The sequence below is a fragment of the Telmatherina bonti genome, assembly GCF_933228915.1.
Source record: "Telmatherina bonti genome assembly, chromosome: 6".
Taxonomy (NCBI): Eukaryota; Metazoa; Chordata; class Actinopteri; order Atheriniformes; family Telmatherinidae; genus Telmatherina; species Telmatherina bonti.
Genome location: NC_136624.1, coordinates 22,279,643 through 22,388,051, shown reverse-complemented (window position 1 = coordinate 22,388,051; position 108,409 = coordinate 22,279,643). Strand labels below are relative to the sequence as shown.

At 37.4% G+C, this 108,409-nt stretch overlaps 7 protein-coding genes across 10 annotated transcripts; 4 read left to right on the top strand and 3 right to left on the bottom strand.

Annotated features, from left to right (window-relative positions):
* Positions 1-15,261: 15,261 nt before the first annotated feature.
* Positions 15,262-26,861, top strand: LOC306757558 (tubby protein homolog; the record flags this gene model as incomplete). The annotated part of the gene is made up of 13 exons (XM_079242645.1): positions 15,262-15,276; positions 17,598-17,730; positions 17,862-17,972; positions 18,080-18,208; positions 23,030-23,149; positions 23,370-23,525; positions 23,588-23,670; positions 23,796-23,960; positions 24,462-24,574; positions 24,673-24,781; positions 24,883-24,981; positions 26,244-26,415; positions 26,728-26,861. The coding sequence occupies 13 exons, from the start codon at positions 15,262-15,264 to the stop codon at positions 26,859-26,861; spliced, it is 1,539 nt and encodes a 512-aa protein (XP_079098771.1).
* Positions 26,862-29,573: 2,712 nt separating this feature from the next.
* On the top strand, positions 29,574-60,069 carry tead3b (TEA domain family member 3 b). 4 transcript variants are annotated; one of them, XM_079241563.1, is made up of 14 exons: positions 29,574-29,706; positions 30,040-30,158; positions 41,951-42,205; positions 50,210-50,274; positions 52,398-52,460; positions 55,686-55,805; positions 55,922-55,965; positions 56,160-56,216; positions 56,652-56,716; positions 56,806-56,942; positions 57,401-57,574; positions 57,730-57,873; positions 57,966-58,118; positions 59,405-60,069. In XM_079241563.1, exons 3-14 carry the CDS (start codon positions 42,082-42,084, stop codon positions 59,516-59,518), a joined length of 1,260 nt encoding a protein of 419 aa, XP_079097689.1. In that variant the 5' UTR covers positions 29,574-29,706; positions 30,040-30,158; positions 41,951-42,081; the 3' UTR covers positions 59,519-60,069. The 4 variants fall into 4 exon arrangements, with proteins under 4 accessions (XP_079097689.1, XP_079097688.1, XP_079097691.1 ...); XM_079241562.1 differs by lacking the exon at positions 52,398-52,460 and adding an exon at positions 52,216-52,278; XM_079241565.1 differs by lacking the exon at positions 56,160-56,216.
* A 2,576-nt stretch (positions 60,070-62,645) lies between these two features.
* On the top strand, positions 62,646-68,815 carry LOC306756717 (sphingomyelin phosphodiesterase 2-like). Its single transcript, XM_079241551.1, has 11 exons — positions 62,646-62,873; positions 64,669-64,806; positions 64,903-64,999; positions 65,199-65,275; positions 65,639-65,732; positions 66,673-66,762; positions 66,866-66,948; positions 67,181-67,313; positions 67,672-67,776; positions 67,863-68,037; positions 68,202-68,815. Exons 2-11 carry the CDS (start codon positions 64,757-64,759, stop codon positions 68,624-68,626), a joined length of 1,329 nt encoding a protein of 442 aa, XP_079097677.1. The 5' UTR covers positions 62,646-62,873; positions 64,669-64,756; the 3' UTR covers positions 68,627-68,815.
* A 2,918-nt stretch (positions 68,816-71,733) lies between these two features.
* pkp1b (plakophilin 1b) lies at positions 71,734-80,963 on the top strand (the record flags this gene model as incomplete). The annotated part of the gene is made up of 13 exons (XM_079242035.1): positions 71,734-71,923; positions 72,969-73,063; positions 74,033-74,448; positions 74,559-74,700; positions 75,677-75,884; positions 76,188-76,356; positions 77,688-77,805; positions 77,988-78,164; positions 78,674-78,844; positions 79,773-79,926; positions 80,134-80,320; positions 80,451-80,535; positions 80,889-80,963. The coding sequence occupies 13 exons, from the start codon at positions 71,734-71,736 to the stop codon at positions 80,961-80,963; spliced, it is 2,187 nt and encodes a 728-aa protein (XP_079098161.1).
* A 1,610-nt stretch (positions 80,964-82,573) lies between these two features.
* Positions 82,574-85,591, bottom strand: tnnt2b (troponin T type 2b (cardiac)). Its single transcript, XM_079241692.1, has 10 exons — positions 85,571-85,591; positions 85,419-85,440; positions 85,257-85,320; positions 85,040-85,156; positions 84,824-84,901; positions 84,533-84,634; positions 84,337-84,446; positions 84,099-84,189; positions 83,497-83,537; positions 82,574-82,865 (listed from the first exon to the last, which is right to left on the bottom strand). Exons 4-10 carry the CDS (start codon positions 85,136-85,138, stop codon positions 82,826-82,828), a joined length of 561 nt encoding a protein of 186 aa, XP_079097818.1. The 5' UTR covers positions 85,139-85,156; positions 85,257-85,320; positions 85,419-85,440; positions 85,571-85,591; the 3' UTR covers positions 82,574-82,825.
* On the bottom strand, positions 85,242-92,702 carry LOC306757071 (troponin I, slow skeletal muscle-like; the record flags this gene model as incomplete). The annotated part of the gene is made up of 6 exons (XM_079242034.1): positions 92,658-92,702; positions 92,458-92,577; positions 92,268-92,357; positions 92,024-92,128; positions 87,005-87,069; positions 85,242-85,320 (listed from the first exon to the last, which is right to left on the bottom strand). The coding sequence occupies exons 1-6, from the start codon at positions 92,664-92,666 to the stop codon at positions 85,242-85,244; spliced, it is 468 nt and encodes a 155-aa protein (XP_079098160.1). The 5' UTR covers positions 92,667-92,702.
* A 5,605-nt stretch (positions 92,703-98,307) lies between these two features.
* LOC306756726 (cysteine and glycine-rich protein 1-like) lies at positions 98,308-101,522 on the bottom strand (the record flags this gene model as incomplete). The annotated part of the gene is made up of 5 exons (XM_079241566.1): positions 98,308-98,630; positions 100,426-100,519; positions 100,636-100,765; positions 100,872-101,040; positions 101,414-101,522. 5 exons carry the CDS (start codon positions 101,520-101,522, stop codon positions 98,554-98,556), a joined length of 579 nt encoding a protein of 192 aa, XP_079097692.1. The 3' UTR covers positions 98,308-98,553.
* Positions 101,523-108,409: the final 6,887 nt, after the last annotated feature.

The window sequence follows — 108,409 nt, the reverse complement described above, 5'->3', positions numbered from 1 at the left end:
TATAACACACCTTTCAAATTAAATAAATAACTAACAAGACAGAAAACACATTAATCAATTTGCACCCTATAATTTACACATAAAGCTTTGCTACATCAAAAAAAATGCATAAAATTTCAGGAGTAAAATACTGGGTTTTAGAGGAGAATCAAATGTAGTTGAGTTTACTTCTTGCTAAGCTGCTGTTTTTACTTTGTTGCTGTCTTTCTTGGTCCACAGATTCGTAAAAGATTTTTTAATGTAATGTTAGTCTTTGGCCACATGGTGGCATCAGTGTGACTTCTGCATCACTTGGTTGGTGAGCGAAGTCATTCCAGGCACTCATTGTACCTCTCAAGGAAGGTAACAGACTGTATAGTTATCATCTGAGTAGGATTTACTCCAGCCCACAAACTATACAACCTACTACCTCACCTTGCTAGGCTCAACTCCAAGTACAGATGAATACCTTTAAATAAAAATGGTCATAAAGTATGCCTACCAACTTCAGAAAAAGTTCAAGAGACTTGTGTCACTGTTTAGGCCAAAAAATACTGTTGTGCCATTCCAAAGATGCCCAGTGGTTTTTACTTTGTTTATTTACTCTCTTGAGTTATACATGGAGCACAGAGGGCTTGATGTCACAGAAGATAATCCTGTTTCCTCAGGAAAGACAGTAGATTGTATAGTTATCTCAAAAGGAGGACATGAACCCCACAACTATTCAATCTACTACCTCAGCCTTAAGGACAGATAGTATTGCAGGTCTCAGGGAAACTTGTCCGTCGAACTGCGAGAGAGAAAATAAAGAATAAATTAGTTGACAGTAATTACCGGTACTTAAAGTATAGAGCCATATTTTAATGTGCACAGATGTGGTATAACAGTTTGATTGCAGCAAGGTATTTTTGTTAGACTTTCAAATGATTTTGCAGGTCAATTTCAGTATTTTATCCCAGTTCTTGTTGCACTGTTACAAACTAATTATAATTATTTTAAACCATCAATTTACATACAGCCACTGCCAGTGTCAGAGACATAGTGCACAATAATATCAATGATTAGTTTTAACATTAAAGACCAAATACAGCTGATACCATACAAAATGCAGCAACTTGTCCAGTCATGCAGGGTAAAAGTTTCTTACATCCAGAAATATCAGCACACACACTGAAGGGTGACGGTTGCAGAACTGAGCCCTTGTTGCATTTTTAACTTTGGTTTAAGTCTTTCAAGTTCAGCTTCCAGAACAGCAAGGACTTTAATCAGATATTTCCCTAATTCAGGTCCTGCGATCTCTGTAGCCAGAAAGTAATGCAAAGTGAGGGTGGAAAAATAGAAAATGGCTGCACCTCAGCCATTTTAGGGAGTTGTTTGGCTCCCACACCTAACATCTGTGGTGCAACCTGTTAACCAGCTCCTCCTTGAGATCCCTGCCTACAATTTTTCCCTCTCTTTTTCCCGTTACCCCCATATATATAGCAGTAATGTGAAGAGTAATTGAAAGAACCTGCTTGTTTGTATCTTATTTCAGTCATTAATGTCTGTAATTTTTTATCTAACATGTATATTTTTTCAAGTATTTTTTGTTTAAATTGGATACTGAAGATTTGATGCCTGAAAGTTGTGCTTTTTGTATTGTGTAAAAGCCACTTCAAGTCCATTGAAAGGAAGTCTGTTTACTGTGCCAGCTAGAGACTGGGGCATAAGCTGCATAGAGCTGCACAAGTCTAGACGGGGCAATGCTTTGACAGAGATGACTGAGCCAAGACACTGTTGTGGTAGACAACGCTTGGTCAGTCCATGCAAACGCTGGGACATTTCGCATAAATTAGCATGTCAACCATGTACACTGAAAGGCGCCCGGACTGTTCATTAACATTCAGAATTCCTCTTTGGCCCAATTAATGCCAGCAGTGATTGAAATGTTTTGGCATCCTGTGCGGCTGTGGTGGCAGGGTATGCTCATTGGGGCAGAATGAAAAGGCACTAGGGTATCAGACAGTGAAAGGCCTTAACTAAGATGTTCAGTTAATTAGATGCCAAATCGTATCAAAAATCTTCAAACTGGGTTGCTAATCCAGAGGGAATGAAAGAAAAGGCAGGAATAATTTCGACTGACCCAACACCTGTTTTGCAATAATACGTACAAATGAGAAATGCGTTAAAATACATTTCAGTTGGGACATCCTCTTTAAATCTCTGGTATGTCTAGTCACCACCTTACATCATGTGGTATGTGGTAATGATCTGTATCTCTTCTTTTCTGTAAAATAGGAAATCATTATTCATCATGAAGTTTTTATCTAAGCGACGCTTAAAGAAAGCAATAGTTTACCTATCTTTGGAGTCAGACAAGTGATGGCAATAAGACATATAGGTTGCTGACAGGAAGTACAGCATGGCTCACATGGTTATTTCTGCAGATTTAGATTAATTCAAAAGCAGCTCATCATACAGCGCTACATCTCAAACTTATTGAAGATATTAATTGCTCAGGAATCAAATCGAGTATTTTGTAAATTAAGGCATGAAAAGTACCCATTACAAATTGGCGCTGGTCCACGACGATCGGTGCAATAGGGAGAGAAAAACTGAGGTTGGTTCTCATTTGCAGCTCCCTTCAGTATTTGGTGCCAAGAAATGGGCATTGTCTGTCTGCCAAGCTGAATCTCAATGACAAAAAGTGGGTGATGTTGTGGATGCAGCATGGCAGAAACCATCGCTGAGGGGGGAGGAGAATGTTGGCAGCCAAGCAAAGAGAGGATGCCATGTCAGAAAGACGACCCGATGCCACACAATAAGAGAAGGTAGAATTGCTTGCCGCCAGATGTTCAGTGCAGTGTTTTTGCTAATGTAAGCTAGGTGTTCACTCAAGTAGAGAGAGGTCCATTATTCCATAAGCAGACTTTGTCCATATGTTTGGTACGAGCCTGAGGTTTCAGTCTCAATCATGTGATTCATCCTGATCCTGTTTAATAAACCCAGGTCATACGAGTTTATATCCATCTGGTGAGCAGTAAAATTCAATGCTTCGATGTCCGCATGAAGAACAATGAGCCATATGGAGAAAACCTACACAGCGTTGTGCTACTTAAAAGTTACCGGATAGAAGAGACAGTTAATCAATCTGTGTTCACCTTCTCATAAACTGTGCATAATTGTTTTCATATTGTATAAGAGACCTTAAACTACTGAGGATTCAACTTTTTCATGCTGTAACTTTTCATGAAACTCTGGTCATTAAAACAGGTGTTTCAACATAGTTTCAAGTCCCAGTTTTGCTCTTTTTTTTACTTTTTGGAGGTTCCACTTCTAGAGTTAGTAGCCTGAGTTTGCTTTTTGTAGCATTTCAACTTCAAACTACATTTCTTTCATACCTCTGTCAAACCATAACATTTTGCATGTTATTGTACTTTGAATGCTAACAAAGGTTGTTTCATCAAGACAATTGATGGTTTTATTAGCTTGAAGTATACATAGGAGTGTTGGCATGCTGTTGGAGGTTTTTTTCTAGATGAATGACCTTATGGCTTGGCGGTAGTCTGTGCTCTGTGAGTGCTTCTAGCTTTGCTTATGTTTGTACTCTTACTGTAAATAATCATATTGCAAACATTGCATTTTATATCAACGGATATTGTTGCACATGTAATCAATAGGAACTGACAGCACCTGGCAGAATCAACAAAGAGCATGTTTGGTTCAGTACAGCTGGAATACTTTTAATATTTAAAACTGACTTGTATTTCCCATACTTATTTTGTGAAGGTGTGGTATTTTATTAATGCTGAAAGCACAGAGGACTAGCACCAATGTAAAGGTACCACTGATGCAGAGGTGTATGCTGAAACTTTGTCTTGTTGAAAGATAAATAATTTTGGGACAACAATGTCAGGCCTCATTCTGACTTTAAACAACATTCCTCCATAGAAACAGTTGTGTGCTTGACTTGCTTCACAGCAATTCACATCTGTGTTCTATGGAAAATGTATGCTGCTCTGTGGAGAAGAAAAATCAGAGAACAGAACTACTGAATTGCTCTTGCTTTACTGTTAATATGAGTATCCTCAGTTTTCAAATGTCTAGAAACTGCAGTTTAAAAGGAAAAGTGGTGTGATACAATGATAAACATGTCTTTATCGCAACTTTCTTTAAGAGAATCATTGTCATGAAATTAGATATTTATTTATATTGATTCTAAATACAATAAAGTTGGCAAGTTAAGACAATATTTTTTTAATTATCACTTATAAAGAAAAATGAAACCAAATAGAGATTAAAGTCTTTTCCAGCAGTTGATCTAAAGGGAAAAACTGCACACCTTACTTTGAGAACCATGCGCCCTCACCTGTCCTTACTTTTAACATTTTTCCTGAAATCATGCTTGTAAAAACACATAAATTGTCACTCAAAGTTTAAGTTAAGTAGTTTTAGTGTAACGAAAAGAATATCTGCTGAAGGCAACGTACAGTTGTGGTTTATTATGTTCATTAATCATGTGCCGATAGAAACTCACTTGCATGAAAGTTTTTAAAGCATATTTCCCTAATTATTTAGTTTTGATCATAGTAAGCACAAAGAGCAGTTTATGAAGAATTTAGATGTGCAAAAGGTTCAGAGAGTCGCTGTTTCAGGGACTGAAACTTCAGGGACAGTTTTATGTGACCAATATTAGTAATGAGACGGATCAGTTAAACCAGTTACATCCTTATTGTGAAGCAAGAAAATAAAAAACAGACTTGGATAATAATAAGTAGTCAAAATGGACTCATCCTTTATTCCAGCTGGAGCAAGGGGTATTTTTTTGTTCTCTCTTTAAATTCCAGTATTTTGAATTTAATTTGAAATATTTTCTTTATTTTCTTATATGAATTATGATAGATCAAATAGTTTTTAAAGTTTTGTGGAACTTGTTTGGACTCTTTCTACATGAGATTTCCCCATTTTACACTGAGGTTGATCAGTAATTATGTAAACATGGAAAACTATTCCTTCTATCCAGCTGAAATCAATCTGATCAGAGAATTTACCTTACATGTTTACATGGAGTCTAGATGAAGTGATATGGACTGATTAGATTTCCTCTTGAACAACTTATTTTCAAATCTTTCATCAATGTAATAATCTTGAAGTGTTTCAGTTTCAAACTAAAATGTCTCCTCCGCAGTTGATGAGCATAAACAACTTGCACCACAGAAATAGAGTTTGGACATACTTGTGTTTTTCTGTTGACCAGATCCTGGAAAGGTTGAAGCCACATCTTCTGATTGGATTGAAAATTCATTCCAGTCGAGGCCAATAAACTGAAGTGTTAACATGACATTTTATGCTGTTTAAATGTTCGATGGGATAAAAAGTTCTCCTCGTAAACACAACTACTGTCACCTTGTTGAACCTCTTGCCCATCCTTTATCCTTTGTCTATATAGCATTTTCCATTGCCGTTGCATCTTATAACACTACCAAACTTTTCTAAAAACTGAAATTGTACATTCAGCATAATATATAATCTCAAAAATAAACCTAAGGATAATGTGGATCAGTATAACGTTATGTGTTTAAGATCTAAGAATAATATCAAGGATCACCTTTTGGCATCCTGCAACTGCAATGGGTTTATAAGATCCTTCAGTAAAGTTAAACATTTCCCATAAGAGGCTCAGTATTAATTACAGCTTTGACTAGAGCAACATTTAAACTACTGCTGAGGCTGGTGTTGACATCTTCTACTTTTGAAATTTTTTTTATGACATGGTGAGTAATTTAAAGTTCCAAGTGTGGGTGTGTTTATTTCATGGTGCTCTATTATAGTGATAGGGCTAAAAGACCATCATTTGCGGTTTATATTTTGGTTTTTGCATGTTTGTCATGTCCGTACTCTTCTCTAGTCACCACTCAGATCATTTTTTTTCTAATTACACTTTTTTAAGGTATGGTTGAAAAAATATCTTTAGATGTATTTTATGATGGTTTTGCTGATTTAGCTGCTTGAAATCAGTGCAGTGGGGGAAAGCTTTGATGGTCACAGGGCTGTGTTTGATAGTTTATTTTGAAAACCGGTTTCATCTGCATCAGTTTTTATTATATAAAACCTGCCATAAAGATTAAGACAAATGCTACGACACTGGTGGACATGTCTGACCATCTAAAAAACTTTCTCACAGCTTATTCTTCATGGTTTTAAGAGGCAGTATGGCTGCACTCAAAAGAGTTTGATTAAGTGCTGTTTATAGCTCCTGAAACAGTTTTGCTAACAGGAAGAGCTGATTAAGTGTGTGCTTTCTGACCCGATGAAAGCAACAAGAAAAGAGACTTTGATCCTGGCCACCACAGAGTCACTCTAACCATGGGGAGGAGAGTAACACAAATAGCGAAGGATATGGCTTCCAAACAACATGTCATCAAGCAGCATAGCAAGTTCATCTGAGGAGAGCTTGAGGGGAGGAGGAAAAAAGTTCATTTTCCCTCCTTGTGCCCATTCTCACTGCACCCGCCCACTTTTTTTTCATTCACCCTTTCTGTGCTGTACACTATTCAACACTGTGTTGATATCATACTACAGACACAAAGAAAAGATGTCTGTAGAGTACACAGTCACACATATCAAGTCACAAATGCCATGATGTTCACAGTTTTTATCCGACAGAAGTGTCTAATGCGAGCTGCAAAGGAAAGAAAAGATGTTTTAAGGTAGATTTGATAAAGTTTAATATTGACATGTTTCTGCTTTGGTGAATTATGAAGAAACCTAACAAAGTGGACTTGATCAGAAATTAAGATGTAATCTTTCAACACAAGCCTCATCACGTATGGTGCTGTGTTTTCAGCAGAAGGATCTGGTTCACACTGGTTTTCCAGGAGGTCTATCAAACGGCTGCAATTCAAGAACACTTGAGAAATTATGCGGCTTAGATGCCTGTGGAAAGCGCATTTTTTAACACACTTGTTTCTTGTTTCATTTCTCTTTAATTAAACAGCGAAGAGAAGCTATGATATGACTGGGGAAGTGTTGATGTTACCTCTGGGTTCAGATTTTGTGCACCAACACAGCAATCCGAAATACAAAAACTAAATGCCTGAGACAAATAGCCCTAATTCCTATTATCACTGAGAGTTCCCACTTTGAAACTGAGAGGCTATAATTGCTTTCATTTTTTAACTGCTGGAGTTACAGTATTTTTAAGTTATGATTTCATATAAATTATCACCTATATATATATATATATATATATACTTTTTTTTTTTTGTTTTGACTGCAGTCTTGCACGGGAACAGTGTGCAACATCATTAAAATGTCTCCTTACTTGGAACACATGTAATCTTGTATACAGAACCCAATGGGCAAAAACTCAAACCAAACATTTCTTTTTTAAAAAAAAATCCTATTTTGTTTTATTCAAACAGAATTGTTTGGGATTTAGACCTTGTCGTTTGGTGCAAGCAAAGCAGACAAGTGTTCGGTGTAGCAGTGACAGAAAAATAGGTCTAAAAGTGCAACAGACACTAATAAAAGGAGAATTCAGTACAAAGAGGAATATTTAGGCCCAGATAGAAGCAGAATCAAAAAAGGGAAATACCTGAGTTGTTTTTGTCAAGATCAGGCTAGTTTTCACCCACGGACAATAAGGCTATGGTGGTGATGAAAAAAAAAGAAAAAAAAGGCGGGTTAGAAAAGAGGCAAGAATGGATTTCCACAGCCCTCTTTTTGCCTGCAAGACGAGGAAAAGGCTATGTAGTATACCAGCAAGCAACCCCACTCGAACAGGGGTTGGGGCTTGAGAGTTTTTGGGCCATGCCCTCCTCTCTCCCTGCCCACTTTTGCCCAGCTGCCAAGAGGGAGAGACAGCACGAAGAAAAGGAGACAGGAAAAGAAATTATGAAGTCACATAATTTTGCGTTCATGCAGCCACTAAATATATACAGTCCATGTGGACGTGGAGTTAAAAATGACCACATGAACTCATAATAGGGAGCAGCCATGTGAACTGTAGATTGTGTGCCATCAAATAGACATCTTACTTGACTGAAGGGTTAGTGGATGGGAGGAGAGAAAAAGGCGGAGGGTTAAGCTGGAGCAGAGAAATTAAAAATGATTACTTACACGGTTTATGGTAACAAAGCCAAAAGAGTTGACAGATTAATCTACAGTTGGCAAAACAATTTCATGGCAAATATTCCTGAAACATTTCAGAGAAAATGAGTAAAAGGCTTCTCTCAGTGCCATTCAGTAAACCCTTTTGTCAGCAGTTGGCATCATTCCCAGGTAGTACATGCCCCACGGTTCCTATTTTTGATAGTGACTCCAGATGTCTTTAGTTGCTCTGCACCTGCCTGTGTTCTTATTCAGGTTTGTTAAATTGCAGCAAAGAGAAATGTCACTCCTGAGGTTTTCATTTAATGTGATTGTGGCTGTGAATGGAAGCCACTGTTTACTGTAAACACTAAGAGCAAAAAGACTGTGCTATGTTTACCGCAATACATCCACAAATAACAAAGTGTCAGAGCTGTGAAGTAAAAAAAAATAAGGGCTGCAGTGCTGAGTTTTCAAAAAAGAAATAAGGAAACAAATGTCCAAAATTAGGTTTTATATGAATCATCACCAAGACGTGAGAAAAATCAAATAATCCAATCTAAAATACAGCACCACAGGATAACATCGGTGTCTTTATTCAGGCAATATCCAAGACAGCTTGCTGAGTGACATCACGAGTCTTTGTTTTTTTATGTGATGTTTTTTTTTTTTACATGTATACTAAATCCTTTCCCTTCCCATGTCGTCCTCGTTCCAGAAGGAAGGAAAAATCTGTTGTCATTACTGATTCATTATTGAAATAACGAAGAAAGTATGCATGAATCATTGACTCGACTCCCTCCAGCAGCTCAAAGAAGAGGACAGACGAGGAGAGCTGCAAACTCCCACTGCAAATCTTAATGTGTGTCTTTCTCTTCCTGTTCACGAACACTGAGCTTGTAAAACTTTCAGCTGCGAGGATTTGGGGCAGCCTTCATTGGCACAGTTTCAAAAGAGCACTGCCTGTTTCAAAAAACAAAACAAAAAAAAAATCTGGTTCTGAAGGGGGTTGTGTGTTTTTGCTGTTTCTCCAGTCACCCTCTGTCTTGGGGACTTGGAGCACTGACCAATCTTAGGACTTTTTATTGTCTTCTTTTCAGGGTGCCATCTCAGGCTTGAAGGCTTCAGTTAATGTGTTATAGATGCATGGTAGTTTGGGTCAGCATAGTCTGGTCTCTATTACACACACACACACACAAAGAAAAGGAAAGGCAAGCTACAGCATTATTTCCTGGATACTGTGTCCTCCATTTCAGATGTGTGTCAAGCTCTTATGAGACTCAGCTCTGCTTATGTTACAGTCTATCCTTTTTTTTATATATATATATATATATATATATATATATATATATATATATATATATATATATATACTTTTTTATTGACAGAGTAGCTCAGAGATTTGCATTTACTTGTGTTGCTTCCCTATCTTTACTTTATAGCACTCCTCCAGCTGTGTTATCTTTTGCAATTATTTGGAAAAAAAATCTCAGGAGTAAAACATTCAGTTATAGGAAATGCTTGGAATAGTTTCATATTTACATACACACTCATTCTGGCTTTTGTGTTGGGCTTCCTGTAAATTCAGAGAAAAACAGAACAGCCTTGAGTGTCATGGCTTGCTTTATTGTCTGTTCAGGCATCATATTGTCAACAGAGCCGTCACACTTAACTTAAGATGTCAAGAATAATTCAAAATGCAAACTCATTCCTACTTCGCTCAAAGTTGAGACCACTGTAACTTCTTTTTAATGAAATTATTCCATGTAGGTGCTATTAGGTTGGACGTCTTTTTCTCTTTAAAACAACTTTCCATCGTACATATGGAAACAGAGATTCTCAGGGACTTTGGTCCATACCGACTGGACTGCATTAGCAGCAGCAGATTTGTTGACTGCTCATCCATTATTATAATCTTCCATTCTACGACATGACAAACATGCTCTGTTGCGATGCGATTCTGTGGCTGTGGAGGTCTTTGGCTTACAGTGAACTCATCATCATGTTCAGAAAAACAGTTTGAGATTTGAGCTTTGTGATATGGTGCATTTGGTTGCCACCACAAGGTGGTATACTGTGTTCATAAAGGGATAGACATGGTCATCACTACTACTCAGGTAGGCCCATTCATTTATTCATTTTCTTAACTGCTTAGTTCAATCCAATTCCAGCAATTACCGGACGAAAGGCAGGGGACACACTGGACAGGTTGCCAGTCTTTCATGTTCTTCATGAGCTAAAAAATCCAAGTAGATCAGCAGTTTCTTTGTAACTCTGACTTGTGCACCCAGGAAGCAACCTGTACCACATTCACATTAACTTAAACCTTCTATTTTCCCATCATGATGTCCAGTTTGAAGCTCAGCAAGTCATGTTGACCATGTCTTCATAAATGCATTGAGTTACTGCCATGCCAAAGATGATTAGTTATATTTGTTAATAAGCAATAACCGACTGTACTGTTCTTTGGTGAAGCAAAGCTAAAAATGCCTCTGACTGAACACACACTTTTGTTTAATCATGATGCCTTCTTTATATATGGAAACTTGTGTGCCATTCCTTTTTCACTGATCAGATCCAGGGACTCTGGCACAGTCACCAGCACAGAGTTAGCTTTCGGTAGCAGCTTTGAGTCACTGCTGTGGCCCAAACAGATGGCTACAAAGCAGACTGCTCTCTTCACCGCAAGATTATAGAAGACATGCAAACTCTTGCAAACTTTGAAGTATGTAAGTTACCTCAATAAGCAGAGCCCTGACTGTCCTTTCTTGCAGACATTTCCAGGAAAGCAACCAGATATCTGTCATTTTCCACCCCCTTCATCTCTTTAGCCCAAGAAGAAAACATGTTTTAATCTTCCTGGATGAGGTTATAAACAAGAAAGTTTAGATGTTAGGACACACAACTGAATGCATTCATTCATTCATCATCCTAACCGCTTAGTCCAATGAAGGGTTGCGGGGCTGCTGGAGCCAGCAGTCTTTGGGCGAGAGGTGGGGTACACCCTGGGCAGATCGCCAGTCCATCATGGACAACTGTATGCATGTTGTAAAAATTATTTATTTATTTATTTATTTGTCCAGTTATGCCCATCAAACAAAAGTTAGCTGTGCTAGCTTCCCTATTAGCACTGTATAACACTCCTCCAACTGTGTTATCTTTTGTAACTAAGGAATAAAAAGTATAAAACACTCAGTTACAGGAAATGCTTTGAAAAGCTCCATATATATAAAAAGAATAAATGAAAATAAAACTAATTGATCATTGATAAATAAGTCATAGATTTAAGTTTTTCTCAACTGCAATCTCCTAATGAATTAAAACATCTGCTACCATTGTGCTACTATTCATTTCATCCTGTTTTTTTCTTTTACATCTTGATCATTTGGGTTTGGTAAATCGTGTGTCTTCTTTGGGTTGATGATTCTTACAGCACCACCAGCATTGCTTGGATATGTTTTTATTTCTTCCAGGCTTGTTGCTACAGTTATTGGTATGGTGAGAGTTGCTTTTGCATCTGCTCTGGTAAACTTGCCTGTGCTGCTTTTCTGTTCTTCACCAATGCTCATCGTCTTGCTCTGAGTAATAAAACACAAAAGGCATTAAAGTAGATTGGAGACCTAGTTTATGGTTTCTGTCTCATTAAGATCATGATGTCTTCACTGCAGCTCCCTTGAGGTCACTGGCCTTCCTTAGGCAAGCTGCCAACTGCCATCTTGCTGTCAAGCATTTGCAGAAATGCCAGCAAAGCCATTAGTCTGGACCCATATCAAGAGTCAGCAGAACAGACAGCATGGTCACAATTTTGATGCAGAAATACGGAGTCTAGTCTTAAAAACAACAAAATGTTTTTCTTTTCCTCCGTTATTTCCATTGTTTGTTAATGCTCAGTGTAGCTGTGACTGCTCCCTTCCTCTAAAAAGCTCTCATTTATTGAACCTGAATAGTACAAAGATGAACAGCTTCTTTTTTTTCTGATTAAAAAAAGCTTTCACCAATGGTATGTTTTTTTTTTTTTCTTTAGCTATAGTGTCGTGTCCATTGTGAATCATGTGATGGTGAGTTACATCACAGAATCACCGTGTGCCCCCTGGTGCCTCACAACTGCTTCAGACGGCGTCCTTTCTGTCTTGGGGAACAGCGGCATCTGGTGGTCAGTTGAGGAAATTGCACTTCCTTTTTGTTCCGGAGACATTTTCTGTTACTGTTGCTCATATATTTAATAAAAACAACTGCTATTTTGTTTATTCACATCCTGCTTTGATACAAGCAAGATCATTTATATGCCGTTGGTCCTACTTTTGACTTTGTGATACAGATGCATAGACCCAACCGCAAGTTGTTGTACTTAAACTGTGCATTTCTGTTTGACTAAAATTATTATATTTAACCATATAAAGTTGATTTAACAAAACTATATATTAATTTTCTTGAGCAGCTTTACATCATTCAATGTATTTAAAAGTTTTCACAAAAACAAAAGAAACAACAACAAAGTACTCACAGATGGTGAACAGCTGATTAAAGTAATCCCAGATGAAGGGTCTGAGCATCCTGGCTGTTTGGTGGTGTAAGGGGGAACTTGTCGCTTTGTTGAAAATCCTCTTAGAAGTTGAGTCGTGTGACCTCTCTCCTGTGGGCTTCAGGGTTTGCATGAAGCCATGTGGGCATTTAAAAGCTAGGTGGTAACAGTCACACTGTTAATAATAACACTAAAATAAGATAATATGCCAAAACCAGTATGTTTTTATGTCGGTAACTACATAAATTTATATAAAGGTTTTATAATCAAGGTGATTTGACTTCTTTTCACATTATCCATTGTTCTAAAATATCACATAATGAAACAGACCAGGTCAAATTACAAGTAGCTTACTGCAGTTTGTCAACACTACCCAATGATTAGGAAAATATCTGAAGTGTTTTTCTTTATCTTTATTTATACTTTATCTTCCTTATACTTTCCATTAGTGAGGATCATTGATGTCTCCCCTCCCTTCAGAGTATCTAAACAACCATCTCACTCGTAAGGTCTTGCACATATCTGGTGATCCAACCCACCTGTCTCACACCTTTTTTTTTTTTGCATGCTGCCATCAGAGAAAAGTTTACAGAATTTGTTTTCTGGGACCAGTAAACTGAAGGACAGCTTCATCCACATCCAACATAAGGCTGTCAGGAAGCTGAACTCTGTCCCTACTCTGCCCCCTCTTCCTGCCCTCCGCATCCCCCACCCTACCCACCTGCTCCCCTGTCTTTGCATCCACCTCTCCACACTTCCAGCTTCTGAAGCTTAAATTCCTCATCAATATTTTTGTACTCTGGTTGCACTGGTCACTTTTTAACAGTCTTGACAACATGGTCTGTTTCATGTGCACCATAACCATATCTATATTTTTTCATTATAACAATCACTCTATGTTGTAATCACCTGGTTTACATTTATACTCATTCAATTTATTTACTCACTTTGACTTGATAATATTTTGTTAATTAATTTCTTTTGCCTCAGATGGTAGAGGCACCCTGACCGTCTGCACTGTAAGCCCTGCTCCCCCATGCTGCTGGACTCCTGGCGGGGGATGTGGTTGTTCTTTGAGGGCTGTTCCCAAGTCTGGATGAGTACAGAAGGTTGTGCCAGGGCATCCGGCGTAAAACATGCCAATTTAACTGTGCTATGATTCGCTGTGGCGCCCCCTTCAGAGGGAAAAGCCGAATGGGAAACAACAACAACCTATTCTCTTTTGTATTTGTTCAGTTTATTAGTTTTAATTTGTTTTGTGTTACTTAGTAACACTGTAGCCTTAGAGAACAGTGATTTTGACTCTCTGTATGTACTCACATATGGCAAATTGACAGTGAAGAAACTTGACCTAGTGCTATGAACTATGGCTATGAAGCTTTGTGGTTGTCTGAATGAATATAAGAGTTTCACCACACCCTCTTTCCGCTGGTCCTTGCCAAGTGATGTTAAACCAATAAGTAGAGAGGGAAAGCTTCATGTCTTGTTGTCGTGCAAGCCTACTTAGACCTCACTTGCATTCCCCACATGACCTGTCGATATAGGAGTGACGGTTTGCAAGGCACAGTTGCAGCATATGGTACCTGTTTATTTGTTTACAATATTATTTTCAAGCTTAAATTTTCTTCTTTGTGAAGTCTAATATAGTAGTAAACAACAATATGCTATGTAAGCACATTCTGTCACAAAGACTTGTCAGCAAACAAAGTCACTTTCCTTTTGTCCTTTGTAATCCTTTTCTATTCACTGTCTGAGCTGTTTGTGCCTTCAGAGTGGAGGAACTTCCAGTTTGGATTTCCCCTCGGGGATGAATAAAGTATCTTTGATTTGATTTCCCCTCATCAAATAAACCTTGCTATTTGACTAAACAACATGACACAAGGAGAAAGATAAGGTCTGAGTCAACATCGGCCCAGCTTTAAGAAGCGTTTACTTTACTCTGATGTCAGCTAAGCAGATTTCACTGTAACCAGTAGACTTTCGGATAACAAATGTGAGAGCCAAGATGTTAACCTTTTTTTTAATGCAAAAAAAAACATTCCATGAAAGAAATATTTTAGTATGATGATAGCCAGCGGTTTAGAGAATTTATTTGGCCAAATCCTTTTGCAGAAAGACAAGAGACAAGACAAGACAGAAACCAAGTTTCTGAAAGGTCTCGTAGTTTCATTTTCAGTGGTTTGTTTCGGTTCGAGACACTGGTGAGCCTCTGTAGCATCCTTTGAGGAATATGCCACTTTTTAGCAAAAATTCCTAAATTTTTGTGTATATATTAACTTTTGGTTGCTATATTCTAACTGTTGAGATTTTGCTAGTTGGCAAGGATACAGGGTTTGATGTTCTTCTACAAATAAAACAGTTCCAATCAACCCAGTTCCTGATTATACAGCTGTGTTGACTCCAGCACTTTAATGATAGTCTTAAAAAGAATCATTTAGAAATTTGTACCCTGAAAGGTGGACAGGTACGGCAAGTCCCGTTCTTTCTCTCAAGGTTGTCTTGGTTTCTCCCGTTGACGTGCTTCCACAGAGCAGATGGCTTTACACATAAATCCTATTAACAACTTTCTGCTGATGGAGACGCAGTGAGTACAGGGCTTTCTCATTCTTTCATTATCTCTCCTGAGAAGCCTGCTTTTTTTTATTTTCTAACCCTTTCAAAAGTCGCTACCTGAATTTGGAGGATACACTATGTCTGCAGAGAAGGTGAGGAAGATGGTATTTTATGGACTATTAAAGCTTGTTTACTTCTCTTTATATATACATTTTTTAAATTTGGTTGATCTATTGCATGGATATGGCGTGTAAAGATGCTTAGAGAGTTCATCTAAATGTAAACATTACACATGTGACTCTTGTTATTTGTATGTCTTCATCTGTTGGGACGATTATGCAAAGTTTAGAGGTGAAGCACATTTTGAGGGAGTGTTTCTCTTTTCTGTTTGATAAGGAACAAAGTGTATATAAGTAGGCATGACCATGGACACAGATAGATATCTGTGGTAACTGCTCTGTGTAATGATGAACGTATGCAAGGTGAACTACTGGAAGATAGTTTATCCAACATGCAATATTGTATGAAACCTCAAAATTATCCATCCTGGCTGTATTGGTCATTTTCAAACATGGAAATAATTTGCATTTAGATTAACAAAGTTTAAAAGGATGTAAAGCTCATTTGCCAGACAATACATTTGTAAAACCATGAGGGCCTAAAGGCAGTTTGAAATCTGGCCATATAAACTACAGATAGTGCCGCTGTGGCGGCATTTAAGCCAAACGCAGCTGCAAATGCTTTTACTTTAACGTGACATTTTCGTTGTGAAGGGCTAGTGTATCTGTGTATATATGATCAAATCTAAGGATTTGGAGTAGTTAAGTACAAAAATAAACAGTGTTGTGTAACACAGTATTTAAAGTAGATGTCAGCTTACAAAGTGATGCCACAAAGTATTTTTTTTTTATCAATGGGCAAATTATGTTATAAGTCACATTATCTGCAGTTTGGATTTTCTGTGAACACAAATAGGCATCCATGGATTCAGGACCTGCATCTAATAGGATTATCTCTACTGTTTCCATCGGTTGCAATCACACTGACCTCGTTCCGTGTGACTTGGACAGTGACATGTTGTCCATGCGGAGGGTTTAGCCATCAGAAAACGCACTTTTAAAATGTTTAACAAAAAGCACAAAATTATCCTGTTGTTATTCTTTTTAATCTGAAATTAATCATGTATTTATTTGAAAAAATTTTTTATGTGAAATAATCACATAGACAGTTTCTTATATTTTTGGAGATTGACCAAAGATGATATTGAGAGGACTCATTCAGTCAAGGGCCACTTTGTACCTTAGATTATTTTCACTTCAGAAATTGATAGTGAAAAAAGAACTAACAGTAAATATTTTCAAAACACTTTCCTTTCATTTCCAGCACCTTTAAATTCTCATTATTTTGACACCAGGAACAGCAGGTCTGATTGTTACCCAAAGATTGAGACTCTTTCTTACATCATTTGTGAAACTACAAATAAAAAACTAAGTGTTGACTGAGATGTGCTCACTTAGATTTTGATCTTTTATAAGTTTCTTTCTTGGTACTCTGTAAGAGGCCATAAGAAATAATCTTACATAAAGTGGTTACAAAACTTGTCAGCTTATGGTTACAGTACTGTATTATCAAAAATAGCAAGGGATCATTCAGTATTGGAAAGCAGCGATCTATGAGTATCACATCTTTGTATGTACTTATGTATGTGGCTCTGCCAAGCAGTTTAATTTTCCACTACAACTGCCTTACTGGGCTGATGCTAAAGTGAAGTTTTTCATCAGTTACTCTACACATCTATTTTTAGGGTCTCTGCTCAGATATTGCATACTTATACTGAAATGAGTTTCTGTACAACCACAAGGCCCATTCCAATACTTTTAGAGTCACAGTAACGGAAACACATGTGAGATTTGTTATGATGTGTGAATATCAGCACGTTTTACTGGTGAAGATTAAATGAAGATGGCACAAATTTAAAGAATTTGAAGCTCGCCTGAAAATAAGCAATCGCTTTCAGGATGAACATGAACATCACTTTGTAATGATGCAACTCTAACTCTAAAACTCTATCAGATCATAGATTACAGGAACATAATATCTGCAAAGATCAACTCTGATAAAGTGAAGCGGAACAAACTTGAAGAAGTTTTATTACAGATCATTCTGTTTTGACAAGGTCTCCAAAATAACATTTTAGCAAAGTTTGGTACCATTTCTTTACCACATACTCCAGCTGGTCGACCTCAGGTTTTAAAAGGTTAATTAATCTTATTGCTGAATCTTTCTTTTATTCTCTCTCTGCCTCTTACTCCTTGCCTTGCTGCTTCATATCTGACTTTGCACGGTAAGTGATTGATTCTACTAATTTTTCTTTCAGTGTTTCTGTGTTTGTTCTGTTAATGGTCATCTCTTCCTTCCAACGCTGCATGCATTTAATTATAATCTCTGTTATATCTTCAAAGAAAATCCATAGAAACCAAAAAAAAAGAAAGAGCAGGCTAACGGCACAGCTGAAGCCAAGTTGAATGGAACTGAGGCCAAACCAAAGAAAACAAAATCCAAAAAGAATGAAGACGAAGCTGAAGAGAACGGCTCCACAACTCAAAGTGAGGCAATTTTAACATTTCCTGCATTAAATATTATAAACTGCAATAATCTAAATGATTATCTTGGTTAAACTGTGTCTATCCACATTTAACCCACAATTTTTTTTTTTTTTTCCATGTCCACATTATAGATGGCAAAAAAGTAAAGAAAAAGAAACCAGAAAAAGACAAAGAAGAACCAGAAAAGGAGAAGGAGAAAGAACCAAAGAAGAAAACCAAAAGTGCTCCAAAAAAGAAGAAAGGCAAGTCAATGACAGTCTTATTAAAAATCTATTTCAGTTACATCACATTGTTGAAAACAAAGAACATATTAAATTATAGTTGAAGTATATGTTTAACTTTGCTTCAGGTTCAGACACAGATGATGACGACGACGATGACAATGAGGAGACACCCAAAAAGAAAACAAAGAAAAAAACCGCCAAGGACAGCTCTCCTTCTGCAAGTTCTGCCAAAGAGAAAAAATCTAAATCTAAAGGTAAGAACCTGCAAAGCAAACTTGACTCTGGGGTGAGTCAAAAAACAAACTGGTTTCCAGTTATAAAGTAGCAGTAATCTTAGTGCAAAGACTTTAATGGCACTGCTCTGATTACTAAACCCTTAAAACAATGTTACACCATCAGCTGTTCTTAAGTTTGTTCTCTATTTAAAAAGAATGGATTTCCAAAAACAGTTTCACATGGAAATTAATTATAAATAAAAAATAGCAGGCTTATAAAAACATGTCAATTAAAAAACAAAACAAAAATGTCCTGCAGTCATGTATTGTTACAACACCGCCTCTATTGTGAGAATTGAGTTCATAAAGTGCATGCCCTCTTGATCCTCTAGAGGGCCATAAAGAGTTGTGCTGTAATCAGACAGGCCCACAACCACAAACATCACATCTACAGTCAGCCTAGGATCAGCCTAGGATATACTATGACTTTGAACTGTGAGAGGAAACCTAGAACCTTCTTGCAGTGAGGCAACAGCACCAAACTTTACATCAACGTGCCACACTGCCACCCAAGGCATTAGCACTGCACTTAAAGAAACAGTTATGTGACCAGATTGCAAGTAAGAGGATTAGATGATTTCATAATGGTGAGTGATTGGAAACACTGAATTGGCACGAGGAGCAACGAAAACAAAACAGTTCAGGTAGTATCGGTACTTCATACTTACGTAATCAAATGTGGAAGATGTGATTAAAATTACTGTCAAATCCTGATAATTTTGTCTTTAATTTGTGGAATATAGAGCAGTAAAAGCATATAAAAGCAGTAAATAAGTTATCAAAGGGGATCATTTACAATATATTTCTCTTTCTGAGCACTAATTGACAGGGAATACAAGACAATGTACTCAAACAGCATATAGTCATTTAGTTCATATTGCTTCCACGAAGATATTTTAGGTCAACTGACAACACAAGCTTTTGTGAGTTAAGTCTTAGCAAACTGATAAAGAGACTGGATTGTTATTTTGATCTTGCAGATATCAGTCCTGTTCCCCCAGATGTTGTATATTTGTTATGTCAATACTTTCCGTGCTACGTCTGTACTTTTATTTCTCTTTCTACTTCATCTCTTAAATATCCCATACATACAATGTTTTCTACCTTCGAATTTGACAGATAATCATGGGTGCTACATGATGTATCTTCGTGAGCCACGACTTTGTTTGTATTTTAGTAAAATGGACAAACATTGTTACAAAATCACAAATCAAACTGCAGATTTCTTTTAAACAGTCATTCTTTAAACTTTTCATCTGTCATCATTAGATCAGAATTTTAATTCTTCCAAAATTTTTTTAAATAACAAAATATCTGTTAAACTACTACTACTACTACTACTACTACTACTACTACTACTACTAATAATAATAATAATAATAATAATAATAATAATAATAATAATAATACATTTTATTCTTTAATGACAGTTGTGGTCACCTAACAGTGAAATACATATAATTCTGCAAGAAAAAAACCATTATGTTACAAGAATAGAAAAGGTAAAGCCTTCAGTTTGTTTATGAATAGGGGAAGCGAGATGATAATGCAGCGGTCAGGGTGAAGTCAGTTCCCTAATGGAGGAACAGAGCAAGGATGCTCTGCCCCGATGGAAATGAAGCATGAATTACATACACAGTTGGAGAAAGAGGAACAAAGGATGTAAAAAGGTTTAGCAATAATATTCAATTTAATTTCAGATTTACTTTATATTTGTTTTTTTATCTATAAATTTTGTTTAATAAACTGTTAATATTGTGGAGTTAAGCAAACGTAAGATTGTATTTAGCCCTCCACAGCTGCAAACATTTATTCATCCATGTCCTTTTAATATTTTTCCTTTGCCCTTCATACATTCACTCAGTGTATCCAACCAAAAACACACTTCCATCAATACCACTAAGTATTTTATACATTATGAAAAAGTAATAAATATTTTTTTCAGACTTTGACCGTGTGCAGGTTTACATCTTATGTCATAGGATTAAATGTTGGAGCTCAGAGGAATCTAGAAACTTGGCCTTGGTATTGCTTTACTGTTGAATGGTTGATGGTATCATCCTGAATATTGATTCTTATTTATATTTTTGGGTGGAACATCTCCAGAACTTTTGCCTCTCAGCTAAATTGACCTTTTTCCATCTCAGATCAGCAATTAATCATTTCATAAAACTTGCGCAAACATGCTTTTGTGGCTCTTTGCTTCTGAACAGGATAGTGGGAAATTCTTCTAAGAACACTAGTTCTTAAAAGTGTGTCAGTATAATTGTTTAACCCAGGGCTCAATGTGACATATTTGAGACATTTCTGAGATGTTTCTGAAACATTTGTACCACTTGGTAAAGATCAAAATCCTGTTGAACGCAATCAGACCCTTTTTCCTGCTCCAATATACACCACAAATCAAAGATGACACTATAATAATTTTGACATAGCAATGAATAAATACCCCAATTTATTTGTTACAAAAAAAAAAAAAAAAAAAAAAAAAAAAAGCTTGTAGCACTCCATACAAGAGCATGCGTCCAACTGGACAGTCCACTAGCACCTTCCTATGATGTCCTCTACTGTTTGATTTCATGCTTGTGTTGTTCTCACTCATATGTAAGTTGCTTTGGATAAAAGCGTCTGCTAAATGACTGTAGAACAGAATTTTGTCAAAGCTCCAAATGAAGACCTCAAAGACTGCTAAATTCTGTGTTATAACATGTTGTGTTGTGCTACACAAAATCAGATTTAATCCTTTTGTTCATTTTATCTACTTAAAGGCATTTAAGTGTTGCAAAGAAGTGTTTGGCTGTGGGGGTCCTGTGATGCCACCATATGGCTGTGGTATGGACCCCAGCCTGCCCTGATCTGGGCAGTTTCCAGTAGCTTGACCTCTGTGGTCATAAGTGGGCTGGCTCATAGTATGAATAGATTTCCAAGATATTGTTTCTTCAGAGTAGCATCAAGCAAGTTGTTTATTACCCCTGTTACTTAATGGGGGATTTGGGTGATGTGGTAGTGTGGTGGGTGTGGTGGAATCGGTGCATGTTCGATGTGTAGGTACGTAAGTGCATTTGCAAGAGATCAGGAGTCTATGATCAGGAGTTTAAATATTTTTAGGTTTCATGTATAGGTGTGTGACTACTTGTTTTTATTATGCAAAAATGTTTTTATGCAAAAGACTTTTGTATAAAAAGTGCTTTATAAATCAAATTTGATTTGATTTGAGATATTTAGATATATTATATTATATATCGTGCCATCATATGTATCATAAGTAGATCTTTTTTTCACATTTATCTAACCATCTCAACTTATAATTGTGTGGTGGTGGTTTGTTTAGAGGTTCTGCTTTTTCAAGTGTCCAAGAGCATCAGTTGTAGGTTTAAAATTTAACACCAGGTACTATTTAATTGCATAAAATTGTAGATACTCGTGTTTACCTCAAAACTTCAAAAACATGCATGTTAGGTTTGTTAGCATTTCTACATTCTCCTTAAGAATGAAGTTGTTTGTCTCTGTGATGGGCTTGTAATGGACTGGCAACCAGTCTAGGAACCTGCTTTCTGCCACGCATATGCAGAGATCCAAGCCCCAATGAGACCATGCATTGGAATAAGCTTGTACAGACAATGGATGAATGGATGGATTTCCATGAAAAGAGTAATATGATCTGCATCCATTTAAAAATTTCCTTTCACCTTGGTTAAAAAAAAAAAATGTGTATGTAGTTGTAACCTGGGCTTTGGCAAATAAATATATATGTTTAGTTGGTGGAATTTGCCAAAGCCCAGGTTACAACTATATAATAATTATATCTAAATAATGACCTCCAATTTAAGTTTCGCTTTTGATTTTGGTTTACTTAATCTGTAGCTTTACATCAGCACTGGTTCTCTAGTGTTGCACATTTCACCATCAAATGATCAAATTTGAGGGGAAGAACTGCAACTCTGTGATGCGCTGATTTTTAACTAAACCAGTTTAAAAAGTTAATACCAGTACTTCCAAAGTACTTCAAATCCAAATCCTTTATGTCCTGCAGTTCAAAATTGCCACAAAATGCAGAGAGCGCAAGAGAGATTTGAGAAGTAATTTGTCAGTGAGTTTACGGGCATGTTGGGACAGATTCATTACTGTGGAGCAAGTCTTAAGAGCAAGTGTTGAACATACTGTGGGTGTAATCGAGGTTTTGAGGACACAAGACTTAGGCCACTAATTTGAGTGAGGAATTTGGCATTCTCCTTCATTCAAGTCATGCACTTTGAGCTTTAACAGCTTGTACCTGTGCATGTAAATGTAGGCTGAGACTAATACTTTATGTACACTTGATATCAGTAAACTTTTAAGAGTGCTCAGTTATCTTTTATTCCTGAGCCTGCATAAATATGCACAGGGTATGTCACAAGTAAAAATGTAACATCCAAATATGGGCAAAATTCAGTCAAGCATGAATTCTCTCAATATTATCAAGCTGTCAAATTTTGACAAAACAGCTGGGAGAAGCTACAAGAGCAGATGTCAAAGTTAGCGCACGCAACATCAAGACTGTATCCTTCAAATTAGTTCTGCTATTACACATCTGCCCCTCTTTCAAAATGTTGCTGGTTAATTGATTACAGTTTGGATTAGTTTGGCACTAACTCCACACCGCTCTCCAACTCTTCTGTCTTGGAGGGATGAGCTTTTCATTAATTACTTTTAAAAATAGTTTGCATTCCCCACTGTGTACTCACACCATGTTCAAGCTTACCACGTTCAAGGACAGAAAATAATGTTGTTACTTTATTCTGCTTGTTTTTCCTATAACAGACGATAAAGACTCTGATGGAAAAGAAAAGAAGTCGAAGTCGAAGGAAAAGGACAAGAAAAAGGAGCCAGCTTCAATGTTCATGATAAATGGAGAGAAAGACTCAAAAAGCAAAAAGAAAGGTGACTTATTTTTTCATTATTAACTGTGTGGTCAGTTTTCACTTTACCTTAAGCAAAACTTTATATTTTTGCTAATTTCAGGATACATTCATTGCTGCAGAATGTTTTTTTTTTGTTTTTGTTGTTGGGGGTTTTTTTTTGTACAGAAAAGACACTCACAGTTCTTTACAGACGTATTTAAATATACAAAATTCCCTTTAACCCCTTGTTTTCTGAGCAGCTGCCAAGTCAGAAAGTGATGACAGCGAAGAGGAGACTAAGTCAACAAAGTCAAAGAAAAAATCCACTTCCGGATCTGCGTCCATGTTCCAGACATCAACAGATAAGGACAAAGACAAGAACAAAGAAAAGAAGACGAAGAAAAAAGGCCAGTTTGGTGCAACTCGCTTTCTCTGTTTGACTGAGACAAGAATTTAACATATTGGGTGTCTATTTCAGGAAAGGCAGAAGAGAGTGATGATTCTGAGTCAGAAAAAGAAGATAAGTCTAAGAAGAAAAAGGGGAAAGGGAAGAAAAAAAAGGTACCTTAAATGAAACATTTTAGCACAGAGGCCATTATGTCTTGTTACATAGACAAGCAAATATTTGAGTTTACCTGGGTGAAGTCATGCAGTAAAATGTGCTTGTTCATTTTTTTTCTCATCAGGAGAGAGCTCCCTCACCTGAGATCGAATTTGACAACTTGGAGGAGTTTGTGATGCAGCCGGCTCCACAAGGTGTGACTGTCAAATGCAGAGTGACTCGGGACCAGAGAGGGGTGGATAAGAGCCTCTACCCTCTGTATTACCTTCATCTAGACAACGACAAAAAAGTTAGTCTTTCTTGTTTTCTTTTTTAATGGTTTTATTGTTTCTTTGTCCAGCACTTGGGAACTGATGTCATCGTAAATGTGCTTTATAAATAGAATTGATGTTGGTCTTGATGAAATGTATCTGTAAAGCCAAGTGAAGGAATTAGGATTAGACTTTTCGGTCAAGTCCAATAAAAATGTTCTTCGCAGTAAGCCTATAGATTCTTAAATCATTAGTGTATCTTTGTGAATTAATATGCGAGAACTTCAGCATCTATTATACTTAAAATTGAGCACTGACGTTAGCTAAATTGATTTCATAAATTATTCGTCGGTTCGGCCAATAACAGCAATTTGGAAAACAGACAGAAGGGTTTTTATGATTACATATTTTTATGTTCACTCAGGCAAGCTAATCCTTCGTAATGCTGAAGAACAACTTTTAGAACATGTGAATTTTACACAAGTTACAGCACATCATAAAACTAACTCACCTGCTTGTCCTTGTTTTCTTATTTGCAGACATTCCTGTTAGCAGGGAGGAAGAGGAAGAAAAGCGCAACTTCAAATTACCTCATCTCCATTGATGCCACAGACTTGTCAAGAGGTGGTGAGAATTTTGTTGGAAAGCTGAGGTGTGTTGTTTTTCTCCATTTTAAAATGTAAAGAAAATGTATATAAATAAATCATTAATATGTTTGCTTTGGTTAAGTCTCTGTTTTGCTTTGACCAGGTCAAATTTAATGGGGACAAAGTTCACAGTATTTGACAATGCCATGAATCCAGAAAGAGCTCTTCCAGATATGTCCAATGCACGACAAGAGTTAGCGGGCATTATCTATGTAGGTCATTTTACAGCTCCATCATGTACTGAGTAGTGTAATTATTATTTGATTTATCCTTAATTTGCTCTCTTTTTTTCTGTCTTTCATTTTGGCTTCAGGAAACAAATGTACTTGGAATAAAAGGTCCCAGAAGGATGACTGTTGTCATTCCAGGAATGAATAAAGACAACGAGAGAGTCCCTCTCAAACCAAGAAATGTAAGCAGCATCATAAATACTGTACTGAGACAGCAGGGGAAATACATGCAGTCACATGAAAACAGCTTGTCACATGTTTCAAGTTTTGAAATGAAAACTAAATGCAACCCTTGCAGAAGACATCAAACATGAACCTTTCTTTGAATATTATGCACGGTTAGTTTTCATTCCATGAACTTTAAAAGTATAAAAAAAAATGTGGAGCATGAGCAAATAATTTGTAGCAATTACTACTCATTAGCTCATTAACTGACTAAGAGTCATTATGTATAAGCAGACAGTTCTAAAACGTAGTGACTGAGTCATCAAACATTGTTGTAACACCTAATAACAATGGGAGCAGTGATTCAGGATGTTAAAGTGATTCTAACTGAGGCCCAACAAATCACTGGAAGCCTATAAAATGTAACAAAACATCTTGGAATGATCACAGTCCAAGATGTCATGAGGAAAATGTCAAGTAGGGGTTAGTATGGAAGTCCAAAGGAAGATCGGGAAACCAAAAGGGAAAAAAAAATTGTGAATGTCTTGCATTTAAATAGCTGAAACTGAAAAGAAGCTGGTTCCAGCAACAGGACAAATGTTTAGATGGACAGAAAAAAAAGCAGAGGCTTTTGTCAGACGGTGTATTTTTTCCAAGACAACTGCACACTTCCCTTGAATTGTTCTCCATTTTAGGTTGAATTTATTCATTTAATGATTTTTTTTCCTACTCTATATTGCAAGTTTTGCCATATTTTGCTAACTTAATCTTTGTAATCAAAACTGCCAAAGTCCAATACAAAGAAAAAGAAAGGAAAAAAAACAAATGAATAGAGCTCACCACTGCCAATAGGTTGGAAGCAACTTGAAAAAAGCAAGTCCAAAGTCCCCCATAAGGGAAATGGTAACTTTTATACAGCACAATGCAATTAGATACAAGCTCATTTTTACATGTGAAAATGTGTGCTTGCTGCTGGCTTTTTTTTTTTTTTTTTTGCCCATCTAAAGTCTCTTTACCTAAGGGGGTGTAAATTGTTTTGTTTTGCTTGAAAATCTTGCTTGCTGATTTATAATATTGTATAATATTATATTTATATATATTTATAATAATATTACTTCTCTGGACAATTCCATGCAAATAAGAACACAGTTTGATTCATGTTCTGTTTTTTTTTTCTTTTTCTTTTTTTTCTAATATGAGAGGAACACAAAGCCGATGGGTCAAATCTTATTACTTTTGGTTGATGTTCACCAACTTTTGTTTTCCCAATCATCTGTAGGATTGTGACGGCTTGTTGATAAGATACCAGAATAGAAGGATAGAAAATCTGATTGAGCTTCGTAACAAGACGCCTGTGTGGAACGAAGAAACTGCATCTCATGTGCTGAACTTCAATGGCAGAGTCACTCAGGCCTCCATCAAAAACTTCCAGATAGTTCACAACAAAGACTGTGAGTACTCTTTATCTTTGCGATGCAAAGCACCCCTTGTTTTGTTTCCAACTACACGCCAATGTGTTGGGCATCATATAGCATAAATGAAGGACTTAGATGAAGTTTTTCTATATTTTGTCTCATCAAAGTTAAATGAGCAATCAGCTTTTAAATCAATATTTACAGTAGCAATCAAAAGTTTGGACACACTTTTCCATTAACTCCAATGTGTAAATGTGTTCAAACTTTTGGCTGGTGCTGTATATCTCTTTGTTTCCCTCACTAACAATGCATTTAAAACAATTCTTTTTGTTTTTTGTTTTTTTTCAGTGGACTACATTGTGATGCAATTTGGGCGAATAGCTGATGACATTTTCACACTGGACTACAACTACCCCATGTGTGCCGTCCAGGCCTTTGCCATTGCACTTTCCAGCTTTGACGGAAAGATTGCTTGTGAATAAATCAACATCATCAGTTGGTCACTAACAGCTGAAATCAGAGCACAAGTCCACAATTATATCAGACCGATCAATGTTATTGACTTATCAAGTCTTCCTGTGATGGATGCCATTCATCAACAATGGTTTCTTAAATTAAACTGTACATGTTACTATGCTGGCGCCTTTATGTCACATTACACCTGTACATGCACACGCTTCCCTCACCCCATCTACAAGCACCCTTACCCCCAGTGTTGTATGAAACAAAATGTCAACTTTACACAAGTTTTCTGGGTCATAGCGCAGGAGAGCATTTTAATTTTCTATATTTAAGTAAAGAAATATAAATCTTTATGAACCATGAAAATGTCATACGGTACTCCAAAGGACTCCAGCGAATGGAGAGTCGTGAGCTTTCGAGCAACTCGGTGATGAAACTGCTGAAAAAATATTAACATCATCTAAAGATGTTTATATTTATGTTTTTTTCTTTTCTTTGTTATGCTATACTGTATTAATTTCTTTAATAGGGACACTTCCATAAGGCCACCTGTTTTTTTGGGGGGGAGGAGTTTGTGTCATGCTGTGAGATGCAAACACACAAACTTCTCTTTTTTACTAATAAGTGTATTGTTTTGGATGTATAACTGAGACTGGTTATAAAATGCTAATTTGAAGATTATAAAAGCTGTTTTGTATGATGGATTGTCCAATGATTTCTGGTGTTTAGTATTCTTAAAATAACACATAAAAGTGTAGCCTTTTAAAAGAAAAGGAGTTAGTTTAGTATCATGTTTTAAGGTTTGATGATTCGGTTTAATTTTGTGCCCATTTCAGATAACTTTGTCTGATTTGAGTTATATTCAGGTTTTGTTTTGTTTTGTTTTTTTTTTACCTGATTTTGGCTTAAAAAAATGTCAAATTCATGCAATTTTCCTGAACATTGCCTTTGTTGAACTTTTGTTTCATGTGAATTAAATTTCCTTCATGTCAGTCTGTATTTTGTAAGGACATGCTTTGTCAGCTGAAGTCCATCACACAGAGTTTTTGTAATCTGTCACAATAGCTATAAAATATGTTTTACTACAGTATTATATGCTGTAAGAAGGCAGCTGGCAGATAATCACACAGATTCCAACTTGCAAGTTTTAGAGACACCCACACTTTTCTTCAGCGGTTGCCTGACAAGTCAAGAGGAGCTTCACTTAGGATGCAAAACCTGTTTGAACTGAGGGCCTTTGGAGCAAGTGAGAGGTGTGTATTCTGCCTGAACCTGCTCAGGCAGTTGTCCAAACTCGTAGCTTAAATGAGGCCTGAACCTGGTGGCTCTTTCTTGTACCGATGCTGTAAGGCGAGTTCTTCTCCCCCCTATAGTGTGTTTTTGGTACATAACTTCCAGCAAAACCTCTTCCTGCTTTGCTGTTTCCGTTCTTGAATGCTTGCATACTTAAAGTAAGTCCCGTTCATTAAAAACATTTCTGCTTTCATGTGCCGGTGGTGGCAACATGCATTGTTTTGCAACATGTTGCAAGTATATTGTTGTCCAACAGAAGGAGCTGTTGCTGGATAAAAATCTGCATTAATACGGTGCATTAAGAAATAGGTTGCTAAATTAATCAATAAGTAGTCAGGTTTGCAAAGTTTTAAGAAAGGCCATTATAAACCTAACTATATTATCAGTTCAGCTGGTGAGGAGTTTTCTTTTTGTTTTTTTTTTTTTTGTTTTTTTTTGCATAATGGTGTAATATTGGCTCTGTTATAGATTTATGGACAAGGTTGTGATCTTTTATAGAAAACTCTAAAATATCAACAAAATAAGTATTACAATCATAAGGCCTGCACTAAAATTTGTGTTTTGTTTAAAGGTAGTCTTGAGGTTTATTCAGGGTCGGACTAATTTACAACATTTTGATTTTATTGCGAAGGAATGAATCAGTGTCTCCTGAAAAAAAATTATCTTTGTTAGTTTCACATTTACATATTATTTTTGGACCTGAAATTTCATCCATCTTGATCAAGAGAATATGAATGAATATTTTGGATTTACTAAACATTTGTTTGCACAGAGAACAAATGTAAAGATCTTAAAGGGAAAAACAAAAGAATGAGAACACAGCATACATAAAACTAGTCAGAAAACCATTTCGGATACATTGAGAAAATGTTCACAAGTTCAAATAATACTTGAAGTAGAGAAAATCTCTAGTTCAGGTATAATACCAAACTTACTCAGATTTTAATTTAGCAATAATAAATTTTGGATATGTGTTACAAAAAAGTGTATTACTAAAATTGACTTCAGCTTCAGCTTTATTTAAAATGTTTTGATAATTTTAATCATTTATTTCTTTGTTTAGGAACTACTTTGACATTGATCACCACTTGATACATTTGGAAAGTTTTCTGTGAAAAGTGTATATATATATATATATATATATATATATATATATATATATATATATATATATATATATATATATATATATATATATATACTATAATAGTCATAATAGATAGTTACTATATGATGGTCTGTGTGCGCACTGTCAGGTTTGAAGACAGGAAGCTCCAATCAGTGTAGAGAGATTTGTGGGCGGGGCCTGCCGAGAGTCACTGCTTCACGAGCTCGTTGATTGACGCGCACCAATGGCTCCTCCTTGAAAAGTCTTTTTTTTCCCTCCCCCTTCGTTTTTCAGTGTGGTGCGTTGATTTCATACCAAAGTCATACTTAACATTCCACTTATACTGTCAAACCTCTGAGAAATATTACGGGGGAAAAAAAACAACGCGCCAAATTATTATAAAGTTCGTAAAAAAGAGTAGCTGCTTTCTCTGAGAGGAATTAGGTGACTGCCTGAATAAAAAGGTAGGTACTGCACTAATGTTTCTTTCTCTCTGTTCACAGCTTATACTGGGGAGTTTTTTCATGCCGCTTGTCTCGGTGAAGTTTTCAGATCACTGTCATTTTTCACATTTTTCCGCGGAGCTGCCTGCGTTGGGAGGGAAGAAAATATGAGAAGATTGATACACGATTGTGTCTGACTTTCGCAGTGTGAAGGAATATCTCTGACAGACTCTGTTTAATCAGATATCCTCCAGCAACCCGTTTATTGGAACAGACTATTACAAAAAAAATCTTTTTGCTTTTCTTTTAACAGAGGAAAATTGAGCCAATATGTTTGTTTTCTGTCTCGTACAGTTCGTACCTGAATCCAAGACTTTCATCCTCCAGGAAAAATTACACCAACTGGCACAAAAAGACACCAAAACGACTTGGAGGAATAAGTTGAGACTGGTCTGGACCTCTGCATCTCAGAGGTAAGACAAGGTCCTGATCTGTCAGCGCACTTACAAGAAAAGATCCTCTTTGTTCATCAACGCATATATGACTCCCTTTTTTTCTTCTTTTTTTGTAATAGAAAAGTACAGAGCAGTAATCTTGAGAAAACACCAATATTAACACAGTTTTAGAAAGGGAAAAAATGTTACAATTGAGATTATATCGGGTGTACATACATTCTCTTTACATTTCTCTTACTGAACTAGGATTTAAATTGAAGTAAACTTTAAAAAGAATAACTTTTATTTTACATTATCAGAGTTTCAGAGTCAAACCTGAACTAAATTGTACCGATTAAACCACTTGTGAATGAGAGAATAATAGCTTCAGCAATGGCTTGTATGATAGTTTTCCCCACAGATCTAGAGTTACACATCTTATTTGTCTACATCCAGTGCAGTGTAGAAATTTAGTGTAAATGACTACACAATAGCAACACATTTACAGCTAAATGAGCAAAAAGTTAAGTGAGAAAAAAAGATTTCCGTGTTTTGAGGCTACTTATGCTGCAAACATTGTTTCATTTTGCGTTTCAAAACTCCTGTAATCTCCTGCATGAGAAGTATCAGAATAGTTCCCACTGCGGTCAAGGCAGGTGAGTGTTAACTGCCCGAAAAAGTACATTTATGTAAAACTCATTTTGTGGTATTATGAGAGCTTTTTAATAATTAGAGGCCAAAAGGATATTTCTCCAAATGTCTTGTGGGTTTGTGGCTCATGCTTCATTTTGTCTTGAGCTGGGATTTTTTTATTTTTATTTCTAAATATCTTATTGTTATTATATATATATATATATATATATATATATATATATATATATATATATATATATATATATAATTACACACTTCTCTAAGTGGTTGACGCAAAATAATCAATCTTTCTTCTTTCCTTATATTTTCATGCCAGTAAACAGGACATGGGGTGATACTCTGCAAAGTCCTACTAAGTACATAATTCATTGGTGAGGACTTGAGATGCATGGATATGTAGTGGGCTAATTGTATAATTATATGTGCGCAACCTCAGGCTACACCTGCTTTCTGCCTGTGTACTCTACCGGTTTAAGGGATTTGAAAGAGTCAAGTTGATTGAAGAAAAAAAAGAAAACAAAAATAAATATGGCATTCCAAATTCATGAAGTCACAAGTTGTGCAGTGTACTCTCGGACAGTCAACATGTCTGACAAACAGCAGAACGCAGTCTGTCAAGTTGGTGACAGTGAGCGGAAGAACCTGTTATTCCTTCAACTTTTTTTTCTTTCATCTCTTACAGTCACACATAGTAAAATTTTCTCTGTGGAATTAAATACATGCGTAACTTCTTTCAAACGTTTGTGTGGAAATCTAAGCCGTTGTTCTGCGTCTGGTTTTTCATCAGTACACCAGTAAATCCACATGCAATAGTTCTGTTTCTCCCATAACCTTTTGCCTGAACCCTGATAAGGTAGAATAATTAGACATTGCATGGGATGTTTTTTTTGTTTGTTTGTTTTGTTTTTTCTTTTGGTCATGTATATTTATGGATGAAAAGTACAACATACCATTTTTGCCCCTGTTGGTGAACAACTTTAGTGTAACATGTGGAAATAATGTTCTGAAATGAAACTATCCACCAGAACAACCAAACAATGTGTCTTTGGTAAATGAGCCTTGCCAAGATGTCTAATAATAGATTTGATGCTGATGGGTAAATCTGGAATGGATTAAGCTTTCTGCTGCTCTGACAGATTCTCCTTCTTTGTTTTTACACAGCATGAATGTGTCAGCCCCCTAGTCTACAATGTGGTCTTTTCTTTCCTTGCATGTACTTTATGTTTTCTCATGCATAGTGGATTTAGCATATGTTGTGTGAGCGAGTTAAATGCAAGGGGAAAGTTTCACAACTTTGTTCATGTCACGGAGGTCAATTAGATTATCTGGTGTAATATCCCCTCAAAGTGTCTGTTGTCTGTTTGTTAGACCCCAGCTGTGTTCCTTCAGGCTGTTTATTAGAGGGACTTAATGAGCTTGTTTTCTCTTCATTAAGCTTAAAGCAAAAAAAAAGAAAAAAAAAAAAGGAATTTTTTAATTATTCAGATTTAAAAAAAAAAAAAAAGTCACAATCAAAAACTGTGAAGTCACTCTAGGTTTGGTAACAAATTTGTAGCTCAAATCCGTTCTTCATTGTTATTGCATCATGTTTACTTTGGATGCAAGTCTGCTGATCGTTTGTCAGTAGCGACTTCACCCATTTGTGTTAAACCCACAGAAGACCAGCTAATGAGCTTTTGCCCATTTGTGCAGACATTGGCTGCTTTTTAGCACCATCCCCAGAAGTGCTCGTCCAAATGGTGTACACTTACCCCTCTGTCAAGCCAGATCTGCACAAATACCACTTATGTCTGTATGGCGAGGACACAGAGGGCCTCAGAGAAAAGCCTGCAGCTCTCAGCAGAAGGGCATTAATGGCAATCTGGAATACAATATGCAGTTTGACACTAACAAGCAGTGGCTGGGCTGAGGAGTGCAGTTGTGTTGATGAATACCACAATATCCCATGAGCTGTTTGTCTCGGTCCTACAACCAAAAGCAAAGCGCTAAATTTCAACCAGAAGTCTGTCTATAAACCTAGAGCAGCTACTTGACTCTAACGCAGTTTATCAACATTGTATTCGCATTCATTCACTGCACATGTTTACATATCCTCCAAGCCATCAGGTTTGAACAGATAAGCTTTCTGGCCTCTTGTTCGGACCACTCAGGGGAGGAGCCGGGGAGTGGTCTAGAACAGTGTACTCTTTGTGTCAGTTGTCCACAAGTTGTTAAATGTTTTAGTTGTTCTTTCTGCAGCGACCAACTGTTAGCAGCGACGTTCCATGTAAATGTACTCTGAGGAGGAAAAACCTGACAGAAATGTCTACGAAGTTGTGTGCTTACATCTTTGGCCACTCCAGCCTCCATTACAGATAACAGGAGGCTCACTCCCACCATGGGCATGTCTTGTGTTTTGTATGTGTGTGTGTGTGTGTGTGTGTGTGTGTGTGTGTGTGTGTGTGTGTGTGTGTGTGTGTGTGTGTCACACTGGAGCTCCAGTGACCCAAGGGCACTCATGTGAAACTCCTTTAATCCCTCTGCTCAGGGTGTTTTGAGTTGGGGGATGATCTCCTTTTGCAGCATAGAGTATTTCACTTCAGTGTAAGTCGCTTTCAGGACCATCAAGCCTTCGCTCCTACAGCAAATGTAGCAGCAGTGCAACAAGTTCATTCGATGGGTCTGCTTTTCATGTGTCCTTGTAGTTACTCTTTGTAAAAAAAAATCTCTTTTTATATGACTCTTTTAAAGCCTTGTGGCTCGATTCATACAGTTCAGTGAATTATTATCCGGTGCATTCTGCTGTATGTCTTAAAGGTTTCACAGATTATGACTCCAACCGCTCCCCTCACCACAAAATGACCAATTCAGGCTAGAATGGCTTCTCGCTACGTTCCTTGGAAAATTTCCGATTAGAATGCTGATTCAGGCAGCTAGAAGAAAGAAAACACCCATGCTCTCTTGCCTTACTTCATGTCAATCTTTCCCTCTTCAACAAGATTAAAGTTTAATTGTCTTAAAGCGTGACAGATGAATAAAAAGACCTCATAGCCAGGGGCATCCAGTATTTAAATAGAACTATCAATGAATGAATCAGGCCTTATGTTCTGGCTCTGGCTCAACGTGTGATACTCATTTATCTGCCTGATTCTCTGACTGACTCGCCCTCTTCTTACCTCACACTGACTTGGCCTGTTTCCACTCAATGTGAATTGTTTTGGAGAGAGCAATAAAAAGGAGTTGTTTGTCTTGATTCTTGGGGAGTGTAAATAAATATATGTATATATGAAGAAAAAGTAAGTCAGTCTCTTTGCTTCAGATAGTTTCAGCACAGAAATTGTGGACATTCCTGTGCGCAAGATGTTAGTCTGAGGGTTATTGTTTTCCTTGGGCATGCAGCTGGTATCAAACTGCAAATGTTTGACTTGACAAGGGGTGCATATGGTGTGTGTGTGTGTGTGTGTGTGTGTGTGTTTGTCTCAAGTTTTCCCTCTGCCTCTATTTCTCCCTCTTGCCGTGTGAGCTGTTGGCTGGCCGGCCCTCCTCTCACTCTCAGCCCTGATTGTTTCCTGAGCGCCATGCCAGATAGGAAGTAGGAGGAAGTTATTGGAGGAGTTGGAGAGAATTTATTAGGGCCAACACAGACATAGAAGGGAGAGAAAGAGAAAGGAAAAGGAGGGTGGTGGTGGTGTTTTTTTTTTTTGTTGTTGTTGTTTTTTTTCAATGGAGATAGGACTTGTGTTTTCATGAAAGGCAGTGTTGTCAGCAGACACTTGTGCCAGCTCATCACCTCAGTTTTATCCGCTAAATCAACATCGGTGCTGCAGTTAAACCATGCAGTCTGTTAAGGGGGAAAAATAAGGCGTTCGTCAGAGAGCAGCTTTTCTGGCCTGGAACCTAAAATGTTTTCTTTATCTGTAATCTGACCTTAGAGAGCAGCTGCTCCTTCTGCCGCCAAGACCTGTTGTTTCCCCCGTCAAATGTGTGTTTGTGTGGTCGAGTGTGTGCGCGCATGTGTAGCGAGGTCTTGCTGTGACCGTTCTCTCGCTGACTCTACATCTGTGTTAGCCCCTCAGCCTTCACAAGATGTGTGGTTCTCATGTGGAGGAGTTTTAGGCAAGGATTTGTTTCTGTGTGTAAACCTTAGATTTGGTGAGAGGTTACGTTTTGGCTGCCAGCACGAGTCTGACAGCAACTAAACAAAGAATCTTGTTGTGTACTGGTTAGCAAATAGATAGTGGCATATAAAGTCTGACATTGGGTAATGATGAAGAAATGTGAAAACAGAACAGACTTGATGGATCAACATGGGAAGAGGCAGATTTGGAGGAAATCTGTTAGCAATCTGCTTTGGGGCATGAATCAGTAGGATTGTGTCATGCTGGTAGAGTTATCCAGAGCTGTTGAGAAAAGTAAAAACATTGTTTTCAAGTAGTGTTTATGAAAAAAAAAAAAAATCTAGATTTTCCAGAACATTTTAAAAAATATTTAAGTGATCTGCATCATCCACAGTCGAGAAATAAATAAGTTAACAGGACATAAACAGATTGATTTTTTTTCTTTTTTTCTGGAGCCAAATCAGATTCTCAGCATTATTGGATTTATCTACATGTTATGCTGAGGATTTAGTTTATAAAAAGTTTAAATATGCTGGCTGATTAGGACATATAGTTAGAAGCTGTATATTTTTACAGAGAGATGGAAAAGGAGAGAAACCACTGTGAGAAATGATCTCATAAATTTCCTCAGTGTGTGTAACAGTTCTTGTTTTGCAATTTGATTAATCAAATTGTAGATTTGAGTCCTTTACTTTTGATGAGACGTTACCGGAGGTTCTGTGTTCATGTATTTTTGGGGGTTTTTTTGTCTGGCAGGAATACCCTGGAAAAGCATCATTGCTGCTCTTTATCAGAAAAGCACTCACACACACACAGGACAGGGCCCCAAGCTATCATATTAAAACCACACATTTCTAATTATTTTTATTTTTTTTTAAGTGTGGATATATCTGCTCGGTCATTGTGGTCTTGTGGACCACTGTTTTGAAGCCTTAGTTTAGTATATATATTTATTTTTCTTATAGCCACAAGTGACATTTAAGAGATGAATATGAGCAAGAAAACAAAGACATGTATTTTGGGGGACTGAGCAAAACAAGCACAACCATAAAATAAATAATTTAAATGCACATATAATTTGGGAAACTTCCCTCCTTTCAATTACATTATTGTTTGTTTTTTTTTTTTTCATAAATCCAAAGATTGATAGATAATTATTTTATTGATCCTAAAGAAAGTTTTGGGATGAAGCGATTCATTATCGCATTAGAAGAATATGTAAGTAATGTAATATGTTTGTAAGAACACCTGCACATAAGTCTGACCACGTGATGTTACTGGCCTCGATCAAGATAGAAAGTGACAGAAGATTTTTTTCTTTTTTTGTTACTTAGCCAATGACTAAGTTTACATGGGAGTTTTATTTTATTTTATTTCCTATTTGATTCCAAATAAAAGTTAAATCTGCTTTAACAGACAAAAAATGACCAAACAGCTAAATGCTCGTGCAAAGTCAATTTGGATTGAAACTTAATTCCGAATTAAGTGTCTGGTTTATTCACATTTTAAATCTGAACTAATTAATTCCTCTGTCTTTTAAACCTTCATTTTGCTCTAAGTTAATTTCGATCATTCTGTGCATGATCTTCACCTTGTACCGTCCCGATAACGCACATATTCCGTACGTTGTTTTGTCTCCCGTCTTCAGTACTCTATCTTCCTTCCCCTTATCAGTTGCTGAGGAAAATTAAGTAGTATGCTCGTGTCGTACTGGTATTTCAAAATTATAATCAAAACTGGTATTATGCAGTTTACAACTGCATAATACCAGTTACAACCTAAAAGATGAGAAACACGGAGCAAACTTTGTTTATTTCTGGTACATGTCAATACGTCATGTCCGCCCTCTGTCCAATCAAAACCCTTCCCAACCATTTCCATGTAAACTTCTTGGAGAATACTGTTAATTCAGAATGATTTAATTCTAAATTCTAAATTCCAAATTAAAAAAACATTATGTAACTGTATCCATTGTTACTCTGAAGTGGCAAAAAAACAAAACAAAACAAAAAAAACCTTTATTATATGTTGGTCTTTAAGATGCATCATAAACATTTGAATGATTTGAAAGCCATTCAACTTGCCCTCCACCACCTACTGACTTCATTTTGACTTTTAGTTACTACATTTTAAAGGGGCTGTATAAAAGAAATTATAGCATTGTACAGTTGTAACGACGACAAGAATAAAAGCAAAAAACACACACACAAAAAAAAAAAAATCCTTCCATTAATGTGTGTGTCTCTTTTTCTTGTAAGAACTTATGTCTGGCGTTCCAGCGATTCTGGTATTTACTTTACGGCAGCTCTAGCTAAGGAGGAAGGGTCGTCCTACAATAGGAAGGTCGCGGATTTGATCCCAAGCTTTTCCCAGTCTAAACCTGAAAGTATCCTTGGGCAAAATACCAAACCCCACATTGCTTTCTAGTTCCTCAATTGTAAATCGTTTTGGATAAAAGCATCTGCTGAAGTAATTTAGTATTATGTTTTTCATATTTAACAAGTAATATAAAAAACCTCACATATTTACACATCTGGGTTTCAGTCAGTCTCACTGTTGTGCAGCAAGTTCTGACCTTAAATGCAACTTACTGAATACATGTTGTGCCTTTGTGCTAGTCTTAATACTTCTGTCTTGGCACAGTGGGCTCACATGGCTCTGATGGTGGGATGTTTAGTCTCTGTTGAAATGTATTTCTATGATCCGTCCTGTTTTGTCTTGAAAGTCTGCTGGCTGAACAAAGGTACTTTTCCCACGACTGGACTGGAGAGGAGATGTGGCCGTTAGGCTATAAAAATGGCTTAACAGAGTAATTTTGACACAGCTCTTGCCTCACTGTAGTCTTTCAATTCTGCTGCGTAAGTAGAAACCCATCTGGTTGGTCCATTTCAGAGCAACAAGATGATCTCATGTTCAGTGGGAGATGAAACTGGGGGATAACCAGGAATATTATGAACATTTGTCAGATCAGCCTTTTCAGAATGAATAGGTTTTCATATGCCAAATGCTGACTGTCCCACTGTCACACCGATCCTGTTAGTTTTTCTACCTGCAAGTGTTAGCAAGGGCTTCCCTGTATTCTGTAGGACACTCATAGATCTGTGATGGAATCCTTTCCCAGATGTAGGCTTGAGAAGTTTCTTTCCATGTGACCCAGCAGCCTCACAGTGATTCAGTAGGATTACTGGAATTCACTTGTACACTGTCCTGTCTAGCAAGAAGAAGGCAAACTCAGCTCAGTGCCAGCAAAACTCAGGCTGGTTCATGGATGGAGCCGGAGACGAGATAAGCCTTGTGCTGAAAATGGACTGTAATGTTATTGCTCTGTTCAGGGCTGGGAAAATAGGAAGAGGGATTCTGGTGTGAATGGTGCTGTTTGAATGAATGTGCAAGGCACATAGCTTTGCAGCATTATTTACATTCCTGCTGCACATTGGAATTCTGTAGCATGTTGGTCTGAGTCTCATGGCTTGAATCCCAGAATGTGGGAGGGGAGGTGTGTCATTTTTTCCCCCTTTTTTTTATGCTTAATGTGAGAGCAGTGTGTCATTCACTTGAGATAACCCTCCCTTTAAGTGTTTTGCCTGTGGAATTTGGAAAGTTGGTATATAAATTTCTTTTTACTCTGTAGGATATGAGCCTCATAAGTGTGTCAAGTGATGTCTGCTTTGTGATGATGGCATATGAAACTAATTCTGACAATGTAGGAGCTTGAACTACCTATTTGACCCCTTGCTTAAAAAATATTTAGTCAAGTATCTGCCGTTTTGTATCTGCTGTTTATTTAATTATAAGTTGGAGCTTCCAACTCAATCTGTTGGTTTCCTTATATAAGCTATTATGAATTGGCTTTCTTTATGTTTTTTTTTCTTTCTTTCTGTAAAACGTCTTGAGATGGCATTGCTGTGATTTGATGCTATATAAATAAAGTTAAATTGAATTGAATTGAAGTTGTCCCTGTTGTGACGTTTCACACCCAAATAGGCTTAAATGGATATGTGAACATGTTAGTAGTAACCAAACTGTTGCAATCCTTACGATTAACAAGTCTTTTTAAATGGTTTACTTGCAGTAAATCATATCTGTAAACTGAATCCTAAAAGTCTATTTTAAGGCTCGCTACCAGTTGCCACATTTGTCTCCATCAAACTGATGAATACTTTAATTGTTGTCTGACTAAAACGTCTTATGATGGACTAAAAAATGGCTCCAGTGCAGATGCCCTCCCTGTAGCCGGAGCTGAATGTCATAAAGCGGGAACGTTTCAGTGCTGATGTTGCATTCCAGCTGGAACAATCCTACTGTTTTCAAGACTCCAAAGTGGATGCCTAAATTGGACAACAACCTCCCCCCTGCTGCCCACAATGCCCCTCGCCCTTCTTCCCCCATACACACCCCTTTCCCCCCTTTGCTCTCCAACCAACCAACACACTCCTCCCATACACACATCCCTTGGTCTCCTGCCCTTATTTGGGTAGAGACATTCTGAGCTCTTGGTGGAGAGGTTGAGGGGGAGGGGGAGGCAGAGGAGGGAGGGAGGGCGTTGAGTTGACACAAGGGAGGCAGGAGGAGAAACAGTGAGCACTCGCAGCCCTTTCTTAATAAGGACATGTCTGGAATTCAGGCCCCTCTCGTGGTGAAGAGCCTCTCTTTTGCAGCACCTCTCTTGAACACACTCGTGCGAGCGCTTGGAGCTCCTCCGAGGTCGCCAGATCTGTTGTTGCACTGAGGACTGTTTGCTGCTCTTCACAGCTCACAGTGCAGAGGAGGACTGTGGTGTTTTCTCTGCTATAATTGGAGATAAACAATGGAGCAGCCACTTCTCCCTCCCTCACTCTGCCATCAGCCCCTGATTACTGAAGCTGCTACCTCACGGCCCCTGTGCTTTTCATTAATAAGCATTTTAAGCTAAACTTACTGCAGACTATATAACCACCGTCTGCTGCACTTAAAACTGAGACTAACGTGTATTTAAGGATTAACCTTATGTTTATAAGAGTAGACCATCGTGCTGGTTTAGTTTTTATTTTTACCAGTAAAGTCTATTAGCATAAAAAAAATAAATTAATAAATAAAATTGTGTGAGTTAGTCATACAGAAATGAAAAGAAAAACACTGATTCAGCAGGAATAAGTATGATTAAAGATATGCTCATGTGTTAGTTTTAGTCATCTTAAGCGATCTAGTCATGTGATTTAAGAGGACTGAGGTGGATCATTTGAGCTGCTGAGTGCTCAGTTTCAGTGTTGAGTTTTCAACACTGTGACCCTTTTGCAAAAGGGTCCACTATAACCAAAATGCTCTATTAAAATTAGTAGCTCGACTTGTGGATATTTGTCCACCTCTCGTTTGGATTCAGTGATGTCCATAAATCTCATGTTACGTGTTGTGTGTTGTGTGTTGTGTGTCTTCTGTGGTATGATGTTTCTGAAGGACCAGTATTGCAACGGTCGACTTGCCTTTGATCTTCTGTAATTCCTTGTAAATGATGATAGGAAGGGAATGAAAGCGTCACTAATCCTCCACCTCTGCTTTTTTTTTTTTTTTTTTTACCAGTGTGTTGAAGTATCTGCTGAAGGTAAAAAGAAGAAGTGAGAACGAAAGACTAAGTTGTTCTAGACTGTATCTTTGTTTCCAGTCTCAATTATATGGTTAAACTAAACCATCTTTTTTTAATTAAACAAATGAATCTGTGTTATTGAGAATAAAAGTCTGACATAAGTGTTAACATGTGTCATCACATGTGATTAAAGATGGAAACGTTTTGGATTTTCACATTACAAGAAAGATGCTGTTAGTTTTTCTCACCCTCTAACTTTGGTAAACTTGACTTACTGGCACATCAACTAAAAACTTGTCATAAATGGATGAAAGTTTCTCTCATAATGGAAAAACATACTGAAAACAATTGTGTATCCATGTTCTTTTAATCCCAGAGGAACATTCCTGTTGGGGCTCTCTGTCTTTATCCATTTTCCTTTATTTTTATCAGTGTATGTAGCAATTATGAAGCAGAAATACAAGCATCCTCGGAGGATCATTACCTCATAGACTTATATTTCAGAAACAATACAACACTGAAAAGGCAGCTTGAAAAATACTTCAAAATGTTGCCTGCAGTCTTCCATGAGCCAACCACATTGGGACACATTTCCCAGACCACAAGAATTCTTTGAGGCCAGTGCTGATTAGTGAGGTCTTTTAAACCACGTTTTATGGAATATCTTGAATTCATTTAGACATTTCAGAGAAATAAAATCAAGAAAATTATAGTAATAATTGGGTTTTGCATTGTTTATTCATACAAATTGAATGACTTCAATAAAGAAAATGTAGTGATAGGTTGTGTTCTCATGTTTTATGTGAATCTAACACTGCTTTGTCGTTCTTTACAGTGTCACACACAAACAACCCCAGTTAAGTAGATTTTTGAGGAAATGACAGTGTTAAGACTTTAGAGAGGTTAACTAAACATTTTACTGAAGATTTTAAACTTTGTAGACATGATTGGATATTGAGCCAGTAAATACATTGTGAAGCAGCACCATAAATTTTAAAGAAGCACTAAATTTTGGAAACTTGTTGTGCGTGCCGACCCGTTCAGCCTGCTCGTTATCAGAGATCAGTACGTTCAGAGAGTTATAAAACTTGTTCATCCAGCTTGAACACCAGAGGGGTTTTCAGGCTTCCACGATATTGCCCAACTGGCTGATTGTCTTCACATTTGAATGTTACTGAAGACAAACAAAACGTTTGTAATTATGTTTTAGCCACAAATCGTGGAGTCAGCTTTCATTGGGTTTCATTTCAAATGGATTTCTCTGCCTGTAATTATATTATTATGAGATAAGTAATCCACCAAATATATTGAAGATGGCTAATTATATTCAACGCTTATTTGTGAAACCAAGCTTATTAGCCTGATAGAAACATACAAACTTGTAAGTGAAGAATATTGCTTTCACGGGAACTCAAGTGCAGTGTTTGAGTTATATGTGACACATGTTGATGATCGGGAAGCTGAACATAAAGTTTGACACCAGTGTTAAATAAAAGTTTCTGCATTGCTTCATCCCACAGATCTCCTACAGATCCTTTGATCTTGGGGCTCAGGGTCGGGCCCAGGGGGAGCCGCCACCATTGCGTCCAACGAGTGGAGTGCCAACGGTAGCCCAGAAGATGGGCTGGATGGGGACAATGAGGACAAGACCATGGATGGGGACGCTGAGGGTGTTTGGAGCCCAGATATTGAGCAAAGCTTCCAGGAGGCTCTCGCCATCTACCCTCCCTGTGGCAGGAGGAAAATCATCCTGTCAGACGAAGGAAAGATGTATGGTGAGTAGACTGGGAAACAGCCAGGGGAGCTAAAGAACAACAATTACATGGAAATAAGTTCCATAATGGATGCAGAAAAATGAGAAAACCATCCATTCCTCAGTGATTTGTGGCCACGAGCAAACAAATATCGTCTAAGCTGCTCCAACAAGAGGCAAAAAGACTTTTCTTCCTCTTTCATGCTCACATCGCTTCTCCAACTGAGACGTGAGTGTTTTCTTTCCACGCAGAACTTTCTTCAACATGTCTGTACCTGTTGTGCTGTGACCCAAGGGCAGGTTCTTCCAGTCTCACCAGCAGTCTCAGAGCTGGTTATTGTTGTCCTGAGAACAGCTCAGCTTCTCTCTCCACTGATTTACACTTTTTCTTCAGAATGTTTATCCTTACAGCCAACTTTTTATGCCCAGTGTTTTATAGCTTCTTCCTCACTACGCCCTGCATCAAGTTTTTTATATCCCTTAGCGTCATTGTCTTCTTTCCTCACACCGGTATGGCTGTAGGTAACTGGTTGAATCTGGTTTCTAGTGAAGTGCTGCGTTTGATGCTGGCTTGCTTGGTTAAATTAACAATAATTAACACAGCATGAAACTAAGGAACAAAAACATCACATCAGCATGCTCTTCTGTCGAAAATTTAAAATATTCATGTGGTTTCAGAATAGCTGTGTTGTTTCCTGCTGCGTGTTCATTAAATTGCAGGTGTTGAGCTCTTAATGTCCTGAGAAAGTCCAGATGGATGTATTGGCAAGTGTTGCAGTAGAATCGCTAACACCCAGGTGTGGGAAATTAAGTGCACTTGTCTTTTATTATTTAAATCCCACTTTCCCGTTCCTGTTCTTAAGATAATACTTTCTTAATTAGATTTAGCATTTGATGTTGAGCATTTGCATAATGGCAATAATTGGTGATTGACAGGACTTGTTTGCTTTTCGTAACGGTTTTCTTGGCTCTGCCAAGAAGCAACTCTTTTTGGTTTTATGGTGTGATTGTTGTATTTCACTATTTAAGAACTTTGAGTCTCCTTCCTGCTGTTTAATATGTGTGTATCAAATCTCCACTTCATGAAGCTTCCAAAGTTTCAGGCAGACTACTATTTTTCTTTTGGCGATAGTGTTTATCTTTTTAATGGGGTTGGTGCTGAACGTCAGATTGGATTTTTTTTATATGATTCACGCGAGATGGAATCTCATCTAGTCATTTGTCAGGCAGTTTTAGTTATTCAGGACAGGCACATACCTGAGATTATTCAGCTGCACTAGCTTCTTTTATTGTTATTCTCAGCCTGCTTTCAGAGCAAACGAAATAAGCATACTATTATTCCCAGTATGCTTATTACCTTTAGTTTATGTGTTGATCATTTGATCATATGTTATCATTTACAAATTTAGTAATAGATAATTAGTCAGTCTGCTGCAGAAAAAAATGTATCCTGAATTAATTACAGTTAAATAAATAAAAAATGCTTTCAGTCCCTTGAATAAAATTACAAAAAGAAGATAATAAAATACTATAAGAAGTCCACTAATTGTGGAAAAAACTGAATAGTACTTTTGTAAATGTTGATTTTTTTTTTTTTTTTGTATTTTGTTAGAAAAAAAAAGACAACTTCTGTCAGAACCAACCAAATAAAATAAAGTTGTTTTTTTTTTAACATTGAATTGACAGGAAATAAGCTGAAATATTATCACAAAATGCATTCTGTAAATCTTCTACACCACACAACTATCATAAATTTTCTTTAGCAGAGCACAAACCTTCCCCCTTAGCAACAAACTGTCAGGACCCCTTTTAGAGTCTCTCCCTCTTTCTCTCTCTCTCTCTCTCTCTCTCTCTCTTCTGGCATGCCCCAGAAGAAGCTCTCTCACAAGGTGATTACCTCAGACATCTAAATGCTGCCCTGACGTGAGGTTAGGAGAATGTTAACGATTGCATTGCATGTAATGCTGTCTACCTTGCAGTCTCAGACTCCCAGTGGCCTCCAAAAGCAAACAAGTCATCTCTCCTGTTGGGAATTCTGCTTTTCTGCCAGGATGTTTTTTCATTTGGTGGGAAACCTTTACAAAATTTCCATTAGCTGAACTGTTTTATAGATGTGTGATCTGTGTTCCACAAGCCTGTCTAGACTTCCTAGTATCATTTCCAGTCAGTCAGATAGTTTAATAATGTTAAATATGAATCATGTCATGAAGCATTCTGGTTGGAACAAAGCAAGAAAAAAGAAGCTTGACTGTAGTTTATTATTTAGCCACAGTTACTGCATAGTTAGAATATATCTGTTGCTGTGTGTCTAACCACTTCAGTGAAATGATCCTCATATTATACTTCCATAAGCCTAATACAGATGGTAAGTGCAAAATAAGTAACCACAAAGTTAAAGCAGTGATTAAAACCATTCATTTTACCAGTGGCATCAAATATAAAAAAGGATCACACGCAATGAAAAAAAGTAATTCATATGAGTGCCCAAACTTGGTACAGAGACTTTTGTTGGACAAGTATGTTTGGTTGCTGTTCACAAGCCGTTAAAAAACAAATAAAAATCATACAAGACTTCAAATGTACACTTTGCCAGATAACACAAAAGAAAGCTTGGTGGATAATCACAGTAATAGTTGTTTGGATCAACTGTTAACATTGCCATGAATGCCACAGGGACACATGACTTCAAACATGAAAGTACGATGTGCTGATGATGTTAAGATGCAGAGGTGTAAAAGGTGTAAAAAAATTATATTAGTTTTAGCCAAAACTTTAGATGAAGATTAATTATATTAAAATCAAGACCAAGGCTCAGCCCACTTATTCTTAATCATGAGGTCACATTATTAGTTGTGTAAATGATTGCATGAATATGTAACCTGTCATTTCAAGTCAGCATGTACAAATCTCTAAATCCTGTTCACGCAGATTTTATTCTAATAATTATTTTAAATTCTGCTTCTCTGTCGCTGTCATTTGTCAAGCACATAAAGGCTTTAGCTAACTTCAGTTTTGACAGCACTGTAATCTGTTTATTTAGGTTCCTCTGACCCTAAATATTTTTTAACAGCATAGTTGACAGTTACCATTTTAAGTCATAGATTATAAATACATTTTTGTTTTTTCAGAAAACTCTTACAAATTCAACACATTGGATGAAATTTAACTGATTTTACAAACAACCTTTTCTCTGGACAGTAATTATTACAGTTAATGTGACATAATTAAAACCAGGACATCTAAAAATGTGCCATATAAAATAAACCATTTTCAATAAGCATATAATATCAAAATAATGATTCTCCTACAATGATATTTAATGCATTGTTGTCTTTCATGATGGCGCTGAACGCAGCTTGTTTAGGCTACTATTCAGAAAACATGATTTTCTGTTTTATCTGTATACTGTGAAACCTATTCCTGTTAACATAACCATATTATTAAATATGTATAATGTTTTATTTATATTAATAAAATAAAGTCTTTTATGTTCTAAAAGAAAAAATAATAACAAACCGCATATTATCATGTCAGTGTGTGACCAAATTTATGTGCCAATTATTTACATTGAACACACCTATCACTGCTGACATAAAACTAAATAATTCAGGGGTCAGGAAATTTCTAGTGACCACCTGTACTGATCAATTAAGAAACCTTAATCAAACCATTACAATACTTGAAATGAGCTCAGCACATTGGTGGAATCAACTACAGCACATTGCCATGCTGTCTTTGACCCTGAGAAGTCTCTAAAATTCTTCTTTACTGTTTTCTTTTTTGATAAATGTGCAGATGGTATGATTTTTATATTCATATATTTCTTTGTTTCTTTGCTTTTTTTTCTGCAGACTAACTGGAAACAGCAGGATGTGAAAGTCCATTTTACGTCCTGTGTAAAGCTAATCAGACTATATGCTACAGCTGCCCAGACTGTTTTCATTATGGTTGCAGTATTTGTTTTGATAATTTTCTTTTCTTTGATAAAAATAGAGTAGTAGATAATAAATGAAAGGCAGACCTTCCTTTATTGCATCGGTTTAAAATAGTGTTTTCCAAACCAGTTTGTTTTTGTATACCTTGGCAACAGCTAAAAACAATAAATCTATGTTCATTTTTTAGCAATATTCACAGGTTCACAACTTTATTTTACTTCAAGTCTACAGAAGCCAGTTATCTTAATGTAGCATTAACGCTTAAAAAAAACAGAAACAGGCTCTATCAACACTTAACAAAATGAACATCCCTTTCAAGAGCTTAGATGCATCACAGCTTTGTGTCATATATTTCAATCTGCAACTAAACTAGTGGTGTAAAACAAACCAAAAAAAATAAAAACACCTTTGATAATCTGAGGACAATGTGCTGGAACACAACCTCCTTAAAACCACAAATTATTGGTCTTATGCATTAGTTAGAACAGATAACTAGATTTCTGATTGTTGTCCTGTAGTTAGAGCTGAATTTGACAAATCTTTAATTGATTTAATGTTTATCTCAAGAAAAGTTAACACATTTATACCCCATAATGTTATACCTTTAATTTCTCTAGTTTCCATGTGCATGATCTGAATCTGCTGTAGTGTTCAATTCAAGTGCTCAGTGTGATTGTCAGCAAGCTGATGGCGTTCAAAGAAAAGTTGAGAGATTTGTTCTTGGTAAAATGAAATAGCTGGAACATTTTGCACTCCGAGTTCAGAGGAAGCATCTGGAAAAAAATGTTGCCTGTCTTGTTTTGCTTTGGGGCTGTGCTGACTTGTTGTTCACCTGAGTTTTCTGGCTTCAACAGGTGTGTCTAAGCTGAAGCACACACCTCCTCAGCCCCGCAGCTGTCATTAAAAGCAAAGCACTATGGGTATGGTAAAGGAAAAAGTTTCAAGTGTTCGAGGGAGCCTCGTGTCTGTTCTGACCTTCGATGGCCACATTTAAATCGCTAGGAGTTTTGGTGCATGTGCGTAGTTGTGAGAGAATGTGTTCGCGTGTAGGTAAAAGAGAAGGGGTTAAGCAAGCCTGTTTGATGACTGAGCAGGCCTGGTGCTTCCCTGTCAGCCCCCTCACTGAGATGTTAGGAATGTTTTCAGTCATGGCTGAGCAGTATGTTAGCAATTTAGGATTACCTCAATGTTATGAAAAGGGAGGAGGGAGGAGAACACGGGTGTAGAAAGTGTTCAGGGGAGAAACTGAGCAGCAGAGATGGAACTGGAGGAGGGAGAGTTATGGGAAGTCGGTGGAGATTACCTTTTTGCTCTCTATCTTAGTATGGAAGTGGAAAATTCCAGTGGTCATGTTGTAAAAGAAAAAGATGGGCGTGTCTCATCGGGGAAGAAGTTATGAACGGCCGCCTGTAGCTATCTGAGTAAAGGTTGAGCAATCATCATGGGAGTTGTGATCGGCTGGAAAGTCGACGAAAAATGGAAAGCGCAAATGTAGGAATGCAGAGGACAATGAGGCCGCGCATGCAGTTGTACAAGCCTGTGTCTGTTTTGTATGCACCTGTCATGATTCCCTGCAGTGTGGACCTCTGTCTGATCCCCCCCAACCGTGGCAAGTCTGAACAGATGTCGACTGCCACAGCTGCCGGTTGACAAAGCAGTAGTTCTCTATATTCTCTGTGTAAAGGTTTAAGGAAGCAATGCATTTAAATAAAAATATCCAATACAACCAGTCCTGCAGGGTCTTTGCTGGAAAGAAAACTTGACAGAGCTACAAGTTAAAAGCAAAACCTGTTGATGCTGTGGAACCAGCAAAGATTTGGTACTTTGGGGGTTTTTTGTTTGTTTGTTTGTTCTGTCTCATTGCAGAGTAATGTTGACTTCTCAGATTATGTTTCATCTCAGAACATGGTTAATTCAATATTTGGGACTTATTACCACTGTTCTTTAAAAACAAACAAATAAACACAAAAAAACGATAAATTTGCAGAAAACATCGTATTTATGTTGCCAAAGGGCATGAAACATTTAGGTAAACTCATCCATAAAAACTTTTGTTTTTAAGTAATAGTTGTGTTTCATTTCATGAAGTTTTGTTTGAAATTTTGAACTGAAAATCACTAGAGGTTCATCTCAGGCCCACTTCATCGTGATGTTTCAGCCATAATGTGATATAAAACAAAAACACACATTTGAAGTAGCTTAATGCAAACCAGATGTATAAAAAAAAAGGGGGGGTCTGAGATAATGGCCACAGAACAATGTTGAAACAAACGATAAGTAAAACTGACTTTTAGATGCAACATTTAAAAGTCACCAATTATTGTGCTCAACAATGTGCCAAATTACAAAAAGCTGTGTATGGCACCTTTTTATCAATTCTAAAATCATTCAAAGTATAAATTAAAAGACAAACTGAATAAAAAAAAAAAAAAAAGCTAATTACATTTTCTTTAACTAACCTTCTTTAAGTGCTGAAAGTCTGCTCCATACACATCAGGTCTGTGATGCCGTTGTTGGAAAGTTCTTACCTTTCTAACTTTCTCAATATGTCAGTGTTTTGTGTTTTGCATTGAGGTGTGAGGGAAATTCATAGCAGAACTGTGTATACATGACAATGTAGTGTTTTAACACCCCCCCTCTTAAACGAGATTGAGAATGACAGTTGCGCAGGGGTCGAGCTGGCATTGTTTTCTCTCTGCCATTCGCTGATGGGATGGTCAGCAGCAGGTGCTGTTGTCCGTTGACTGCGGGGGTCACACTGTGGTGTTGTTTTGAGAAAAGGGCTGCCAGGTGGCAGTTGTTGGCAGAAACAGTTCTGGCTTTGTGTTTCCTCCAAGAGTCGCTGCCCTTTTCAGCTGCCCCTTTTGCCCATCCATAGTCAACAACCCCCCCCCCCCCCCCCCCCCCCCCCCCACCCACCCCCACCTATTGGCCCTCACCTCTGCTCTAACCCCTACTTCTCCCAGAGCTAGAAGTGCATAAGAGCATTTGTGTGCTCACCCGAGCTCCGGCTGTGTTTGCAGGCCCAATCAGACTGGCTAGCACAGATGTGACAGGCTTACAGGAATGCTAGGAATGCGGAGGCGCTGGAGCGGGTGTGTCCATCCTTGGCCTGGGGGGAAAATGGGAGGAGCTACCTCGGTATCGGAAGACAGCTCAGCTCCGGTGTGCTGGCCGACCGCCGTACTGACTGGTTGGCAAGTATGGCGAATGCTGCAGGCCTGCTGGAGATGGCCTGCAGTACTTTTATGGTAATTGCACTGACTGAGGCCTTCAGGAGGCCAAGTGCTAAAGAGTGCGTGAAAAAGCAAGAATTGTTCCTCCTGTCATTATGTGTCTGGAAAGCCGTTAAACCTCTTAGACACTGAGTCTGCTGTGTGTCTGTGCTGCATGTTTTTAAGAACCTTGACCAGTTTTGTCAGTGTAATTTCTGTCAGCAAGTTTGGAATCATTATTCATAATGATATAGCGGTTCAACCTCTTCCTTTGGCCCCATTTTCAGCCACAAAAACCCAGTAAGCGTGACTTGGCAGGGAAGAAAACTCAGAAAGCCTGATGGACTGACTTTCCTTCGAGACACACATAATGCAGCTTTTTGTGCTTCCCTTACACCAAAGATGAGCTTTTTTTGATTGCTGTAGCAGTTTTCTGGAAAGGCAGCGCTTGTGAAACTCTCAGGCACTGCAGTGAGTGTAAAGAGGACCTTGAAAGTCCAGAATAGATGCCTGTTCTCTACACAACCTGTTTGCGCAGAATTTCGTGTGTAGCTGTCATGTCATGAAAAACATGGTTCTGTTTTCTAAGCACACTTCATAATTAGGCTGCAGGACCATGTGAGCAGACATTAAGAGGGTGTGAAACGACTTAATGAGAACTTGGAGCCAACCCTTTTATTTGATTAATTTAAAAATGTGTAAGAAGAAACAAAGGTGTTGTTGTGTCTGTTACAGAAATGTTTCTGAGTTCTGCACTGTTGACATGACATGAAATGACAAGAGCGACACCCTCTGTCAGACGGAAGAAGTTTTCAGCGATCTAGTGATGTTTAGTACAGTATATGTATTTCATTACTTTCCTGTTCTTTGTTTCAGGTCGTAATGAATTGATAGCAAGGTACATCAAGCTGAGGACAGGCAAAACCCGCACCAGAAAGCAGGTAAGAAGCCGGATTACATAATACAAGATTTTTATCTTGAATTAGATGCTTTTTTTGGAAGTTTTATTCTTGTTTTGTTTTGAGGTGTTTTTTGTTGTTGTTTTTTTAAATAGCATAAGTCTGATATTTTTTTCTTTTGTTGCCTGGTTTCAACCAATACTGAGTTATTGCATGAAATGTATGCATGAATGTTTTTGTTTTGTTTGTTTGTTTTGGTGACCATCACTCTCATTTTGGGTTTTGGTGACTGGTTACAGTCATGCAATGCAGCAGTGCGGCTCGCTGTTGTTATCTCTCTGAACAAGAAAAGTTGCCTTAAAGGTAGTCTGTCCTTCTCGCCAGAACAGACCGTTTATTATAATCGGGAAATATCTCTTATGGTTGTAAAATAAATAAACTATTTATATTACTATGCTGTGGGGCAAAATGTTATACATTACAATGATGCACAAGTTGCATTGTATTTTTCAAAAAATGATGGCTGTTTTTATTTCTAGAAAAGTAATGATGAACCTGAGGGACAGTTTGGTCTTTTTTTAATTAAATCTGAAGGTCTCTCAAGTTTCTAGTTTCTTAAGAGAAACAAAAAAACTTTTAGTTTTAAATATTTAGTTCAAACAAAGCCTGTTGTCTGAGTGATAGTGGTGTAAAACAATGAATGTTGTTGGGTTTTTTTTTGTCTTTTACCTCAGTTGTGAAGCTTAATTTAATGTTGTTGAATCAACACAACCAGGAAGTACTGTTGTGTTGTGTTGTAAATTGAACATAACAAGTTAATGAAAAAGTTGAATCTGGAAATTGAAATCATGTTTAGTAGTTTAAAAGGGTCATCATAATTGTGCTTTCTATCCTAAATAAAAACCTGGAGAATGATATTTGATTAAATGTGGAAATGTTGACATCTCTGCGCATGATGGGCACTCACTTTTGATTGGAAGGCATTTTGCTTATAAGGATTAAACAAAAATAATTAAAAATTAATGTTTCTTCTTACAATTTTTTTTCCTTTTTTGTATTATTTGCACTCAGGTGTCCAAAATATGGACATCAAGTAACATTTATTTTGCACAACATTGGTATAGAATTACATCTATTTGAATAAATCTGTAAGTGGTTGGGACTCTTTGCCAAACGAAAGTCCTTCAAACTGTGTATCAGTGTTTATCACAGCTACTTATTGAGCACTGAATGAGTAGTCCACAGTAATGTTTCATATCTCTTATTATCACATTAAAACATTTTGCCTTAAGTAGTAAAGGACAGAATTTACAGATGTAGTGTGTTTTATCAATAGCATTTTCAAATGCAATTTTAAATGATTTGAGAAAAACTTATGTCTAGAGAAGTATATAGGCCTATAAATACATGCTTAACATGTATGTACGCATTAACCTATATATACAAACACACACCAATACACACATGGCTTTATACAGTTATGCAACAGACAATGACCCATTTGAGCTTTTTTGTTGTGTTTTTACTCTATTTGCTTCCCATCTTCTTATCAGCATCATGACTGCCTTTGTTTTTATGAGAAGAGGTCAATTTTTTCAGCCTCATTGACTTGTGTACCTCATCAATGTGTGTGTGTGTGTGTGTGTGTGGGTGTTTGTGTGTGTATATGCAGGCATAAAGATTGTAAATGCATCACTCAGCAGTAATCTGTCATTTTACTCTGAGGTAAACTTTGAACTTAAAGGTGAACAAATGCAGTTTCAGAGCATTGAAGGTCTTGTGATTGTCGAGGTGAAAGTGGTTTGGCTTGTTAGAATGCAAAATAACACCTACTTTTTCTGTAAACAAACTTCCATTTTCATCGTGTTTTGGTGCCTTAATGTGTTTGATGTCGCAGTTGATGATGAGTATGTCTGCACTTGCATGATTGTGCGTGTATATGTGTCATTTTTCATGCTCAAAAACTGTTTCACACCCCTTTAGGTGTCTAGTCACATACAGGTGTTAGCGCGGAAGAAAGTCCGTGAATACCAGGCAGGTATAAAGGTAGGTTCCGCCGGCCTCCCGGCAGACTGACTGGGCGTCTCTTTCCTCTTTGGTTACGGCTTCTCCCTTTCTTCCCTGTCTCCTTTCCTCTTCCATCTCTTGGCTATTCTCCTGTGCAGGTTTCTAGCCACTTGCAGGTTCTCGCCCGGAGAAAATCTCGCGAGATCCAGTCAAAGCTAAAGGTATGCGCTTCACCGCAGCCTCTGCGGGGCTCGTACAGGCTTGGCTTTGCACTAATACGCTAATTTATTAATCTAATCAGCAGTTCTTACTTTGGTGTGAAACCTATTTTAACTGCAGAAATAGATGCATGTTTGCCATGCAGAATGCATTTATTAACAATTATGAGTTTTTTCTTTTTTTTTTTTTTTTTTTAATTAGTCCTGCTTCTGTGCATGCAGCGCACCAGCACAAATGGGCTTTATAACTTTGACTGTAGCTCCAAGCTCCAATGAAAGTAGATATAATCCTAATAGTAAAAGTTAAATATATTAAGTCTTTTTTTATCCATTAAATGCAATGCAAACTGCCTAGATGGTCCCAAGGAAAAGTCACTTGGTTGCATGTTGCTCTCACCTATCTGTTTCTGTCCTCTGTGCCAGTCACACTTCTGCATCATACTGCACTCTTCTGGCACTTCTTTTCCTAAAACTTTCTTTCTTTTGATACCTTTAGTTCCCATATTTTGTTTGTTTATATTGTCTTCTGTAAAACCAAATAGAAATTAATCTTTTGCTGTTGTCATTATGTAACTCTTTTTTTGACTCCTCTTTCTTCAAAATCCTTTGAACTCTCCATGCTTTTTTATAATTTTTGCATCTTTTTAAATACATAATAAATGCAGGCACTGCTAAATGCTACATATGTTTTATTGTGTGGTGCTAACTTCCACTCAGATTAACCTGTCAATGCTGACTAATTCATGAGAGAAGAGCAGCATCCATAGCAGTTATGTCTTAGCTTATAGATAAATACGTATTGTAGTGGTACAATGAGCCCATCACTGGGTGGTGATGAAAAGGGTACATTATCTTTTTGTAGTAGCTCTGATCAAGAGTTTATCCCCACCACAAACAACATAGTTACCTGAAATAAAAAGTATATACTCCTTTCAAATCCTCCAATCGTGACTGGATTTACAATGCTCTTGATAATAGATAAATAAAATAATCATTGTTTACAACAGCCGAAATGATGCTTTCTCAATCTGTCCTGTCTTTCTCTTAAAAAAAAGCTTCATATAAGAAATCATTTTTAAACTACATTTCATGCTTATGTGTAATGTTTAAATACATTAACATTTATGTCGAGATAACTGTGTTGTTTTCCAATTCTTTATATGATTAACATTTTGGACACCTCTCTTCAGGGTTCTATGCTATGTTTTAGTCTATGTGCTTAGTTCATGTGGACAGAATATTTTATTCTGTTTTCACTCTTTTGCTTTTCTAAATTGGCACCCAGTGATGTAACTACTCTCTTTAAAGCTGGAGTAGGTGATCCTGCTCAGAGACAGCAAGATTTTTCCTCTGGGTGAAGTGGTTTCTCATCCTGATAGTAGTCTCTACATTTTGTAAACATGAACAATAACAAATATAGTTAGACCCCCTCAGTTTACTGTAAATCTGTAAAAAGTCTGATCAGTCCAAACGTTCAGACCGAAATGGAGTTGTTCATTTCTTATATTTTGTAAGTTTGTTCTCCCGGCTCCCTTCCTCCCCCTCCTGCTGCGCATACCTGATTCCACACCCTGCATATAAATAGCAATGTTAGGATGAAAATCCAAAGTATTGAAGAAGAAACTTGGAAGGCAACATAGCTGAGAAAATGCAAGAAGGATTTCCCAACCCGGCTCGGTTTATTAGCTTCTTCCTGCTAAACAGCCGAAAAAGAGAAAATTGATGGTGGAAAAAGCTGTGAATAAAAAGCCTTGAATCACGCAAGAAGCAAAACCAGAGGGGGAGGAGCCAAGACAGGGTGCTGCTTTTAGATCTTGCTCCACAACATTAGCTACCCCAGCTTTAAGGGTACTTCACATATTTGTGAAGTTAAAGTAGCTTGCATGTAACATATAAACCCTTAAAAGTTTGTAGGCTGACCCCCAATCCAAGGATAAAATATAAACTGACAATGTGGACCACTGTCCATCTGATGTCATGCACTCCCATCCTGTGTTGTAAAACACCTCCAATATTTGACATGATTTCATTCATTTCAGCTGAAGGGGCACAGAACATTGTTTCCTCTCTAGTAATACACATATCTGCTTCTTTTGTTATGTACCAACATTAGTTTAAGTCTTGTGAACATTAAGCTGTTGACTAATAACAAAAAAGCAGCTTTTTGTTTCCCAGCGTCCCTGCTTAGCCTCATAACTGTTACTCCAGACTACACTGTCAGTCATGGTGCGTTTGAAATTAGTAGTTCCTGCATACCATGTCCTAAGAATGAAAGACAGATTATAAACTTGGATTAAAAATTAATTTCCAGTTTATTTTCACACCCCTCGCCCAAAAAAGAAGTTTAGTTTCAGAACATCCTTTAGAACTGCACAGTACTAATGGGTTTCTCTCTTTTTTTGATTCAGGCCATGAATTTGGTAAGTGATCTGACTTATGCAATATGCTTCCCTCCTCCCCTTTGTTTGGCAGCACTAGTGCACTGTCCCTTTGCTATGGCCCTCTGCTGGCATGGCGATCCGTCCCGTTGCTATCCCATCCTGAAGCAATGCTTAGGAAACGGCGTTAAACACAGCACTGCTGCACATCCTGCCTGATATAGCATAACGACCCGCAGCCTCTGCCAAAAGTCAACTTCTTGCTTGCTTTGCATAAGGTGGCATTTCTAAAGCATTTCCATTTAATTGCAAAGTCAGAGCTTATTGTTTAAAGTAGAAACATTTTTGCAAACCAAGAAAAGAGAGCACCATGATGCAATTTTGAATTATTCTTTGAGGTGTTTCTAGATGTTTGTTCTATCATACGCCGTTTTACTGTTTATGTGCTGCAAAATTCCGTGCTTTCAAAGCTTAAACTGGACTTTTTCTGTTTCCTTTGAGAGCATGCAACTTGAATTACTTTATGTCATGTTTTTCTTTGGTGATCTCTTTAGCATACTGACCTCGAATTTGAGCCGAGGTGCTTCACATTCTCTGTTCTTCTCCTCTTCCTGTTATTTTAAAGAAATGTCATTAAACCAACACTGTAGTATTAAAATTAATATGTTAATATTAATATGTTAAGCTAAGATTATTATTAATCTTATTGATGTCATTAAATATATTAATTTGCTTAATTTATGAAGCATATTGTATGAGCCATTACTGTTTTTCTGAATATTATTTTTAAGTTACACTGCCACCTTGTGGTTGACTCCCTTCATTTCTCTCTCCTCCTCTCAACCTGTAGGATCAGGCATCCAAAGACAAAGCCCTGCAGAATATGGCAGCATTGTCATCTGCACAGATCGTCTCCCCCAGTATGATAAAGAATCATCTTCCTCCTTTGTCTCCATACCAGCCACCCAGAGTGAGACCTTTACTCATTTTAAAAGTGATCACACATAAACATGGCTTGCTGCTTTTTTTTTTTTTTTTTTTTTTAAAAAAAAAAAAAGACGATTAAACACTTTTCTTAATATCCAGTTCTGGCCTGCTCCAATCCCAGTACAACCTGGACCCTCTCAGGAGTAAGTAAAACCCTCCACTGAATCTTCCAGATTTGCATAGTGTGCATCCAGGGTGTGTGCAGTTTGTGAGGGTATAACTTGGTCCTAGAGACAAGTAAATGTAAGAATGAATGAATGTATTGGCGAGCAGGTTAGGTTTTATGTCAGGTGGGTATTGCAGGGTTTGTTTAATGAATCACATTTTTCAACACCAGGATGGTTCTAGATCTCAACCCGGGAAGGACTCCTGGGCTCAGCCGCACCAGCCATGCGTAAGTTCCGCCTAGCCCACCCCCAGCTATGAGCACAAAGCAGCACTAACTCTCTTCCTTTACATTGTATTGTGCTGTATGTTTCCCGCACTGATGTAAACCACCACCGGGCAAATTAACTGCTTCAGATTTGATCAAGAAATATAGGGTAAATAAATCCTTGCTGTGTTTGATCTGAAATGGTGCCAACAGTATCAAATATTTCCTGTCAAATATTTATTGATTTAGCTGTGAAGCATATAACTGGTGCTGTTTTGCATCATTAAGAGCATTAAAGCAGGTATACTTACGCCTTGCTGGTGCAGCAACACATGCTTATATTTTAACACTAACAAATCTGCACAAACAAGAGAAGGCCAGGGATGAAAACAGGTAGAACCTATTGTAAACACACATCTAGCCTTGCCCTGACAGGATAATTTTTTTTTCTTTCAGCATTAAACCTTTTGTACAATCCCCATACCAAAACCTACAAGGCCCTGTACAACAAGCTGTACCAGGTAAAGGTTAACATAAGAGTCTGTCTGTTTGTTTCAGAAAATGAATTTAATGTTGGATTTAATTAATGTTTCTGTTTTGTGGCAAGCAGCCTATGAGCCCTTGGCGCCCCCTGCTCCACCGACAGCTACCGCAGTTCCAGTGTGGCAGGATCGAACGATTGCTTCCTCAAAGCTTAGGATGTTGGAGTATTCAGCCTTCATGGAGGTTCAGAGAGATCCAGACAATGTAAGTTAAAGTTTGAACTGGCAGCTGGTCACTGGGAAATGGTTTATATTTGACGGCCAAATATTCAATCCCATCTGGATCGCTTTGACTGATATGATAAAAGAATATTTATCAGAATCACACATCCTTAATATACATGCGCATATATATATATATATATATATATATATATATATATATATATATATATATATATATATATATATATAATATACAGTATTATTTTGGTACAGATGTTTGGGGAAGGGTGGGGGTTGGGGTTGTCTTTTTGGTCTCCGTGTGTGGTCGCATGTGTCCTTGTATAATTGTGAAACTGTTTTTATGTAGTAAAGCACTTAGAAATGTATGTATATGAAAAGTGATTAAAAAAATAAAGTTTTATTTTGATTTGATTCAATTATGTTGTAATCAGAGTCTTTAACTTACATTCTTATCTCCTACATCTCTGTCCACTGCAGTACAGCAAACACTTGTTTGTCCACATTGGACAAACCAATCCCTCCTACAGTGACCCACTCCTTGAGGCTGTGGACATCCGGCAGATCTATGACAAGTTCCCCGAGAAGAAGGGTGGACTCAAAGAGCTTTATGAGAAAGGCCCCCAGAATGCTTTCTTCCTTGTAAAATTTTGGGTGAGTTGTTTTACTGTTTACTGTTTATTTTGTAGTTATACACCTCATACAAACTGCTTCCATGTTGGATTGGAAAATTGTGCCCCATGCATTTCACATCTTTTTGGTATGCTTCTCTTCCTGTTATTGTTCTTATCTTACATTGAATCCGGCAGGCTGACCTGAATAGCAGCGGGATGCCAGATGGCCCAGGTTCATTCTACGGTGTCAGCAGTCAGTACAGCAGCACAGAGAACATGACGATCACTGTGTCAACCAAAGTCTGCTCATTTGGCAAGCAGGTTGTCGAGAAAGTCGAGGTAAGGATGCCTGCTAACTTTGTCCTTTCTTAAACTTATCTTCATGTTCAGCCCATAGTCACATGTTTTTCGTTGTCCTTTATTTGTTGCAGACAGAGTACGCCCGCCTGGAGGGAGGAAAGTGTGTTTACAGGATCCACCGCTCTCCGATGTGCGAGTACATGATCAACTTTATCCACAAACTGAAACACTTGCCTGAAAAATACATGATGAACAGCGTTCTTGAAAACTTCACAATCTTACAGGTAACGTACAGTCATTTCAAAATAAATGTTCAGACTTTTTTAGGAAAAGTTCATTTGTCTTCTCGGACTGGGCGGTGATGTTATTCATGAAATACAAATAAAAACTTCCTTCTATTTTTCTACAATTAAAGCTATAAATGAGCTTGATTAAACCACAAACAAGGCTACACTGCATTCTGCCTGGATATATACCCCCAAAATATTTATATTAAAATTTGAGGTAAATATTTAATCCTTGCTCAACTGTCATGCTGTGTGTCTAAGATATTGATTAGCTCCCTGTCCTCCTATCATTTAATTATATAACCAGACTATTTGGTGCTACTGACAGCTGTGCAACCAGAAGTCCTCAACTCTGCGGGTTCTAAAATGTCCCTTACATAGTTTACCCCACCGCAATCATCCTCAAAAATGTTCATACATGTGACTCAAATTCCACTTTGTATATCTTCAAGAGACACATACGGAAGGTTTGGATGAACATATATAAAACTGAAAATCTGTTTGTATATCTCAACAACAGCAAATACAAGATGACCAAGAGTCTTACAAGAATTTTGTTTTAAAGAAAAATTGGCAAAAAATTCACAAACAAGAACTCCAAGACTGTAGTTTGATTTTAAAATGTTTACAAGCTTTTTTTAGTCACCGGAAAGAATGGAACTAACTTATAATGTAGGCCACCTAAAGATGCATATCAAAATAGTGTTTACTTTAACTTGATATCAGCTGACAATAAAGTAATCTTTGACTCAGTTATTCATAGAAGCAAACTTTGATTTTAGGCATTTGTGTACTGTAAGTTTTTCTACAGTAGCAAGTAAGACAGACGAACATGTTAAAAATCAGACTCCTTTATTTGTCACTACACTGGCCACAACAAAATTCAGAGGACCAGAAAAATGGCCACATAGAAAGAAAGAGATATAAATTTAATAGTAACTAATCTCCACCTCTGACTACCCCAGCCTATTTACTTGTGCCCGACACACACACACACACACAAGCACAGGTAATACCACACCCATAAAATCCCATACACTATGTCCCTATAAAACATGATAAAAAATATCAATGTAATTTCAATTAAAAGACATGTAGAAGTTGTTACTCAGTGATCAAGTAATAACTGTACAATTCTTTAATGAGTAAATTAACACTGCATGTAAGCTTAAGACTGAGCCCAACTAGATGTTTTCCTTTTGTTCTCATCCATCATTACTAAGCATGAACATGATAATGTTCTCTGCTGTCCTAACTGTATCAACTCTCTCCTTTCTCCTCAGGTGGTGACAAACCGCGACACCCAGGAGACCCTGCTCTGTATAGCATTTGTTTTTGAGGTTTCCAATAGTGAGCACGGAGCTCAGTATCATGTCTACAGACTAGTTAAAGACTAACAGCTCGTCAGGAATGTTCTGGAAGAGCCAGAAAAAAGCGTGACACAATCTCTCTTTGACCACCTCAACCATCCAGGAAAAACTACAAGAATAAAAAGGAAAAATATGCAAAAAAAAAACACGAACTAACTTGAACACATTTTATGCTTTAAAGAACGGAGAAAAACAAGGTGTTGATGTGCCAACATGCAACGAATTTTAAAGAACTGTGGACTACCAGCTATTTTCCATGTGTTTAAACATGATTAAGATGAAGTGGGTGACTTTTTTTTAATGTTATTGATGGAACTTGCAAAGTTTTGCAGAGGGGACGAGAACGTATATCAGCTTGAAAAGATTCTTACTGTTACTGAGAAATCTGCTCTATGCTGTAAGAGAAGAGTATAATGGAGTGAGAAGTGGAAAGAGTAGGACCACAGGAGGAGGGGAACTGGAAGGAATTTGTAAAGGTTTATTAGGAAAGCAAGTGCCTTTTCACCAAAGGTTATATCATTACCTGCCACTTTGGATTACCCTGTTTCCTGTTTTCTTTTTCTTTTTTTTTTTTTTTTTTTACTACCTCTTGTTTTTAAATGAACAGAAAATAGTCCAACAAGTGTGTTTTGTTAAAAAAAAATATTGGAAAAGAGCTTACATTAACATCTATGGAGGCAGTATTTGCCTTCAAGCACACAAAGGAATGGGATAACTTTTCATGTAGCCTGTTTTACAAAAAATAGAAGAAAAAAGAAAGGAATAAAAAAAGGAAAAAAAAAATCATCCAAAGTTTTACAGTCCAAATGTACAAGGGGAAGGTTAATTGTATTGCTGTGTTATTAAGACTCTTCTTGTGTTTTTATTTTATTACACAATTTTTTTTAAAAATCAGGTCTTACAAGCATCTATCTGTAGCTGACTTTTGACACTAGGGATGTCTTGTACCGTAGCTATCCCGACATGAAGCCAGGATATGAGACCTATTTTTATTTCTCTCTGAAGACATGTGCTTGGATGCACTTACAAAGATAAAGACAGGGCGGGAGTGGGAGGGGGGGGATATCAGCAACAGCAGTGCTTATTTTCTGCCTTGAGGTATGTAGCTTAATTAAATAAAATGAGTTCTTTCTGTACTGTGAGTCAGTGGATACTAAAGGAATATGTGTTACATAGGAGCATTTTGAGGGTGGGGGGGGGTGGGGGGAGGGCTTTTGTTCATACTTGTGATTAAGTTACTCAGCACAGAGACCATGGTGAAAGAGCAGAGAAGTTAATCACTGTTTCTTTTGTTTCAAAAAGAGATTGTATGCTGTGAAGTTGTTTTGTTTACTTCACTCATCTCCCTGTAACATGGAGAAGCTGCATTCATGAATAAAAGTTCAGTTTTATATTTAAGACAATTTTTTGGAAAGTGATTTTGAAATTGGTTTAAATAATTGTCTTGAATGAGAGCCATTGTCTCTGTGGAGTGTGACCATTGATTGTTATTTATAGGGTTGGAAGAGAAACGGTGGGAGGGCAGGGTGGACTCCTTAAGATGTGTTGATAATTTTCCATTGAAATGGAGATGCTAAAAGTATTGCAGTACTTGTATTAGAGACAGAATTCACTGTCAACCCACAGGTCCTGCTGCTCTGTGTGGTTCACTGGACAAATTTGCTATGAATTTAATGCAAATTTAAGGCGTATTGGTGGTATAATTGCACCTGGCTATGAGCTTCGTATTTCACAAGCTAGGCACAGTAACACTCCTTCTCTTGCAGGTCTTGGTTTAACTTTTTTTTTTACAGACATTTTCTGCCAATATCAAGATTAATGTTTTGATTCTGTTGTCTTTTGACATTCAGTGTTTGCCATATGCTTCACTGAAAATAATGTGTGTGATAATACTGGTATTGATAATTAATAATGATATATCTAATGTATCATATTCTGAATGGTGTGGGCAGTTGTTTTTTTTTTTTTTTTTTTTTTTGGGTGGGGGTGGGAGGGGTTAAGGTGGTTTACTATTGTCTTTGTTGCCATTGTGCATTGCAATTTTATACTTAAAGGTAGAGGTTGGACTATGTAATCAACAAATGTATCTCACATGACGCATGGTGCCTTTGGGGCCATTTTCCCCAGGAAACTCATTAAACATGTTTGTTAATTTGTTGTGACTACATTGATTCTTTTCATTCAAACAACAAAAATACATGAGTTACCCTTAATTTTCATTAATATTAACAATAAGAGATGTTGATGCAGGGCCGCTTGTCTTGTGACCTGACAATCTGCTGTTGAATCCTGCTCCCCTACACTGCTGCAGCCCCAAGAGGGATATGATTGTTGCCTCAGGGTGAGTCCCAAGCCTGGATAAATGCAGAGGGTTGTGTCAGGAAGGGCATCCAGCATAAAACATGCCCCAGTTCAACTGTGCAATTATTCTCTGTGGTGACCGCAGGGATATGTTACAGCTCCCCACTACCCTTCGTTGGACTGAGCAATTGAGAAAATAAATGAATAAACATATTCTGTATTCCAGCATATGAACTGTCTAATCTGCACTACAAGTCAAACAAAAGTTCTTATTTGAAAAAGTTCAGTTTTACATTGTGTGAGTGTGAATGAATGTGAACAAACCGCTTTATTCTCAAAATTCTTGAATATTTTTTTACAATTTATGTAAATGGAGAAACACTTAGAACACTTTTTAAAAGGAAATTTGGATTTTAAAATGTTTTGAGTAATTTAGTTTTTTATTATTATTTTATAAACGTTGTTTTACTTCTTCCTAAATGTTTATGTTAGTTTCCATTGTGTTGTAGTTGAGGTTGGACATTAAATGGCGATTAAAATAAAGGTTGAAAGTTTAACCCAGTGAGGCATTAAATAAAAAACACCATCTCCCAGAAAAACTTGCGATTTCGGAAGTTCCGTTCCGGAAGTAAAATAAAACAGCATTAAGAAGTACTATTGAACTTAACTTAAGCAGACTTTTAGTAATCAAACATCCATTCATTCTAACATAATTTATAGGTATTTGATGTGTGAAGTCAAAATTCATGTCGTATTTCTTTCTTTCTTGAGTAAAAACATAGCCGGAGGCCAATTCAATTATTTTTATACCAGCGGACGTTGCGTCAGTGTGCAAGACACCGGCGATGGAAACGTCGGAATGCTGCTGTATCAGTGTAGGCCACCTGAGATGCTGAACAAACAGCTGTGTGTTTTCTAGACTATTATTCACCAGGGATACATCCGCTGTGAGCGAGCAGGCTAACAGGAAGTATTTTGGGTCTAAGCTAAATTACAACAGACACGCAAAATTCTCACAGTGTTCCTACGTCAGCACATCGACTGTGCCATTAACTCCAGGCGACATCCAGAAGCTTGTGCGGTGAGTTAATATGACGAATTTACTGGTAACCAGGTTAATGGGAACCTGAGACAAGCTTCAATGCTACAGGCTAGTTTCATGGGTTCAATTGTTTGCATTGATCTGAAGTTAGCTTTCAGTGATTAACGTTTCAAATAATACGTTTACCACTACAAATGATGAAGACATTTATCGGTTTCATCAAAATTTCTACTGCGGATTGAAGGGGCTGCTGAACGCAACTGAGACTGATATGTTACCCAAAACTTAATTTGTTGTACCAAATATTAACGCAAATGTACCTAAGCAGCCCTCATCGCTTGCCGTAGCTACCGGTGTTGCATCGAATTCAGTAACCATTCAAATTATATGCCCACGTTAGGACTAAATAATACGTTCGTCGTAACCATAGACTGTATATAGAGTATATACAGTCTATGGTCGTAACTGTGGCGTTTGTTTTGTTGGATATTTCCATCTGCAGTGCTACAATATGATTTATGCAAGATTACATACACGTATATCCTGTGACAATACAAATGTACCGATATAAATCTTATTTGTTTTAGTGTTTGTTTTGCATTAGTCAAAATAACGTATGTTTTCCTAAATGAAAATAGTTACTTTTTTGCAGTAATATGGTTACCTGGTATTATATAGAGTTTTATATAGAGCATTGTGAAAAATCACCTAAATTAATAAGACAAAATCATGGTATTTTCAGTATATTCAAGTCACATAAAGTGCCCTTATATTCTTAAATACGGTCCCAGTCAAAAGTTTGGACACACTGTCCAATTGAATTTAATAGAGAATTGTGTCTAAACTTTTGACTGGTACTGTATAAACGTCATTATCTTTTTAGTTTAGTGAATGATTTATCAGACCTCAACCACATGTTGCATGTGGTGCACACACACTAAATGCAACATGTGGTTGAGGTCTGATACATACATTTAATCCCTTCAACATAATCCTGTAAAAAGCAAATAATGATTTGATTTGATTTTATTCATTTATTTTTTTATGCCATTTTCATTATATTTGCACACTGAAATGTGCTTTATCTATCCAAAAGCACTGTTACTTTTGACCCTTTGATTATTTTCAGTGTATTGCTGTTTCCCCTTTTTCTCTCATACGGAGCAAAGCCATGTCAGCAGTATATATGAGGCTGACATGTTTCACACCCAGGAGAGAGGATTCAACACACACTAAAAAAACAATCCACTAAAGTCGCATGACACAGTGAGGCCTGCTGGGTCAGCTGTAAAAGATATTTAAAACACACATGAATTTGTCATGAGCATTACACATGACAGATGAGCCACAATACTTATGTAATTGCTACATGCTGTTATCAGCTAAATTATTCAACCTCTATTGTATTCGGATTTCAATGCAGTGGGGTTTGACTAGCCTTGCTGCCAACTGTGTAAATATATCATAAAGTCTCAACACAATTTACAGTCTACTGCTTGTGATGCTTAAAAGTGCTTAAAATTTGGCAACAGGTCAGTGGTTAAAACTAATTTTGAGAACCAAAACTCAGAACCAAAACTAAAGCTACAACCTGCAAAACTTGCAATTCTGGTGCTTATTGTGCAGTTTTCAGTGTTTTCCTGCGTTTTCTCCAGCACCCAGCTTCATATACCTGAGATGTGTGTGTTTCTTTCACATGTTTCCCATTTTACTTGCTGTATATACAGCAGTCGATAGTTGTTTTTTTTTCTTTAACTTGAACATGCCCCATAATGACAACATAAATGGATGTCAGACATCAACATGTAACAGTTATTTTTATGTGACACATCAGGGTCTGCCACAGGCGCCTACCTCACCTGATCAGACATTCTTGATCTGAAACTCCAACATCTCTGTTGCTGATCCACTGAGCTGCCATCATGGCTAACGCAGACCATGTCAGTGTGAAAGTCTTTTCTCTGAACTGCTGGTCAGTGTTTTTTTTTTTCTTTTTCTCAAGATTTTGAGTATTTTACATGCAACACAAAAAATCATACTCTTGTCTTTCTTCTGTTATGTTTCGCAGGGGGATCCGCTTTCTAAGTAAACACTGTCCTCAGCGCTATCGCATGCTTGGAGAAATGTTGTGCAAGGAAGAACATGATGTTGTTTTACTGCAAGAGGTTGGTGGAAGCTGCATTACAAGGTCATAAAGTTGGCTATCAGATTGACTTTTATCAGCTCTTGCTTTTAGTTATGTTTGGTCATGTTCTGCTGATAACAGTTGTCAAATGTCACAAACCACGTTTACACGAACAGTCGTAATCATCCAATTTTGTTGCATGTTGTGCCTTTAATGAACACGTTAATAATTTGTTTTAGGTGTGGAGTGAGAAGGACTATCTCTACTTGAAAAAGAAACTAGCCGGTTGTCATCCTCACTCTCATTACTTCAAAAGGTAACATATTGCTTATCACATCAAGCTTTGCTGGAAAACTCTCAACTTCTAAACCCTGAATGTCTTTTAATCATAAAGTCTGCATGAGTCAGCTGTAATATCTTCAAAAGGCCAACACCATCCTCATGTCAGAAAAACATCTTTGTAAGAAATTGATCTGCCTGCAAAATGTAACTGAGGCCAAAAGCTTCATCAAGTGTTTAACATTATTGCTTAATTCCTTCTTGACCTCCATACCGAGTCTCTGTTAAGTCAGATGTCTTACTCGTCTAATCTCCTCGTGGGATTTCATTACACCAACAAATGACTTAAAATAACCACATGGCTTCTGTTTCTCTCTTTCTTTGGCCCCTCATTTTGCAGCGGCGTGATCGGCAGTGGACTGGCCATTTTTACTAAACACAGAATCCATGACACATTTCTTTACCGCTATTCACTGAATGGTTATCCTTACATGGTAAGTTTGCATAAGATTTTTGGGTCAGTGGAGAATAAGCACTTAATCCCTCAGATCAGCCAAATTTGATTGAACTTTCCTAACATTCATGCTCCCAGTTAATTACATTTAAGCAGAATTTGCAGTAGTATTTGCAGTTTTCTCTTCTTTCTCTTTCTGTCTTTCTTCTGTTCTCTTCAGTCCGGTCTGGCTGTACAAACTTTACAATGCAAACAATAACGCAAAATAAATATAGAAATAAAATAAAAATTCAGAAAGACAAGGGGATCATTATATCTATAAAGCCTCCCCTTGGCAAAGTAAATTTGCTCAGCAGAACACAGCATCCAGACGATCATTCTGCTTGCCTGAATGCTGGACAAGACAAAAAAAAAAGAATTTCCAGTACTACAGAATCACTGGGAAAAGAAACAATACAGACATGTAATCATTTTCTCATCAACATACACATTTACAAAAGCAGCTATTCGTTTACACACTGACCGACTAATCACTCATTTAATAAAGCTGATGTAAAAATATGACTTTATGCTAAATGTCCTGTTTCCTGAATGTATTTCCAAGATCTTTTCACATATGGATTAATGTGTGAGGTGCATTTTTGTGGCATATGGTGAAGTTGTAAAGGATGTTATTCTTTCATTTCAGTTATCTAATCTAACATTGCTGGTTGGGAGCACACATTATGAATAGTTTCTTGCAGTTGAGTAATTTGTGCACAAACGATTGTTTTTTGTTTTTTTTATGTACAGGAAACTAACCAGTTACAAAAACTGGTTTGGATGCAAAATTAGTTCAGTGACCACGACTTTTATCTGTCTCGATCTGAAAGTTTAAACTAAAAAAGTGATTAAAAAAAAAAAAAAAGACCTCTTCATTTGATAAAAGCATTTAATTGACTGCATCTTTTACTGTCTACTGCTCTTCCCCTGACATTTAGGCTCACCATGGGGACTGGTTTGGGGGTAAAGCTGTTGGCATGGCTGTTTTAAACATCAACAACCTGATGGCAAACATTTATATCACTCATGTAAGTCCTCTAAAAATCCATTCTCAGGCCTGTTAGTGTATTACGTTGATGTTTATAACTTTATCTATCTCTTTGTGATTTCATTCCTATGTTTTGATGATAGCTGCATGCAGAATATTCCAGGGAGAAGGATTCATATCTACCTCACAGAGTAGTCCAGGCCTGGGAGCTGCAGCAGTTCGTCCGGTAGTGCCTTTGTTTGTATATTCAGCATTCACCTCCATAAACTCTGTTTACACTGTGGGGATTTTGCATATTTCTGGACTGATGACCTACACCTGCTGGCTAAAAGAGCTACAGAAATTTTTCCTGCAAGGTTACATTGGCACAATAGACACCACTTAAAAATTGCAACAACGTTTCATCTTGATGACAAATTGCATCACTAGCGAATAACGATTTTTCTGTTTTCTGTTAGTCACACTTCTGCCGGAGCAGATTTGATTATTCTTGGTGGTGATCTCAACATGCACCCTCAGGACCTCGGCAACAGACTGCTCATGTCTTACACTGGACTGCGAGATTCCTATTTAGAAACTGCTCAGTTTGACGTACGTAAGGACAAGAAAGTCCCACAACAAGTGCTAATAAAAGAGCTTTCTTTATATTTTAAATGATTGTTTTACTCATGACTTAGGCTTGTAGTTTTAGCCCTCTTTTTTGCCTTAACTCTTAACTCATTTTACATTTTTCAGCTTTTTGAAACACATTACCAGTAGAAAACACATGAGATGGGTGTGCAAGCACTTTAACTGGTTTTAACGCTAAAAGAAAAGTTCTGTTTAACTTAACTATAGTGTGACAGTCTGCTGCAGATTGTGCAAACCTGGATCCAGCTGTGTCATCTTAAAACCATGTTGATGTTGTTAATGTTTCTCTTATGTAATTCTGTTTTATGCTCTGTCACAGGGATGTGAGGATGGCATGACTCTAATAGCTGACAACCCTTTTATCAGTAAAAAGGAGCTGGCCCCCTTTGAGAAAGGAATTCGGATTGACTACATCCTGTTTAAGGTTGGTGAAAATAGTGATGCACCTCAGTGTTTAAATGGTCGTTATAGGTTTAACTAATAAAGAGCATTTACTATTTGAAATGAAAGGGTTCCTCCAGAACAGACATCCTCTGCGATTTTATGAGCACCACCAAAGGCTTCGTTCCCGGCCATCCTTTTCCATACTCGGATCACGAAGCTCTCACTGCTCATTTAATGCTGAAGTCCCGGATTCCAGCTGAGGTTGGAAGTGATCAGCCAAAAGCTCAGGAATCTCATGCAGGTACTTTTAACATAAATTATAGCATTAGCACTTTCTCTTGAGGATGCTTTTGTTAACAAGAAGCATTGTGACTAATTAGATTTTGTCCAGTTAGGTCCAACCAGTGCATGGTATACGATATATTCATGCTTTGCTTCTTGTCCTTTTGTATTTCATGGCTGCAGGAAAGCTGGCGGAACTGGTGGATATTTTGACAGAGGCCCGTACAGAAGTCAAGGTGGGCTTGCACTGTGCTGAGAGGATGCGCTACACAGCAGCACGTACTGGAGTGATGGGCTTGGCTCTGCTTTTTCTGGAGCTGGCCATTGCAGCGGTGCCCTGGTTGGCTCTGGGAGCAGAACAGCCTTTCCCACGTATTTCCTTTTACCTGCTGGCGTCACTGTGTTTTGCCATTCTGCTGACCACCTTTCTGCTGTACGTCTTTTATACAATGGAGCTGAAATCTCTCCAGGGGGCTGAAGACCAGATGAGGTTGGCTGTAAGCAGTCTGCAGGAGAAGCTCAGGGGCTTCCCGGTGGCTCAGCCTCACAATGCCCTCCGGAGACCCCCAGAGGGCCACGAGCCCAGTGCCTTGGATCCAGAGGAATAATTTCTAAATGGGTTCATGAGGAATGTCTTAGAAAACAGCTTTAAGAGGAATTTTCCTCCTCTGAATGTGTTTATATGCTTTTGAGATTTAGATTTATGCAGTAAAATGAGCTACATGTAATGGACATTTCTGAAAGTAGTGCAGGGCACATGCTTTGACATTTTTATACTATTTTTTTTTTTTTTTTTTTTTTAATAATCATGTAGACTTTAGTTATTGCTAAATGTCACTCTATGCACCTGCAGTTCACAACTATAAATAGATAAGGATTATAGGTTATAGGTGTGACAGTTTCTCTTACTTGGCATCAAGTCCAACTTGCATTCCACCAACCAGTTGTCTCACTGGGACCAGTTTTTTTTTTTTTTTTTCTGTTTTGCTTTTCATGCTTCCCCTTTGTGACTTGAAGAATCCACAACCCAGTCATTGTTGGTCCAGTCTATGTTTGTGTTGCAGAGAAAAAATTGTCCTGCGGTCTGCTGTGCGCAGAAGTCTTAGATAATATGAAGGTTAACATGTTTACATTTCAGTTTCAATGAAGCTTTACTGTAAGACAAGAATCCTAATGAAGAAGTTTTTTAAGAAAAAGTTATATTTGAGAGTTGAAAATGTCTGTTTCAGTTCTCATACTTGCTCTTTTCCACTGGAAAATACAAGCTGAAGACAATCTACACTCCTTACTATATTGAAGCTATGAAATACAATGTGAATGTTTGCTTTTGAATTTGATCCTAATTTCATCACAAGAATAAGTTTCCTATAACTATCAGATCATTGAAGAAAATAAATTATATATCTTAAGTGTAAATGAACAGAATGAATTTTATTATATGAGCAGTGTAATTATAGATCGTGTCATTGTTATGTTGCTGTTAAATCATGTTAAGCAACAGGTGGTTCTGAATTTAAAAATGTCAAATTTCAGAACATACCCGAGTTTTATTCCAGCTGAAAGCTGTGATGGCAATGATTATGAAAGCAATAATAAAGGCATGATATGTTTCAGAATGGCGGGTTTGTGTACTGATGGGAAGTTTAGATTAGACAAATTAAAATCAGTGGAATTCACATTTTCACCACTAGAGTGCAATCTTTGGTAATCTGACAGGTAAACTCCAATCAAGCTCTAAAGAAAGTCCACACACACTCTACAACGGCATTAAAAATGAAAGAAGAAGGCTAAATTTGCCAGCTCAGACTTGCCAGCTCTCACATGTACACCCAGGTAAGAACGCCCTTGGGTGTGGTGCATTGAAGTATTTTTTTTCCCTTTCCCTGTGCAAACATGACTGATAAATGATTTTACAGCAGGTAGACGTGTCAGACAACAGATTAAGCATTGCTACTACAGACATACTAGTAAGGTCACGCCACATTTTGCTTAGACTTCATGACGAAAGATGCCTTCTCAGTCGAATAGACATAAATACAGCTACCTTTTGAAACTAGCGCAACATTTAACTTTTTAAACAAGGATTTTCCAAGTTTAAAAATAAGTTTACTTTGAAAAAAACATCAAGATTTATAGATAGATATTCAAGCAAAAGTCCTTTGCTGAATGGCATTGAAATACATCTAAAGCTAAACATTTTCATTGAGGTGAATGTGAATTGTTAGTCATTTTTTTTAACCAGTGTATTAGTATTATTTGTTTATATAGGCTGATCACTGATACATCAGCTTTGGTGGAACATAATACAAAGCAAGATGTTCATATTGCTTAGATATTATGCTGTCACATAGTTTTCCCTGCAGATCCATGTCGACATCATTATTGTTTCATCATGGTTCAAGACTATATAGATAATTGGCTTTCCATCTATAAGATAAAAAGAAAACTTGCATTATACGCACACATGCATGCATCACTTCAAGTAAGCAAACACACATACACACACTTATGATTAATGAATCATTTTCATATTAAAATGATAATTCAGATCAGAAGCATAATTTATTAAAAGTACTTCTTCCCTTTCTGAGTGAAATCTGCAGGTCTACAGATCAGGTAAATACAACCTCTGACTAATCCGACCAGCAAATTACTGTTACATTAAAGCAAAACCAAAACACTGCAGGAAACAACCTGGGAAATATTATAAGGCCATTTACAAAGAAGTTACAATCAATCACTCTGCAGTGAGATAGATCAGTATCATTGAAGTCTGCTGCTGTCCACCTAAGAGATGTTATCACTGCAAACCCAGCCTAGGGGCAGGCTGTGCAGGGAAACTGCAAAAAACCCCAAACAGCTGCTTCTTCATGCATATCTCCCATCTCTCTGCGGGCATCAATTAGCATCTCAAATGTTAAAAGTCATGGTGGTACAAGTCTAGCTTGTTTGCAGGGGTTGCCAGCAGGAGTCATAATTCCTCCTGGTAACAGGTTTTAAAAGTAACTTCTGAACTGCCACAAGACATTTGCAACAGCATCCTTAGATATATGAATCCATAAATAGAAATTATGCTTGTATAATGCACAGCAGCATGCTGGGGAAAACTAAACACGGTGTTATCAGCACAAATACATCATGCCATCTGTCAGGCACTTTGGGTGGGGGTGAGGGGTGTGGAAGGACCTGGACATTTAGCTGTCACTGAGCTGACCATAAACCATCTATCTGAGGCTAAATGTTGGCTCAAACTAGGTTCAACAACAGGGAAATCCTAAACAAAGCACAGAGTAAAAAGTGATGTCAGACAGCAGCTTACATAAAATAAATTATTCCTGCGAAAGCTACTTTAGCAGTCAGTGTGTTAAGTTTTTATCACTCCTACATTTTGGATCAGTTTTATTTACAGAAATAGTGACACAAACCACACTGATCTAATGCAAAGGATATGTATGGTGCCTTTCTGTAACTTTTAACTTTTTTTTCCCTGTGTGATCGTGGAGGTGTGCGCGTCTTGACTTAAATCTTCGAGTAAAAGTAAAAGTTCATGGCGGCGGCAGCAGCAGCAGCAGTACTCCAGTCCTGCAGGTCTATTGAGCCCGACTGGGCGCGGTTTGGTTGTGCAGGGCAGGGCAAGGTGAACTTCGTATTCACATAGTCCAGACTCTCCTCAGATTCCCGCTTTGGAGAGTGTTGCGCTCTGTGGACACACAAAATGACTAGCGTGGATCCATTCAAGTCTGTCATTTCCATTGGGAATGTGGACGACACGTCGTTAGCTCTGCCTTCTGTTAACCAGTACCGATCAGGACAGCAGCGCGTCCTGGAGCAAGTGCAAACTATCAGGAGGACGAAGTCGAGACAATGCAGCACCAGGAGCGGATCCACCTCTTTATCTCCAACTAGTAAGGCCAGGACTCGATCAGACTGAGGCATTTTTTTTTAGATTTAAGTCTGCATTATAGTTAGTTGCACCTTGTTTCAGAGTTCAGTAATAGAATCCCTGTTAGCGTGGAGAAAGCTATAAAAGAAAATGGAAAGCATTCATTTACACTGTCATTTGCATTTCCCTACTGGAAAACAAACTTTAGGTTAATCATTTCATAATGATTTACCAGGACGTTTTCATGTAATGATCTTGTAGACTAATGGTTACAGAGAAAGTGGACATCATTTTAAGCCCACTGGAGAAATTTACTCTAATGATGAGAAATTTTATTACAACTGTTTCATTTAAAGTTGTCATTTATTATACATATTTATGTATATATATCTATATCTATATCTATCTATCTATATATATATATATATATATATATATATATATATATATATATATATATATATATATATATATATATATAAATCTGGTTTCATATAACTACGGTTTTTTGCTGTTCTAGCAAATGCCAAGAAGCAGTTGTCGCAAAAAATAGCAAACATTTTCTAAATATCTAATATTTAAAATGAATGAGTAAAAAGCATTATGGTGAGCAATAGTGAGATCTTTATGGACCTTATAATCCTGACTGAAGTCAACGGTCTGTCCTTTAAAACTTCTACGATATGAAAAACAATAACATCTTAGTAAATACAGTTATAAGTGATTTATTTTTTTTTTTTTACAAACACCTGCAATTTTCAGAAGTTAGATTTCTTTCCAGTCAGCGCTGAAGCTTGAAGTGTTAAATCAAAGTATAAATCAGATGACTTCAGGATGTCAGAGTAGATCTCGGTTTTCTGCTCCCAGCCTGATGTGCTGATAACTTCAGGGTTAGACTTCTTTATTGACACTAATTTACAGCACAAATTATATAATCAAACGTACTACAAGGTTTCAGAACAAGTTTCCTTGGTTTTATGTTGTCGAAGGCAATAAATCACTGGTTGTAAATGAGGTCTGTTCTTAACATAAGATAGCAGATGTTAATCCCTAACATTTCTCCCCAGGCCCTTCGCACGACTCTGTGTTCACCGATGGTGTAAAATCACACTCAAGTACATCTAATGGAGGTGTCTTCTTCGGTAATGGCTTTTCCACAAATGTGAGTTATTTACATACATATGACTTTCTTTTTTTTCTTTTTTTCTTTCAGAAAAAAAAAAAAAAACAAAAAAAAAAAACACATTTCTTTAACTCTATAGGCTTCAGTCTGCTGAAAGGATAAATCTATCTATCTCGCAATCAATCTCTATCTATCTATCTATCTATCTATCTATCTATCTATCTATCTATTGAAAATCTTCACAAACATTGAAGAACAAGAATACTGTAGGTCATAGACTATTTCCATCTAATTCCTTACAAAAATACATTTATATTTCTTTACAGTTATATAGAAAATAAATAAAGTAGTGATAAAAATGTTTGTTTGGTTGTTTGTTATTAACATTTCTATTGCAGTGAAATGCTTAATGTACTCACAGAATATTTTAAAGCAACTTGAAATTTGGTGATTCAAAAATACAGAAAAAATAAATAAAAAATAAATTAAAAAAAAATAATTAAAAAATTTTGTCAGCTGTCATTTGCATTGATAAATTTGTATTTCTGAGCCTTTCTTTTGGCCCTTTTCTCGGGAAAATCCTAAGAGTTTATTTTCAACTCCCACTAAAACAAAATAAATAGTGTTTCATGGCTGTCTGGGATATCAGTGTTGCAGCAATAGGACAGGAAATAGGTTATGTGCTTGGCGTCCTTTTTTTCATTAGTTTCTTCATAGTATAAAAAAAAAATATGATTAGTTTAGCATTTCTCACCTCTGAAGGAATAAATCTATAATATGCATTCAGATCTTGATCTGAAATTGTTTTGGCAGGACTACATAATGTAGTGTTTCCCCCTACAAACATATTTAAAAGCCTTGACCATAAACACATCCAGGTATTGCACCACAGGGTAGTTCATCCAAATAATCTTTCACAATTTACTTCCCCGCGAGTTTCATTGCTTCATAAGTCCCTATGAGACTGCATCATCCCTCATTACAAATATGTTTGCTTTGGCCCTGCAGCTCGGCCTGGAGAAAAACATTAACCGACTAACCATCGACAGCTCCAAAGGATCCACAGCAAAAAGAACCACAACAACTTCTGCCAATGTCTATGAGAGGAGCTACGCCCCTCTTCGCTCTGTGGCAGTTGGCCAAATCAACACCAGCCGCAGTGAGCCTGATCTAGCCTGGCGCCGCTCCGTGCCAAAACAGTCTGTCCCACGGCAGAGAATCCTCTCCAGTAAGGGTGCCTACATGACAAAAAGGAGTACAAGCCAATTTTTAACAAGCACTGGCTCACAGCCTCGGCCTCTGTATGTTGCAAATGGTCACATCAAAACCAAAAACCAGTTCACATGCAGTCAAACTGACACGACGAAAACACAGTCGAAGCCTTCCATTGCTGAGACCAAGTCCAAGACCAAAGGAGGTTCTGGGTGAGGAAGAAACTATCTGGCTTGTTTTGATTTCTTAATTTCTTATATGTATATACCATTTTTATGAGACATTATCTCAGGTAAACTAAATATCCCTTGATTTCTTGCAGGATAAATGGACACAGTGGAGTTGCTGATATCACTCTGAAGGAGGCCGTGGAGTTTCTTTCCAGTGAGGATGAGAAATATCAGCACTGCGGTGCTTCCTACATTCAGCACAACACGTTCATTCAGGACAAAGCTAAAGAGGAGGTGCTTTGTCTTCTTCTTTTTATGTCACTGTCTTATCTTATCATGATGCTGGTCTTCTTATTAGCCTCCTTACTTGGGACAGAATGAAATATTTGAGAAGACACAATGGTGGAGAAATGTATTTATTATGTTTCCCTGCAACTAAAACAAAGTCAAATCTCCACTGATTTTTTCTTTTATCCCCTTTTCTGTAGATGTGCCGATTTTGAAAAGTATTCTTATATTAATTCTTATGTTAGGTAAATCTTGTACAGTCTTTTGGATTTTATTGCTGCTAAAAACTTCATGTGTATGGTGAATGTACTTTTTTAAATGAAAAATGCATTAGTTTTAAAGGAAGAGGATCAGAAAATGATGACATTGGCTACAGATTAATGACTTAAATCAGTGTAGAGAGAGCAAAAATTAAACATTAAGCCTGAATGAACGAAAGTATGTGTGAACCATTCTGTGAGTCCTTCCTGCTTTGGTTTGTAATTTAAAGCCAGCACAGGATTTACTAACTTGTGGAATGAGAATGTCATGATAGGCTCTTGATAGGAAATGTTGATCATAAACAGTATTGAAAAAAAGTTGGATTTTAATTTATTTTTTATTATAACATTCATTAAAATGTGAAATCTTTTTGCCACAGCTGACAAAACTTAACCTGCCAAACCTCAAAGTTAAGCATTTAATGCAGGGGTGTGCAAAGTTGGTCCTCGTGGGCCACTGTCCTGCGTGTTTTCGTTGTATTTCTGCTTCAGCACACCAGACTAACAGCCTATAAAGGTCTGCATAACAACTCATTAATTTGAGTCTGCTGGGTTGGAGGAGGGATGCTTGGAAAATCTGTATGATTGTGGCCCTTGAGGAGCAGACCTATACACCTCTGACTTAATGCTATGATACAAACCTCATATTTTAAAGGGTTGATTAAACTAAATCCCTGTTTTTAAAGCAGACTAAATTATTGTGTTCCTTTTTTTTCTCACAGGTCTTAAAGCTAAATGGCATCCCTCCTCTGGTGGGTCTGCTTCGAAGTTCCAGCTCACAAGTTAGCCACACAGCTTCGGCCGCCCTCCGTAACTTGTCCTTTAAGAGCGACAAAAACAAAGAAGAGATACATCGCTGTGGTGGCATCCCAGAGGCTGTGGCTCAGCTCAGAGATTCAGATTCTGTAGAGCTGCATAAACAGCTCACAGGTATGTGCTACCTGTGGAATTCGATTCATAGATACATGCGCAGACTAACAAATACAATAACCCATCCAACAAGTGAGACAGCCAGTTGTGTGAACTATTGTGTAATTCTGTTGAGTTGTGCAAAGTAAAAGTGGTGCACAGCTGTCAGTCTCCATGATTCGGCTCAATACTGATTACAGCCAGTAAAGGTTCAAGCTGATGTTACAACATTTAACAGTATTTTGGAAGCATCCTTACAGGCAGTGAATGATTATTTAACTGACATAATGATCAAGCAGCTCTTGCTTCCATGTCTTTCTCCAGGGCTTTTGTGGAATTTGTCCTCTGCAGATGACCTTAGGCCCGACCTGCTGAAGATTGCTCTGCCTGTCTTAGTTGAGCGAGTGATTGTGCCTTATACAACAGGTCCTAACCAGACCAATGGTACAAGCAAAGACTCAGACGTTTTCTTTCACACCACAGGATGTCTTCGGTAAGCAAAAACCTCCATCTGAGCGCAAGATTTCATTTTTGTTCTCAGCAGATTTATACTCTCGTAAGAGTTTCAGTGTTGCCCAAATCTGGGCTGATGTTATTCTGGATTTACAGAATATGCATTATGTAATGTTGTTAGAATAGAATGACAGCTCTACCATAGAAAAAAAAATATCAGGAAGTTACCGGCTCGGTTGGTTTACAGTATGGTTGAAAGGTCTTAATGAGTCATCAGGTGAATGAATGTTAGGGAGGGTGTAAATATGATCCAATCATAGCAGGCCTACCTGACTGAAGTAGTCTCACAGCTCTTGGTTTCGCTCCGTCCTTTCTAAAGTGCCTGAAACTGATTTTTATTGCTGTAAGTCAGAAGAGTATGTGCCAGTTGAATAATACACTGGCATGTCATTTGATTCTGTTAAATTCAAATTTAAAGCAATCTATACAGGATTAATTATTCGATACTACAGTTTAATGAAGTAAAAGTGCTTGCAGGCTTTGTGTTAAGTATATCAGTTTCACCCATTTTGAGCAAACAAATGTAATAGTATATTCAGTTAAACATCCTCACCTAAGGACATTTGTACTTTTTGTTTGCAGTGTATTAGCTACAGCAAACCATTGTGTTTGGGTTGGTTTGTGGTAACTTCATGCTCATTTAAGACGGTATGGCTTAAATTGTCCTACACTATTCTAAATACGCTGCAATGCTTAGTTTATTCTTTTCAAAAAGTCTTTTCTTTCAGAAATGTTTACAATGTAAATGTAATGTATTTAAATCCATTATAGACTAATTACTCCAAGACAGTTGGTACTGACACTTCAGAAGGGTTAATTCAGTGGTCCAAAGCTCAAGGAGCTCTCACACTATAGCTGTGAATGTGAAGCATTGTTACAAAGGAAAGCACCCTGATAACAGGTATCTTATCTGCTGCATCAACAAACATGGAGTGATTTAAAACTTTTGACTGACATCCAGAGAACTTTCTGAGAGCTGCGATTGTTCAGCTGTTTTCCCAAATGTTCCATCATGTAATAAGATAAACCCTATTTTGCATTGAGGAAAAAGTGTCAAACAGTTGTTTTAAATTGCATCAGAAAATCTTGGCTGTGTTTTTTTTTTTTTTTTTTTTACTTGTTACAACCAGATAAATACATAAACTTGATTTAATGACTGCAAAATGTTCGTTCGAATATTGGCAAAGTCGTGTATTTATATTTTCACTGTTTTATCAGCTTTAACTCGATTGCATTCATTTGCAAGTAATATCCTGTACCATTGTAATTCATCCACCATGTATCTGATATCCTGACTTTTGATTTTAACAGAAACCTCAGCAGTGCAAAACAAAGCAGCAGACAGACGATGAGGAAATGTCGAGGCTTGGTCGACTCTTTAGTTACGTTCATTAAAAACTGTGTGGATGAAAGAAAACCTGATGATGAGGTAAAAAAAACAAAATGTTTTTTTAAAAAAAAATAAAAAAAATTTAAAAAAGCAGCATTTTTGCCTATAAGTGAAACCTAACAGAAGCATGACAGCAGAAGTTTTTACAGTGGATTTTATTAACCTCTGACACGTCGTCATGATTTTTCTTTTATTTGTTTGTTTTCTACTTGTGGAAACAGTCTGTGGAAAACTGTGTGTGCATCCTGCACAATCTGACATTCCAGCTGGAGGCAGAGGCACCTGCTCTATTCAACAGAATCACAGCTTTGGCCAAAACTGTGAACAGGAGCCAAAATCAGAGCAACAGCAGCCCAGTGGGCTGCTTCAGCTCTCAGAGCAAAACCACCGAACATGAGGTAAGAGACAACTTTGCTTAGCCGGACATGCAGATGCTTTTACACACTGAACAGTACAAGAATGTTAAAGTTTCTCTAAACACAAACATTTCTACACATTATTCTAAATATAGTCTGATGTTTGAGAGACTTGTAGTGGCATTGTGCAGCTTTGGGCTTTGAGTCATTGAAGGTGAGAATTTTAATCTCTTACTTTCTGTTGAACCATTGCCACTGAGATATTGAGCATTAAAGAGACACACCCAGTTATGAAACAAAGAATGAAGCACATGCAAAAGGTAAAAAGAAGGTTTGCAGCATGATGAATTTAGTTGGAAAAAAAGTTGTACTAAATGACCAAAAGAACAGTTGAAATGCTTCTACAATGTTCTGCGTGACATGCAACTTTGCGGCTTTTCTGCAGACATGAGTGTAAAAAATATTTTAAATGGAGTAAAAGTAAAATATAACAACACAGCGTGCATTGATAAAACTGTTGACAATGATCTGCTTCTTTGTTTTTCATACAGCATCACTTTGACTTCCCTATCATTGAGGATCCACAGCCTAATGGTGCCGGCTGGTTGATCCACTCCCAAACCCTTCAGAGTTACCTGTCTCTGCTTGGCTCGAGCCAACGAGAAGAAACGCAGGAGGCCTGCTGTGGAACTCTGCAGAATCTCACTGCACATGAAGGCATTGTAAGAAATAATAGATTATGTTGTTATATTATGATCAGTTTGCAAAAGTAGTTTAAAACGGATTGCTAAGAAAGAATGTACAGTGCAGAAAACCTCCTGCTTCATCATGGTACCGAGATTCCTTAAGATCAGACAAGGTGGAGTGGAAAACTGTCATGTAAAATGACTTATCACATAAAAAGATGTCCTCTTTGCAGCTGCACTGCATGACACACTGTGTCAGGCTTATTATGAACTTGGCTATGACGTCACATTTGCAAGGGAGTTTTTTCCTTCCCACTGTCGCCAGTGTGCTTGCTCAGGATGGGAGCCGGTTGGAGCCTCCAACTCAATCTGTTAGTTTCCTTATATAAGCTATTAAGAATTGGCTTTCATTATGTTTTTTTTCCTGTCTGTAAAGCGTCTTGAGATGGCATTGCCGTGATTTGACGCTATATAAATAAAGTTGAATTGAATTGAAATGCTATGATGATACCTGCAGAATCAAAGCAGATTCCAAACATCACATCAACGTAAAGTTGAGCTGACAGTCATAAGAATTATGGTAACTGTTTACCATGGTGCATGTCATTATGTGCACTTTTTCTGTATTTACTCAGTTTCTCCATCTTGTTGCAGTTTTGCTATGAGATAAACACATCATGTAGACAAGGTTCTTGCTGCCATAGCGCAACATACTTTGCTTCTCTCTTCCGACTTTGCAAATTATGTGTCTTTGCTTGTCTATCTTTATTTTAAGCTTTTTGTTTATATAAAATAACTTTAATGCATAACAACAGAATAACAAAACCAAACTACAATATTCCAAGAAACCCAAACTGTTGAACAAATAAATTCTGAAATAAGCAAGAAAGGTTGTTCTAATTTTAAGAGCTAATCTTGTTTTGTGTGTGTGTGTGTGTGTGTGTGTGTGTTTGGTTATTTTTAGGTCTCCAGTGTAATGAGTCAGATTGTTGTGCAAAAACTGAATGGCATGCAGGTTATCACGCCCCTGTTAAAGTCAAAAAGAATCAACTTGCAGAGGAACACTGTAGCTTTGGTAGGCAACCTGACGAAGAACCCAAACCTGCACAGTGCCATCGGTAAGAACCACTTAACTCCATGTCTGTTAGCTGTGAGCATAAAAGAAGAAAATGGAAAACACTGAAGAAAACGTTGTCTTATATTGATTGAAATATGTATTTTCTTGGCCATTGCTTTAAAATCCAATGTCCTGAATCACCATCTGCTATTTTTTGTATTTGCTTATGTTGAATAGTGTTTGTACTTTCTTTGACTTGTTACTGCAGGTCGCAAAGCCTTGCCAGAGCTGCTGGGCCTCCTCAGTGAAGGCACCATGGGAGGAAATGAGTCCGATGACACCCTTGCAATGGCCTGCCAGACTGCCAGCTGCTTGATTTTGAAGGAACCTGAGATGAGCAAGCAGTTTTTAAACAACAACGTGATAAAATCCCTCAATGACCTCAGCCAAAACATGTAAGTATGTATGTAAGATATAACGATGACTTTTGCATGTATTTTAGATTTCCACTAGCACACACTGATTTTTAACAGTTATTTTCCTTTCTTCTTCTCTCTTTTTTTCCTTTATGTTTTTTTAAAAAAGATATTTCCCCAAATCCAGCAAATCTTCTGCGCTTCTACTCTGCAAAATCTGGTCTGATAAAGATCTGCAAAGCTTTCTGAAAAAGGTGAGCTGAGGATTAACCGTGCTCACACCTGTCAGGATTTGGGTGTGTCCTCTTTGTCCTGTCCATATCTTACCTGTAGACGACAGTCCCCACCTCTCATCGGTATTTGTGAAAATCAGGAAGAATTGTTGATGGATTAGACTGTGAGAGTGAGACAAAATGATAATGCTAAAAGATTTAACAAGCTAGGTTTGATTATTCACAAACTGAACATTGTTTGCACAACAGAAGCACCAAACTGTGGCAGCTGTTAGGCTATAAACACACATTAACTACACTCAACATATATTTACAATTTACTACTGACAGCTAACACGATATCGGCTAACTTGGTATAATCTCTTTTTTTGCAGCAAGGCATGAACAAATCCTCATTTGTGAATGACAGGACGATGGCGGCACACAGGTCGGCCCAGGTTGTTGATTAAATGCAGCTCCCTGAGAGTAGTGTACTGAAGTGACTCACCTGTGCATCTGCAATACATGCAGGCTGAACAGCATCCACTTTCATTTCATTTTTCACATTTTTCAGATATTTATCTCTAAACTCTTCTTTTGCATAAGTCTACGTATACACTAAGTTTATGTGTTCATTGTAGAAGAAAGTTGAGGATAAGAGTGGGTTTTTTTTGTATTAAAACAGTCAAATGTTATATAATATCAGTTTAGTGGTTGATTTTGGCTTTCTTCATTACATAACTGCATAAAAACAATGAAAAGTATGTTTTTTTTATTATTATGTAACAACACTGTAAAATGATGTTTACATGTGTAAAAGGAGCATAGAAGAATATTTTCTCGAGATAAAATTGTCGTAAAGAGTAATATGTTTGACACGCTGTAGTTAAATTTTATTGGTGGTATACTCATGTGTTCTTATTATGTGCAATATTGAAATAGTTTGTTTTTGTTGTCATAAATTGTGGTAATAAAGTTGGAAGAACTTTGCTTCATGAGTTTTAGGCCTTTGGGGCCTGACAGAAGAAATACTTGGTAGAAAAGGAACATTTTTTAGGTTTTTACTTGACCATCAAAGAAAATGTAAATAATTGAAAAATTAATAAACAAACAAAAATAATTTGCTTGAATTTATGGGTCATTCATGTGTAACATCTTAAACTTAATGTAAAGGTTTACAGGGTGAAGAAAACAAATGTCAGATTGTGTAAAATGGGGTTTTGACCAATTTTTAACCATAAGTTTGTGCAAAAGGTTTCAGAACATGCTTTTATCAAATCATGATAACCACAGTGTTTAAGGGTAAAAAAAACTTTCAAACATTTCAAGAGAATTTGGGTGAAGTATCAGTCTTTTATCACACAGGGGTAAAGCTTTTAGTTTTATCTGAATTTTCACATCTTTGTAATCCTTTTTTAAAAAGCGAAAATCGTGGAAAACTCTTATTACATAATATCTCATGATCTGAACAGTTCAAAACAACAATCAACTCAACAGTCACAAAGATGTGGTCAGAGTTGATAATAAGATTTATGGTTTTTACAAGGCTAACAGCTTTTTCTTTTATCATGATCTTTTAAATTTAAACCGATACGTTTATGTACTCAGATTTTATTAGTTATGCTGAACAACATGTAACAAAAAGAAAGTCATCAGTTTATCTGGAGATTTGATGTGAAAGCAAAAACAAAATGAGTTTGAGTCTAATTTTGCAGAAAACCAGGGATGTCAAACACTGGTCTGTGAAGAACACTGTCCTGCCGGTCTGAGACACTTCCCTGCCCTGACCTCCCTGATTTAAGTGAAATAGATCCAACAACTTGTTGTTAAGTTCAGTCAGGAAAAAACGCTCAGGACCTTCCCCTTGAGGAGTAGATATTTTAAAATCACTGCTGCAAACATGAGCCACGTACCTTCTTTAATCAGTTTATCGTTTCAGGGGAGTTGGTATTAGTACATAAATCACTTAGTGAAGGAATCACATGCATGAAAGGAAACAACAATTTCATGTTTTTGTTTTTTAAATAAAGATGTGTCTTTAATTTTATTTGCAATCACAACACCATATACAGAAGAGGTGAATTATTAGCCTCCCGTTGCTTGTGCTCCATCATCTTACAAACTCTTTAATTGCAACACATTGCCTGATCAGTCGGAAACTTTCTACTGCCACACTTCTGCAAATTAACTCTGCATGCACATGTTTCTAAAGATAACACTTTAAAGAGCAATTTCTTTGCTATTTTGAGTAACATTATTATGCAGTTGATGTTACACTCCATAATCTGTGGATGCCTGATGTTGCCAGGTCCCCTCCAGCTGATGTCAGGTGTTACTTTCTCAGGCCTCGCTTGCTTCTGCTGCTCTTTGATCTGTGGATGAAGTTCAAGTCAGCAGAAATTTGGCAGCATATAAAATACAAAGGTGACGCTCTCCTGGTGAGATTGCAGCACTTCTTTGAAAGACCAGTTTCCTTAAAATGTTTGAACTTGAGAAAGATAATAGCCCTGATGCAAATAAACCACTCTCTGCCACTGCATTTGATATTTAAATTATTTAGGGACATTCAGGTACCTGAGCGGAAATTGTAGAATCTTGAAAATGCCTTTAATGTCACCTAACTTTTATATTAAATAATTCTAATTAAAGCTTGTTTGTTTGGGTGGGAGGGCGGGGGGTGGGGGTGTAATACTCCATCTGGTGAAGAAGTCACCATGAAATTATTGTTCTATAGCCTCGTAAGATCACATCTTTTATTTGCTTGTGATTCATCTCAACAAAGCTGCATATCAAAGAGATGTGTGAAAATTATTTTTCCCCTTTTAATGATTTTGCATCTGAATTCTGATTGAATTTCTTTTATCACTTAACTATAATCATATAGTTGTGAATTTCTCCTCATCTTGAGGAAATGTGTACTCTGTAAAATATATGCAACTTCCTGGTTTCATGAAGCCTGTGTTAAAATGTACTCCATAGCAAGAAATCGAAGAACAGACTCACATCTTCTGGTGATCACTGACCCGGTTTCTCAGCACAGTTACCTGGGCAAAGAAGAGTTAAAAACCTCATTGACATAATATATTATTAAAACTTCATCTCATATTTGGCCATCTGCTTTATGAAAAGATGAAGCTTTTTAATTAAAGCTAAATAGATTATTGTTTACTATGTTTGCATGCATATATGTTCAACACCTCAAAATTAAACCACAGGATCTCCAAAAAAAAAAAAAAAAAAAGGTTTTGTGGCTTTTTGTATTTTTAAGTGTTTGACTATTATTTGAGAGTGGCGCAACACATATGATCTATTTTAAATTAGGTTTAAATTTAAGGCTGCCAGGACTACAACTCAGCTACAGGCAGTCTGTAGCCTATTGCTTAAACTATATACTTTGGTTCATGCATAGAAAGCTTGAAGATGTTCTAAATCACTTCATCAAGAACGCATTGTGAAGAGATGCATGCATTGAGCACATGCAAGATAACCTCAAATCATGTATGCAGCTTATAGAATTTATCTGCCTGTCTTCCACTCTGAAAACTGTGAATGTGGTCATTCTGTTTGAAAATTGTCTGTAAATGTTGTCATTTCAACACAAGTACCTCATATTTCTGCTTTGTGTATTTATATTGAAGTTCAAATTTTTCTGCCTCCAGCTGGCGCATCCAGTCCCACAATTCCTTTGCTTTTTCCCTGGATGAATACAGAAAATATTAAGGTAAAAGGTAGGACTGTTGTCTTAATTATTTGAATGAAAGACATGTTGAATAAATAAAAAATGAGATGATTTTAATATTTAAGCAAAATATTCAGTTTTAACCACATATGGTGAATTATTACCTTAGTTTGTCCTCTTTCAAGTGATCAATGTTTAGTTCCTTGCGGCGATCATTTAAGATCTTCCTCTTCTTCTCTCTTTCTGTTTGTTTTTTTGTTCCTGGCTGTGTCTGCTGGGAAGAAGTAGTACATTCAGTTAAACACTTTGATCAGATTGTGCACATGTGTTATTTAATTTAGGACTTATCAGAATCAATACCTTGTATCCAGTAAAACTCAGATTGGACAGGATCATCTTCTTCCTTGCATCATCATCTGCTTTCTTCTTGGCTTCTTCTTCTTCTTTTCTTGCTTTTTCTTCCTGAAGTGTAAAACAAAAGAAAGAAACACATCACCTCTAGTCAGTAATATGTTATTTTTTCTTTATAAATTAGCTTGCAGTACAATTATTTGGCAATAAAATAAAATAATGTGTTATCTAAATTGTGCCAGTGGGGCACATTTTCACGACAAATGGCAGAGCCTAGAAAACCTTCCTGCTTGAACTTACGGCTAGTTTGTTTTGCCTTTCTCTTTCTCTCTCCGCTCTGATCTTCATCTGCTCAGCTCTCTCTGACCTGCGCTTCTCCTAAGAAAAACAAAGATGAAACATTTTAAACTCAAACCAATTGCTTTCACTTCAGATTGGGACTCACATTGCTGCACTTTTTGGTAATATAAACTTTGTATGTGCTGTGTGCAGCAGAGGAGTGAAATATGAGCATACAATACGATCTGTGAGACTGATGAGCTCTTCTTCCTCCTTCTTACGCTTCTCAAAGTGAGCTTCGATCAGAGTCTGGAGCTCATTCAGGTCCTTTTCCATACGCTTTCTGTGAATGTCCTGAAATGATACCGGTACATAGAAATGTGAGCTAAAAAAGTGTCCAAACTCTAAAAACAGCATGTAGGTGGTAATTTGATCGATCTTAACATAAACTCACATCAAAGTCCACTTTTTCTCCATCTGGGATCTTAGGAGGTGCCAAGCCAGGCACAAAACCAGGCCTGAGGAAATATGGAATAGGAAAAAAGAAGAAATGAAAGCATTTAGACACTTTAAACCAAGGTAAATTGTGTTTGTGCTTTGGAAAAGCTGTTCTTACTTTGTCTTTGGCTTTGCTTCTTCTTTGTGTTGGCAAAAAAGAAAAATCACAATTATATTCTTGATTATAGACAACTTATTAAAGAAAGCATCATTTTAAGAATAAAAAAAATATCCATTCAGCATCGGTTGTTTATAATATGTCTTTAATACCTCCTTCGTTCTCCTCAGCTGCATCTGCTGAAAGAGCAGACGGGCAGTAAGTCAAAGCTTCACGCAGAAATCATATTTCACTTATGGCTGAAAAATAATCCACCCCTGTCGTGTCCAACAATAACAATAAGAGCAGCCTGTCAGTGAAGAGGGCTCACATATCTCCAGTACTGTGTGTTAACTTAGAAGAGTCACTGACACTCAGTAGGCAACAGGTTCGTTTTTCACAGCAGCCTAGGGAGCTGTAGATTTTAATCTCAAATAATGTATTTGTTGTCTCTGTTCAAGTCTGTCATCATAAACAAACAATGGGTTGATATGAATCAATAGTTTACAGATTGAGACTGAGATATGCAGCAGTTACAAAACTTTGCGTCTAAACATCAACAATAGGACAAGTAAACATCATTACAATTTGCTGTAACTGAAGTTATGTGCATCATTTCAAACGAATCTCTTTAAACTATTTACTAAGTTAAATGCTATTTAAGGTGAAGCAAAGCTGTTTTTGTAGAACACCTAAATTATCTGAGCTTACATCAGTGTTTATGTTTCATATAATACATGCAGATAGTTACAGTGATCAAACAACATGATTCCAAAGTTGTATTCAGAACAAAGCTGTTTGCTTCTGGCAACATGCATACATATTAGTTGAAGCAGTACTACCTTCACCCTCCTCTTCCTCCTCCTCTACTACCTCTGTCACCTCCTCCTCTTCTGGGCAAAGCAAGCATGAAGTAAGCAAGCAATCAGTGTCACAGTCTTGCAGGTGTAACTCAACATTTCCACGTTTGAGAGTATTTTTGACTGTGCCAATGAATACAAATCCATTTTAAGCATAAAAAAAAAAACAACAAAAAAAAAATTAATTTTGTGTTACATCCTGTAATTTTTTTTAGTTTATACTGTTTGGATATTTAAATATTGTCCACTGTGGAGATCTGAGATGCAGTCTTCCAGTTTGTTTAGTCTTCCTTCAGATAGTGGATAAAATTGACTCTTCTGTTGGAGGAAGATTGGAAATGGAGGCTACAGTTAAAGTACATCCCAAGTGCCAGTAAAAATGTGGTTTCACAAAAGCAAAATTCAAATTCCATTGCTTGTTAAGCATTAGGTAGAAGAGAAGATTTGGTTGTCAATTATGCCCAGAAAGAACTTTTGCAATTTTACCTACTTATAGCAGTTTAAACGCTGCATATCTGTCTGTCCTTTCAGAAACTCTATTTGGGAAACTCTGACTCTCAGTCCCCAGGGTCACAGAGGGAAACTCGACCTCTCTCTACTGCAAAGACGGTAAGCCAACCTGCGTTTAGGAGGACCTCTAACAGGTATTAAAATGAAAGTGGGTATTGTGCTCTGGCCACTACCTTTCCCAAGGTCCTCTATTGAGAACACTCGCTGACCTACATTGCTCACTAACAGCAACTGTACTCAGACAGGTGCTGCTTAGTTCCAGGATCAGCCAGGCCGTACAGACAGTATCTCACATAGACAGCCTTACAAAGGGGACAAAAATAGAGGTATGACCCTTTATCTCTTTGATCGTGACCCAGTTCATCATTTGCTATGAAAGGACAGATCCACTGGGATGATAACCAGCCTCAGACAAAGCGGACTGACTGAGAGGACAAAGGTCAATCTGGCAGAAAAGCCCGATTGACAGCAGCTGCCTCTGCAGTGGCACCAACATGCCAAAAATACAGCAAGCTGTGTGGGGAAGCCAGCAGCTCAGCAGATGCGTAATGTTAACTAAGACTTTTTAAGAGCAAGAATGGAGTGTGTGAAGCAGGGAACAAAGTGACAGATGCACCACTCTTTAAATGTTCACATTATTTTCTCAGATGCTTTGAGATGTTAAAATAGGTATAAGTTCTTGTCCTTCACTCCAAGACTGGAGGCAAAGACTAGAGGCGAACAAGAGCAACAAACGCTATAATTGCAATAAATAAAAGCAATCATGACATTTCTAATGTACATCCATGCAGCATAATAACAATATACATGCACTTGTATGTTTTTACGTTGGCACCCTGCATGCAGCTGCCTGAATCTGCAGCCTGTAAACGTCACTGCAGTGATAAGCAATGAAGACTTATCTGGCTTGTGTGAAAGGGTTCACGAAACTGACTTACGTTGTCCTCTGGAAGGAGAAGAAACAGATTGGAAAATATTTTGAGCATCTTTTGGGGTATTCATCATTTCAATGCGACCGCTTTCTCTTCATACTCACTCATACGTGGCGTCCTCTGTGTCTGACATGTTTAGGATGCAACACCTACACATACAGAGAAGTGAAATTAATAGTTAGAACATCAGTTTGAACAACATGTCTAAAAGGAGAAAAGCTTCATGAAGCGCAACAGCACTGATACATTCAAACTCTGTCAGTGCATGCAGACTTACCCAGGTTTTGTGATGTGTGCTTCAGACTGGGGTCAGTGGGGAATTGTGTACTCCGTCCCTCTGAGTGGGCCATAAGCTTTTAAACCCAGTAGTGGATCACATGGCAGCAGGCTGCTCATTTCCACAAATGGTGGCTACATACCTGCTAACAGATGGTCGATATCATAAGCTAGAATAGGAAAACATGCATTCTCTGTGGACTTGCATTGTCTATTTTTACCTTTCCAAACCCTGACAGAAAAACAGGGGATTGTTTCTGTCATCTCTCCAAACTTGTCCCTGTGTGCACAAGTGCGCTTAAAGCTGGAACTCATCTGAATTCAGTGGGACTGCTTGGTGATTTTGATGATCAACATTACATTTTGTGTGTGTTTGTCATATGATAAAATCACTAAGCAGCGTTCCCATAGTGAGCTGCCAAAGATGAAACTCACACCCTCACCTGGCTCTGTCTTCTGCACCTCGCCTTTAATCTGCCCTTACATGCAACATCTTAGCAGTTTCCTTTATAACCCTGCCAAGCCCCTTCACGGTAAGACCGTCTGCTGTTGTGTCGAACGCCACAGCTGGGATTATGACTCAACAGGTGTCTTTCGTGAGTTAAAGCCAAATTGTCGCTCTGCTCGTATGGCTGTTTATGTGGGAGTTTCCCCTCCATTTTAACTCTTTGTTCACAAAATGATTATGGTTGTTTTGTTTTTGACTATCACTCTGTTTCCTATATAGAATGACCTATAGAGTGTATAGAGTGACCTATACTCTACCATATAGGTCACTCTAATTGTTTAATCATTGGAGACTATTTTAAGTGAATTTTTAAGATTTATTCTTCTCACAATAAATCCAAACATATGTATAAATATAAGAATGCAGCTTGCTATCTACTGCCCACTCCTTTATAATTGTATCCATATGGATTTCAAAAAGGAACATGGCATAATACCTTTATTTTAACAAAAAAAAATTGAATGCATACATTACAAATATAATACTCATTATATTAACCATCATACATTTATCTGTTCATTGAATTTTGTTTGTATGCAGTTATTTTATCATCTTCTTGCAGAGTCAGTGTTACAATCCATCCAAAGTGTTCTGTGTCTGGATGATCTGATGCAATTGTGCCTTGTTTCTAGGCTCAGTGATTCACCACGGTGTACCTCCAGTATTTAGACTTGTTTTGTTTTTGTGTAAGTAATTGACACTGAAAAGAAAACACATTTAGTCATTTTTATTGATGTACATTTGACTTGTTCTGGTTTTGTCCATTGAAATAAGAGTATAGACAAACACGTTTACATGAGTTAAGATTATTAAAGGCTTGACTCCTTTAAAAAAGAAGCTTATTTATCAGCTTTTACAGAAATTTTGTGCATTGTTTACCATATAATTTTTCCTTGATAAAAAAAAAGAGAAAAAACTGAAAAATTAAAGAAATCTTTGTGTAAATCAACCCAGTTTATAATTTAACATGATATGTTTATTAAGATATGGAACCAACATTTTTCTCAATCATGCATTTTCTTTTTCAAACTAACTTGTTTATATCTCATATTTGAATGAAAGGGAAAACCAATTTTGATAGATCATCTTTGTCCATCCCTTATTATTTTGGGTTTTGAATCTTTACATTTTAATTAGTCTGCTAACATCTGTCAAAGTGAGTGCAACAGGGGTTATCAAGCACAGGAAGACTCAGGAAGCCAGTTGATCTTTGAATGAACTTCCTTCTTCAGATTGTATTGCTGTAAACCCCACCCGTCTGGTCTAACACCTGAGTCAGCTATTACAGACATCAGAAAGCTCTTTGGCTAAATTACCTTAACCACATGTAGTCGACACTGGTTCAACTAAGTTTCCATTACAAACTTTAACAAAAATTACCTCATGTAGTTTTATTGAGAAAAATAATAGATCCACCTTTTAAACATTATTAGCCAGGCTGAAATTTTGGCTGAAAAATGTCTGAAACACCTGCACACACTAACTTTGAGCGGACACTGACACCTTGTGGCATAAATGAAGACATGTAGGAAGATAAAAACAGGACGTAAAATCCACAGCAGACTTTTATTATTAAAAAATTTGCATGGAAAGAAGCTGCAATATTGGCTGATAAATATTTATGGCCTCCCAGAGAGTTATATGTTTATACCATTATTTTTTTTTTCTGTTCTAACTGTCATGATTTCTGCTCTGCTCTTAATAAACTGCATTCTTCCCCTGCCTGATTGCAGATGATCTGACCTTGCCTCTTGCTTGCCCCTTGGATTTCTTCCTCTCCCTCATGTCATTTGTATGGACCCCGGACTGTTTTGGACCTTGAGATTTTGGATAGTGGAGATAATTTTCCCTGCCTGCCCTGGAGGATCACTCTGGGGGTTCCTATTCACCCAGCTCCTGGTAAGCATTTGTTTTGGCCTCGTATCATTCCACCCCCTGTTTTTGGCTCACCTCTGTTTTTGTGTTCCAGACCTCCTGATGACCAGACTAGCAAGACCACCTTCAACACAATCAGTTTTTCAATAAATCTGTTTTACCATCACTGTTGAGTTTTGGGTTCTGGCTTCGTAATCCTTATACTTAAACCATTGCATCAATTTAACTAAAACGAGGACTAAAATAATACTAATAATTGGCACTGATCGTGGCCAGTGTTGTGTGGACCAGTAGAGGACAAGATGTCAGTTGCCAGCCTGGACTGGATACTAGCAAGTCTCATGTGGTCCAAATGTTAGTTGCTGGCCTGGATGCAGATTATGGCAAGAATTTCCTGGGCCAGAAGTGTTCCTAACATGGGAAACCTGTCTGGACATGGAATATGTCAATGACATGCAGTAAACCTGGACTGGTTGGAGCTGCTGTACCCTCTGTGTGTTGGACAAATGCTTTTTGGTTGCTATTGTCAACATCTGCAGCAGTCTATTGTTTCTGCTGTTGGTACAAAAAGCTAATATTAGTTCCATGAAAATGGCAGTTTTAACCTGAGACTTATAGAGTTTTTAGTATAATTTAATTTAATTTTTAATATAATTCATCATTTTACTGTTTATGCCTGCCGGCTCAAAGAAAACAGTGTGCAAAAAAATTGTCTTTTTTTTTCACCAGAAACTTAATGATTGCCAGCAGACTACATTAATCCATTGTGACTTGAAATGACAGGATGATGATGGCCAAGAAGGTTGTAAGATAAGATAAGATAAGATAAGATAAGATAAGATAAGATAAGACTTTATTTATCTCACAGTGGAGAAATTCACTGTTACATAGGCTCTCAGAAACAACAAGAAGGTTGTTTTCATTTTAAAATCCTTAATATTTGGTTGTAGATGACTTTTTGTCAGTTTACTTTAATTTCTAAAATATGAACATGAATAGGAAGTGACTAGGGCTTGATGTTCAAACTAAATGAAATCTAACATACATTTTTAAAGATTTTTTTTTTTATTATTGTTTTGCGTTTACTACATTTCTTTCTTTTGTTTTGTTGTTAATTGTTGTTTAAATAGTTGATGTAACGTTGATCTATTTTCAAACACAAAACATATTTTATAAAACTAAGAGACTTAATCTTGTGCTTTTTGTATTAAACCAGATGACATAGCCAAGAAGCCACAAATATGGAAGCGATTCAGGGTGTTGAAATCTCTGATTTACCAGGTGAAGCTCGAGCTTATGTGCGCATGCGTCCACGTGTTCGTCTGCTAAAAATGACCTAGCTGGCTACAACACTAATGTGTTTAAAGATGGAAGTGTGTTACTCTGTTTCTCTTTTGCGAGTGTGGTAAATTTAAATTTACCTCTTCCACATCATATCAATATGGACTTGAACCGTAATTCTTGCCTGCAGACTCGGTAGATTCCTCGTATGTTTGCTGCTGTAACTGTTGTCCAGCTACCGTATTGATATAGTTAAGAAATCAGCTAACTTCAGGTTTTTCACAGTTCACATTATAAAAACAAAAACAAACAAACAAAAAAAAAAAGATAAACTGATACTAATAATTGAATGATTTGGATAAAAAAAAAAAAGAAAATCTTTACATCTGACAGATTTTCGGGTCTCTCAGCAGAGACCCGAACCCTTCTCAAGTTTGGTTTCTTGAACTTTCCTCGCAAATCCAGCACCTTGATGTTCAGGTCTTTGATCTGTGGTGTAGAATAAAAAAAGGAAGATGAGGTGAGTTGTTTGACACAAATAACCTGTTGTTACTTGTTATTGACCATGACTAAGTCTGAGAGTCATAATAGCAGCTTTGAACATATTTGAATGGACATTATGTGTTACCTCTCTGGTGTTGTGCAAAACCTTGGCTTCAATATCATACCGCTCCTCATCCTCCATATCTATTTTGGCATGCAGCTCTTCACATAGTTTCTGCACGTGGGGGAAAGCTAACATTAGCTTGTGAGTGAAATAAACACACATTTTCAGATTGTGTAGCAAGTGAACAGTGGTCAATATAATAACGTAGTACCTGTAGCTCTTCTAATGACATACCGCTGGTTTGTAAAGGAGGAGCTTTTCCCTCCAGGTTTTTCTCTTTTTCTACCAACTCCTCCTCCAGCTCCTCTGTAGCCCTGGCAACCATCAAGCTCTTAAAAACACCAGAAACAATAGAAATGTTAGATTTTGTTGTACTGACCAAAGATGCTTTCAACGCAAATTAGAACTCACCTTTAGCATGAGCTTTCGAGAAGCCGATATTTTTGATTTCCTCTGCAAAAAGTGCAGTCACAGTCATAGTGTGTCATTTTTTTAGTAGTATTATCATTGTTATCATCATTAAGTAATGACTAATGCTGAATTGAATCTTACCTCTGGGCTGAATATAAAAAGGAGACACATAAAAGAAACAGTTATTGTTTCATATACTGATGGCAGGAATGTTTGTGCTGATAAATTCATTCTGTTGTAGGTAACTGATACTTTCATCTGGAAGTGGAAACAATAACAGAAACAGAAGACACTTACGCTTTCTCAGGCATCTTGGCTATTTCAATTCCCCCCTGCAAGATAAAAATAAAATCTGAGTTCTCTGAAGTGCTTCGGAGTGGGGACCACTTAGGTCTGCAGCCTTAGGGGGTCTCAACTATGCTCTCTATTTATACATCCATTTCACCCCAGTCAGTTGTGAAGTATTACAACTAGTACTGGATGTACTACTGTTCAAAAAAGATTTTTATTTATTTAATTTTTTGCCATTCATTTCTTTATATTTCTTTTGTAGAAGACTCAATTTTTCTTAATCTTTTAAAGTGGTCTTGAGTGAAAGCTTCCTAGGATTTCTGAAAAATTTGTCTTCAGAAAGTGTTATATTATTTTTCAGTCCAGGCTTTAGCAGGGCATTTTCATAAAAATGTGCATTTTGTTTAATTTACTTAACACTGACCTGAATCACTGAAGCATACAAAAGGCACGAAAGTCAAGGGATGAACTGGTGTTGTTAACATATAACCATCAACTTGGGAAAGAATCAATTTAGCTAAAAACTTGGTACATCTCTGCATGTTGCATTCTTAAAAAAAACAATCTCAAATAATTGGACAGGTGAAGGACAGAGAGGTCTTTATCAAATGAACTTTATCTAAAAAGGGATTTACTTAAGAAATGTAAAACAAATTAAGCAGAGACCTGACACAGAACCAGGGAGATGCATCTGACATTAAAGCTAATTCCATTGTTCACTGAAGACTCATCAGAAATAGTCTTCATGAAAGGATGAGTATAAGGAAACTGTCCTCTATCAAGAGAAATGGGGAGAAAAAGGCTGTGGCATGTCAAATGGCACAAACTGGACTGAAAATCAGGGACATTTATGGAGTGATAAACCTTCATCAGAGCCCTCAAATATAGTGAGACATTAGAATATAGTAAAAGACAGCCAGAGTTTTGATTATACTTCATAAGTTCTTCATGTATTGATTTTCTGGCACAGTAAAAAAATAAAAAATAAATAAATAAATAAAAGACAGAAATGCCATCTCCACTTTGCTGAACATTCTGTATTCCCATTTATGTTTGTGTGTTTTTGTAGATTACTGTAATGTTTTTAGATTTTTTTTATTAACATGTTAGTTTACTATTGGATAAAACTTTAAATATTTTTCATTTTACTATTAGAGCAGCATGAAACACACTCCGCCTGCTGGACCAAATTTTCCAGTCACTTCCCAGCGTTGCTGCCCCAATAAAATGATGGCACAGAGAGTGAAACATTCAAAGCCCTCAACATGGCAGCTATTCCACACAGATAGCATTTCCTGCCTTCAACCAGACTCCTGATGTTTATGGGTTCTCATTGGACTTCATTAAGAAATGAAACCAGTAAGATGACACACTTACTCTACATACTGGAGTTTATGTGACACAGAACTTTGATCTTTTAATGAATATGAGGTTATTGTTGTTAACCAAGTTGGATCAGTAAAAAAAAAAAAAAAAGAATAGGAAACAAAACAAGCCAAAAAGAAAAAACAAATAGTTTCTGGTATTTTTTTCCCCTTTTAAACCAACATATCTCATTAAAACAGTATAATAATTCAAAAAAGCTTTTTCTCAGAATTACTAATAGCTTGTTGGGATACCTGCAGTTGGGCAATTTTTAGTGTAGTGTTGACAGTCATTTCAAGATTATTTAATCATTTATTTTAATGTTTGTTATGTTATTTTAATAAGTGAAAGAGTGATTGATTGGGCATAAAACATTACTTTCAGCAACTCATATGTGATTATTTGTACCTTTTTCCCCTCCCTATGATAAACTGAATGTTTGGTTTTTGGATTGAGGGACAGAAAATGAAACATTTTAAGCATCGACTTTGATTCATGGAATTTTTTTCCACAGTATTTCCTGAGAAGCTTGCAAAATTATTATCCATGATTAAGACAAAAAAGTAGATTAATCAGTTTATAGTTGTATTAGTTGTATTTGATGTAGATGTATTTAGTTGTATTAACCTTTATTTTAAGGTATAATTGATAGCTGATAATTATATTAATCCATTTTTCAGAATTTTTTTAATGATCACACCCAAAATAAAACTTGCTCTCATACCACAGTAAATGCTGTCTTGCTAGAAGAATAACAACAGATTCTGTGCTTACCTTTCTGTCCTGAATGCAGAGAGACGAAGCGATGGAAAGAAGAATGGGAACTTAAATAGACACACACACTATAGTTGGGGGTGGTCCTTAGTGTAATGTGGGCTGTGTGGCTTGTGTTGATACATCACTACTCTCTTGCTGCTTTGTGATGATGCGTGTAAACGTCTTTCTGCAAAGCAACATGCTCGCTGACTTGCTCCGCAGGACTTTTCATTCACCTGTTGTTGGAAGATTGATGGTCAAATGTATAAAATTCCAGGAAGGTTTCATTTCCTCTCTTTTATTGTTGTTACAGATCAAAGTTTTCTTTAACCTAAAGAAAAGAAATATAAAGAAGCATCAGGCTGTTGCTACTGTACATGTTTACAGAGTTTGTTTTTGTTGCGGAAGCAGGACATCGGCCCCTTCCCATAGGCTGAAAGGCCCCTCTTGGTCTGATTAGAATAATGGCCGCAGACAAGTCTAAGCTTTGGTTTAAAGGGAGAAATTTAGTTTCCAGTTTTCACTTGTCCAAGACATAAATATAAATACAGACAAATTACAGCAACATGTTAAGCTGTCAGTCTTTGAGTTTTAGGTTACAGCTTGTGCTCATGTAAAATGTGTATACGTTGTGTTGAGAGTTTTTGTTTATAACAAAAAGATAAGTTTCATGGGTCGGTTAGCTCACACCTAAGAGTTTTGTTGAGCCTTGAAAGGACAGCAGGTCTTTTTACATTAATCTAGTAAATCACTACTGTCTGTGTTGTTTGTGTTACAGATCTAGTTGTCAGTTTGCACAGTTGTGATACAAACCTGGTAATGCTTCTTGAGCAGTTTTGATCTCAAGGTAACCTACAAACTGACTGACAAGGAGGCTCAAATCTGCAGTTGTACATGACTAAAGGCATATTTCTGTTAAGCCACAAGCGCCTCCTGTTGGTACAATGTAAAAGTTGTTCTAAGAGAGGTTTGGTAACCAGGGGTTTTTGATAGTGTTTCCTGCAGCACACAGTAAGCAGCACTGAGTCCTCTTTGCTAATCATCATGCAGACTGCAGTGACAGACGTGAAGCAACATGACCTGCTGGGCACCAACCCAGCCATTTTATTACAGTTTTTTCTACTGAATGCAGGAGAAAGTCACTACATTGTTCACGCATATGTCATGAATGAGTCACCACCATTCAGGACTAAGTCAGGACCTGCACTGCTTGCTTTACAAAATGATTTATGACACTAGGATTCATGCTGTTGACTCATCAGGCCTATTATAATCCCACCATATATATGGCAGCAGGATTAGGGCTGTGTGAACGTACGTGTGAGACACTGTGTCCAGGAAAGTGTACAGACTTGGACATACAGATGTTAAGGGAGTATTAATGTACAGTAGTTAAGATAGTAGTTAAGACCAACAGAATACTACAAAATGTTTCATTGTTGTGAATGGCCAGCAATTTTGCTGTGGTCCTAGTTTAGTATGTGCACACTCATCTAAGAAATAACGTAAGTGATAATGTGATATTAATGGATAATTTTTTCATGGCTAGCTCTTTGATTTCAGATGGAAGTGATGGAGTATGTTTGGTATTCTAGCAAGTTTTCTTACACTTGATTGACTGTCTCTCAAGTCATGTTTTCACACTAATATTGTTGTACAAAGGAAAGTACAGCATTATATCATAAACAAAAGTCTGACGAGCATGACGCGTTAGTATCAATACATATCTATCAAACGCTAAAATGTGGAACCACTGTGTAAACAAAGGAACAAATCAGGTTTCTACTTTGGAAGTAATAACTTAGTTTTGTGTATGACATTAATAATTTCTGATATCATTGCGACAGAGTTTTGGTTGCATCTATTAATGCACAGTTCTGTCTTTGCCCCCCGTAGCCCCCCCCCTCCCCCCCGCCCGGCTTTGCTTGGGATCATTGTTCTGTTGCATGACCCAGTTTCAGCCAAACTTTAGCTGTCAGACTTTAGCTGTCAGACTGATGGCATCATATCTGACCCTATTACAAAATACAGAAGAGTTTCTGGTTAACTGCAAGGAGTCCAGGTCCTGCGACCAGCAGTACCAGCAGTCAAATTCATTTTAGATGTTTACTTCTGGCAAGTCCTTCACATAAATAAAAAAAAAATATGTTTTTTTTAAAGTGTCATAACTTTTCGTACTTTACATGCCAGCGGAGGCCTGTAGAGCTTGAGATGTAGCTCCCTGCCTGTTTCTTTGGTCACTGCCTGTAAGATCTGATCTTGGAGTGACATTTCTGAGATTTCTTCTCCTGAGAAGATTGACATCAATCTTGAAGGTTTCCTATTTGTGAATATCCTTTTTCTCTAGAATGATGGAGTCCAAATTGTTTGGAAATAGCTTTATAATACTGTCCAGATGCATGAGCAGCAACAGCTGCTACCTTACGATCATTGTACCTTTACTTTTTGTCTTAGTTTTTGCTAAATCAATAAATAATTTAATCTGCCATGTAGTTCATGTTGGGTTTTGTACCCAAATATTAGGATCTGACAGAGATTGCATGATTTTTCCTATACATAAGCACTATATTGACTATTTTTTCATGACTGTACAGTTGGACATTTTGTAGACATTCATGAGTAAAATCTTTATAACTGTGTCCTGCTGACTAACCTCATAAACACTCTGGAACAGAAATCAGTTCCTAATTGTAATACTTTAATGTTTGCATGAGCTCCAGTGCCATTTCGCAGTCAATGTGACTCACACTTGCTGTGATTTGTGCCAGAACAAACAAACCCCCTTCCATCACCACCTCCCAATCGCCTGCTTCCACCGCCGCAGCTGCCTGGCACGCTGGCCAGTTCACCAACTTTTCTGCACAGCCAGAGACAGGGCCAAACACTGCGACTCTGTTGTTCACCACAACAGCTGGCATTTGCTCATTTTGAAGATTCAAATGAATAGCCAGCACACTGAAGATGACACAAACATCCTCAACACAGATCTCATTAGAGCAGATCCACAGAAGGAAACAACAGTTCAAACAGTAAAACTGCATTACAATGAAGAAAAAGGTTTTTGTTTTTTTGTTTTTTTTAATCTTTTGCTTTATTTTTGTTGTTGCAAAACAAGCATATATATCATTGGACAATATGTACACATTTCATGTGTAAGTTAGGATGACTAAAGCTTGATTCAGTTGTATCTTAGTTTGTTCTTGCACAGCTAAACTATAATTTATTAACCCAACTTGAAAGACATCTGCAAAAACAATGTATACATTTTTAGGGCACCTCATTAAATTTATTTGTTAACATTTAAAATTATGTGGACATTCACCAGATTTTAATACAACATAATCTGCATGGTCAGCGTGTACATAAAGCTTCATGTTGTTTACATTGTTGCCTGTAGCAGCAGGGAAAGGGCAGATATTGACTGAAACAGACTGGAAGCTGAGAGCACCGCATATCCGTCCCATGTGGTCTGATGCCTCAGGCTTCACTGGGAATGGGCCAGAGCTCCTGCACCCTGACCGAAGCCGAAGCCCTTTGGGCCGAAATTTTTAGCATAGCAACCTGTGAATGAAATTGCAATGAATGAAAATGATGAAAGTCATGATATGATGCAAAAATACAACAAGAAAGGTGGTGGACTGTAGGCAGGATTCATTAATGATAACAGATCGGTGGATTTTTGAGTTTTTGTTTTTTTATAAATACCTTAAATTGGCTAAGGGAACAAAGGGATCTTAAACAGTGTTGGATTTTTAAAGACTGATTTTATGACAAGAGCCACTCTAAATGTTATTATTTGAAAGAAAAGTGTAAAAAATAACTAACATCTCGAGATCAAGTTTGAGAAGGCAGCCATTTGAAATTCCATCCACCTACTATCTAGCAACAAATTGCATATTCATCAGCTGCCTGGATTATTTTATCAAGAAAAAAAGAGCAGCTTTGGCATCAGTTGAACCTTTTTTTTCTCTGCAATTTTGAGATAAAAACCACATCAGTCTTTATTCTTGTAGCTGAGGTAGTAGAACAAACCCCACCACTACATTCTTGGAGTTTGCAAACTGGAAATTATTGTCATTATGTTTTTGTTCTTCAGGCTCCCATTTTAAAGTTTATTTCTGTGTGGTGTAATCTCCACAGACTTATCCTTGATATTTATAGCCACATTTCTGATTGTTTGTTCTAAGGAGTCACTTGGGTTTCTTGTTATAGAGTCGGAAATTCATAACTTTGTGACTTTTGGTCATTGGTTAAAAAATAAAAAGCCATTGATTGATAAATGTCACATAAATGTTGACTGAAATTTCTTTGCAGCTGTTTTATGTATAACATAAAACAGTTTTTTTCATTCCTCTGCAGTTATTCTCACTGAGCAGCAGTTAAAGTGTCTCGTTACTTCTTTGTCATTTTCTTCATCACTGTTTTAGTGTTGTTCTGGTCATCAAACTGAATGCAGTCTTTGGAAAGTAACAAAAATATTTGCAGTAACTGAGTGATGTCCAAAGTAATGCATCTGCCTGGTGACTGAACAGTCAAGGTCGATGAGAGTTGTAAACATAGAGGGCAAATACAGAAAAAGTCTTGTTAGAAAAGTAAAAATATAGAAAATGCCAAATGTCACAGGCTACTGACCTGGTGAGCTTCTGTCTAAAGTCATTTAAAATGGTTTCTGCTCTACATACAGAGGATTTACTTAAGCATTGAGCTCTGAAATATAAACTACAACGTTTGTTGTGTTTATTCATTGTGACCACCAAAACCCTCCATTTTCTCTCTTTTTTATTTTAAAATAAAACCAGTGGTTGGAGATTTCATCCCTGGTGTGGTGTCCATTGTTATGTTGGGTGCTTGAGCCAGCCGTAACATCCAGATAACCACATTGCCAAAACCGCAGGAGAAATCCCGATCTGTTTTAGCAGACTGGGGACTCGATGAGCATAAACTAGTCTGCATGTTGCGCTTGTTTTAGTTGAGAGTGGTCTCAAAATGACAACAATAATCGCCTAGCGCAATATTATCGTCTATCGCAATAATTTCTGAGACAATTAACTGCTTGGCAAAATTTGTTACCATGACAGGCAAGTGGGTTTGATACAGCCAGGGTATAAAAGCCCTGCTGTACACCTCAGATTAACCACAGATGACTACTTTTCTTAATGAAGGATATTTTGTTGATACTTTGTATGTGATTCAGATGTCTTTGTCCAGCCTACCACGGGGGTCGTTACATATTTATTTGAGTAAATACTAGAAATGAATATCCCTTTTCTTTCTTGACTATAACTCAGTAAATAAAATCATATCAATTAATCATATTGCTTCTGTATGGGTTCAGTTCTAGCATGTGTACACAGACCTTTACAGAAGATTTCTCCATCCCTGTCGGCAACGGTCGTGGACTCCAGGCCTTTTCCACACTTTGCACAACGAAAGCAGCCCTTATGCCACGACTGATGATGTAGAAAAGAAGTAGTTCTATCAAAGTGCTAAAAATTGATCTTCAACAATTATTTTAGACCCAAATCATAAATTTAAATCCATGTAGAATTTCTTTCATGTTTCTTACGTTCCCTCCTCCGATAACCTTCTCAGCTGCGTACACGGTTTTCCCACATCGAAGACAAACTTCTGAGCCAGCTGCTTTCTGGGCAAACTTGGAGGCGTTTGGGTTGTTTGTCGGACGATGAGGAGCTTGTCTGCCGTCCCCCAAAAAAGTGAAAAAATGAATTAATTGCAAGATAATCTGTCATTATTTGTCATGTTATTGAATGTACTCAATAACAGTAGTGACATCTTACTTACACTTCAGGTTTGATCCCAAGTCCCTCTCCTGTGTCCATGCTCAGCGTTCCCGCTCCACCTCCGAAGCCGTAGCCTTTTGGCCCATACTTCTTACCATAGCATGATTTGCAGTAGATCTCATCCACGTGAACGGCCACTGTTGTGCTGTCCAAGTTCTTCCTACAGACCACTTACAATAAAGGTAAATGAAGAAACAGAAAAGTATTTTTTTTAATAGTTTTACTTTTTAGAACTAATCAAATTAGTCTAACTTTATCGTACAAACTACAAACTTAACTGAACCACACTGTGCTTAGCGCGTGAGATAAATGCTTGTCTGTACTGAATGGGGAAGCCAGTCTACCTTAATCTTCCATATAAGGAAGACCAACCCTTTGTTTCCACTGGATCCAAATAAGGTTTGAGATATCTGAGTAAAAAGCTGCGGATGCTCACTTCCCTATACTGATGCCAAATTCCCCACATTCCTTCCTTGCACGTCTGGTGACTGAAAGAAGTTTGTGGAGATCAAAAACAGATTACCTGGGAAATTCAGTACTTACTGCAAAGAAAACAGGATTTATGCCAGCTCTTCCCTTCACACTGCACTTCCTCAGCAAAGTAGACAGTTTTCTGGCAGCAGCCACACTTGTTTCCTCCTCCAAAAGGCATCCTGTAAACACAAAGTAGAGCTGCTGGTGTTCTGAGTCTCTGTATATACAATGCTCCGATCTGTGTCGGTCAGCAGACACAAGCCATCTGCAGCCCTTAGCTTGATACAACAATACCTATAAAAGGCAACGCACCAGTTTGCTCTGGTATATTGCTCTTTCCTTTTTGGTGTTTCAACCTGCTGGCTGCAATGGGTATCTAAAGAGCTGTTTTAGAAAATACTGTAAGATGCAAATTAGCAGCCAGCACAGCTCTGCTATCACCAAACCAGAGTAGATAAAATGAGGTCAGACTGAACAGGCACTATGCTGGTTCTTTTATTCCAGTGTTAAGTGACAGTGACATCATGAAAAGTTTGATAGACACAGAGAAAGGCAATTACCTACTGAATCATTCCCGATAAACAGGAAATTCCCTTCCTTGTGGTTTGTAATCATGTTGACAACCATGACCTCAGACATGGCAACAAGCTGTAACTAATTGAAAAGGTTGCTTTCTGAATATGTGTAAATCTTGATGAATAAGTCCCACTTCAAACTCAATTTACTGCTTTTAATAGTATACATGGTGAAGTTTAGGGCCATATGCAAACCTTCAGGTAAAGTTTGAATACATTTCATACATTTCCCAGATACAGAATGCAGCATCAGTCGTTCCTATGGAAGACAGTAACAGGAAACTTTCAGTTTTTAAAGTGAGTCTGGTAACTAGTACTACTACTGCTGAAACTTTTATCCTTTATTTATTTGTTTTTATGAGCAAATTCTTGGTTATAACATATGATATGCCAAAAGAAATTCTGCCCAGTCTTGAAATGACCTTTTAATCTGACTTACCTGTTCCGAGGTGGGAAGCTTCAGATGTCTGTAGCTTTGCAGTAAAGCTAAGAGACGGTTGAGCTAAGAGGCATTGGTTTAATGGGGAGAGACAGAGGGAAGCTGTGTGGACCCCAGGCTGAACTGAGGGAGGAGTTGGGGCATAGTGACACAGAGGGCGAGGATGCAGGAAGGGGAAGGAGGAAGATGTGATAGCTGGGGAGGGAGAGAAAAAGTTATAAAGATTCACTGTCTGTGTGAGTGAACTGCATGTGGAGGGAAATCAGATAAATTACTGCCTTTATTAAAAAAAAAAAGAAGGTAAAGGCAACAAATTGAGGTTTAAAGCTTATAAATCACTTCCCAAACACAAGACATTGATGAGTACTGATATGAAAAGCAATTAAATAAAATTTTAGACAAACTAAAAACAAACAAACAAAAAAACACTGAAGCACAATTGCAAAGTAAAAAGGTGCCAAAGCAGAAAACTGCATGATGCCTAAGTAAAAAAAAGGACCTCATAGTTGGTAAAGTAAGTAGTTAAAGGCACAAGGGGACTTTTTAAAATAGATGCCTCAATACAAAGCAGCTCCATCCCTGTTTAGCTCCTGCAAATCTTCCTAGGTTTATTTTCCTCACGCGAATGAACTTAACAGCATCTTAAATTTACTCAAGACAAATGACTCATCTTCGCAGTTGCCTGCAAGGCAGCTTTCACCTGACATGACAAGGATCATTTGTGGATATTAAAATGTATAAGCTGTAGTCATGCATTTTTTGGTTTTGTTTATTTTTACTATGACCATTTATTTTTTACATCTAGATTATAAACCACATATCTTTCGGTTAAAATGTGGTAGAAAAAGGAAGGAATCTAAAGCAAAAAAAGAATAAGAGTCTGAAAAAGCTCAGATCAGTCATATCTTGCTTGAAGGTCTGCAGATTTGCAACCCTACCTCTTCTTGGCCTTTTAAATTATTTGTAAACATGGCAGCTTAAGAAGATGTACTGAGGTGAAACCTTGACATGCTGATTTGTTGAAGCTACATCGCTTTGGGGTACTAGATATAGAAAAGAGTGATTATTAAGCTTTATTATAAATTTGTACTTCAGACTGCCATAGCTGTCATGCAAGTGGGTTGGGATTTAATTTGATTTAAATTCTCATTTCCATTTCTCTGCAGCCCTGTCAGTAGACATTTGTGTTGCCTGTCTGCTTTTTTTTTTTTTTTTTTTTTGTTAATTTACATGGTTTAAATCTACATTCAGAATGAATGTAAAGTGAAGAGTGAAGATGTTTTTTAAAAAACAGCTACAGATGCAGAGGTTAGATCAGACTCACAGTGTTTTCACATCGGGGTCATTTTCCAGACTAGAACAGGGCTATTCAGTTTGGTCCAAGAAAGCTGCGTTCCTGCAGGTTTTAGGCGTTTCCCTGTTCCAACAGACCTCCCTCCACTTAAATGGATCAAACAGACTATGAATCTCTGCACAGTGACTTGTTAATCTGAGGACTGGGCCCTTGTGGGAGCAAATGAGCAGCCCTAGAAGCCATGTCCTTTTTTTTTTTTTTTTTTTTTTTTTTTTGTTAGGGAATTCTAAGAGACTTGGAAGAGTTGTGTTATGCTGAAAATGTAATTATGCAAACTGGCAAAAAAACAGGAAAGCAATAAATTATAAATGATAAAGATGAGTTTCTCTGGGATTTTGAGTTATTTCAAATGAAAAGGTAAAGATGGATGTACCACTCTATAAACTAGTTGTATTATGCAATAAAAAGAACTCTGTTCAAAATGGCAACAAAAGACCATAATTATCTGTACACAGAGGCATCGCATCAAAGCTGGAAACCAGCTTTAAACCAGTGTTATTCTGGGGCCTTCCGGCAAAACATTTTTACATACATTTTAAACAGGAATTCATTGCATGGACTGAGGAACACTTTCTAAAACCATTATCCAATCAGGTAAGAAATGCAGTTTGTCATGATGTGAAACATTCCCCTCAGGGCTTGAAAAGACATAATTGTTGGGCTTTTTACTAGATCCTCTCTCAATGTGTAAAACTGCATCTTGCAAATCTTGTTTTTGTGGATTGCCACTTTAATAATCCTGCTTAATCCTTTTGAGTTGTGTTGTTCAAGACAAATGACATTCAGCAGTTCAGACCTGCTATTCACGAAAACTGTTTGCTGCAATATGATAAATGAGACGATGCCCCAACTCTTAAGGAGGCAAACTTCTTTCAAATGAGAAAAAACTAAACATTTTGAAAGGAAAAAGCAAAAAGCCAAGAAACCAAAACAAAAAATGTGAAAGAATAAGATAAAATAAAAGAAAATATATATATTTTAGTTTCCAAATGGGTTCCTGTGGTTAAAAGAATGAGGGATTGGAGGGTGGAAGAGATATTCATGCTGCTTCAAACTCATAAGAGCATTTTCTTTATATATATTTTAACTTTGGTGCCAGCACTACTTTTGGTGTTGGCTGGTATTGGTATCTAATTACTTTTATTTCTACTCTCTTAGAATTATCCATTCATATCTATTAGCTTGTTGGCTTGTTGGTCCATGGGTCCATGGCAGCTACAAATCTCCTTCTCCATTTTACTACAACCAGAAGTAACGCCTGAAAAGGAACACAGAAAAAGATAATACTTGTGTAGATCATTTTGAAGTAGTTACCTGCAATGCAGTCTATGCTGCACCTGAGGCCACTGTAACCACTCTCAAATAAAAAACATGTTTGAAAGAATTTTGACCACTGATGGCCACCATGCATTCACAACTTTGTCCATGTTTACCATTAAAGTTCAGTCATTCTTACACACTGTACTGTTGTTGAAAATCTTTGAAAATGTTGCGAATTAAATGTTGTGTGGTGTTAAGAGTATAAGATTAGATTTTTTTTTTTTTTTTTTACAAACGTTTAACTACAAGCTGTTGGCATATGAAGAGTGTTGCTGGCATTTTGCTTCTGATCTTGTGCACTGTGACATTCAACAATTGTGCATTCAGGCAATTATTGTCTTTTCTTTTCTTTTTTTTTTTTTAGTGGAAACATTGCACAGTGACCTTTTTATCATTTCACCATCTTGTCTGCGTTACAGCCAAATGAAACCCAGAGGCCAAATCTCTTGCATTTAAGAGTATTTATTTGTTATTTAGTAAAAAAAGCATTGATGTCTGAATTTCTTTTAAGGTTCAGATTTCTACTTGCAACAGCAAGATCAAAAAGGTGAAGCCAAGAGGGAGATGGTAGACAGATAGCTGCTTGGTCTGCCATCCTCCCTCTCTGAGCCCTCCAGGCTCTTCACCATCATAGGATGAGACAATGATCAACTCAAGAAGCCTATTTATAGCCTGCAATGTCCAACACTAGCCCTCTGTTTCTGCTCTGTGGACTTCCGCCTCGGCCAGTTTTAGAGCATTGTGTGCATGTGATTATCCTCATGGCTGAGAGAGAAACGAGAGGAAGAGAGGAGCAGAGAGACTCAGCAGCTTAATCCAGAGGAAGAGGAAAAGCAAAGGAAGATAAGAGGCAGGGACGGGGCTGGGCTGCGGTCCATCCATCAGTGAGCAGAGGAGTGGTGGTTGGTCAGTGGAGCTTCTTGGAGGATTTCGACACAGTTTTGGGATCTTTTTTGTCGTATTTGACCTGACTTGAAGTCGGGGCTGATCCACTAATGGTTATCCTTTTGGAAAGATATTTTCACAGAAGCTTTGCCAAGTCACCAGGTGAGGAGGAGGAGGAGGAGGAGGAGGAGGAGGAGCTGAAAGAGGTGAGCAGACTACACACTGAGACTGTGATTGTGTTGTGGTGTGTTTGGCTTTTACATGGCTGTGTTTAGAGCGTTACATCAACTGTGCCTAATGTGCATTCTTTTGTTAATGTTACGCTGCATCCTTTTCTGGAAAATGCATAACCTTGGTTTATTTAAGAATTTTCAACAGATTCTATACTTAATTTACTTTACTATATGATCAGTGACGTTAATTGGTATCTGTTACTAATCAGTGAACTAATTTATGCCGAACATTTCTGAGCTTCATCTTCTGTAATGAAGAAATTTTCTGAGGTAAATCAACTTTTTGCTTTTTCAGCATTTATAAATTGAGCTGGATCATTTTCTGGCCTGTTTAGCAAATGATTCCTTGAAATTATTGTTCAGCATTTAAAAAATGCATCAGTATTTACCATTAAAAAAAAAAACTATTTCTCTTACAGCTTTATTTCAGGGACATTTTTCATCACCTTTTCTGCAGTGAGGCTCTAAAACTCTTTAACCTACAAAAAACACACACATTTGGGCAAAAGCACTTAAGATATTTTTGTAACGGCATTTAAATGGATGTAAATCTAAAAGTATAACCCCCATACGGTCATTAAAATGTATGCATTAACACATTTTTAGCAGCATATGAGATCGATTTAAGGCTTCTGAGAAGCTGAACAACCACCTCTGTCTGATTCAGGAAGTTTAATGTTTCACTGAACTGAGCCTGCTTTCTGCTGACTCCTGCTCTGCAGCACACTCTTGTGTCTGTAATGACTGCTGTATGGATGCAGTTCCATAAATTAGTCAGTAGAGGTCACATTCAGGCAGAGATTAGTGTCGAGACACACCCTGCATGCTGATCCCTGCAGCTTTCTCCTGGAGTCCACTACGAACTGTAAGCTGTGTTGATGCCAAAGGCGTCAAGGTTTATTAACTGAGGCAGAATGGGCAAGCATCAGAGTGTGAAGTGCAAAATTAATAAGCTAAGGGAGGGGTGAGAGATGAGGACTTTGCTATCAGCTCAGTACACTTGAGGTGTTTGTACCTGCCTCTGAGCCAAGTGATTCTTTATCTTGGCTCTTATGGGCTCTAATAATCTTCAAAGATCTTCCAACGCAGAAAGTAATATGTATCTCAAGGTCAAGACAGCAGATGGGATAAATGTCTCTGAGTGTGCTGATTAATTACACATTTGTAAGTATTTTGTGCCTAGCCTCTCCACATCCGACTGTAATCCTCGTTTATCTCCAGTCTGTGACTCAGCAGTCTAATTTCCCAACTTCCTGCAAGTATAATCGCTCCACATGGGCTTCAGTCATCCTGCTGAGCGATTTGACTTAAAGTAGAAGCAATTTCTTCAAATGTGCAAGAAATATGACGCTTACCCATACCACCTATTGCCTTCTATCTTCACACCCATGTAGCTGTTGTTTAACTGCTCTCGGCACACGCTAAATTTGTTTCATTAGCTTGTTTACAATCTACCTTCTTAGTTAATTCTGTGAGTCATTTTGTAATGTTTGACTTGGGTACTCAGTGAAGGGTTTATTAGTCACAGTCTGTAATCCCGACTTCAAAGATTAAGTGGAAAAGTGTGTGAATCCATGCTGTCATCATGTCATGGCTCTTGGTTTCCTGAGCTGACACCTCTGAATCGGCTTCCATTTGGCCCAGATTCTGAATGAGGGTCGTGCTGAGGGAGCCGGCGCCCTGTAGGCAGCCAGCTACAAACATGCAGTGACAATTCAAATTAGTCCAGTTCACTGGCTCTCGCTGTGACTCAGGACATTGAGCACCAGGCGGACAAAAATGCATACGCACACTGCCGTTGTGACACGTTAAGAGAGGCGGAGGCAAATAAGAAAACAGAGCAAGAGAAATTTTTATTAATATTCCATCAGTTCGATGGCCCATTTTTAGCTCAGCACTTTAGTTCAGAGAGACTTGGACTGGAATTGTGCCTGTTCCATTTGCATAGCAGTGTGTGCCTGCTGGCTAAGTAGTCGCATCCACAGGAATTAGCTGCAGCATACAGTAGGAACGGTCTGGAGTATTGTTATGCAAGCAGAAAGAGCGCAGCCCCACTTTGATCTTGACGTAAGACAGAGGCTGAGAAGCTTCGGAGCTGGAAGCTGCTGTATGGTGACTTTGCTGATAAATTGCCAACCGGAGAGCAGCACCAGGCTTGGAGCAGCTTTTCTGGTGGAGCAGCAGGTGAAGATGATGCTCATCTCTTATAGAATCCAAATGTTTTGAGCTACCTTTGCACTTGTTTCTGTCTCACCAAGT

Excerpts from the sequence above, each read along its gene's own strand:
- tnnt2b (XM_079241692.1), bottom strand. The coding sequence starts at position 85,138 with ATGGAAAAGGACCTGAATGAGCTCCAGACTCTGATCGAAGCTCACTTT. Across the intron at positions 84,635-84,823 it reads AAAGGCAAAACAAACTAGCC|GAAGAAAAAGCAAGAAAAGA; the intron begins GTAAGTTCAAGC and ends TTTACACTTCAG. Across the intron at positions 84,447-84,532 it reads TGAGTTTTACTGGATACAAG|CAGACACAGCCAGGAACAAA; the intron begins GTATTGATTCTG and ends ACTTCTTCCCAG.
- tead3b (XM_079241563.1), top strand. The coding sequence starts at position 42,082 with ATGGATGGGGACGCTGAGGGTGTTTGGAGCCCAGATATTGAGCAAAGC. Across the intron at positions 50,275-52,397 it reads AAACCCGCACCAGAAAGCAG|GTTTCTAGCCACTTGCAGGT; the intron begins GTAAGAAGCCGG and ends TCTCCTGTGCAG. Across the intron at positions 56,217-56,651 it reads CTCAGCCGCACCAGCCATGC|CATTAAACCTTTTGTACAAT; the intron begins GTAAGTTCCGCC and ends TTTTTCTTTCAG.
- LOC306756717 (XM_079241551.1), top strand. The coding sequence starts at position 64,757 with ATGGCTAACGCAGACCATGTCAGTGTGAAAGTCTTTTCTCTGAACTGC. Across the intron at positions 66,949-67,180 it reads GAGCTGCAGCAGTTCGTCCG|TCACACTTCTGCCGGAGCAG; the intron begins GTAGTGCCTTTG and ends GTTTTCTGTTAG. Across the intron at positions 67,777-67,862 it reads TTGACTACATCCTGTTTAAG|GGTTCCTCCAGAACAGACAT; the intron begins GTTGGTGAAAAT and ends TTGAAATGAAAG.